The 101900-nt window shown below is 53.4% G+C and overlaps 5 protein-coding genes across 23 annotated transcripts in view; 2 read left to right on the top strand and 3 right to left on the bottom strand.

Annotated features, from left to right (window-relative positions):
- TCF25 (transcription factor 25) overlaps nucleotides 1-429 on the bottom strand; it is a 20119-nt gene extending 19690 nt beyond the window's left edge. Inside the window, exon 1 of the mRNA XM_043898329.1 lies at nucleotides 136-429. Within this exon, the coding sequence (XP_043754264.1) occupies nucleotides 136-327 (192 nt within the window). The 5' untranslated portion in view covers nucleotides 328-429. The remainder of the gene's footprint in view (nucleotides 1-135) is intronic.
- Nucleotides 430-2783: 2354 nt separating this feature from the next.
- On the bottom strand, nucleotides 2784-36866 carry SPIRE2 (spire type actin nucleation factor 2). 6 transcript variants are annotated; one of them, XM_043898326.1, is made up of 15 exons: nucleotides 35671-36866; nucleotides 22343-22383; nucleotides 17998-18357; nucleotides 14954-15034; nucleotides 14677-14841; nucleotides 14091-14177; nucleotides 13847-13979; nucleotides 13594-13763; nucleotides 12699-12888; nucleotides 12073-12194; nucleotides 9219-9353; nucleotides 9062-9129; nucleotides 4494-4521; nucleotides 3686-3801; nucleotides 2784-3472 (listed from the first exon to the last, which is right to left on the bottom strand). In XM_043898326.1, the coding sequence occupies exons 2-15, from the start codon at nucleotides 22370-22372 to the stop codon at nucleotides 3250-3252; spliced, it is 1908 nt and encodes a 635-aa protein (XP_043754261.1). In that variant the 5' UTR covers nucleotides 22373-22383; nucleotides 35671-36866; the 3' UTR covers nucleotides 2784-3249. The 6 variants fall into 6 exon arrangements, with proteins under 6 accessions (XP_043754261.1, XP_043754259.1, XP_043754258.1 ...); XM_043898324.1 differs by lacking the exon at nucleotides 35671-36866 and adding an exon at nucleotides 29368-29752 and having other exon boundaries at nucleotides 3670-3801; XM_043898323.1 differs by lacking the exon at nucleotides 35671-36866 and adding an exon at nucleotides 29368-29748.
- A 101-nt stretch (nucleotides 36867-36967) lies between these two features.
- FANCA (FA complementation group A) lies at nucleotides 36968-75657 on the top strand. Of its 9 annotated transcripts, none has more exons than XR_006340475.1 (44): nucleotides 36968-37078; nucleotides 37725-37834; nucleotides 38195-38288; nucleotides 39862-40004; nucleotides 40110-40205; nucleotides 41633-41706; nucleotides 45650-45762; nucleotides 46813-46895; nucleotides 47180-47213; nucleotides 47602-47668; nucleotides 48824-48936; nucleotides 49839-49915; nucleotides 50153-50294; nucleotides 50662-50795; nucleotides 52505-52615; nucleotides 53388-53483; nucleotides 53561-53620; nucleotides 54383-54471; nucleotides 54999-55059; nucleotides 55148-55197; nucleotides 58270-58346; nucleotides 59491-59604; nucleotides 60583-60719; nucleotides 60996-61066; nucleotides 61391-61487; nucleotides 61570-61757; nucleotides 62764-62857; nucleotides 63680-63856; nucleotides 64305-64378; nucleotides 65558-65686; nucleotides 67963-68047; nucleotides 68929-69092; nucleotides 69530-69635; nucleotides 70306-70362; nucleotides 70483-70587; nucleotides 71195-71307; nucleotides 71895-72033; nucleotides 72808-72870; nucleotides 73166-73268; nucleotides 73625-73700; nucleotides 73838-73991; nucleotides 74097-74189; nucleotides 74344-75259; nucleotides 75396-75657. XR_006340475.1 is itself a non-coding variant. In XM_043898317.1 (44 exons), exons 1-43 carry the CDS (start codon nucleotides 37000-37002, stop codon nucleotides 74449-74451), a joined length of 4350 nt encoding a protein of 1449 aa, XP_043754252.1. In that variant the 5' UTR covers nucleotides 36968-36999; the 3' UTR covers nucleotides 74452-74484; nucleotides 74620-75657. The 9 variants fall into 9 exon arrangements, 6 of the variants coding, with proteins under 6 accessions (XP_043754252.1, XP_043754251.1, XP_043754254.1 ...); XR_006340476.1 differs by having other exon boundaries at nucleotides 74097-74200; nucleotides 74344-74484; nucleotides 74620-75657; XM_043898317.1 differs by having other exon boundaries at nucleotides 74344-74484; nucleotides 74620-75657.
- On the bottom strand, nucleotides 74479-89081 carry ZNF276 (zinc finger protein 276). 3 transcript variants are annotated; one of them, XM_043898334.1, is made up of 11 exons: nucleotides 88972-89081; nucleotides 84164-84467; nucleotides 83861-83907; nucleotides 83316-83762; nucleotides 82379-82457; nucleotides 81129-81215; nucleotides 76745-76855; nucleotides 76601-76676; nucleotides 76341-76458; nucleotides 75089-75188; nucleotides 74479-75020 (listed from the first exon to the last, which is right to left on the bottom strand). In XM_043898334.1, the coding sequence occupies exons 2-11, from the start codon at nucleotides 84445-84447 to the stop codon at nucleotides 74780-74782; spliced, it is 1590 nt and encodes a 529-aa protein (XP_043754269.1). In that variant the 5' UTR covers nucleotides 84448-84467; nucleotides 88972-89081; the 3' UTR covers nucleotides 74479-74779. The 3 variants fall into 3 exon arrangements, with proteins under 3 accessions (XP_043754269.1, XP_043754268.1, XP_043754270.1); XM_043898333.1 differs by lacking the exon at nucleotides 88972-89081 and adding an exon at nucleotides 88256-88890; XM_043898335.1 differs by lacking the exon at nucleotides 88972-89081 and adding an exon at nucleotides 88724-88890.
- Nucleotides 89082-89196: 115 nt separating this feature from the next.
- Nucleotides 89197-98521, top strand: VPS9D1 (VPS9 domain containing 1). Of its 4 annotated transcripts, XM_043898332.1 has the most exons (16): nucleotides 89197-89322; nucleotides 90545-90620; nucleotides 91957-92049; nucleotides 92160-92322; nucleotides 93576-93687; nucleotides 93760-93822; nucleotides 94147-94199; nucleotides 94308-94395; nucleotides 94501-94586; nucleotides 94865-95313; nucleotides 95539-95668; nucleotides 95871-96079; nucleotides 96309-96393; nucleotides 97592-97696; nucleotides 97834-97919; nucleotides 98058-98521. In XM_043898332.1, the coding sequence occupies exons 1-16, from the start codon at nucleotides 89224-89226 to the stop codon at nucleotides 98060-98062; spliced, it is 1902 nt and encodes a 633-aa protein (XP_043754267.1). In that variant the 5' UTR covers nucleotides 89197-89223; the 3' UTR covers nucleotides 98063-98521. The 4 variants fall into 4 exon arrangements, 3 of the variants coding, with proteins under 3 accessions (XP_043754267.1, XP_043754266.1, XP_043754265.1); XR_006340478.1 differs by lacking the exon at nucleotides 98058-98521 and having other exon boundaries at nucleotides 96290-96393; nucleotides 97834-97862; XM_043898331.1 differs by having other exon boundaries at nucleotides 91960-92049; nucleotides 97834-98521.
- Nucleotides 98522-101900: the final 3379 nt, after the last annotated feature.

The raw sequence follows: 101900 nt of genomic DNA, 5'->3' as shown, positions 1-101900 counted from the left end.
AGGTCACCTCCCACTCCTTTCGCCCCGCCCTCCCCACTGCAGCCCAGACCCTCATCGCCCCGCCCCGTGACGTCACGGACCCGCCTCGCACACCGCCCCCACCTGCTGCCCCCACCCCAGGTAACCCCGTCTCACCAGCTCGAACCGGTTGTTGACTCGGACTCCCTCCTTCCCTGCGCCCCGGGGGCGCCGGCCACCTGGACCCCGCTTTGGGCATTCTTCTTCCACATCATCGTCATCATGAAGGACAAACTGCAGGGCGCTGGGCCCGAGGGGTTCCTGGCCGCGCTGTTCCCCCCTCAGCCTCCGGAGGGCCCGGCGCGACATAGGACCCAACAGCCGCTGACGTCTGGAGACAGGCAGAAGGAAGAGCAGAAAAGAGAGCGGCCGGCGCGCCTGCGCATTTAAGGCGCGGTGGCGCGAGGCTGGCGCGTCGCGTCTGCGCGCTGCTGCCTTGCGGAACTTCCTCTCTGTTGTCGATAGTATTAGAAAAGGTTCTGACACTTCCGGGCGAGTTCTCGCGCGACTTGGGAGCCTCCACGGGCCGGTGTCTCCGGGTCTTCTGGGCGGGGTGGGGCTCTGAGCCTCCAGCCCCGAGTGCTGGTCAGCTGGGCGGGCCGGGGGCGGGGCCAGGCAACACCTGGGGCAGACGGGGCCATCCTGTGCGGGCTGCCTCTGAGGCTACCCGCGAGACCCTTCTGTCCTGCTTAAAAGTAGGCGCCTCCAAGCTGAGGAGCTTCCCAAAGCTGCGGACTGGACATGCTGAAGATGAAGGTCCTCTGGACTCCCCCTCCCCGGACAGGCTGAAACCGACCCTTAGGGTCCGCCCTGGGAATTTGACCTTGTCGTCATTAGTGAGTCCCCAGTGATTCTTCCGCACGTCTGGATAGGGGAATCCGTGGTCTAACGTGGAGGCTCGCCACTCTGGCCGTGTGTCATAACCTCCCGGGGCGGGGGTGGGGGGAGCGGTTTACAGTGAAGGTCGACGACTCACCCCTAGAAATACCAACGTGGGATCTTCAGGGGACTAGAATGTGCAGGCAGGTTTGAGAACCCCTGCCCTGCAGATCTCCAAACGCGAGGGCAAGATAATCTTGATCTGCTGTGGAAATGGGTCCTCCCACCCTGACGGAGGAGAGCAAAGGGCCGCGGTCAGTCAGACGGCTCCGATTGCGGCACCAGGCCGATCCCTGTACTGAGTTCTTACGTCGCCCTAGAAGGTCGATATCCATCCGTTTATAGATAAGGTGACTGGTCCACGTAGAATGTAGTCTTTCTTCCTTCTTGCCTGCAGTTCCAGAGTTCAGATGAGAAAGGCTGCTGGCGAGAACCCAGAAGGGAGGCAGGTGTGTGTGCCAGTGCCCTGCACCCCTGGTCCGTTAGCCATGCTAGTCCCTGGGACCTGGGACTCCTTCACCATGGCTGGCACGTGGCTGCTGCTCAACCCCCCACCCCGGCCCCAATCCAGCGACTAAGAGTTCAAGTTCACACAGACAGGACCTCCAGGCCTCCCTCCTCAGGAAAATTCTGACTGTGCAGGGCCAGGCTAGTCCCAGATGTGACTAGCTTATGCAGGCTTGTCACGTCACCTGTGGATGGAAACGTGGGGGTGTCACCTAGAGCTGCTTCCTGCTCTGCTGTCCCTTAGTCGACTGCACAGGAACTGTGAGGGGTGCCCTCCCTGAACAGGCAACTCTGGACCTGATTCTTTCCCAGTATTCCCAAAGGCCTGGCCTGAGCTGGAAGCTTGGTTGTGAACAATTCTAGAGCGAGCACCCTCCCTCTGTCAGGAGGTACATTAGGTGAGCGGAGGTGGGGTGGGTTTGCTGGGTGGACACTACAGCTTTCTTCCCCTGGGTTCAGCAGGAGGCAAACCCACAGCAGCCAGGCTGTAGGAGCACTGGGAACCCTAGACCCTCCCTCCTGACCTCACCTTGGAACCATGTGGGCCCTCCTGGCTTAGCCCAGCTGTCCCATGGTGGCTTTCATTTCACAGTATCCCTGTGAGGATTAGAACCCAAGTCTCTCCCTATTGGGAGCATGGACCTGCATGTGTTCCCTGGCTGCTTCCTCATCTGCAGGATTATGTGCCCTTGGGGATGTTATCACCCTTGGAGGTGCTTTCTCCTTGCTGGCTGTGTGACTGGGCGCAATTCCTTACCCTCTCTGTGCCAGTTTTCTCACTTGAAAATGGGAATAATACTCCCTGCACAAGAAGTGCTTAGAACAAGCCTGGATGTTGTTACTGGCTGCTCTCTCTGTGTCGCTCAGTGTCCCTGGATCCCAGCTGAGGAAAGAAAGCATTTCACCCGAAGGCCCGTCTGCTGCACGTTCTGTCCCTTGGGGCCTCCTCAGGCCTTAGAGCCTGGCATCCAGCAGGCCTGGCTGTGCCATCTTGGTCAGTTCCCTCACCTCTTTGAGCCTCAGCTTCCTCATCTGTAAGATGGGGTGACCACAGAAGCCCACTGCAGAGCACCTGGGTGCCCACTCGCACATTCCCCCCAGCTCTGCAGGCCCTGAGCGAACCCTCTGCCTAGAGAACAGCAGTAGAGATCTGGGGGACGAGGCTGAAGGGTCCCCCAGGCTGGCAGGTGACAGAAAGCAGGCTGAGCCGCTGTCACACACGCAGCCCTGCTGGCCGTAAGACCAAGATGGCCAGGTCGTAGAGTGAGCCTGAGCACCCACGTGTCATGACAGCCCCCGCCCCTCAGAGCCCAGCCTCTGCCCTCCGAGCACAGGCCCACCGCTGCAACTGGAGAACTCAGTTCACACCCCACACCGGAGACTGTGAGACCACCTTTATTAGGCCAGGAGTGGCCATGGGTACAGTCTGTGGAGTGCCTTCCCGTACCAGGACCTCCAGCATCACCAGAGCCCCTGAACCAGCACCACCCCGGCACCTCTGAGTGCGCTCTGCTTACACCCACCGCCCCTCCTTGTCTCAGTGAGAAGACCTGCTCCCACCCCCCCACCCCGCCCAAGGAATCCTGAGAGGAACAGTCTCCCCAGGGAGGGTCCTGGAGTGAGCTCTGGGGGCCAGGGGACGTGAATATAAATATATAGGCTGTGTGTATATATTATATAAACGTATGTATATATGTACATGCACATCAGGAGGATGGGGGTTCTTGTCCCAGGATGGAGACTCATCAGCCTGGGTCCAGGCCTAGCCCAGCTCCTCCCTGGAGGCATGGCCGTCTGGGGGCACCTTGAGAAGCGTTTGCCAGGCAGCCCGGGGGCTACGGGTCATCACTTGAGGTCGAGTGTCCAGGTGTTCGGGACATACAGGGACTGGGTCTGGCGGGCACGACGTGGCGTGGTGTTGAGGGCATCCACACTCCTGCGGCTGGAGTGTACCACATCCGCCACAAAGCCAGTGCAGTCAGTGCACACATCCTTCATGACACAGCCGTGGGTGTACATGTGCGGGAACTCTTCCTCCACGCTCCGCCACTGCAGCCCTTGCAGGGATCTGAGGCAGGACAGGGCCGTCAGGGAGCCCTGCCCGAGCCTCTGCGTCCCCCACACCCACGCCAGGCAGAGCAAAGTCCACCCCACAAAAGCCCTTCCTCGGGAAGAACCGGGACTCTAGGCTCTGACTACTCAGTGCCCCCCGCCTTCCCCAGCGAAGAAACCCCCACGCAGCTCTCGGCCCACCAGGAACGTCACCAAGGGCGGCACGCACTGGAACGCGTCTCTTCTCTGTGTTGGCGTGGTTTTGGCAGTTGACACCCTCTGAGGACTCTCAAAGCCCAGTGTGTAGACGGGGATGTGAGCAAACTTCTTAGAAGGCATCTTCATCTGCAATAGAGAGAGACACTCCAGGCACCCTGCTCCCCCCAAAAGGCCACCTGCCCGGCCAGCAGAGGACCCTGCCTGAGGTCACTTGCTCCCACATGCTCACTGGACGCCCCTTCACACCTGGTGTCTGAAGGCATGGTTCCCTTGCTTTGTAGAACAAAGTGCGCCTTTTTAACATGCCAGGTGTAGCCCAGTGGCCTGTATGTAACCATCACTTAACATTGAAGAGGGGTCATAAAAGGCAAGGGTTTGAAAATTGTGGTGGTAAAAACCCCTCAAACAGATGACTATCTCTGGGATAAAGGAGGGGTAAAGGAGTGCCACCCAAATGGCACCCCAGGTGTACACAGACACCACCAGCTGCTGTATATAAAACGAGCCCTTCCAAAAGCATTCGAGGATTGTGCTATTGGAAGGAGAGTTTAGAGAAGGGTTTCTTGGCACTGGCCTACTAAAACAATATTTAAAAAAAAAAAAAGAACCAACCACAGGGTCTTTACACTGCAGTCTTGGGCAGTGTAGGAGTGGGTTCTTCCTGGAAGGAGAAGATGAAAGAAGTGACTAGTGAGGGGGGTCATCAGACTCAAGATAGCAGAGCCTCTGTCAACCCCCCACCTCTTTCCTGGACAACCCAGCCAGACTGCAGGACGCTCAGGACACGGGGCCTCGCTCTGACCCCAGGTGGTCCTCACCTTTATGCTACAGGAGTTGCAGACGGCTCTGGAGAGGAAAGAAGAGGGTTAGTAGGGTCAGCTCGAGGGGTCTAGCATGCAGGCCAGGCCAGACTGTTGCCGCCTTCTGCTTGCCCCCTGGCCACATCAGTGTTTTACTCTCATTTTACTCCCAAATCTTGCTTTTCTCTTTACTTAGCTCCACACCCAAAATACTCCTTCCTTCCAGGCTCTTTCTGGGGAGCATAGATCTGCAGTGGAGGGTGCCTGACTTTACCCACACATGAGCACTGCCACAGCCAGAGGGCCGTCTGGTGACATGCCCAGCTGTAAGCAGTGAGTAACATTTATTTCCCATCCATATGTGATTTCAAAAGTACATGCCTTTTTGTTGTAAAAATTCAAACGCTAGAGAGAATTTTAATTTAGTCATGAGTCCTCTCCTATATAGCCCATTCTGGAGATGCTCCCTACTAGCACACTTTCCATGCTCCAGATCTAAACATAAATGAATAAAACATTTAAAATAAGCGTAAAATACATGGAATGGGGTATCCTGTGTACTATCCTATAAAGATACACCAGGGTTCTTCTCCACATCAGTGCAAACTGTCCAAATTCATTTTTTTTTTAATTCATTTTTTAAGACAAGAGACCATATACTCTTAGAGGGATGTCCCATACTTAATCTGCCATCAACAAACCTCTGTATTCATTTGATTTTATTTCACTGTGGTCAGGGAACATACTCTGTATGATATGAATCCTTCCACATTTCTGAGACCTGTTTTATGACCCAGAATACAGTCATGTTGGTGATGTTTCATGTGCACTTGACAAGAATGTACATCCCACTGTAAGGACTAGTTTCTGTAAACATCACATAGATCAATTTGGTGATGGTGTCATTCAAATCTCCTATACCCTTAGTTTTTCATTTCTCTAATTATAACCATGGATTTAGCTATTTTTCCTTGCCGTTCTGTCAATGTTTTGTTCCATGTGTCTTGAATCTCTTGATAGGTACAGAAAGTGTTCAGAATTATTTCCTACCTTTATCACCATGAAATGAACTCCTTTAACTCTAGTAATATTCTTTGCTCCATAGTCTACTTTGTATGGTATTAACATATCAACTCAGGCTTTCCTTAGACTACTATCGGCATGGGGTATCTTTCTCCATCCTTTTCCTTCCAACCAATTTGTGTCTTTTATTTAAGCTACAGGTCATGGGAATTCCCTGGTGGCCCAGAGGTTAAGACTTCACACTTCCAAGGCAGAGGGTGTGCCTTTGATCCCTGGTAGGGGAACTAAGATCCCACAAGCTGCATGGCACAGCCAAAAAATAAAAAATAAAATACATGACTTATAGACAGCAGATTGTCTTGCTTTCTTTAATCAATATGGGAAACTCTGTCTTTTAATTGGATTGTTTAAGCCATTTATGTTTAATGTAGTTGTTGATACAGTTGGGTTTAAGTCTATCATCTTGGGATTTGTTTTCTTTTTGTCATGTTTGTTCTTTTTTCCTTTTTCTGCTTTCTGTATTGAGTATTTTTTTATGATTCCATTTTATTGGGTTGGCCAAAAAGTTTGTTTGGAAAGACCCAAATGAACTTTTTGGCCAACCCAGTATATTCTTTTTGACTTACAGGCTAATCCAGTGGTTGTGTTTGGGCTCACAGGATCATCTTTAAATCATCTTTAACTTATCACAGTTTTCCTTCAAGTAATATTTTACCATCTAATGTACAGTATAAAAAACTTATAACAGCATATTTCTGATCCTCACCTTCAGTCTTGATGATATTGTTAGGATATTTTAACTTATACATCTGTTAGAAGCCCCAAAATACATTTTTTAATTATTTTTTCGCATTCCTAATAGACTTTGTTTGGATGGCAGACTGAATTTTACCTTGCTGGGCGCTAGATATTGGCTTACCGTTTGTTTTTTTTCTCATTTATTTACTTTTGGCTGTGCTGGGTCTTCATTGCTGCATGGGCTTTTCTCTAGTGCAGAGAGTGGGGGCTCACTCTGCTTTCGGTGCACAGGCTTTTCGTTGCAGCTGCTTCTGTTCTTGCGGAGCCCAGGCTCTAGGGTGCTGGGCCTCAGTAGTTGCAGCTCCCAGGCTCTAGAGTGCAGGCTCAATAGTTGTGGCACATGGGCTTAGTTGCTGTGTGGCAGGTGGGATCCTCCCAGATCAGGGATCAAACCCATGTCTACTGCATTGGCAGGCAGATCCCTTACCAGTAAATCATCAGGGAAGCACTGCTTTACCTTTTAAAGAGGCATAAGAAGAGAATCTTTTATGTTAGGAGAGTTACATCTTAGTAGCTACTGTTCCTAGTGCTCTTATTCCTTTGTGTACATTCAGATCTCCATCTGGCATCATTTTAATTTTATGCAGCAGGCCTCGTTTACCATCTGTTCCAGTATGGGTCTGCTGGTGACTTTCGTATTTCTCAAAGTGTCTTTACTTTTGCCTTTGTTTTTGACACAAATGTTCTTGTACAGAATTCTAGATTGACCACTTTTTTCTTCTTTCAGTACTTTAAAGATGTTGTTCCACTGACATCCTGTTTGTAGTATTTCAATGAGAAATCTGCAATCGTCTTTATCTTTCTCTGTACATAACATGTCTTTCATTTGCTGACTGATGTTAGGAATTTCTGTCTTTTTGACAGAGAAAAATTTTGTCTTTAGCAATTTTTGTTTATCATTGGTTTTATCATTGATCAATTTGATTGTGTGTTTTGGTGTGATTTTATTCATGTTTCTTGTGCTTCAGGTTCACTGAGTTTCTTGTGGGTTTATTATACTTTCCATCAAATTTGGAAAACCTTTTTAGCCATTATTTCTTCAAATACTTTTTCTGCCCCCACATCTTTAGGGACTTTCTTTACAGCTGTATTAGGCTTCTTAATGTTACCCCACAGCTTGCCAATGCCATTTTCATTTTTAATTATTTTTTTCTGTGTGTTTTATTTTGGATAGTTTCTACTGCTGTGTCTTCAAGTTAACTAATCTTTTCTTCTGCACATTACTCTGAATGTCTAATCTGCTATATATCATCCAGTGTAATTTTTTTCATCTCATACATTTCATGTCTAGACAGTTGATTTGTCACTTCTTTGTATCTTCCATGTCTTTAACTTTTTCAAGGTATAAAATGCAGTTCAAATTTTAATGTCCTTATCTGCTAATCCTATAATCTGGGTCAGTTCACCATGATTTGATTGGTTTTTCTCACCATGGGTCATGCTTTCCTGCTTTATGATATGCCTGATAATCTGCAATTGGATGACAGGTGTTTTATCTGGCTGGATGCTGGGTATTTTTTTACTCCTATTCTTGAGTTTTATGGGCTTCTCTGATAGCTCAGTTGGTAGAGAATCTACCTGCAATGCAGGAGACCCCAGTTCAATTCCTGGGTCGGGAAGATCTGCTGGAGAAGGGATAGGCTACCCACTCCAGTATTCTTGGGCTTCCCTTGTGGCTCAGCTGATAAAGAATCCACCTGCAATGCAGGAGACCTGGGTTCGAACCCTGGATTGGGAAGATCCCCTGGAGAAGGGAAAGGCTACCCACTCCAGGATTCTGGCCTGGAGAATTCCATGTATAGTCCATGGGGTCACAAAGAGTCAGACACGACTGAGCGTATATACATAGACACATAGACTTGAGTTTTATTCTAGGAAGCAATTAAGATACTTGGGAATAGTTTGGTCTTTTCTGGTCTGACTTTGTGATTTGTTAGTTCTGGAGCAGCACTCAAGTCTAGGGGCGCTTATTCCTGGTAGTGAGGCAAGACCTTTCTGTGATTCACTCAGCAGCCCATGAGTCACAACTTGCCACCTTGGTTGATGGGAACAGACACTATCCCTGGCACTGCTCCTTTAAATCTGTAGGACAGGGTCAGTAAACTTTTCCTCTGAAAGCTCAGATAGTCAACATTTTAGATGTGGCTAAATGAATAATAAACAAGTGGGTGTGACTGTGTTCTAATAAACTTTATTTCTAAAATAGGCAGTGGGCCAGGTTTCCACACCCTTGGTAATTTCCTTCATGTAAGTGCTGATCAGAACTGAATATGCAAGGGGGATCTTGTGCAGGTCTCTGAGACCTGCTTCCTGGAGAACCCTCTCCCCTCTGGGTATCTGTGCTGTGAACTCTAGCTGCCCGGGTGCCCCTGTTCTCAGCTGTACCTCCTCCACTGCAGGAGCTGAACAGGCTTGAGTCCAGAGCTGAGGCAGTCGTAGGACAGAACTTACCCTGTCTGCTTCCTGGCACTTGCTTCATACGTGATTGCTTCTTGAGAACCAATGTTTCATGTCTTTGCATGCTTTTTTTTTTTTTTTGGCCATTTCCTGTGGAAAACGCCTATTCTGCTTCCTGTTACCCAATCTTGGCTGAAACTGGGGGCCCCTCAGTTGTTAAAGTAAAAATTTTGTTCCTTGGTTGCACTGGTCACAGTGCCTCATGGAACATGCCCCGAATCACAGGAAGCTCTACTGGACAGAAACCGAGAGGCTTCCTACCTCCTTCCCACGTGAATTCACAGCCAAGGTGCGTACAGAAGGCTCACCTCTTGCAAAAGAGACAGGTGGGCGGCCATGAGAATAGTGGGAACTTGGTTCGGCAGCAGCAGCAAATCTGTGAGGAAAGACTGGTTGGAGCCCAGTGTTATCCCAAACTCTCCAGGCCCAGTCCTGCCCGAACCTACCCCCCACCCAGCTCCTCACCTTCCCCTTCTTCAGGCTGCTGAAGAGCTCCTTGTTCTGCAGGAATTTCTCCATCTCTGCCTTCACCAGCACACGGCGCACATCCATCACTTCTTCCACTGTCAGAGCCAGGCTTTCCACAGGGTGACTGAACTCCTGAGGCAGGAGACCTGAAGCATTGGTCTCAGGCTCTCAGGGCATCTCCACAAGTACCCCACTTCCCTGAGGACTTGGCATCTTCCTGGCCTCAGTCCAGGCAAGCTCCCCAGAATGCCCATGGGGAAGTACAGAAGCTGTACTGCTCCTAGGACACTCCTACAGGCAGCTCTCTGACCTGGCCCCAACAACTCAAACTGGCAGCCAGCCCCTTGATGACCTCATTGCTCACACAACCCCATAAGCACATCCCACCTTTGTTCACGATGCTACCCAGACCTGAGCCATCTGCTTTCAACATTGTTGCTCACCTGAAAACACCCCAGGACAATCAAAGTCACCCAGAGTCCCCAGGCCCACTGCCTCCCTCCTGGAACCCCCACCACAGTGCCCTTCGGCCCCCCACCTCCCTCCTCCTGGAACCTCCCACCACCATAGCCCCTCCTGCCCCCAGCCTCCTGGAACCCCCCACTACCATACCCGCTCCTGCCCCCAGCCTCCTGGAATGCCACCACCACCGTACCCCCTCCTCCCTCCCGGTGCTAACCATCCACTGCCACTCTGGGTCTGTTGGTCAGTTGGATGCACCTGTCCACCTCATCATAACCGCCTGGCCCTTTGGGCTGTCATGGTGAGTATACCCTGTTATGCCCCCAGGAGAACAGTCCTGTGTTCCTATCACAGAATTTGACTTCTCAAAGGGTCACTTCCTCTTCTATGAAGTACGGTATTTCAGCTCCACTAAGAAGATGCAGCGTCTGGCACCAGAATCAAAATGTCAGCTACCAAGACGAGGTGGCATGGGAGGCACCAGAGGCTGGTGGGAGTTGGATGGTGTTTGTGGTCAGATTTTCTCCTATTATACTTGTTGGTCAGCTGCTACTGTCTGGCACTGGGTGAGTCTGGAACCTTTTGTTCTCTCCTCTCACCTGAAGCATCCAGGTCTCCTGGCTCCTGATTAGTGTTTCCTGTAGCCTGGTGGCGCTATTTATATGTGAACAATCCCCTTCTAACCTTACAGATGTTACACTCACTGTACACATTGCCAATGATCTCAAGTTGGGTGCTCAGCAGACTGGGTTGAGGCAAGGTCACGGCAGTTCAGGGGTTTGATAGCCAAGCCTCTTGGAAAGCTCTCGAGATCTGAGCTGGAGAAAGACTTACGAGACCTGCTATTAAACACATGTCCCCTGATTGCTTGACATCCCTCCCTTCAAGAGGTGGTCCTGGGATTTCCCTGGTGGCCCAGAGGATAAGAATCCACCTGCCAATGCAGGGAACAAGGGTTTGATGCTGGGTCCAGGAAGATCCCACATGCCACACAGCCATTATACTCGTGTGCTGCAACTAATGAGCCTGCACTCTGCAACTACTGAAGCCCATGCACCTACAGCCTGTGCTCTATAGCATGGGAAGCCACTGCAGTGAGAAGCCCTTACACCACAATGGAGAGTAGCCTCTGCTCACTGCAACTAGAAATAGCTGGCATGCAGCAACAAAGACCCAGTATAGCCAAAAATAAATAAAATAATAAAAAATAATAACATCGTTAATAAAGAATCCATCTTTTAAAAAAAGGGACAAGCCACAGCGCAACTAAGCCCTCACATCACGACTACTGGGCCCACTACTGTGCTCTGGAGCCTGCCCCATGACTAGAGAGGCCACGGGCAGCAAGGAAAGATTCTGCGTAATGCAAGGAGGATCCTGAGGGCAGCAACCAAGACCCCACACAGCCAAATAAATAAATAAGATGTAGTTCCCTAAGTAGGACTTAGTGACTGACTTGTACGGAATGGATAAGGTGGAACTGACAGTGTCAGGCTCGAGAATGGGTCATAAAGACACTGGCTTCCTTCTGCTTCTCAGATGGCTCACTCAGGGGAGCCACCTCATGAGGGTGCTTCACCTGGGACGAGCTGGGGCCCCGGGCACAGACGGGGGAGGAGTTTCCTAGGAACAGGTCCTCCAGCCCAGGTCAAGTCTCCAAGTGAGACACAGCCCTGCCACTGCAGGCCCCGGCGGAGGCCACTTCCAGGCTCTGGACCCAGAGAGACGATGAGATGGTAACTGTGTGCTGTTGTAGTTGCTGCGTGAGGGGTGATTTTCTATGTGGCCAGATATCTAATACAGGACTCAGAGGGTAGAGCACGCCCTTCAGTTGGGGAGTATTACAGTAACATAACCTTGACTTTTCAAAGCCTTTGAACATCTGTTCTCACTTGGGTCTCTCGGTAAAACCTCAATGAAGCAATAATGACAGCCACCCTCTGGACCTCCCTCCCCATGCCAGCAAGGTGCCCTGTGGCCCTACAGGCACTCCATTCGGCTTAGGTCCAAGTGGGATCCTCAAGATGTCAGTAATTGTTAGCTCTTCACGATTATGAGTCAGACAAAATTCACAGGTGAAGGAACTGCAACACAGATAGGGAAGGGCTCGGAGCCAGAGTTGGGATCGGAGAAAGTGCTGTCTGGTGTCACCACGCTGCCTTCTCATGTGCCCTGACCCTGAGAGGTGGGACTAGGCTGTGCCCTTAGCAAGGTCCTTCTCTGGCCCGGGCTGCAGTGCCCAGAAGGCCCAGGAGGCGGCAGCAAAGACCAACCTCCCCAGACATCCACTGGGAGGGTCCCCAATCCTGAGCCCTACAGGGGCATTCCCCGTCCCCTCTCGCTGCCCTCCACCCCGGCCACCCTGCACCACAGCGCTTCTGTCACTCACCAGCCACAGGTGACTGTTGTCCGGGGCCGCGGAGGCCCCCTGCCTGTCCTCGACTGAGCCCACGTCACGGCGTGGTAGGGAGCTGGGGTCAGGCTGGGACTGGACACTGACAGGGAGGGAACCTGGTGGAAGAGACAGGAGCTGTCAGGACAACCCGCAGCGGCTCTGGCGTCGCAGGGCTGTGCTAGGCACGAAGAGGCAGTGCGCGGGATGGCAACCCCAGGCCTCAGCACTGTGGGACCAGCTAACCGAGAGTGGCCAGCTGACCGACAGGAAAGGATGGGGCTGTGACAAACCCCAGGGGACTAGTCTGGTCCAGAGTGGTGTGCATGCTCTCTGGGCCCGTTTCCACTGACGGGAAAGAGAAAGATTAGAACGGTCTGTCAATCCATCCATTGGTCCAGCTGTCTTTCTACAGACCAATACGGCAAAGTTAATTATCTCTAGGTAAAAGAATTGTGGGGATTTTTCTCAAGTTTTACACTGGATACAGATTACTACTTTAGCAGAGTTTTAAAAGGTGGGGCGTGGCTGCCTGAGGTGATAAATGTCTCTTCTGCAGCGCAAGCTCCCTCTGGAGCAGCGCGACTTGCAGGAAGACATCCAGGGAGGGAGGTGGCACATACCCGGCTCTAGGGGGCTGGGCCTCCAGGACTGCATGCTGCCTGCTCGCGGCCGGGGCAACTCCAGGCCTCCAGAGGGCTGAGGGGCCGGCTGCAGCCCAGAGGTCACCTCACTCCGGAGCTGCGCCAGGTCGTGCTCCGAGAAAGAGCGGTCTCGCTTCAGCGTCCCCTCTCCGCACGGTGACTCTTCCTCCTGTGGACACAGCAGCCCAGCAACACCCTGTCCACCCTCCTGTGACAGTCCAGTCCAGCATCACAGTGACTGCTCTGCCCCAGTGCCTCCTGCCTGTCCCTGGACCATGGCGTGGGGTGCATAAGTGGACCGCTATGCACTACCCAGGCCAGGGGAGACGCATGCCTCAGAAGCCAGCCCCTGGCCGGAGGTCCCCGGAAAGTCCTGGAGGTGACAGGCCTGGGGTCACGTGGGGTCACGTGGAGACAGCCCCCACCCCGGTCTCCAGGGTCAGAGGGCAGTGCGGCCAGGGAGGGGAGTCACGCTGGGACCTGTAGGCTTTGCACCCCCAAGTGGGGCTGCCCAGCCCAGGAGGACGTGGCTCTCCATTTCATCCTTTTATGTGCTGAGGCAACAGTGGCTCAAGGCCACAGTCTCAGTCACCCTTGTGAATGACCAAATGGGAGAGGGTGTCCCCCGGGCAGACCCAGCCCCACAGTAGGACACAGCTTCACAGCAGGGTGCAGACAGGACCCTGAGCAGAGGGCCCACAGCTGGATGCGGCACCCTGGCTGTATTCAGTTCCCCAGAACCTCCTTTCCTCCCTTCCTCCCCCTCCCCTCTCCCCCCCCCACCTCCTCTCCCTTTCCTCCCCACCCCTCGCCCTCCTCCCCTCCCCCACCTCCTCCTCCTCATCAGTCTCTTCAGGAACCTGTGGGCTCTGACCTCAGAGGTGTTCATCTCTTCCATCTCAGCCAAAGTAGGCGCCTTGAGCAGAACTCGGGGCCTTGGGCGCTGGGCGCTGCTCCCAACATCCGTGATGGACAGGTTGATGCAGGAAGTGGACTTGACGTCCCCAGAGCAGGCATTGAGGATGCAGGGCAGAGAGCCGAACCCTGGGGGAGGCAGGAGGTGAGGCAGGATGGACAGGACAGTGCGGGGGGAGACGAGGCGCAGGAGAGAGGTGTCCTGTGCTCACCCCGCTCGCCCTGGCCGTCCCAGCGCCTGCCCTCCACAGGGCGCAGCCTGCGTTCCTGCTTGATCTCCTCCAGGATCTTCTCGTGCAGAGTTCTCTGCTTCTGGGGTAAGGGGCGAAGCCTTCTCTCTGAGACCTGCAGGGGGTGTGGCAGCACCAGGTGGGGGGCCAGCTCCCTGGAGGCTCTGCATGCTCTGGCAGGCGGCATCCCAGAACCAACCTTCCGGATGCCCCGAGGGGCTGGTACCTGCTTCAGTGGAGGCCGGGAGCGGATGAAGTCCAGGATGAGTTCGTGGGCATCTTTCTTCACTCTGGGAGGGATGTCCCCATCAACCTGCGGGAGAGAAGGAGGGCAGCAAGGCTAAGGGACCATCTGCTCGGGCTGCAGCCATGAGAGGGGTTCACCCAGCCTCCCTCTCAGTGGCTGTGTGATTGTGGCCTTCAAGACCTGACCACCAGCTTTCCCTGCATCTCAGATTCTTTATGTTGAAACGCTTTACCTCACAGTGGCTTTACCTCACAGGGTCCTTGTAAGGGTGAGATTAACTCACACGTTTAGATTCTCAGAGCGATGCTGGCACACCACGAGGCCCTGTGAGTGTTAAGTGGGACAATCCCGCAGCCTCAGCTCCTGCCCCTGGTCCCCTTCTCCCTGCCGATGTCACACTGTGTCCCTGAAAGGACCATGAGGTGTATGACTCGAGGCCACATTGCCCGTTCCCACTGGAATCCCTGGTTCAGTGACCAGCGTATCAAGCAGGGGCTCCAGCAGGCAGAGGGGCCTGAACATGTATCCTCTTTAATCCGGCCCGCCATGACCTTGACCGGCTCACCATGACCTTGCGCAGTTTGTAGTTCCTGGCGCGGATGTCCTGCATGAGCATCTCGAAGGGGGTGAGCTGGAACTCTGTGGGCAGGGGGTTGAACTCCTGCTCCTGCACCTTCTTTAGCTTCACCCCATGGCGGAGCTCCCGCATGAGCTGGACCCAAAGTCGGGCCTAGGCCCCCGAGAAGACGGAAATGGCCCTTAGCCCTGGGCGGGGCTCCTGGCCTGTGCCCCATCTGTGCCCTGGTGGGGGTGCAGTGGGGGGTGGCAGGCACGTGTCTTACCCAGTCTGTGCGCCTCAGGCTATCCAGCTCCATAAGGGGCTTCTCTGCCTGCGGTTCATCTTCCCGGAACCTCTGCAGCATCTGTTCAGTCCGGGAGAAACGGGAGAACAGGGGTGGTGGGGCTGTGCACCCTGCTGGTCTGCCCCCCGGGGACGCTTCTGTACCATTCTGGACAAGGCTTTGGGGCACAGAAAGGTATCTGAGGGGACCAAGCCATCAGCCTTAGAACCACATGGAAACATTCGTGTTCTGCTGGCTATCGGTGGCCGCTTCTCCCGTGCAAGGGCCGGAGGAAGCACGACCCTTGCAGCAACCCCTGGCTGCAGCAGAACCCACGGCCTCCTCACACTGACCCACACTCCTTCATGGGGCCCCGTTCCTCCACGATGCAGGCGTGAGGCCCTCCTGCATCTGGGAAGGGCTCCAGACTGCCACTCACAGGGCACATCCACCCTCATGGAACACCACAGCCACTTCCGTGCATGTCATCCCATCTGGAATCTACAGTCCTCTGCTTCTTTGATTGTTTTCTGAATGGTTGGCTCCATGAGGTCAGAACCACGTTTTCAGCTTTGGAGTTGTTTTAAATCTGGCTCCCAGCACTGTATAACACATGCTAGGTCTTAAGCATTGGTTGAGTGAATAAATGAATCAGTAAGTGGATAGTTGGATGGGTAGATGGATGGGCAAGAGGGCGAGTCACTCAGCAGGCTCCAAAGTCACAGAGATGTATTTCACGAACTGGGAAAAATGCCACCAGCAAGGTGAGGGCCCTGGAAGGATGTTGGGAATGCTCAGGGAGCTGTTTTCTACTGAGAATTTGTGAAGAGGCTGCTAGGTTCATTGCCCTGGATCTTGGTAGCAACGGGGATTCTGCTCTCACTGGCCCTCCACCCTGGAGGAGCATCTGCCTTTAGCACACAGCCTCTGCCACCCCATCCCCCAGGTCAAACAGAACCGGTCACCCCGGCTTCCCTCCCAAGCCACTTGCCAAACTGCCCTGGGACGCTCTAGAAAACTCAGCCAAGTCTCTGAGAAGCACAAGGTGTGTGGTTCTAAAAATAGAGCTGGGTGTGACCTGCGTCTCTGTGGACAAAGGGCATGAAGGTGGGTCTCCTGTCCTTTCTGGAGCAGCTCTACTGCCCCTGAGCAGGCTGTTTCTGCTCCCAATGCCAGCCCAGCCACACACTGCCAGTAGCCTGCTTCTCACTGCCTCCTCCAGTCCCCTGACTTCTCCTGGGTCAACTGCTTGAAGTCTAGAGCTGTTTACACCTAAAGAAAGAGCTTTTATTGCCTGGCCAAGGAACTGACCTCAGCAACAGCCAGGCAACTGAAAATCATTAGGATCCTTAGTGCCACACAGGAGCGCGAGGAGACAAGTAACAGACCCCAAAGAAGAAAAAACAGAAGCCCAAGAGGCTCCTCGGGAGGATGGAATGGAAGACCCATCTGTCTCCTTCTCAAACTCAAGGAAAAGAAATGCTTTCCAAGGAGGAGCCGGTTAGTGGTGACCTTGAAGAGACAGCTGGCTATGGAGTTCCTCCCAAGAGGAAGAAATCTTTCCCCAAAGAGGAACCATACAGTGACCCTGAAGAGTCAGGAAACAGGAGGGTCCTCAAGAATAAGAGGAACTTGTCTTCCAGGGAGGATCCACTCGGCAGTGGACCTAAAGAGGCTGCTACAGCAAGAGCAGCGGCTCCAAGAAGACAATGCTCTGAAGGCCGACTCGGAAAAACCAGAACGGACATCTCCCTAGTGGTGCGTAAGTTTCAGACACAGTCCCCACCCATCCTCTAGAGTCCAATCAAAACAAAAGGAAAAACAGACAAGCATTAGGGGAAGCCACAATTAAAGCACTGGCAGGACATCTCTGAGATGCTGAGCAGGAGTGGGAGGGAAGACAGGGGACAAGGCTGGGGGACAGCGGGTGGGCAGAGGGACCACACACTTTGGGCTACTAGTGGGCTGCAGACGAGGCCAAGTGACCCAAGCAGCATCTGCCCTGTCCTGCTCTGGATCCCAGGCCCCTGAGATCCCAACCCTGAGAGTCTGCTCAGGCCCAGGCCCAGGGAAGCTGGGCAGGAAGGAGACACACGCCAACAAAGGGTCAGGGTAAAATCAGGGACCAGCATTGGTTAATTCCAAAAGTACCTCCTGACCTCTCCAAAGTCTCCATTTTTTCTCCTCATCTGTGAAATGTTGGTGGAAGGCAGGGGTCCCTGTGGGCTGTGAACCCCATTTCAACGAAACACCTCAGTTCCCTCCAAGGGAGAGGCTGTGAGAGTTGAGCAAAGACTGTCACCTCCTGACTTTGAGACCATGAAGCGGCAGAACAGCTGTGGGGAGAATGCCAGCCGGGAGCCGGTCAGGCCCTTCTGCTCCATACTAGCTGTGACCTGGGGTGAGAACACGACCTCTTAGCACCTCCAGCTGCTCAACTGGGAAATGGGTGAAAACCACGGCGGGGGGGGGGGGGGGGCGGTGGTGGTTGGAGGTGGAGAGGAATGTCGGACTGTCACCCAGGGACAAACACTTGGACGAGTGACCCCTCACTGAACTGCCCACCTCCCCAAAGCTCCAACATGTTGGCACCTCTGCTCCCTGTTTTCAGAAGGAACCAGCTCTGGGGCAGGAGACCTGGAGACACAGTCCCTTTTGCAGATGTAAACATGAGGACCAGGGAAGCTAAGGACTGACTTAGAGACAACACGAGTGAGGTCATGGGTAAAGGCACCAGTTTGTGAATTTCTCAGCCTCTGGTCCCGCCTGTGCAAAGCCAGGTAAGCAGGACACTGAGGATTAAGCTAAATCCTACAAAGTGTTCAGGACCGTCTGGCACAGAGTGGACACCCACTGTGGACAGACGGAGGGACAGAAGGAACTAGGCGGGGACAGGGCGGGGCTCTGCCCACCTGCCCACCTGCCCCACCTCTGCGCGCGGAGGCGCCTCCGGGACCCCACCCCTCGAAAGGCCGGCCCCACCCACCACCCTCGACTCGGGGCAGATTCCTGGTCCTCCGGCCTGGGCCGCTCCCTCGGCTCACCTCCTTGGCCTCTCGGACCCTGGCGAGGAAGGCGCGCAGTTCCAGCGTCTCCACGAAGAGCGCGCGGCACACGGCCTGGTAGTGGGTCTGTGCGCCCCGGGGCTCGGTCAGGCGCGCGGCGCACAGGCGCATAGCCTGCGCGAAGGTGCGCACGGTGCGGGGGCCGCCCTCTGCCTCCTCCTCCTCCTCGGGACCCCCGTATCCTTCGTCGGCCGTCCCGCCACCGCCGTCGTCATCGCAGTCGCTGTTGGCCATGAGGTCGATGAGCCGCTCCAGCTGCGGGCTGAGCTCGCGCTCCTCGTGCTCGGCCAGCCCCCAGTCCAGCGCGCGGTAGATGGCGAAGCCCAGCGACTGCACCACCTGCGGGACAGAGCCCTGGTGTTAGGCCAGGGCAGGGCGGGCACATAGGGCAGGGGTGGGGGTGGGATGGGGGTGGGCTGCGTCCTAGCCGCTGCAGGAGGTCACCATCGTGTGGGTTCTACTGGTGAAATGGGACAGCAGCTGTCCTCTGAGGGGTGCATCACCGCCCCCACCAGGAAACACGGTGCTCCCCAGCAGCACAGCCACCGTGGAAAACTGCGTGGCAGGTTCTTATAATCAAGACATTCTTTACTGCTGGACTGCAGCTCCTCTGGGGGGTTTCACCAAGAGAGAGGAAAACCGGAAATCCCTGTAGGGGAATCCACAAAGGTCAGGTCCGGAGTGGGGCAGTGATCCAAGGGATACTAGTCAGCCGTGCACAGCCCTGAACCCCTAGCACCACCCAGAGCCAGGACTCTGGAGCTCTAGACAAGACAGAAGCAGTCCACAGCCCAGAGGGCAGGCCCCTGGCTCCCAGGGGTTGGGGGTCAGGGGAAGCATGTTGGGAAAGGTGTGTGTGGTATTGCTTACACACCAGTCAGAGCTCACCAGATGTACAGTTTACCCCCAACAAAAGTGTTTAGAAAAAGACAGAGAGGCAACCTAAGGAAGCATTAGCTTTTCATGTGCAATGACAGTATGTTTTATGACACATACAAAGCTTGACGCTGGAACTCACAAAAAGTGAGACCCCCTCAAGTATTTTCAGCTGCAGGTAAATTTCAATGTATGTGAATTTAACCTGAAAGAGAAAAACCTAAAAGATAACTGTACCTGTGTAGGGAGAGGGGGTGGGGGTCACCAGCAGGTAGGTGGGGGGCGCTGCAGGGAATAGGTGAGTCAGTCCTTTGCTGTTGGAGCCTCGTGTGGGGCCACCAGCTATTCTGCTGGCTTTGCATAAGTTCAAAATTCTTTCTCCACAACAAGGTTTTAAAAAGCGGATTAGCACATTCGAGATGAGTCCTGCACTTCAGACCTCTTAACTCTGCTTTTGGTGTTACTTAGCCCCTAGGGAATTGAGCCTTCAGGGACCACCATTAGCATTTCAGATCCGGGTTCTGGGTTCTGTAATGTCTGTGCCCCACAGCCTTGGGTCTGCTCGAGGGAGGTGCTGGGGGAAGTGGTTCGATGACAGCCAGTGGCACAAAGAATGAGGAAGCTGCTTCCAGTGCTGACAGCACTATGTGTTTGAAAGGGCGTTAATGGTTTCCTTTCACAACTCAGTACAAGAGATACACACACACCAAAATGACAACAGCTCTTTGCCACTCAACCTTGCCACTAGTCTCAAGACCCTCACAGGTGGGGCAAACACCAGTCACCTGCCTGCCTCAGGCAGGGGGGCCGTGCGAGCCTGGCGGTGGGGTCAGCCTGCAGCCTGTGCCCCAACCTCGTGCCCTGGGTGGAGCCACACCCTCACCAGGCATGTGCAGGCCACCCGGCCTCTGGGCCCCTCTGGTTTCCCCTGTGACCAGAGTGGAGTTTCCTGTGATGTCACCCCCAGACTCCAAGGGAAGGGGTCAGAGCAGAGCTGAAGAGAAGTGAGACAGTCAGCGCTGGGCAGAGGGCAGGGCACAAGAACAGGCCTTCTCTGTCCACAGAAGCGCCTCCCGAGATGCCCTGAGTCTGAAGGGAAGTTTAGCGGGGTCTGCCTGGCTCGGGGACGCCTGGGGAGGGTGGGGCCCCGTGGGAGCGAAGTTCCAATGAAAGTCAATAACACTCCCAGCCTGGAGGCACCTTATCTCTGCCTCAGGAGGAGGGCCAGTTGGGCTACAAGTCACACCCCAGAATCAGGAGTCAAAGGCTTGATGGTCAACCAGGCCTGAAAGGTGAGTGAAGGGTCTGCTCTGGCCGGTGGAGTCCCTGGGGCAGCCCCTTGGGACTGCTGGGCGGGCAAGGACCTCACTTCACACAAGTTCTCACTGATCCTTTCTTGGCCCAGAGGTAGATGCAGGAAGAAGACAGAGATGGAGCTACCCTGGTGGCTCAGGGGTGAAGAATCCGCCTGCCAATGCAGGCGACGTGGCAGGTTCGATCCCTGGTCTGGGCAGATCCCATGTGCTGCAGAGCAGCTAAGCCTGAGTGGCACAGCTACTGAGCTTGTGCTTTCGAGCCCAGGCTCCACAACAAGAGAAGTCACCGCAATGAGAAGCCCATGAACCACAGCAAAGAGTAGCTCCTGTTCTCCACAGCCAGAGAAAAGCCCACACGTCAATAAAGACCCAGCACAGCCAAAAATAAATAAATAAAATCATTTTTACAAAAAAGCAGAGTGAACTCCACCTCACCCCAGCTTTGCCCCACAGCCCCCGCTGACCCCAGGGTGACCCTCTCTCTCTGAAGGAGACCACTCTACCCCTCGGGCCGGGCAGGCAGAAGGCCCAGCACCAAAGCTTCCTGGCTCCAGTGCAGCACAGAGCGCCCCTGCTGGGCCTGCCTACCCTGGTTCTGGTCTCTGGCCTGTGCTGGCCTCACATCAGTTAACTCTACTGCAAGCCTCTTGAGAGCGGCCCCGGCCCCAGACACTGGAGAGACACTGGCTTCCCCCCAGGGAAAAGTCTAGGCAGAACCCTGAGCCCCCCTGCCCCTGGCAGTGTGGGCACCAGGCATCGGAGGACCCGGGACCAGCCCGAGCCACTGAAGGGCCAGAGTGAGAATGTCAGCACACAGGCCAGGAGGCTGCCCTGACCGACTTCCTGGGGCCCCCACGTCGATTCCCGAGCCTATATACAAGGTTCTTTGTAAGTGTTTTCAAGACTGATGACAGTAGGGAACACAAGTGGAACAGGGGTGGGGAACACAAATTCACTTGGGGCTGTGGGGCAGGGCAGCCTGGCAGCAGGAACCGCACACAGCAGTGAGATGGACGCGTCCTGAAAACAGGGCTAGGCTTTTTCTTACTCAGGTTCCAGGACGCAGAGCAACCCCTGGGAACTCGTGTTGTGTAAACAGCAGGGCATCTGCCTGGCCAGAGGGTGTACTTTAACACTGATACAATTAAGAAACTTTGGGATGGTTTTATTATTGTTTGTAAAAATCCTCCGTGACAGACCAATGGGTTTCCCTTGTGGCTCAGACAGTAAAGAATCTGCCTGCAATGCAGGAGACCCGGTTCAATCCCTGGGTCAGGAAGATCCCCTGGAGTGGAGCATGGCAACCCACTCCAGTATTCTTGCCTGGGAAATCCCATGGACAGAGGAGTCTGGTGGGCTACAGTCCATCGGGTCGCAAAGAACTGGACATGACTGAGTGACTTTCACTTTCACAGCAGACCAACAACTGTGCCCACTCCCTTTCTATAACACTGTGTTTAACATATAAATACATATTTACACAAAACCATTTTTTATAAAGCAGTGGAATAAACGTCAAATTCAGGACAAACCACCTGGGGGCAGGCGGATGGGACAGGAGACACAGATAAAGGTCCTAAGGATGAGGTACCGGGGGGAGCTCAGGGACACGGGGGATGGGCTGCTTTTCCTGTTTGTCCCCCAGCCCCACACCTGCCCAACGCTCTGACCAGGGAGACCACATCACCTTTGCCCCCTCTTCCCTCTGGTCAGTGGGAGGCACCTCCAGGAGCCTGGGGGTCACAGGGGAGACCCCACGTTTCAGACCCCCTGAGGCCACCCCATCCCACTGTGTGTATGGGCTTTCCCGCCCTGCCTGTTTTCAGGCATCATCTCCCCACAAGCCCTTCCACTAAGCCACTGAGCACTTATCCACATTCTGCCTCAGAGAAGCAACTGTACAACTGCCGTGGTTCAGCCGCCCAGTCACATCCAGCTCTCTGTGACCCCATGGACGACAGCATGCCAGGCTTCACTATCTACTGGTCCTTCTAGAAGCACAACTGTATGTCCTTCTAATTTACAGCATGCAACAGGCCTAACTGTTCACTTTGGATCAAGTACATTTAAATTTTGTTTTTAAAGTACCTGGAAAAATAAATAAATAAAATTAAAAAAAAATAATAAAGTACCTGGGCTTCTGAGCTGGCTGGTGACACCATTGTTGTGGGCTCTGCAAGAGAAGAGAGGCAGCAGTCAAGACAAGCTTCAGCATCCCCTGGGCCGGCCCCCCACCTATCCCCCAGGAACACGCAGCCCATCTCCCAAGATCTCCACCAGAAACCAGCGAGCCATCAGTCGCTGGATAGACACTGATGAGACCCAGCTCTGTGCCTGACGCCAGGCGAGCTATGTGGCCCTGCCCTGGCGCAGACGGTCCCACCCTGCACAGCGGTCATGCCCCGAAGTGACCACTCAGACAGGAGCAGCCTACAGGACCTCAAAGCCCATCCCACCCCCTGGGGAAGCAGGCAGGGGGCAAGAGTGAAAGGTGAGAGGAAGGGTCAAGGGGGCAGCTCAGGTCAGCCAGACCCAAGGAAAGGCTTTGCAGTGGGAAGCGGCATACCCCCAGCTCAGTCAGATGGGAAACCCGGGTGCAGTAGGAAACCACACACCCCCAACTCAGAGTCAGATGAGAAACTTGGGTGCCGTGGGGAGCCATGCACTCCCAAACCAGAGTCAGATGAGAAAGCCGGGTGCAGTGGGGAGGGCAGGCTCTGCTCCAGGGTTCCCAGCAGCCATGCGGGTGAGTTGCCATCTGGCTGCACCTCTGGCACTAGGGATTTCTCCCGACTGTCAGCAAGCACCTCAGCCAGACACACAGAGTGCCCAGGTACTGAATTTGGCTGTGGGCCTTTTATTGTTAAACATGGCACTGAGCTGGCATGTTTACAAGCACTTGCACAGCCAGTGTAGGGAGGTCGATGGTCCTGGTACCCTTTCACAGATAAGGAAACAGAGGCTCTAGGGGATGAGCTTATGTGCCCCAAGGTATCACAGCTAGTAAGTGGTGGTGCTGCCTGCGGCCAGGCTGGGGGACCCCAGAATCCATGCTCCAGTCACTGCCTGAGTCACCCTCCAGCCTTCCAAGAGGCCAGCCTGCAAAGACAGGAAACCCACCTCCTTCCACAGCCTTGCTTGAATAAAGCACACAGAGAGAGCTGTGGGAGGGTATGAATTTCAGCTGCCTTAATTGAGGTGGATAAAAACACAAACTATGACATTCTCCACTGAGTGAACCTGCTAACTCTGCAAATATTTTCCAAATGCCATCAAGAGACAGGAAGATTGCCAGGGATGAAGGGAGTTTGCGTAGGGCTGAGCCATGAAAACACTTTCCCATTAAAACACTGCACTCCCACCATCAGTGGCGTTGATGGAATAGTGAGCACCTGGGCATATACCTTGGCCTGTATTGAGGGTTCAGTAAAAAGTCCGTAGCTGTGAAGGACAGAGACCGTGGAAAGTGGGAGAAATGGAGGGGCCGGCGCCCCGAGTTACCTTGCTATAAAGGGGCAGGGGGCGGCCAACCCTTCAGAACTCTTTACAAACCCAGCATGGTGTGGAGGTGAGTTTTCACCAACCCAACTGTATTTAAAGTCGCATGGGCTTGGGGAACCTTTGGGCTGTGCAGAGCAAGGAGCCCCGCAGTGGTCCTGTGCCCAGTGTTTTGTTGCAAAGTTCAGGGCCACGGCTCGCTCTGCACAGATGAGGCAGCTGCCGCTTAGAGACAGACAGGGTTTACCAAGACCACACAGCTAAGGAATGGTGGAGCTGGGAGCCCCACCCGGCACAGCCAGACTCCAGGTGCACCCTCCCGAGCCCCCGGAACACCTGGAGTCGACATAACTTTGACATAAGCTTGACATAACAAGCTGCTCACCTGGCATCCTGCACACTAGCTCATACTTATTTACAAACCAACTGCTCCCTGGGGAAGAGCAGGGAGACCGAGACAGATGCAAGGCTCTACTGATGCACGGTGAGGTGGGAACTAGACGCAGCCACCTGGTTTCCCTGGCGTCCTCACCACCCACACCCAAAAGGACACCCTCCCCAATATGTGCTGGGGTGGAAAGTTGTTTCGGTTTCTTCTGGGAAACAACAAAAGACAAGAAGTCAAGAAGTGAGGGCGTTTCCTTTGAGATGACCCTGTCATGGTACAGGAAACGGGTTTCGTTTGTGGAAGAGCTCTGTGAGGACTCTGCAGTCTGGAATCCCCGGGGCAGTGCCTCCCCGTGCCCAGCAGGGGGTGGTGGGATGGGGTGCTGAGCGGCCTCTCCCCCTCCTGCAGGGCTGGGGGTGAGGAGCACTGTGGTGAGTAAGGACCCTGGCATCCTGCCTCCCTGACCGCAAAGAACAGGGGGACGTGGATACAGTGCCCTGCTAGGATGCGGGGGGGTGATTGTCCACTGATGATGGCTCAGGCCGAGGACGTCCTCCCAGAGACCCTCTGGGCTTGGGGTCAGCACAGGAAGGAGCCCTGGACTCCCCTCTCCACTCCTCACTTCTTCACTCGAGAGAGGAGCTGGTGAAAGCATGATGCCGCCTGAAGCTAAGAGGAGACACGTGCTCCAAACCCGGAAGCTGTTTGTTCAGCACAGGGGTCAAAGGCGCCCTGTGTTAGCGGTGTGTCCTTCCTCCTCCAGCTTGTTTCTGCCATAAACTCACACATCACCATGGGTGTGGTTTCCTACCCAGCAGCAAGGCCCAGGAAGCGAGTCAAGCCCCAGGGAGACCCAAGACAGCTATGTCTTGGGGTCCAGACAGAGGTTCAGTTGTTACTCAGATGACCTTAAGGCCAAGGGATTATCATGGCTTTACAAGGGTAAATTTGTATTAAGCAGTAAGTTTGTGTAACTTGCTCCCTCGGTAGCCCTGATTTTTTAAACCACTCCACTTGCTCGCATTCTCCAATCCCCGGGGAAAATGCTCGAGTGGACACCCACGAACTTGGCACTCACTGAACACCCCTGTGGGTGTTCTCTCACTGAACATTCCTGGTGGAGCTGAGGCAGTGATGTGCACAGGTACCCTAGGCTCAGCACAGCCTCCTTGATGCCTGGGTGAGGTGCTCACGGGGCATGCGCCCGGGGCCAGCATGTCCCAAGACTCCACAGACACCCACATGACCTCTGGGGCAGCTGCTAGCAAAGCCCCATTCCACAGAGACTGAAACTGAAGCACCCAGAGGCCTGAATAACTTCCCAAGGTCAGGCAGCGGGTGGGCGCAAGCCAGCCAATCCCACTCCCCAGCCCTGCCCCCACGTCTCCCCGCTGGTGACTGCATGGTTGCTCAGCCTTCCTGAACCTGTTTCCTTGTCTGCATGACGGGTGCATCGCCCTGCCTCCCCATCAGAGGTGTGAATGTGACAGCGGGCTGCAGGCTGCAAAGCAAGCCCCCATCTCCCTCGATGACAAGGTAGAGCCACTGCAGCCCCACACCACGTCTTACTGGGTGACCCTCACAGGAGCAAAGGGCCTGCAGTGGTGAGCTGGGGGACAGCCAGGGTGAGTGGCACCAGCAGCTTCAGAGAGGGCTAAGAAGTAGGAGACGAGAGCCACATGGGAAAGCCTGGCTGCTCTGTTCAGGATGTGTGCTGTCTTCCAGGGGCAGCATCCCAGCTCTGCAGCCATCCCAAGCTCTCCCCACATCACTGCACACCCCACTGTGAGGAAGGCCATTTAAAAGATACAGGCAAACCCGGTCACTTAGGAGGCTACCTGCCAGTGAGGCCCAGCAAGTCCAGCATGAGGGCCCAGAGCCCACAGGACATGCAGGGCTGCCCGGAACACCGGGGGTCCCACTTTAGCTTCTGGGAGGGGACACCCTGGGCCAGGAGAAAGGGTGCCTCCCATGGGAACGGACAGCCCCACTTACACACATGGTGCCAGCAGCACAGAAAAACAGCAGCAGTGGCAGCGACAGCACCACGTGTCCACATGTCTATGTGTCCATGCGTGTGTACATGTGTCTGCTGCGTGCACAGATCCTTGGGCCCAGCGTGGACATGGGCCTCACACTAACATTCCCTCATTAGTCCTCCCCTGTCCCCTGGCACGTGCCACTCTCACCCCAGTATATGGGGGAGGAAAGGGGGCCCCTAAACTTCACCCTAACTCCAGCTGCTGAGCTGGAGGTAAAGAGGTGAAGAACGGAGGTCATGACACAGGACCACCAAGGAGGTAGACTGGAAAGGTCTTGCCTCCAGATAGCGGTGGGCGGCAACAGGTGGCCGGTGTCTGGGGGGTGGCAGCGGGGCCGCAGAACTACAGGCAGAAAAGGAGGGAGGGCTGCAGATGCAATGTGACCTGGTGGACAGGTCACATGAGGCACCCGGGCGTGAAGAACGGGTCTTGTGAAAATTTTAGCATCAAAACTGACAAAAAAACAAACAAACATGGAAAAGTAGGGCAGTGTGTGGATTCATATAAGAACAGAGAAGGCTGGAGGTGAAAGGAGGCACAGCCCTGTGGAAACCCTGCATCCACCCTCCGCCTGCCTGGGGCTTTCAGGGTGGAGAGCCTGTGCGAAGAGAAAAGTATGTCCGTTTCCCCTGCAGATGTCCGCTGGGCGGGCAGGTCTCAAGTGAGGATGCAGCCAAGCATCACTTTGGGAGCAGTCAGTGTTCTGCGGGGCCTGTCCTGGAGGCATCAGGTGGACAAATGCCGCTGAAACTGACCACGACCACACTGCATGGAAGGAAAGAGCTTTGTCTCAGGGAATGGTCAGCGCATGTGCTACCTGATGTTCTTGCCTTAATTAAACAAAAACCAAAACCTTTGCCTATCAGGAAGTTTTAATAATAGCCTCCTAAAAATAACTTCACTTAACATGTTTTTTTCCATTTTTCCCACTTGAAGAAAGGGGGCTTCCAAGCAGTTATGAAGAAGTTGAGATCAGAAAGTTTACTCAAGTTGGCTTTCCCCAAGTAACAGAGTGGGAAGTATTCCAGCTCATGTCCTAATATTGTTCATCCTCCCCAAGTAAAGTTTAATTTGGTTGTTGAATTTTTTTTTCTTTTGGCTCAAACCTGTGTCCCCTGCAATGAAATCCTGGAGTCTCAACCACTGGACTGCTGGGGAAGTACTTGGTTGTTGCTTTCTTTACCATTACCTTAAACACTGACTTAATGCCTAGCTTTACCAAAACTTCATGAGGGGGGATGGGAACTGAGGGCCCATGTGACCTTTTTCTTGATGGCTATTACAGCACACTTCTTTCAGAGAATTCACTAAGCATCCAAGTCCCAGAGAAATGCTGGGTTAGCTACCTACAGGAGACAGTCCACCGAAAGTTTCAGCTGATTGATGAAAGCTTGACAAGGACAGAAGAGAAAGTTCATGGTAGTCTATTTTTCAATCTTTAAAGAGGCAGCAAGTCACAAACCTCATCCACCTTTACGAGACATGCTTATTGACAGAAACCAAAGATTGTATCTAATGGAAAATGAAATTGGGCTCCTGTGTCACAGGCTAGGACCTCCCAGTACAGGTCAGTGCTTCTGGGTCTGTAGGGACCAGGAAGAAGGGGCTGAAGAGGGGGTGGGCTGAAGAGGTGGACAGGTCCCGAAGACCACCACCCCAGAGGATGGCCATCGTGGTCCATGTGGACAATACTGACTCCTCTACAACCTCCTCTAACCACCTGGTGGGACTGGCAGCAGAAACTTAACTACTCTCCGCCTCAGTTCCCCACCTTTTAAATCAGAGGGTCAGACCATGCAGGCCCTTACAGTCCTGTTCTGCAGTGGCAGAAGCCAGTCCCTGGGTTATGTTGTTTGTCTCCAGGGATGAGCAGGGGCACAGGGAAGGTCTTTTAAGGAGGAAATACAGTCGTGAGAGAAAAGCTCTTTGTGAACATACAGACTCCAGGGCCCACAGGTCAGACGAGCCACCTGTGAGGAAGGTGTACACAGGCACTGAGAGCATCTGTGCTGAATCCAGATCCTAACCCTTCCCGTGTGACAGGGAAGCCTGAGCCTCAGACTACCTGCGTGCATAATGGAAACAGTACCATTTGAATCCAGTTCTTATTATTTTCTCCTGTCAAATATATTAGAGCTTTTTGTGCAAATAGAGCAACTCTCAAGTGTCATCCAACTGCAGTGTTAAGGAGGTGGGAACAGGACACACAGATGAGATGGGAGCTTGTGGAAGAATCCTGACGGTCCCAGGAGGGGCAAGCCCTCAGCAGACTGCCCGGTTATCAAAGGAACTGTCCTTCTGGCTGGCTTTGGCCTGGCCCATCGCATGGATTTCTGCAAACCCACCTCTCCAGCACACACAGCCGGGGGTGCACTTCCCCAAGGATATCCCTTTTAGGGGTAGTATCATCATATGCTCGGCACTGGCACTCTGGTTCTCCAGGGAAGAAAACTTTTTTCTTAGGCTAAAAATCACTTAAACTCATCCTTCTCCGAAGATTTCAAATATCTTTCAAGGGCTTCATTGTTGAATATTGCTCATGGTTAAAAGAGTCGAACACTAAGCAAGGTGTTCCCCAAATCTTACATTTTCCTTTCTCAAATCGGCAGACCCACAAAAAAGAGTCCAAGGAAAACACGTTTCCTTTCTTGCCTAAATACCAGTCCAACACCGATCCACACCACCAGTCACTGGGTGGGACCGACTCCCAGAGCAGAAGGAAGCAGACGGGGTGGGGAGAGCGGGCAGGAGAGGCAGAGTCCGGTCTCCCTGCGGAACGTCCTCGCCCAAGGAGCCAAAGCCCCTCTCCTCTCCAGCCAGCACTGGCCCTGATGGTAAGATAGGTTCCAGGTGTGTGTGTCAGGGTGGGGGGAGGGGGTCCAGGAAAGAGAGAGTGACTTTCATGTCAGCGAGAGGGAGCGAGGACAAGCAGGGCCGAGGGGCAGAGGTCCGAGCTCCAGCGGAGAGTTGGTGGGTTCCCAACCCAGAAAAGGGAGAGGGGGAGGGCCTTCCAGTCCGGTAGAGAGAAGCCGGAGGAGGGCCCCCAGTGCGACAGAGGGGGCGCGGAAGTGGGAGAGGTCGGCGGGTTCCGCGAAGAGAAGGCGCGGCAAAGGGGGAGCCGGGTCCGAGGCCAGGTCCGGCAGAGGGAGGGACGGAGGGTCGCAGCCCCTCCACGCCACGGGCGCCGCCCCCCGCCCCCCGCCCCCCGCGCCTCGGTCCCCGGCCTCACCCGCCGCTCCGGACTCCCGCCGCGCGCTGACCGAGCCGTCCCTGCGCAGGAGGATGTCCGCCGTGTCCCGGATGCGCCGCCGGCCGCCCGGCGCGCCCCGCAGCCCGCGGCAGCACTGGAAGCACACGGCCCACGCCTGCTCCTCGTTGATGGGCTGCTCGTACGCCTTCAGCACTTCCTCCAGGGACAGCTCCCACGGCTCGGAGCGCCCCGCGCCCCCGGCCCGCTCGCCCGCGGCCGCGTCGCCGCTGGAGCTGCCGGCCCGGGCCATGGCCGCCCCATCATCGCCGCCTGCGCGCCCGGCCGGTTTCCATAACAGCCGCGCCGGGGCCGGCGCGCCCGCGAAGCGCGGGGGGCGGATCCCGCGCCGCCGGCCGCTGCTTTGTCATCGCCCGGCCCCGCCCAGCTCGAGCGGCCGCAGGTGAAGCCGCGGAGGGGAGGAGGGCAGGGGAGGGCGGAGGGGAGGAGGGCGGAGAGGGGGAGGGAAGGGCGTCCAGCGGAGGTGGTGGGCAGGCGGGAGAGGGCGCGGAGCTGGGCCTGAGGCGGGGATGGACAGGCCGGGATCGGGGAGACGCGGTCCTCCCCGCCCGGCCCGCGAACCCACACCAGGCTCTCACTCGCGTGTCAGGCCAACATCCCGCCCAAGCCTCATCGCGGTGACTGCGGGGGAGCCGGAGGCCAGTGACTCCCGGAGGGGCAGGCGGTGCTGCAGAGCCAGCTGGCCAAGTTACCTCGGGAGTCACCACTCCGTGAGGAGAGCCAGGAAGACCCGCGGTAGGAAGCACTTGTGTCCCTTTTCCAGGGGGTAGACACGCGCCAGTGTTGACAGCTCTGGCGTCTGCGTGGAACACGGTGCAGCGCTCTCGTCCGTGGCCGGGGGCACCGGCTCAAAGGCGCCCCCGCGGGCTCTTCCGCCCTGGTTGCACTGGGTCAGACTGACATGGCCAAAATTCACTGGGAGGTGAGGCAAGAAAGGCGACGGTCCCCATCCTGGGCAGCACATGGCCTACAGATTCCTGAATTTCTCCATGCTGGCGATTCTCTCATGTCTGTAGTGTAACTTGGGACTGGAAAGTTCCTGGGAATTCTCAACAGCTGAAGACAGAAATCACAACAGAGTTGCAATGTCACCTCATTGAAGACTTGGGGTATGCGGAGGCGGCCCCCCAGGACCCTACTCCCAGATAACCCCATCTGGCATTTTCATTTTCCAAAAAAAGGAGTTTGTACAGATGAATCAATCATACAAGTTTGTGCGTCCAATAGCTGGGCACTTTCACAGCTTTCCTGGTTCTGGGCGCTTATGCAGGCCGAGTGCCACCACTGTGAAGGTGGAGCCCGGGGGCTCCAAGAACTGCAAGCACTTGGACTCCAGTTCATCTTCCTGCCTAGGGACTTCCCTGCTGGGCTGGTGGTTAAGAGTCCACTTTGCAATGCAGGGGACACAGGTTTGATCCCTGGTCAGGGAACTAAGATTCCACATGCAGAACAATGAAGCCTGCACACTACTTGAGTCCCTGTGCTGCAAGGAAAGATCCTGCATGACAGCTAAGACCCGATCTTCTGTCTAATCTTCACCCACCGGAACCCCCACCCATGGTTGTCAGTACAGGTCAAGGAGAACCTCCAGGTGTGTCTTACCCCAGTGGGGAGTTTCCAGACAGTGGAGAGGTAAGGCCCAGACTCACAGGACACAGAGCTGTCCTCCCCCACGTGGCTGTTCCCCATACCCCCACACAAGGGGTGATTTCAGGCTCTGTGCAGGTAAAGTCTTCCATTCAGACCACCACCAACTCACTGGAAGTTATGGTCACTGCTCCTACCTTAGGCAGAGCCACCCCCTGCCTCCTGCTGGCAGGAGCCTCTCACAAGGGGCACCCTCGCCCCAGGGCAGAAAGTGGCAAGGACTCTAACTGGAAGGTGCTTGGGTTGTAGCAAAAGTACCTTTCTGGGTACTTCTTCAAAGGGCCACAATTTCCCTAACTGAGGGTATTGTTTGATGAGCACAGGACTTGGTTAAGGACCTAGTTGTTCACTGGGGGAAAAAAAAGCACACCATGAGAGCTGTGAGTTAAATTTATCTGGAGTATAACGAGGACTACAACCCAGGAGGCGGCATCAGACAGCTGTACAGAACTGCCCCTAAGAAGCAGGGGAAGGTCAGTATGTACATGATTTTAGTGAAGGGAGATGTGCGGTCAGGCACACATTTTGCTTGGTGCTAGTCACAAGCAGATGTCACAGTGCTTTTAGTGCTTTTCTAGACACGAGGACATATAATTGGGCTCATAAAATCTTCTGAAAATAACTACCTGAAGATCTGTTAAGCCAATTTGTACATGGCATAGTGATGACTCATGTCTACCTGATCCAGGGGCCCTGCAATCACCCGTGTAAGGTACAAGACCATTTCTGATCTGTCATTATTTTTTGAGGGACCCCTGTGCACTTTAGCCAGTAAGATTTACAACACTGGGGTTTTATTAAAAAAAAAAAAATTTAAGTTAGGTTCTACTTCCATATCTCAATATCTGAAGGTTTGTCCCTCTAGCCATAGCAAATTATGAAATAGAAGCATCAGTCAGCTCTTGAAATGCTCCTAGAAACCATTTTGTTTTTTTCCTGTCAGGTTACTTTTCTCACATCTCCCAAAAAAGTCCCAAATGAGCTCTAGAAACGGACGCAGACAAGCAGCAGCAGCCTGCGGGTGGTGGCAGTGACAGGGGTGTCGGGTGTACCCTGGGAGTGCAAGTGCGGCTTCTAAGTAAAAGGCAATGAAGTGACTCCACCAGACCAAAACTGATCAACCAGATGCAGTGGGTTCTGATCTGGTTGGTGGGCACACACAGTGGTTACAAGTCAGAGTCAAGGTGATCACTTCCTTCCTGGGTGGAGCGCCAAGCCCTGCCCATACTTTAATAAAAACTCATGTGGGTAACTGCACATTGAGGGAGGGCAGACAATGCCTGGTTAAGATGGGAATGGGGTTCATCCCAGTAGATAGTGGCTTTCAAGTCAAAACGTGGAGCTCTTTGTCCACCAGTAACACTACACAGAACTGAGTTGAAGAAATGTTAGTTCTTTCATAACCTGAAGTTGCCCCTTGGATTTTAGAAATGAAAATTTAGTGTATTTCCAGCTGCTCAGAGTCTCAACAAGAAACAGAAACTGATGAGTCAGTCATGAAACCAACCGGGAAAGCATTGGATCCAAGTCATTTCTACAATGATGGAATCAGCAATAGCCCACTCCTGAAGCCGTGTCCTTCACCCTTCATGTCTAGTACATGAGGAAGGCTGTCAGTCACCATGGGCTGTGCTTGGGGTCAGAATGAAACCTTTAGTGCAGTGACTAGCCCACCAGTACTTAGACTAGCAAACACACTCCCCAGATATTCATCTTATAGTGTAGGCTGTTCATTGACACATATTTGCTGAGCCCTAGGTGTTCATGTCTTAAGACGTGAAGACCAGTTTGAAAAACCTGACCAGGTCCCCCTAAAAATCCCCCAGGTCCTCAGGGGCAAACAGCCACAGGGAAACATTGTCACTGCAGGTGGGAAACGGACTGATGGCTACATAACCCCACTGGTTATGTTTGCTTTTCCCACGCTCTGTGTCTGATGCTCTAAAGGAGTTACAGATAGTGTCCGTGCCAGGGCAGAGCAATCAGAGGGGTGGGTTGCTCATGACTGCCACTGGCCAGAGGTTAAAATATCCAGGAATTATACCTGTGAGCATTTTAGCAGAATAGAAACTAAAGGATCCTGGTTTGGCCCCCGGACGCCAAAAAGTCAGAGCCAGAAGTCCAGGTGCCTTGTGGAATACACGTACGTGACTCCAGGAGGATAGTGTAGGGTTCCAGGGTGCCACACTGAGAGCATGCTGAGAGTTCAGAGACAAAGGTCAGAGTGAGTCAGGCATATAAGCAACTAGGTTAAATGTCAGACAACGTGAGATGAAAGGCCAGTTAACTCCCCTAGACACAGGTAGAGCCACTTCACCTGTTGTGAGGGAAGCAGAGACTCTCAGCTTGCACCGAATTCCACTTCAGCCTGAAAAACAGGTCGGCTTCTCCCAGGGGATCTGTGCACACTGGACACTGTGAGCAACAAGGCCCCTGAATGCCTTCTCTGTCACCATCCTTGCAGACAGGCAGGGCTCAGGGGTCTGGGAGGAAAAGCTGAAACTCGAGAGGCTGTGGTTTGTGCTTTAGGTTTATTCTGGGATAATGATAAAGGCCATGAATCCCCAGGGGTGCTGGATTCAGCTAGGCTGTGCTTGATCTCTAAAAGGAGCCAACACAGCTCCGGGGGAAGGGCACTGGGGCTGGGCATGGCTGCAGATTTCTAGGCTGGTACTAGCAGGAAGTGGGGACCCAGAGCTAAACCAAGGTGATGAGAGGAAATCCCACAAGACTACGATGGAGGGGAGGCAGACAGGGCTGTTCTGCCCAGGGGACAAGGAAGGGGCGCTTACGGAGGTGCTTTCTCTGGATTCCTGATCAGTAGCTGAGAAAATACTCAAGAACACTGTTTGCTTCCCACTGGTGACACTGGCAGTCATTTGCAAAATTTGGGGTTTCTTTATGTTGTGAAAATTAACAGAAACCTCATTTAAAGTGGAATCAGGTGACTTCCTTGGTGATACAGTGGATAAGAATCTGCCTGCCAATGCAGGGGACACAGGTTTGATTCCTAGTCTGGGAAGATTCCACATGGCGAGGAGCAACTAAAGCCCATGCACCTCAACTACTGAGTCCGCGGGCCTAGGGCCTGCGCACCACAGCTAGAGAAGCCACCACAATGAGAAGCCCAAGCTCTGCAAAGATGAGTAGCCCCCACTTGTCACAACTAGAGAAAGTCCGCTCGCAGCAACAAAGACCCACAACAACCAAAAATTAAATAAATAAATAAATAATTTTAAAAAATAAATAAAATGCACTCAGGGACTTCCTTGGTAGTTCAGTGGCTGAGACCTCACACTACCAATGCAGGGGGTCTGAATTCAATCCCTGCTCTGGGAACTAAGATCCCACATGCCTTGGGGCAACTAAGCCTTTGTACAACTACTGAAGTCTGCAAGCTCTAGAACCTGCGAGCCACAATTACTTGGCGAGCCTGTGCTCTGCAACAAAAGAAGCCACTGCAATGAGAAGCCCAAGCACTGCAACTACAGAAAGCCTTTGCACAGCAATGAGGACCCAAGGTAGCCAAAAAGGAAGGAAGAAGGAAAAAAACGACTAAATTTAAAGGAAAATAGCCCCTAAATAATGTAGACTATCAGCGGACAATGGGAAGGCACAGGCTCCAACGATGTTTTGGAAATGCTTGGTTACAGCCCCTTCCCCACAGGTCCATCCAGCACAGGGGACACATGGGTCACAACAGTGGCACGTTTGACATGCTTCAAATGACTGGGTATCTGCTCTCCACTTTCTCTGGAGCAGGTGGGTGAGGACTGCCACAATGGGCAGTGACGGGCAGCGCTGGTGTGTGTGTGAGGGGTGTGTGTACATGTGTGTATTGAGGCTCCTACAACCTACTTCCCTGGCAGCCCCACACAGGGTCTGTCATCTTGAATCTGACACACTCACACTTGAACTCTGGGCCTGTCCTGTTACTGTCTCTCAACCATCCTCCCAGTGTTGCCACCTCTCAGCTGATGTATGTGGGTAGGTATGTGATGTGTGTATATGATGTATGTGTGTGTGATGTATACACGTATGCATATGGCATCTCAATGTATGCATGCATATGATGTGCTTGTGTGTACAAAACATGTGTATACATATGATACACGAGTATATGGTATGAGGTATGTGAATATGACATCTGTGTATGGTGTACATGAATATGTGTGTTATACATACATGTGCATATGGTGTGTCAATGCATGCATGCATATGACGTTTGTGTGTATGATATACATGTACATATATGATGTACAAGTATATGGTATGATGTATGTGAATATGATGTGCATGTGTGTGATGTTTGTGTGTATAATGTATGTGTATCTCCACATTCCCACTGGCTCAGGTTAGAAAACTCTGCTCTTCCTCCTCACCTCGGGGATCAACCTTTGAAGCAGGAATCTATCTCATCACTTCTCTTCACCTCAAGGCCACCACTGTGGTCAAGCCCCTGTTCCACTGCCGAATGATGGCCTGAGTCCATCTTGCCCGCCTCTGTGCCCTGCCTTTGTCTCCCCAGTCTCTTTTCAACCAGCTGCATAACTTGGGACATGCACCTGCCAGGGTTCTGCTCACTGGGCCTGGAGGCAAGGTCTTCTCAGTACTTACAAGGCCACGTGGGTGCTCCCCTCCTCAGCTGTGTGCTTAGCACCTGATCATGTGCCTGTGGCAGTTCTGGTGTCAGCCAGCCTTGTCCCGTTTACAGGTCACTGGCAGCTGGATGGCCTAATTTGCAGGTTCTGGCAGTGGGCAGGCAGCTGGCCAGGGACTGTTGGCTGAGAGGCTGCCTCTCCTCCATGTGTCTGGTCCTTGGTGGGCTGGCTCAGGATGTTCTTTTGAGGGTCGCTGGGAGGGTTCCCTCTCAGCATGAGCTCCTTTCAAACTCCTGTTTGCATCATGTCACTCGCATGTCATCACCAGCCCAAATGGAAGGGACAGAGACAGAGGGGGAGGACTCCTGGCCACATTTTGCAACCCACAAGGCCCGCCTCCCTCGGACCCTTGTTTACTCAAGTTCAACAGCCCCCATGACGGGGCGGGGGCGGCAGCAGGAGTGGTGCAAGGCGGTCACAGCCTGCACACACATTCCAGCCACCTGGAAAAGGTTCAGCGGGTGGCAGTCAGCGCTGTCTGAGGGCATCTGTCACCCCGTCTTCACGGCCGAGGAAACTACGTTCCCTGAAAACCTGGACACAGAGACTGGGGTGCACGTCAGTGTCTGCGCCCAGTCCAGGCACATACCCATTGAATCCCTGTAAATTCCTAAGTGGGTTGAATATTGGGAGCATCTTTCTCTCTAACAAGACTTTCCGGGACACGAGCTGGTCACCATGGTTACAAGCCCGGATTTCCAGTCCTCCTCCCCACATCCTCCTGAGAGGGGCGGGGTGTGGGGTGGGCTGAAAATGGACTTCACGTGGGAGACCCCTGCTGTGCGACCCCGGCGTGCGCGGCCTCGCGGTGACACTTCGCTTAAGTCTGGGGAAAAGGAGGGAGGGGCAGCCTCAGTACCGCCGCAGGCTCCGCGGGGTCCCGCGCGCAGATTCGTTCTCCTCGGTTCCCTACAGGCGGCGTGGTTCTGGCGTCTCCGGAACTTGGGGTTGTCGGTTGTTTCCTCACGCACAGCTCTGGTCACCGCGACAGGAATAACGCAAAAGGGATGGCACAGTCTTCTCCCGGTGGTGCCGTCTGACAGGGCCGCTAACCTCCGCCTTCAGTCGGACCTAAATAAATGCCACAGACACTGCTGACGGCGGTCTCCCGCCACCTGCAAGATGGCCGCTTCAGCCACGGACGAGATGGCCGCCGAGTCTCCGCCCCCGAGGTGGGTGTGGCATGGCAGCTGCCAGCCAATGGGCGCTCGGGTCTGTCCGCAGCCAATGAGAGGGCAGCGCGGGCAGAACCCCTAGAGCCCTGGCCCCGCGCTGTGTTCGCAACATGTCAGCCCCCGGGGCCCGGGTCGCCGCCTCGGATCAGGGGCCTGGGGTCCGCAGGAGAGCGTGGGCCGAGCTGCTGGGTAGGTGGGCGCGGGCCCCAAGACTCCTTCCCCCCGAACCTCCTTCTGCCCATCCTCGTTCCCCTTCATCGTGATCCCGGAGCCCTGATCCCTCCACGCTCACCCGAGCCTCCCATTCTGGCAGCCCTCTGTCCACTCTGTCCCACGTGCGGTCACGAGGGGCAATTGCAGAAGGGAGAGACGTAAGATTCACCTCCCCCACCCCCCAGTAGCCTGGATGACAGTAATTGTTCAGCTCCGCTCAACCCGAGTCACCTTAACATCTTTGAAAGGATCAATCCCAAGAAACTAGCTTTGGTACATCTTAACCAGCTAAACTAGACTTTGCTCAGATTTCATAAATTTTCCCCGTAAAGTCCTCTTTCTGTCTAGGCTCCCACGTGTCAGTTACTCCCTTCTCCTTGGCCCCTGCGTGGGTGACAGTTCCTGGGTCTTCCTGACCTGGGGGTTTGAAGGAGTGTCCCTCTGTTGGGTGTGTCTGATATGTCCTAGGGTTAGATTAAGTTTGTGCAGGTTTTTGGCAGGAGTCCCATGGACATAACGTTCCAGGGTGCTTCACCTCCAGGGGTACAGCGTGTCACAGTGTTTCCTTGTCTGAGTGTTTAAGGAGTGCTGTACTTTTTGTGAAACTGATTTTCTTCCCTAGAGGGAAGGGTCGAGAGGCAGAAACTGAGTCTGGAAGGGGAGCAGAAGGTGAGAGAGTCAGCCGTGCGCCTCCTGAGAAGCCATCTAAACCTGAGTGAGCTCATTCTGGAGGTGAGAGGCAGTTGGCTTCACCTTTGTAAGCACATTTGGGTTGCAGGTTTTCAAACCTCTCAAAGGCATCACCTTTATGAAGAGATACCTGGCAAGACTCGTGAGTATCTGGGAGGAGCACCCACTAAATGCTGTCCAGGTGAGAAAAGTAATCAGGAGCATTTATCTATTTGGAGGTAGAACAGTTCAGAGAGGAGTCTGGTAATTCTCAAAGGTTTCAGTAAGTTTCACCTTAAAAAAATTTTTTTTTCACCTCAGATTATTTGGGAATCGCACAGTAGGCAAGCACCGCGTACACTTTGGTTGTCTTCAGGACACGGCTTGAATTTTAAAGTGGAGTTCTTGGTGTTTGGTTTCTAGGTAGAAGGTCCTCCCTGTGACCAGCTGTGTCTCCGCCAGTTGATTGATTGTGATGGTCCTGACGCCCACACTGACCTTTCTAGTTCATTGATAGGTGAGTTATAGATTTGTTTTCTTAATATATTGCGATATGGCAGAGCTGTATGTAAAGTGACTTTGATGTGCTTCTAACAGGCAGATGTGTTTAAATACCCCCAGATAATGGTTTTCTACTTATATGTGTGGTCACCAACAACGAGTTTCTGTGACTTGCTTGGGGCTTGTTTTGAGGCTCTTGTTTAAAAACAGCGACTGTGCATCGGGCTCAGAGCAGTAGGAACCTAAGTGACCCTTGGGAAGATGGGACAAAAATATGGTCCTCGTTTCTGGAAGTGGCGGGACCAGGCCGTGCTGGGTAAGGAAGTGCAGAAGGCAGCTGGAGATGAAGGCTGCCCCAGGCCATTGCTGGGAAGCCAGTGTTGCAGGCAAACAAGTCCCACAGATTTTTTCATTTCCTGGTGCATAAAAATGTTACATTTACGTGACACTGTAATCTACTAAGTGTGCAACAACATTATGTCTAAAAGAACAGTGTGCATACCTGAATTAGAAAATACTCTATTGCTAAAATTTTAAAAAGACTTTATGGCTAAAAATGTTAACCATCGTCTAAGCCCTCAGAGAGTCGTGATCTCTGTTATTGGTAGAGAGTTTCCCTCACTGTTGAGGCCGCTGACTGATCAGGGCAGAAGTTGCTGAAGGCTGGGGTGGTTGTGGCCATTTCTTAAGACAAGATAACAGTGAAGTCCACTGTGTCTTCCTTTCATAGACTGTCTCTCTCTGTGGCCTGCAATGCTGGCCACAGTAGAACTTTCAAAGTTGGAGTCAGTCTTTTCAGATCCTGCCACTGCTTTATCAGCTAAGTTTCTGTAATAGTCTAAATCCTTCGTTGTCATCTGAGCAGTCTTCTCGGCATATTCCCAAGGACTATATTCAATCTTAAAAAACCACTTTCTTGGCTCAGAAACAAGAAGCAGCTCCTCATCCTTCAAACTTTATCATGAGGTTGCAGCAAATCAGTCACATCTTCAGGCTCCACTTCTTTTTTCAGTTTCTGTAATTTATTACAGACCCAGCACAGTCAAAAATTAAATTAAAAGAAAGAGAATCCATCTGCCAGGCGCCCTGTTTGTGTCACCCATATTGTCCAAATATGTGTGTATGGGTATGCAGTCCTGGGCTTCAGGGGCCCCAGACCATCGTGAGATGCTTCAACCAGACTGACATTGCCTTACTTTTATATGTTGTGTCCCCCAGGTCTCTTCTCCCCTTCAAAAGGCAGTTTTCTATAGTGCTAGAGCTTAAGAGACAGAGAAGGCAATGGCACCCCTCTCCAGTACTCTTGCCTGGAAAATCCCATGGACGGAGGAGCCTGGTAGGCTGCAGTCCATGGGGTCGTGAAGAGTCGGACACGACTGAGCGACTTTACTTTCATTTTTCACTTTTATGCATTGGAGAAGGAAATGGCAACCCACTCCAGTGTTCTTGCCTGGAGAATCCCAGGGATAGGGTCGGACACGACTGAAGTGACTTAGCATAGCATAGCAGAGCTTAAGAGAAGGCATTTAACCAGCCTCCTTCAGTAGTAGATTTTGTTGGGTATCTCTATATTTTGTCCTGTCTTTAAGGCTCTGCTTTGCGGGATCAAGCCACACAGCTGGGCATCCCAGCGGCTGTCCTGTCCAGCCAGGTGGTGGCATCTGGCCTCATGCGGATCTGTGAGGCAGACACGAGGCCCCCTCCCAAGGTGCTGCTGACACCAGAGCAGAGGGTAAGATCCAGTGCGAGTGAGGGGACTGTGCTTGTTGCTGTTTGGCTGTCTGGGAAAACTGAACGTATAATATGCTTTCTTAGAAAGGATTTAATCTCTTTTCAGAAGAAACTGTCGTCCTTGTTGGAGATCGCTCAGAACTTATTAGCACAGAGCATGTTCTCCCGTCTCTACTTCTGTCAAGAATTATGGAAAGCACAGGTAAAGTTGAGATTGAAACTCTGATTCCAGGATTTTCAAGCAGTATCCGGTTCATTTTGGTGGAGCCAATAGAATCCCTAGGTTTTGTTAGGAATTTCCAGCAAGTGTCTTATTAATCACAGAGACTGGAGTGGAAAGCTTTCAGCAAGTGTCTCTGTGAATGGGGAAGAAGGACCCTCAATTACCGTATTTATCAGTATTCTCCCATCATTAGTCATATTTATTAGAATAGACTGTACACAGAAACATCATGTTGTGCCTTCTTAGGTATAACTATGATGAACAATTTCCCAGGGTAGTAAACTAGAAAAATGTAATTTAAACTTATTTTTATTGGCCAGACTGTGCAGCTTGTGGGATCTTAGTTCCTGGAGCAGGGATTGAACCCAGGCCAAGGCTGTGATAGGGCCGAGTCCTAACCACTGGACCATCAGGGAATTCCCTTATCTGTTGTTTTTTGAAAAGTTATAAATTTAGTAGGCCTACAGGTTTTTAAACAGACTTTTTTACTGGAGTATAGTTGATTGACAGGACTTCCCAGGTGGTGCAGTGGTAAAGAATCCACTGCCGACATAGGAGACACAGGTTCAATCCCTGGGTTGAGAAGAACCCCTGAAGAAGGAAATGGCAACCCACTCCAGTATTCTTGCCTGGGAAATCCCACGGACAGAGGAGCCTGGTGGGCTACAGTCCATGGGGTTGGAAAGAGTCAGAGACAACTGAGTGACAGAACAGACACACAGTTGATTTACAGTTGAAAGTTATTGCTTAGTTACTAAACGGGACCTGTTATATAGCAAAGAAGAAACCCTTAAGTGGTGGTGATGCAGCCATGGTTTTATCCAGCGTTTATCTAGAGTTCAAGTGATTGTCAGGCTTTACTATGGTCCCAGCACCTGCTGATAACGAGCTCAGTGCATGTGGGTTGTGATGGTCCGGGTGTTTGCAGGCAGCAGAGAAGAGTGGGCAGGGTGTCTGATTGGGTGGTTAGGAAAGGCTTCCAGGAAGAAGCTTATTGGGGATGGGGCCTGAGTCAGAATTCCTGGGTGAAGAGAAGGGTGCAGTGGGTGTGGGGGCCCGAGTCAGACTGGGGCACCATGTCCAAGGGGGTGGGGTGTGTCAGGGCTACCCCCAGAGGGCCTTTGTCCTGAAAGTGGAGAGAAACCACTGAAGGGTCCTGGAAAGGAGAAATTGGTGTGACCAGCTACACTGTGGGGTCTTGTGTTGGCCACAGTGGAGAAAGGCCTAGAGGTGGGTTAAGCTGGAGCCTGGGCCTGTACGCAGGATCGTGGTGGGGATGGGGGTTCAGGTGGTCATGTGAATGTTGGAGGCTTGTTTTCAGGAAAGCGTGTCGTTAGGCATAAAGGTTGAATGTCTTGGAAGAAAATGTGTGGGTGAAGGACTCATGGTTCTGTCACATTCTTCAGAATTCTTTGCTGCTTGAAGCTGTGTGGCGTCTTCATGTTCAGAATGTTGTAAGCATCCCAGAGCTGCTGGAAAGGTAAACCAGTGATTATTTAGCATTAAAATAAGCTAAAATTAAAACTTTATGTAACATAAAGTTAAGTTAATATTACATGATTTAATTTTTGTAATCTAGTCTAATATGACTCATGTATACGTGAAACCAAAAATCACCCAGAGAAGCAGTTGCTTTATTATTTAAAGAGAACATTGTTATAATTGAAATCTTCATCATGCACAGACTTGGTAATTTTTTTTTTATGAGATACATAATGTGATAAAATATTTTCAGGTTAATATGACTGGTAAAATGTGTGCAACTGTTACTTCCCGAAATGCCACCAAGAGTCAGAAAGGGGGTTTTACAAAAGGAACAACCCTATATAGTTAGGAGAGACACGGGGAGGAGGGGCAGGATGTGGAGGGGCTGAAGGAGAGGTGGTCCAGGTGGAGCCAGTTGGACCTGCACACTGCCTGCCTCCCGTCCAGATGTGAGAAGCATCAGGAGCCTTAGTGGTTAGCCGTCCCTGCTCAAGGCAGCCTTCTGGTCAACAGAAGGCTGGAGGTTTAAGTGTTTGTTCTCTGGTCAGAAGAAACACAGTGTCTAGTCTGGGGGACTGTCATACTCGGTGGTAAATGCCATATTGAAGCCAGTGGTTTCATGACGTGTGGGTCACATCCAGAAGTTACGCAAGTTTGGTTAGTTTGACTACATGAAAACCATTATCTCCTAGCATACACTCCTAATGTCAGAGTGCCAAATATATGAAGCAAAACTTGACAGTAATGAAGGGAGAGATGGACCTTGAACCATAATAATTGGAGCCTTCAGTAATGGGTCGATCCACTGGCCAGACTGGTGATGACCAGCCGACGTACCTGACACCTGCAGCACGTCCCACCCAGTGGTAGCAGCACACTGGCTCTCAAGTGTGGAACCGTCTGCAGGAGGGGCCACATGGGTCAGGCCCTAAAAAGGGTGGAATCCATACAAGCGTGTTTTCAAATCACAGAGGTGCTGAATAGAATCCACAGAAGACAGTTTGGGAAATCCACAGTGGGAAGTAGGCCACACGCTCTTAAGTAATCATTGGCTTGGTGAAAAAAATCACAAGGGAAACTAGAAAACAGCATAACAAAGGAAATGGGAATAAATACCAACATATATTGGGTGCCACTGAAGTAGTGCTTAGAGGGAAATTTATAGCTGCACAAACCTATATTAGAAGAATGATCTGAAGTCAGTGACTTAAAGTTTGGCCTTAAGTAACTAGAGAGAGAAAACCAAACCAAACCCAGAGCAAGCAGGAGGAAGGAAATAATAACCATTAGAGCAGAAGTCAATGAAATGAGAAACATAATAGAGAGAATCAATGAGGAAGTCTTTGAAAATGTTAGCAAAATTGATAAGCCTTAGACTTACCCAGAAAAGAAGACACAGCCGGCCAAAATCAAGATGAAGATTACTACTGCTGACCATACAGAAATTAAAAGCACTGTAAGGTAATACTGTGAACAGTGTTATGCCAGTAAATTAGAAAACAGATGAAATGGATGCATTTCCAGTAAGATACAAAAGATTGCACTAAATAGACCTGTAACAGGAGAGGAAACCGAGTCACTGTTAAATAAAACAGAGGTTTCCCACAAGGAAACCCTCAGGCCCTGGCTCCTCTTGAGAATTCTGCCAGGCATTTAAAGAGGAAATGCAGTGTCCCTTCATAAATTCTCCCAGAAAATAAATAAGATGGGATACTCGCCACCTTACTGCACGAGGCCAGTAGTACCCTGACAGGAAAGCTGGACAGAGAGACCACAGGACAAGAAACTACTGACCAGCATCTCTCATGAATATAGATGCAGAAACTCAGCAAAATAGTTACAGACTGGATCCAGCAACCAAAAAAGGTCTAAACATCATAATAATGGAGATTTTCCCCCAAAATGCAAGGTTGGTTTAACATCTGAATGTTAATTAACATATATATTAATGGCATAAAAGACAATAGTGATCATCTTAATAGAAGCAGAAAGCAGTTGACAAAATCTGATACTATTTCATGATAAACACTCAGCAAGCTGGGAGTAGAGGGAACATGTCAACCTGATAAAGGTCATCTGAGAAAAACCCACAGCTCACATCATACTGAGACAGCAGACTGTACCATCAGGAACCTTCTTAACATTTCTGTTCAATATCACAGACTTTCTGGCCAGGAAATTAGGCAAGGGGGATAAAAAGGCGTCCAGATTGGAATGGAAGAACTGGAACTGTCTGCAGATGACATCATCTTGCATATAGAAAATCCTCAGAAACCCACACCAAAAGTTCTGGAGTGAATAAATGAATTCTGTGTGGTCGCAGGGTACCAGACCAATACACAAACACCCTTTCGTTTTTATACGATAACAACACACAACCTGAAGGTGAAACTAAGACATAGTTTCATTTAATAGTGCATCGAAAAGAAAAAGTTAAAGAACAAGGCTAGTGCACTGAAAGCTATAAACATGCTAAAAGAAACTAAGACCTAAATAGATGCTCCAGGCTTCTGGATCAGACATATTATTATCAGGATGGCACTGCTCACCAACATGACCTGTGCACCCAGTACGGGTCCCTCAGGTCTCAGCTGCTTTGCTCACAGACTTTGACAAGCTTGTCCCAGTGCTGATATGGAAATACAAGGGACCCTGAATAGCCAAAAATTGTTCAGAAGGAGGGGAAAACCTGAAGGATCACATCTACTGTATTGATTGCTTGAGTTCTTGCTTGTTTGCCTCCCATGCGGCCTGTGGGATTCCCCAACCGGGGTCAAATCCGTGCCCCCTGCAGTGGAAGCACATAATCCTAGCTACTGGTCCACCAGGGAAGTTCCCATACATCCTATTTTCAGAACTTTTAGTACAAAACAGTCATTATCTAGATAGCGGGGTCCTGGTATAACAGTTGACATAGAGAAAAACTGAAGGATTGAGTGTCCAGACGTAAACTCATACATTTATGGTCAGTTGTTTTTGACAGCGGTACCAAGACCATTTAATGGGGGGAAAATGGTCTTTTCAGCAGTGGTGCTTGGACCGCTGGATATCTACATGTAGAAGGATGGAGTTGAACCCCTACCTCCACTACAGATAGCAGTTAACTCTGTGCATCTGAGACCTGAACTTAAGGACTAAAACCATAAACCTCCTGGAAGAAGATTTAAGGGTAAATCTTCATGAGCTTGGACCAAGCAGGGGTTTCTCAGATGTGACACCTAAAGTTCATGCAACCATCAGGACGATGAAAAGAGTGCACAGGAAACTGTTTACAAGTCAGATAATTCCTCTACTCCAACAATAAGAAGAGGAATAATCCAGTTAAAAAGCAGATGAAGGATTTCAATAGACATTTCTCTGAAGAAAATCATACAGGGACTTCCCTGGTGGTCCAGTGGCTAAGACTCTGCACTCCTCAGGCAGGGGGCCCAGGTTCAGTCCCTGGTCAGGGAACTAGATTCCATATGCCACAACTAAGAGGTTGCAGGCTACAACTAAGACCTACTACAGCCAAATAAATAAAAATAAATTTAAAAAAGATCCACCAATAGCCAAGCACGTGAAAAGATGCTCACCATCATTAGTCACCAGGGAAATACAAACCTAGCAAATGAGAGTTGCCGACCCACTGCAATGCCCCCGAACCAGCATTGCTCTGCCAGATACTCCCTTGTTGGTTTCTAGAGCCCAAGCCCATTATTACTACTCTCATTACTTTATTACTACTCTCATTACTGTTACTAAGATATTTTTTTTCCCCCCAACATTAGTAAGCCACTCCAGGTAAATACACTATGTGGAAAAAGTGGTGATTTTTTCTTGGATGCCCCACAGTGCTGGGGGCAGGAGGCTGAGCAGTGCCGGCTTGCTGCCTGTGGCCTCAGCTCCCTGGTGGAGTGAGTGTGACCGACAACGGGATGCTGTGCTTGCACCCTCAGCCACGCCGACACCCAGGCTGTGGTGGTCTGGCTCTGCAAGGACCTGGGCCTGCTGTGTGAGCAGATAGAGGTGCCCTGTCAGCACGCTGAGGTCGCCAGGGCTGTGCTTGCCGGTGAGTGCATGGCGCAGGCGGGTGCTTCCCTTGGCGATGGTCAGGGAAGCACAGCGGGCTGCACTTGGGGTGTGGAGATCCGACAGAAGTCAGCTCAGTCACACCTGGTCTCCAGGGTGTGCGCTGACCTTGAACTGTGTGAAAACTGGGCCGGCAGCCTCTTGGCCTGTTGGGTGGGCCGGCTGCTGTATTGAGGACGGGCACATGGTGACCTTCTGAGCACAGAGGCAGGGGCTCCGTGGATGACCTGTCCTCCCTCCCAGGCCCAGAGCGGGCAGGAGAGGGCGGACAGTAGGCTGCTAGTACTTGTGCAGTATCCATGCCTCTCCGAGGCCCGGCTCCAAGTGGTGATTTTAGAAGGTGCCCCGGAGAAGCAGAGCAGAAGCTGGGCAGGAACCTCAGCTTCTTTGAATGTGGGGACTCTGGGTGAGCAGGGCTGCCTGCCGGGGCCCTTCGCTCAAACACCCGGCCCCTGCGGCTCTCGGGTCAGCATGTCTGCCGTCGCCCATCCTCCCTGAGGAGTGCGGCCCATAAGTAAATGGAAGCCTGGACGAGAGGGTTCCCTGTGGGGCTTGTGCAGTCTTCCTTTGCAGAAGGGGCATTCCTTCTTCCTAAAACTGTCCTGCTGATGTGAGTTATCCTGCAGTCTGCTCCCAGATGAAGCTTAAACTGTTTAATTTCAGTCCCTTGATGGTAAAGCTAGTCAGAAGCCCTGAGTGCATCTCCTGCCCAGCTCCCCACAGTTTAATACTTTCGGGCCCTAAAAGCTTCCTAGTGTGGTTGGTGTAGGAGGGAAATGACACATGAAACCCTCTTGAAATTTATTTAAATGAGAACATCCTTCCATAAACCTGACTGGCTATGTCTCCCTTTCTGTGCAGTGGGCTTAGGGAAGGCTTGGCTGGGTCTGGTGGATGTGGTTGGTGGGCCCCCAGTGCCCAGAGCCGGCGTCCCAGCTTCGTGCAGACCCTGCCCTCCCAGCCCCTCTGAAGCTGGTGGTCTGCCCAGAGACCACAGTGCATGGAAACACTTTGCTTTTGTGCTTTTCAGATCTTGTGCAAATGTTTGTTTTGAGGGGATTCCAGAAAAGCGAGGATGTGAGGGGAGACGGGGCCCCAGCGCAGGTGGCCCAGGTGGGTGCCAGGCGAGTGGGGCAGGACACCGGGCGGCGGGCGCAGGATGAGGGGTGTGCAGCTCTGTGCGGGGGCGCTCCCCGGATCCAGCTGCGAGGGCGTGGGCCTGGGCAGTGGTCTCTCCCCTACGTCTCTGGTTTATGAAGCTCCCAGACTCTGGGCCAGTGCTTGGGAATAGGGGGAAGGGTGTCCTGGGCAGACCCCCCGAGGGGGTCTGGAGACTGGATCTGGGGTGATGGCAGGTTTGTTTGCACGCAGGTGACTGCAGTGTTCTGTCCCCACAGATCGCCACGGCTGTTCTTGAGCGGATGCTGGCTTGTGAGTGGCCCTGTGGGCCGGGTGGGTTGGGGTTCCCGCGGCTCCTGCCTTTCCAGCTCAGTCGTGCCCCCCAGAGGCCCTTTGATGGCTGTGATGGCGTATAAACTGACCAACTCACTCTGGTCTCCTCTGGAGACCAGCTTTGCTGGCTTCACTTCTGGTCTCCAGATCAGTGGTGGTAACAGCTGGGTGGTCTGTTAGGAAAGCACTGTCCTATCTATGTATTCGGGTGGATTTTCAAGGCTTGAGTCTGGTACCACCGAGACGCGTGGGAGCTTAAAGGGATTGTGGGTTGGGGGTCCATGACCTGACTTGCCCAGAAGCACTTGGTCAAGGCTGTTTCTGACAGACGTGACGATATGATGCTGATGTCTCTTTTCTGCCTCAGCCACTCTCGAAGCCATGGCAGCTGGCCTCCAGGAGGGATCCCTAGGATACAAGGCAGGGAGCTGCTGGTAAGTTCCTGGGGTGGGCCTGTGGGCTGAGCATCCCAGCTGTGCTCTCCCTCCTGAAAGCTCTGTGATCCTTCACCATCATGGTGACAGTTCAAAGTGCTAGGAACCGTCTGAAGATGGGGCCCTTCCTGTGGGAACTGTTCCCCTCCGGGTGTGAGGAGGGGGCAGGCCTGGTCTGCAGGGTCCAAGCCAGGGTGGCCTTGCCCCGCCATGCTGCCCCAGCAGGACCTGTATATGCTTCTGTGGGGGCGTGCCCCACGCTCCTGGGGACCAAACCTGCTTCAGGCGATCGAGGGCTGAGGCCACCCGGACTGTGGCTCTTGCCTGGGAGGCTTCTGTGCTTTGTTCTTCCTACCCCTTCTTAATTACCTTGCTCTCGGTTTCTTTTCCCCACGATGACATCAGGAGTCCTCAGCCTGCTGTGTGGTTCAGCACTTAACAAGCAGCTACATAGCTGTGTTGTATGTGTGTGCATGTTCATCACGTGCTGACTCTGCGATCACGGCCTCCCAGGTTAAATCAGTGAACTCAGAGGCCCCTCCCTGTCTGGGTGCCTTCTACCCTGTCTCCCACCCAGAGCCTCCTCACTGCATGCGGGACGGAGGCAAGGTCACATGGCATCTGGGACCCTGGGTTCTGTCCCCTAAGGGGCCCCCCAGTCTCAGGCCTGGCCCCTGACCCTCCTCACCTGTCGGTGACTCTCTGCGCCCTCGTCTTTCCTTCCCTCTTGTGTCGGGGGATGGCGTCCTTGGCTTGAGGAAGGTGGGTGTGGTTGAGAGCTTTGTGGTCTAGGGCGGGGCTGTGGTTCCTGTGGCTTGTGAAACCTGCTGCAAGGAGCGGCCCTCCATGCCCCCAGTCTGACCTGCCTGCTTCTCTCTGTGACGGTAACTGTTACCTTTCATCCTGTGCTGTAGAGTGATGCCCCCCTAGATTCCATTTCCATCTGCAGCATGGAAGCCGGGCTGCAGGCCTGCCAGAGAAGCATGTCAGGGTGTGGGCAAGGCCAGCCTGTAAGCCCGAGGCAGGGGTCTGGAGTGGGGGGCCTGCAGGTCTCCGCTGCTTTTCGGATGAGCTGCTCCTTGTGCGTGAGGTGTCGCTGCCAGGCAGTAGAAACTTAGAGGGTCCCTTCCCTGAGTGCCTCCGCTATGTCTATAGGTTCGGTGTGTTCAGTGGACCCATGTATCAGAGTATACTTTCAGCAGAGACTCTGAAGAAGTGGTTCTGTCATACTCTAACTCAGATCCTCACCCACAAGCCTGTGCTAAAAGGTAAGTCCTAGCGCCCTGGTGCTCCCCTCAAGGGGAACTCAGACTGTGGGTGTTAACACTGGAAGGACAGTCTTCTGTCATTAAACATCTTGTTTGAGAGTAACGCTTTCCCATAAGCAAAGTTTGAATTAAAGAACTGTCACCCATTGCTACAACAGAATGGCAATGGGTGAAGGCCTTCTTGTCTTTTCTAGGTAGTTTTTTTTTTAATATTTATTTGGCTGAGCTGGGTCTTAGTTCCAGCATGCAGAATCTTAGTTGTGGCATGTGGGATCTAGTTCCCTGACCAGGGATCAAACCCGGGTCCCCTGCATTGGGAGCCAAGTCTTAGCCGCTGGACCACCAGGGAAGTCTCCTAGTTAGGTTTTTAAAACAGTGCTCATACTATGAATTCTAGGGTTCTGTCTCTATGTCTCAGGTCAGCATTTCCTGTGTGTGCATGGCTTTCTGTGAATTCCAGGGTTCTGTCTCAATGCCTCAGGTCAGCATTTCCTGTGGGTACATGGCTTCCTGAAAGGTGTCCAGCACCCAAGCCTTCTCCAGGTGCTTGCCCTCATGCCTGCCCTCGGGGCACAGGAAGCTCCTAAGAGGCCGCTGCTCCAGCAGAGGGCCTGGGCCCGCTGACCTGTGCTTTTTCCACCTGCCATCCTTTCCATGGCGTCCTTACTGCTTGTTCACAGTGAAAGTTTGAAAGCCAAATAATTATAACTGATGGGTTGGAGAATATTTAGTAGGTATGTATGATAAAGGATATGACATAAAAAATGGTTGACAAATGGGGAAACGATAAAGTTCACATACACTTGGAAAAGTGCAAATTAAAACGGTGGTTGTTTGACATTGAACCAATGAACATTGATGATTGCTGATCTGTCATTCTGTGTGTTTACTCCTGAATGAAGTTTCTGATGCCGTTCAGATGCAGAGAGAGTGGAGCTTTGCAAGGACCCCCACTCTCCTCAGTGGCCTGTACCGCAGGGTGAGTGCATGGGGTGGGGTCCTGGGAGACACCATAGCCACAGCTGTCCCCGGCAGGATGACCATCTCGGTCTGAGACTGAGCTTGTTACTAGGGCAGAGCACCATAGCCTCAGAGGAGAACTCCCTCTAGCTGGTGCTGGCTGTGGGGGTCAGTATGGGCAGGTGTTTTGAGTCCAGATTGTGTCTGATGCAGAGTGGGAGGAGGTGAAGGTCCGTCTTTGACTCTCTGCTTCCAGCTCTTTGTGATCCTGAGCCCAGAGGAGCTGGTGGGCCACTTACAAGATGTTCTGGAGACACAGGAAGTAAACTGGAGGCACGTGCTGTCCTGTGTGTCCACGCTGGTCATCTGCCTCCCGGATGCACAGCAGCTGGTTAATGGTGTGTGGGACGGGAGTTGGGTCCTTTTCTGGGTGTGTGTGTGTTGGTGCATAGGGCGGGAGCTGTGTCCTGTTCCAGTGTGTGTGTGTGTGTGTGTGTGTGTGTGTGTGTGTGTATGATTTATGGACCAGTGTCTGTGGGTGAGCCTGTCATGAAATCACTGTGTCCAGCTCAATGAAAATGAAGCCTTTCATACCTGCTCAGCAGGTGCCCTGCCTTCTGCCGTCTGCCCGCTGCCGTCTGCCCTTGTACCCACTGCCGGGCTGCATGCGGGCCACCACCCATGCTTGGGGATCGGTGCGGGGCAGGCGGACCATCCTGCCTGCACCCCAGGCTCTTCCACAGCCGTGCTGGTATTCTTACCTAGGTTGGGTGACCCGTCTGCTGGCACGTGCATTCGAAAGCTGGGACTTGGACAGCATGGTCTTGGCGTTCCTGGTCGTGCGGCAGGCCGCGCTGGAGGGCCCAGCTGTCTTCCCGTCCTACGCTACCTGGTTCCAGGTGAGCTGCCTGCGCTTCCGCCTGGCTCCTAGGCTCCAGCATGGCCCACACTTGGAGCTGTGGTTGACTCTGCCAAGACCGCGTGGCCCCCCCCTCCTTATGAGCGCAGTCTGGTAGGATGGCAGAAACCAGCACGGCTGCTTTTGTGCACACTGGGCTGCTCTGTGGTGGGGCTCACGTCCGTGGGGATGGGCTGGGGAGTGCTCTTCTCTCTGCTCCACTTCCCACCAGGTGCAGGTATTTGCCGCTCTTCCCAGACTGCTGAGCCCATCTGGGTGCGTGTGGATCTGGGATTTCAAGGCCTATTCTTTGTAGAAGCTTGGGTGGCAGAGCTGTTGCCTCCTTGCTGGGCTCTATGCCCGGCTTGCCTGTCGGGTTGGTGGGCATGGTTCATTCTTTGACTGAATGAAGCTCCCTCCTGCCCCGTGCGTCCTCCGGCTCCACACAGCAGACCAGGGGCTCCTGCTGGACACAGGGGCTCCGCTGCTGTGTCCACTATCCTGGCACTGAGGATTCACCTGGGACCCATGGAGTGCTCTGATGGCAGGCCCAGTGGTGTTGACTGTGTGTCCTGCATGCTCAGTCTGGTGACTGCATGTGTGCTGTCTGTCTGACCATCCTTTTTCAGAAGAACTAGGGGTGTGATCTGGAAGAGGAGCTGCCGCAGGCCTTGCAGTGTGGCGTGTGGGCCTCATGTGGGGTGGATGCTGCTCTTTGCTTGCTCATCCAGACTGCTCAGGGCCAACTCTTCAGAACCTCCCTCCCCCAGGAGCCCCCAGACGCCCTGAGCTCTCTAAGGGTCCGCTTCGCTTTCCTGCTGTGACCTGGGGCTTTGCCGAAGGCCCACCTGCCATGGCTGCCTCCCCTGCAGGGCTGTCATCCACTCAGCTGAGTGTGTGGTTGGAGTGGAATGAGTGTGTCTTTGAGGACAGTGCTCTCGTGGGCGGTTGACACATCCTGTCTCTAAGATTCACAGAAAGGCACCATATTTACCATTTTCTATAGGAATGTATTCTTTATAAATTTTTTTAATGTTTTTAAATTTAAAAGTGTTTATTTATTTTTGGCTGCACTGAGTCTTCCTTGCTGCACAGGTTTTGCCTAGTTGCAGCAAGCTGGGGCTACTCTCTAGTTGGGAGAGTAGAATAAACGCCTGCATCTGATGGGAAGTGGAACAGAGAGAAGGGCACTCCCCCCCATCCCCATGGACATGAATACAACCACAGAGCAGCCCAGTGTGCACAAAAGCAGCCGTGTTGGTTTTCGCCGTCCTCCCAGACTGCACTCATGAGGAGGTGGGAGGCCACGTGGTCTGGGCAGAGTCAACCACAGGCCTCTCATTGCAGTGGCTTGTCTTGTTGTGGAGCATGGCCTGTAGATTGGGGGCCCAGTAGTTGTGGTACACTGGCTTACTTGCTCCTTGGTATGTGGACTCTTCCTGAACCAGGGATGGAACTTGTGTCCCCTGTATTCACAGGCAAATTCTTAACCACTGAGCCACCAGGGAAGTCCTACAGGACTGTATTTTTAACTTTTTAAATTCTCAGTCCATCTGTTTAGCTCGGGCACAGCCATGGCATCCTGGAGACAAACAAGCTAAAATGACTTTGCTTCCCTCTTCCTGCTGTTGCTGAGGCCGGGATGTAGCCATGGCCACTGCATGGCAGGTCTTCCTGTTGCCCCCACCTCATTCCTGGGCTCCTCCCCAGGCCACTTTCGGCAGCACTAGGGGCGTCCACAGCTGCAGCAAGAAGGCGCTGGTCTTCCTCTTCAAGTTCCTGTCCGACCTCGTGCCCTTCGAGGTCCCCCGGTACCTGCAGGTGAGAGGCCGGCACGACCTTCTGCTCAGTCCCCGGTCCTGGGGATCCCCCAGGACATTGCAGCAGGGAACAGTCACAAGACAGGGACGCCACCCTGGGGTGTCAGGGTGTACCCGAGGGAGGCAGGTGTCTTCCGGTAAATGCCCAGAAACTAGCATGTGTGGTCCTGGGAGCTGGTACGTGAGCAGGGCCGTCTCCGTGCCCACACACCACAGATGGTGAGGCAGGCAAGCATCCTGGGCCCCATGCTTGGTGTTCAAAGTGATCTATTTGTATACTGACAAAGATGCTGGGGTCATATGCCCCCGAGGCCATGACTGTTATTCCTGGGGTATAAGACTGGATGCCCAGTTCATGGTCTTTGTCACCAAAAGCATCCTGCTGTGCACTTGCTTTTGTGATGAAATGACATCCCCAGCACTCGCTTTTGTGGGTAAGGCTCTTGGAAAATGAACATCATCTTTCTGTTTAATTAAGAAATGTATATTTCATTTCAAAGAGTACGCATGAGGTAACGCACATACAGGAAGTGAACACATGCCCTCCTGAGTCCTGTCCCCCTGCCCCCCACTGCCTCCCTCCCGTGTGGGGCCTGGGAGCCAGCTCTGTGACAGGACCCTTCCTGCCCTCGCCTGGCCCAGGGCCCTGTCTGCCCCATGTCCTCTGTGGTCTGTGGCTGATTCTGGGACTCTTCTGTGGTCAGTGTGAGTGACTACCCCAGAAAGTCAGGGCAGCTGAGGAGCTGATGGACTCCCCCCTGCTCTGCCCACAGGTGCATATTCTCCACCCACCCCTGGTCCCTGGCAAGTACCGCGCCCTCCTCACCGATTATGTGGCACTGGCCAAGACGCGCCTGGCTGACCTCAAAGTGAGTCCCAGCTCTTCTTCTCTGTCCGTGGAGCCCAGCGCCCCCAGGGGTCCTCACTGACACCCCTCTCTCTGCAGGTTTCTATAGAAAACATGGGGCTCTATGAGGACTTGTCTTCTGCTGAAGACATCACACAGGTAACGTGCCCATGTTCCTCTCTGCGTGGCCTCCTTCCCGGACTCTGCACGTCAGAGCCTCTTCTGTCTGGGCACCCGCATGTGTGGCGGCCAGGATAAGACACCCATCCTCTGGTGTCTGTTCACAGCAGCAGCAAGGGCCCCACGTCCAGTAACACTTCTTCTTGGGGTCCCCTTCACATGGTTTTTTAACAAAGTGGTCTGTAAATCAGCTGGGGAAGGGCAGGGTTGTGTTTTTCTTGAAATTACAGAAAAAAGTGTTAACTGTGTTCATGTAGACACATGTCAGGTGGGCGTATGGGCTGTGTGTACTTTCCTAAGACACTCTAACCTCAAAGTTGTGAGTCTGTGAAGAACCTTTGGAGGTGCTGCCGGACAGTCAGATTAAAGCTTTAAAATACGTAAAGCAGCTTTCCATTTAAGATTTATTGCTGTTTATAAGTTGCCAATTCATAATGTTTTTAAATGTCAAAAATCAGGTCTCTGCATCTTCCCACCTGAAAATTTTGCATTGGGATCTTCGTTGCTGTAGAAGGGCAGTAGGAAGCGGGTGGAGGGACAGACACACGGGGGCCGGCAGGGCAGCTCTCACACTTGGTGAGCTCGCTGAAGCTGGGGGCAGCAGTCGATCCCTCCTAGCACTTTGCTGGCACAGGGGCTTGTCTGCGTGCCTTGCTCTCTTGTGCCTCTTACCTGACCACAAAACCATGGCTCTGCTCTGCTCCTGCCTTTTCTTTAAGTCTTCTGTTTGTTTCCGTTCAGCCCCAGAGCCAGGCATCCCAGGATGTCGAGAAGGCACTCACGGTGTTTGAACACACAGGGAAGGTTCCCGTTGCCATCCTAGAGGCCAGGTAGGGTCACACACCGGGAGGGCTATTGGGCAGGCCCCAGCAAAGGTCTGTGGCCGTGATGGGCGGGCCCTTTAGGAAGGCTGTTCAGAGGGATCAGAACAGGCCCTCCCTTAAAGCACAATGATTTTTCTTGTTCATGCTTCAGCGGTGACTGTGTGAGGCCAGTGCAGGGAGTTGAATAGCAAAATTTTGTAGAATTTGCTGTGACTCCAAAGCATGAATTCTGGCTGCTCCCAGCATGGGGTAGCTTTCTTAAGGCTTTGCCCCTGAGGGATGTGCATGGCCTCCAGCTCCCACGGTCAACCTCCTGACCATGGATAAGCCCAGATTCCAGAATGCCCTGACTCACCAGACACAGGTGGTCACCAGCACAGAGTTCTGTTTGTGCAAAGGGCCCCAAAACAGTGAGAAAGAAGACTTGAAAACATGATGCTGACCTTCAGGGACGGCCCCAGCTGTGGATGGTCACTGCCCTGCTGCGGGTTCTCTGCCAGGCGCCGCCCTGAGCCTGCCCTTCTCTGTTCCAGCATATTCCGGAGGTCCTATTACCTGTCCCACTTCCTCCCTGCGCTGCTCACACCACGAGTGGTCAGTACACGTCTCCATGACCCTGGGGCCGCGTTGGCAGAGACTGGGGTTCCTGTCGGCATCTCACAGAGTCTGTCTTTCCTCACAGCTCCCGAGAGCCCCTGATTCCCGCGAGGCTCTTATTGAGTCCCTGAGGAGGTACGTGTGACCAGTGTGGCTGGGGGCTAGCAGTACAGAGACCTGTGTGGTGTCACATGTGTGCTCTATTTATCTATAAACAGTTGCCTTAAAATTAGTTGCTTAAAATGTTAAAAAGAAAATTTCTTTGACTCTGAATATCACAGCTTTGCAAATACCATATGACGTCCGTTATATGTAGAATCTAAAACATGGCGCAAATGAAACAGAAACAGGCTCACACACGGAGAGAACAGACTTGTTGCTGAGAGGGGAGCATGATGGAGAAGGGGAGCATGGTGTGGGAGGGGAGCATGGTGGAGACGGGGAGGCATGGACCTCCCCTTGGAATCTGCAGATGTACACTGTTATATATAGGATGGATAAACAAGCAAGATCCTACTATATAGCACAGGTAACTGTTCAATATCCTGTGATAAATCAGAACAGAGAAGAATATGAAAAAGAATGTATCAATATATATAACTGGGTCATGTTGCTGTATAGCAGAAATTAACATGATGTTGTAATTCAACTATATGTCAAAATTTAAAAAAAAAAAACACAAGTTAGACTAAAGAATCAGATATTTCTATGAAGTTTAAGACAACCATGCCCCACCCATCCTGCCACTTCACTTTCTTTCAGGAAGCAAGATTTTCAACTCTTACCTGATTTTTTGATATTTTGCCCCAAATCTCCAAATAACTTTATTTTAGTACTTACACTTTTTCTGTTCTAGTTTTCTTTCCTCCACCAACAAACATAGCTGTCCTTCCTGTAATAGTTTTTAAAGCCTCAGTATTTAATGCTTGTTTTTAAGGCTATCCAGACACTATTCAGAGTTGTTCCTTTTGTTTTCTCTGGAGTTCATAATCATCTTTGTTTTATCTTAGTTTTCCTTGTACATATTTATATGCTTCCCTGCAAACTCAGCTGGGTGTCTAACTATTTTCTTGTTCAGAATCGTCGAGTATCCCAGCAGTTATATTGTAGGGAAATCTCTTCTAGGCCTTCTAACCTGCTCCACTGTGACTTACTAGCTGTTTATGCCTTTAAGACAGCTATCAAAACAAAAAAAAGCTGTCACCCTTGCATCTCCCTTCAGCATCACCTTGTGCTGTCGTCTGCCATGGCTTGTGCTGGCTTCTCTTTTCTGTATAAAGATCCTCCTCTTTCTTGGTTTACTCCTTTGTGGTGGTGGAAAGCATCCTATTGAAGCTTTTCATAAAAGGATGGATGGGAGGTAAATTTTTTGACACCTTTTAGCCCTCACATTTGATAGGTAGTTTGGCTGGGTATAGAAATCTAAGTTGGAAATTATTTTCCCTCAAATTTTTGAGTCACTCCCTTGACTTCTAGTGTCCAGTGTTGCTGCTGAGATGTTAGAAACTTACAGCTTCTGACTCTTTGCATGGGATCTGTGTTCTTCTTTCTGGAGGCTGTAGTGTCTTTGTTCCCTGTGTTCTGAAGTTTTATAGCAGTACATTTCACTGTAGATCTGATTTCATTTCTGGGCTGGGCATATGGTGGGGTTTTTAATCTGGAAGTTCATATCCTTCAGTACTAAGTAATTTTCTTGGCTATTTAAAACCCTTTTTTATGAAAAATTTAAGACAGAAAAGCAGAATAGAATCTATCACCCAGATTTAATAGTTATCAGTAAATGACCAATCTTGTTTCATCTGTATCCTTCAAATTCACTTACCCACCCAGTATTCTGGATGGTTTTGAAGCCAGTCCCAGACGCTGATTATTTTATCTTGGTTCGTGTCATTGAAAGTTTCCTCTGTGTCTTTTTCCTTCTTGGAACTTCTCTTTTTTTAGGTATTATATCTCCTGAAGTGTCTTCTGACTCTTTTCTCTTTTGTCATATTTTGCATATCTGTTTCATTTTGTTTTTCCCTCTCCTTTCTGGACGATTTCTTAAAGTTTATCTGTAGGTACTTTTACTGAGTGTTTCATTTCTTCCATCAGATATTTCTTTGTACAGCAGTCCATTCCTTTTTTTATATAATTTATTTTTGACTGTGCTGGGTCTCTTTTACTGTGTGAGCTTTTCTCTGGTTGCAGCATGCAGGGGCTACTCTAGTTGTGATGCATGGGATTCTCATTGTGGTGGCTTCTTTTGTGGACCATGGGCTCTAGGGCACACGCTCACCAGTTGTGATTCATGGGCTGTCCCATGGCATGTGGGGTTTTCCTGGACTAGTGATCGAACCCTTGTCTCCTGCATTGGCAGGCAGATTCTTTACCACTGAGCCTCCAGGGAGGCCCCCAGCAATCCATTCTTGTTTCATAGCTGCAGTGCTATGTCTTGTCACTCTGAAGATATTAATAAGAGCAACGACTCACAGTTTCTTTTCTGTGGATTTCTCTGAATTTCCTTGAGTCTGCTCTTTTTAATTGCACTGGTTTCTGATTTTTGGGCTAAAGGCTCTACTGACCCCAGGGCAGTAGGTGGGGCCCCTCAGCCCCTCGTCTCCAGTCCCTGTGCACATTCATATTCTAGACCACAGCAGGTCTCTCTGTTCTTCTGCTTGAGTCTTGTCATCTCAGTTTGCAGTGCAGTATGTGTGTGGGGGGAGTGTCCTGCAGACCATGCTGCTGTCCATGTGTCTCATAACTGGGCCGCTTGTGACTTCCACTCCTCTGAAGGTGACTCCATGGCTCTTGTCCTTGGATTCGCCCCTGTGCCGTGAGGGCATGCCACCTGGGTCCATGCCCTGTAGCTGCCCTGCATCCTCATCACTGGATTTATACTTTGAGTGACATAAGCATTAATTGGGTGTTTTTCTTAGCATTTCTCATTAAAAGTAGTTAATTTCACCTTTAAAATCTGGGAATTACCAAAACTTGACTGAGAGAAGTGAAAATCTTTTCTCATCTCTCTACCCAACAAAAACCATTGGCAGATGTTTATGTAGCATGTATTATTCAGTAGAGTTACGTAGTGTGGTATTGTATAATCTGTTTATGTGTTGTATTGTTTACTGTATTGCATATTTTTGTTTTATGATAGTTTCTGGAATTGTAACCTTGAGAATCAGTTTGAATTGCAGTGGACTATTTTACTGTTTCCTTCTGACCCAGAGCGGATAAAATTCCCTCAGCCCTGTACTCCACCTACCGCCAAGCCTGCTCCACTGCTGGACAGAAGCAGCCAGAAGGTGTGGTCCTCATTCGTGCTCATCTCCGCTTCCCGAATCACGAGACGTTGTCGGTGGCGCCCTGGTCCCTCTGGTCTGGTCATGTCATGCTTGGTCTGGTCAGAGCTGTGGCTTCAGAGACTGGCTGGCTCAGCCCCGGGATGGCTGTGACACCAGGAAGGCTGCTGTGATGTCAGCCCTCTCGGGTCTCAGCCGGGAAGTACCTGCCACACACTTCTTGGAGGATGCGATACCAAGTCCACCTGACTGTCATCTTTGTGTGCCCCGCTGAGGTTGTGACGTGGTTTCTGTTTGCCCATCTGATTCGAGCTTTACATTCAGGTGACCAGCCAGGCTGAGGCCATGATGCTAGTTCTGCACCATGTCCTACTGGGGGTCTGCCTCGGCTCTTTGTGATGTTGGTGGGGATCTTGCTGCCTCTCGGGGACAGTGATGTAGACCTGGGCCAAGAGTGCATCAGACCTGGAGCGGCTGGGGACACTGTCCTACCCCACCTCCCAGGAGCAAGGTGCCATCTGCACGGAGCCTGGTCTGTCAGTGTCGAGATGGTGCCACCGTTTGCTGGTCACAGCCTCTGCTGCCTGCCAGCCAGGCTGACTGACTGCCTGCAATTCTATTCTCTGGTTCTGTCTGGCAGAACACTCTCACACAGTCTGCCCCAGGTTCTGACAGCCAAGGGGACCTACACCTGTTTGGACCCGTATCAGAACATCTCACTGATGAGGTGCCAAGGGGCTGGAGGGCTGTGTCCACAGCCAAGAGCAGCCTCGCCCCTCTTTTCCTGATCCCTGGTCCTGCTTTTGGAAAAGGGCTTCTAGAACCTTTTAAATGTATGTTGAGGACTGGTAATTTCCTCTTACATCTGATCTTAACATCCTGTGGTAAAAAAACAGTATCACAATGTTACTTAAAAGTTTGAGAAACATCATCATCAGTTTGACCATCATCTGTCCATAATTCATACCCGCAGCCCAGCCTCCCTCCACAAGCGTTTGGTCTTTTTTCCACAAGCGTTTGGTCTTTTTTATTACATATGTACTTTTTACACTTGTGGCAATGATGTGCATAGAACCATGGTTTTTTTCCTAAACTTCCATGTGCTTGCTGTCTAGCCCAATTGTGAAAATCACCTCCTGCCTCTCAGATGCAGCCCAGGGAGGGGAGGTGGAGCCCAGCTGTGCAGAGGAGCCACTGGACCTGCTCACGGCTGCCCTGCAGAAGCTCAGGGCCTCTATGACGGACCCCACGCAGCATGATGGTGAGGCAGGGGCTGCAGGCAGGGCCGTCCACGGTGGGTGTTTGTGGGTGGGAAGGCATGTCCTGTGTGCTCAAGTTCATGGCTGGTCCCTGAGCCACCGTGGTCATCACGTTCCCTGAGCTCAGCATCTGTCACCAAGCCTGACCGTGGCCTGGTGGGTGTAGAGTTCACAGCCTTGTTTCTGACATGCAGGCTGTCCCGAAGCCTTGGCAGAAGGTGAACTTTGTCTCCTCGGCACTGGTGGGAAAGGTGATGTAGAGGAGGAAGCTGTGTGCTGGGCTGGTGTGGTTTTCTCTCTGACCTCCACTGCCCGGCACCTCCAGCCCTCAGCCCTGGGTCTCTGCTCCTGGACTGTCTCCTCTGGGGGACCTGGAGAACCAGTCTGTGCAGTTCAGAGCACGCGGTGGCCACAAAATCAAGTGCTCAGTTCCAGTAGTTTTAGACTTTTGTTATGCTAGATGCAGAAACTAATATAAATGAGACATGTTTTCAACTGCACAGGTCCATTCAGTATACGCAGATTATTTTCAGTAAATATACTTACTTTTTGGAGGTAAGTGACAATTTGAAAAAACTTGCAGATAAACCATGTAGCCTAAAAATATCAAAAAAAATTAGGTATGTTGCAAATGCATATAGTTTATGTACATTCACATATGACCTACAGAGAACATGGAAGCCTGTGAGGAGTCAAAATTGAGGGTCAGAAGTGACACATGGTTTTCACAATCCCAGCCCTGTGTGGTTAGCTCTGCCACAGCTGTGGTCACCCTGCGGGCCCAGGACATCCCCTTGTGGCCAGCATGGCCCTTCCTAACACCGCCCCTGCAGCCTGTGGTCCTCGGGGACACCGAGGCTGGGCCGGGGGGCTGCAGCAGGTGTCAGTACCTGCAGAAGTGGCAGGTGATGCGAGGTGGGGGTGGTGTAGACACAGTGGAGGCAGGGACACCCCTGCTCATGGCAGTCCCTCTCTCGTAGTGCTATCAGCTCAGGTGGCCATGGTCTCCGAGAGGCTCCACTCTGTCCTGGGCCTCAGCGAGGATGTCGGCAGTGACGAAGAGGCCCTGGTGCAGCTCAGCATCCAGGCCCCTGAGCTGCAGCCGAGGGAGCAGAGGGTGAGTGTGGGAGACAATGTAAGAGTGAGTTTCGAGTTTGGTATTGTCTGCATGCAGACTCTGCATTGGGAGGAAGGTATGGGCAGGTGTGCTGACCCTGTTCTCCACTGACACATCCCATCATGACCCCGGGGGGACCTTCCCAGGGTCTGGGGGTTCCTATGACCTGGGAGTGGCAGCCTTCTCTGGGCAGCAGCCTGTTTTGTAGTCTCGTGAGCTTAGCTCTGATCCTGTGTGCCCGGGGTGTAAACTCTCTGACAAGACCTTTCCTCTCAGGTGGTGGACCTCCTGCTGACGTCTTTTTGTCAGAACCTCATGGCAGCCTCCAGCGTCGGCCCACCGGACAGGTAGAAGCTGGGTAGTCCCAGCAGGTGGTTGGAGCTGTCCCGAGGACGGCCTGGTGCTCCTACTGAGAGGCCATCGGTCTTCGTCCAGTTCTGGGCCCTCGGCCACCCCCGATGTCCTGCTGCACTGGGGGAGGGCGGGGCGGGCTGGGGGCTGATATACCACAGGCACGTGGCCAAGGCAGCGTCGCAGCAGGTGAGCCTGCTGTCTGGGGAGTGACTTGGCTCTTCCTGGGTCTGCGGTGCCTACCTGCTCATCCATGGGCTCTGGGAGGGCTGGGAGGGCTGGGACTTCCACTGTCCTGCTCTCTGTGGCTGTCCCCATAGGCAGGGCCCCTGGGCCACCCACTTTGTGAGGGCCCTGTGTGGACGCAGATTCCTGCCAGCCGTGCTCACCAGGCTCTGCCAGCTGCTCCGTCACCAGGTAGGGCTGCCATTCCCTCCAGCTGGGAGTGGGTCCCGCACCCTGCCCCGCAGCACCGAACACCTTTTCTCTCTTGTCTTAGGGCCCAAGCCTGAATGCCTCACACGTGCTGGGCTTGGCTGCGCTGGCCGTTCACCTGGGCGAGTCCAGGTCTGCGCTCCCCAAGGTGCACGTGGGCCCCCCTGCCCCTGCCAGGGGCCTGCCCATCCCCGAGTTCATTGACAGCCTCCTGCCCTGCGCAGCCCAGCAGGCCTCGACGCTGTGTCTGAAGTAAGTGCGCCTCTTGTCAGCAGTAACATGTGTTCCCTAGACAGCACAGACACACGTGCTCCGTGCTGTGCTGGTCCACACCTCCCAGGAGGAACCTCGTCTGGATGTATCTGGGCGCCTGCTGGTATCTCTGGTTAGGACAGTGAGGTCATCCTGCCTTGCTCCCTGCCTTTGGAGACGCTGGCTCTGGGCTGCAGGTGTCCTCCAGGCTGGGTGGCTGGCAGCTGGGTGGACCTGCCCCTCAGGTTCAGTTCTGGGGTCTCCCTGTGGCGAGCAGCTTTCTCTGGGGGACTTCTCTGCACGCGTGGCTGTCCCGTCACTGCACACAGAGCACCAGAACCTCTCCCGGGACCCAGCAGTTGCAGGGAGCCCAGCGCTGGGCTTGGCAGGTGTGAGAGATGGCTGGGGTGAGGGCGGCCACCCCGTGGCAGAGACCTGGAGCTTTCTGCAGCTGCTGAGGTGAATAGACTGAAGTCAGGACAGAAGCCAGAGACTCTGGCAGGGAGGGACGTTGGCAGGGACCAGAGTTCTGGCTTGCAGACTAAGCTGACATCAGCAGAGAGGGAAAGCCAAGCAGAGGAGCAGCTCTCACTGACGAGGCCCCCCGGGAATCAGGCCCTGTCCTCACCACCCAGACTCCCTGCCAGCCTTGGGGTCAGCTCTGCTCTCGACAGCCTCTGCCTGACTCGTCAGAGCCACCATGGGTGGGCAGAGCTGAGGCTGCAGCTGGACCCACTTCTCCCTGGCTTGGAGGTCCTTGTAGGCAGGAACAGCAAACAATGTGTGGTCATGCCCGTGAACCCCACGGGGCACGCCCTCCCCGACACGCTGGGGAGGCAAGCCCTTACATGTAGTGCTTGCATGTTTACATTTTCCAAGATGCATTACTGGGGGTGGGGTGGGGGTGCTGGGATGCCCTTGGTTCACTTTGTGTGACTCATACTGACTCTTCCACCCTGTATTTTGTGTGGATCCCGTTTCTATAATTTCCGTTTTCTATTTTCAGATTTTCTACAGCAGCAATTTCTTACTCCTTGTGTAAGTTTTCCCAGTCACATGAGCTTCTGCACAGCTGTCTGTCTCCTGGCCTTATAAAAAAGGTGAGTCTTCTGGGTTCCTTTCTTGGCCAAGTTCCCATTTTCTATGGGTCTCTGGCCCGAGGCTGTGTGGCCTCCATCTCGTGCTCGGCACCACCCTGGTCTGTGGTGGGCTATTTCCTGGGAGCTACCGCCTTATGCCTTTTCTTTCTGGCTGAGTTAAGAGGAGGGGGTGTAAGGTGAACCACAGATGTCCCTCCCGTTTACAAAATTGGCTCATTAGTCACAAGAAGTATCTTCCCAGGTAAAGAGGCGCTCTGTACTTCCTCTAAAGATAACCCTGGAGACTGCGTGTTGGGATTCTGTGTCAAGGGTGGCAGGGCTGTCCATTCCAGCGGGAGCCAGGGTTGCAGCACATGCAGAGTTCCAGGGAGCCTGTCCCCTGGGCGATGAGCCTGCTTCTCAGTTCCAGGCTCGGTGTTGGACTCCTGGGCCCTGCTGGGAGCTGCCTTGTCAGGAGCAGCCTGGGGGCCGCTACCACGGTTTCACAGTGTGGGACAGGGGCAGGTCAGGGGAAGTGGCTTCCCAGAAGAGGAAGCCCGCCTCAATGGTACCCTTGCACTGCCTGTGACTCCGGCAGCACAGGGCAGGGGTTTCTGTCTTGTAAGGAAAGACAGGTGGCTCATCCATCACCCAGGAGCATCTCACACAGACCCCAGTGCCAGCAAGCCTCAGGGGACAGCTGAGCACGGCTGCAGAACACAGTGGCCTCAGATGTGCGGTCAGAGCTGCTGCCCCCTGAAGTGCCATCTGAGGAGCAGGGGCTCCCCACTGCCGGCCGAGTGTGGCCAGCCTCACAGCACTCACGCCACTGGCTTATTTCAGTTCCAGTTCATCATGTTCAGATGGTTCCCAGAAGCCCGAGACCCCCCGTCTCAGGAAGACCCAGCTAGCCCACCCTGGAGGCCCCTGTGCCTGCCCTCCGTGGACTGGCGGAGAGCTGCCCTCTGCCTGTGGAAGCAAAGAGCCCTGCAGGAACTGCTGAAGCAGGAGGGGCTCCAGGTAGGTCCTGCTGTCCCTCCGTGGGACACCTGCTACACACAACGTGAGGTTTTGAGGTTGGTCCCTGTGGACGTGTGGAGCTGCCCCAGAATTTAAAGACAGGGTGAGCGCTGTGCGACTTCTGGAAGCTTCACGTTCTATGCCCAGTTTGGTGAGCTGAAACCTGAGTTGTGCAGACACCACGATCTGTCCAGGGCCAGGCAACAGTGTGGAGGAAGCAGTTCAAGACCAGTTTGAAAAGTTTCAGTTAGCTTCACTTTCAGGGTTAAATTACTGGTTCTTGGGGCTTCATGCCAAGCTCCCTGTCTAACACTGGGAAGTGGCGTGAGGATGAGAGGGTCTGAGACACAGCAGACCTCCAGCTGCGATGAGAGCCGCGTTCACGGCCCGCCCTGTGGCTTCTGTGCTCCGTCCTTGGCATGGTGGTCACTTGAGCTTTTTCTCTCAGTTGACTTATAGAGACTGGTTACAGCTGGAAATAGAAATTCAGCCTGAAGTTGATTCTCTTTCAGATACAGAAAGGTAAGTGCTTAAAGCATCTGCCCTTTAAAACATTACACTATTTTGTGTCATGATATCCTCAATTTAACGTTCAATTTAACATACAGTATGTTATAGTACAGTCTATGAGTATAATTTTACTCATTCAAGGATCACTTCCTGAGCTCCTGTGGTTCGGCAGACATTTCTAGAATGTTCTAGGAGCTAGGGATATAGCATGAACAAAACAGATGGGGCTCCGCACCTGCACTTCTACCCTTTTAGCCCTGAGTGGGCACTCCCGCCGAGGAACTGTGCAGCCCGGAGGCAGGCAGGACAATACAGCAGGGCTGTGGGAGCAGGTGCTGGTGGGTGAGGAACAAGGAGTCGGAACCCCCGAGGGCCGTGGTCAGGGAGCCACGAAGATCTCAGCTGGTGTCAGCCAAGGAGGGACAGGGCAGTCAGGGCTTCACCAATTGCTGGCTTCGAGGCGTGGCACCAGGAGCGAGCAAATTGGGGTCTGAGCCCCTATGGGTCCCGGGGCTGGTGAACGAGATGACTGAGCCATGAGGCATGCTGTTTGGGGCTCAGGCATGTGCTGAGGGGCTTTGCAGCAAGGGTGGCTGTCCTCAGGCCACCATCTGTGGTCTGGTCAGAGACGCTCCCGCACACGGAGATGCTGTGACATGGTGTCAGATTCCGATGGAACAAGCAGACTTCGGAAGGACGGCAAACGGGAGTGGGAGTGGGAGTGACGACACTGCCTTCTGCAGCTCAGAGGGTGGGGTGGAGGGGCTGATGGGGTACTCCCACCTATCAGCTTTGTGCCCGGCTTGCTTCCTGAGCACTTCCTTCCGGTGCTCATCAGCCCGGGGCCTCCCTCCTCTGCAGCGTCCTGGCATGCAGATCCAGAGTACGCCTTCTTAGCTCTCCCTCAGGACACTGTGCTGTCAGTGAGGAGTCAGGTCAGGGCCTCCTTCCTTCGCTCCTCACTGCAGTGCCCCCTGCCTCTTGTGGTTGTAGCTGAGGCCCTACTCGGGTTCTGGTCTCCCTGTGGTCTTAGCACCGGGGAGCCTGGTCCACATCTGGACACTCTGCTGCTGGACCCAGCCAGTACAGACGCCCCTTCCACCCCCCGCTCAGCAGCCATGCACCTGCAGTCCCCCACCCCTCCAGCCGAGGCGGCCTCCCTCGGCACAGACCCTGGCATTTGCATTGTAGGCAGGACTTCCAGCAGTGGGCCATCCACCAGCACTTCCTCCCCATGCCCTCTGCTGCCGGTGGCTGCGACGGAGACCTGGAAGCCGCTTGCGCCACCCTGGTCGACGTGCTTATGGACTTCTGCCAAAGGTTAGGAACGTTGGTGCCCAGAGGCACGTGTGTTTTGATTTTGGTAGCTCTAAGAATTTTTTTTTTTTTTCTAAGAATGTTTTTTATTTCTCTTGGTCCACACATTTGGACATATCTGATAGCAAGTCTGAATCTTCGCAATGAAGGCAAGCTTCTGGTATCATCTTTCTCTCTGTGAGTCACCTGGTCAGCAAACGTGAGGAGAATAAAAGGTCTAGTAGGTGGTGGGCTCCAGTGTCGCCACCCATCGTGCAGGAGGTACTGGTGTGGACTGGCCGCCACGAGAGGCAGGCCTTCCCAGTCCCGTCTGGGCCATGCAGGCTGTGGGCGTCTGACATGGCCTGTTCAGTCTGATCGTCCTCCTAGTTGAGGACATATGCTGTGTCCAGGTGGTGTGTGATGTTACCTTGTTATGGTTTTGATTTGCTTTTCCCTGATGGCTCACAGTGTTGACCATTTATTTATCTTTTTTGGACAAATGTCTGATCAGATCCTCTGCCCATTTACAGTTGGGCTATTTGCTTGTTGAGTCGTAAGGGTTCTTTGTATAGTCCAGATGCCAGGTCCCTTGAGATATGTGAATCACAGATGCTTTCTCCCATCCCTTAAGTCATTGGTTCACTCCCTTGATAGAGTACTTTGATTCATATAAGTTTTGCATTTTGAAGAAGCCGTATTCATCTGTTTTTAGTTTTAGCTTTTGGGCCTTTGATCCATTTTGAGTTACTTTTTTTCCCTAAATTTATTTATTTGACTGCATCAGGTCTTGGTTGAGGCACACAGACTTTCCAGTTACAGCCCACAGGCTCAGTTGCGTCTCAGCATGTGGGATCTTAGCTTCCTGACTGGGCATGGAGCCCACATCCCCTGCATTGCAAGTGGATTCTTAACCACTGAACCACCAGGGAAGTCTCTTGAGTTAATTTTTTGTAAGATGTGAGGTAGGGATCCAGCCCCATTCTTTTGTATGTGAATGTCCAATTGCCCCTTTTGCTGAAAAGACTGTTCTTTCCCCATTGAATGGTCTTGTTACTCTTGTCAAAAGTCCACTCACCATATGTGTGAGAGTTTACTTCCGGACTCTCGACTCTGTTCTACTTATCTTTACATCTATCCCTGTGCTAGGACCACACTATTTTGATTACTATAGCTTTGTAATAAGTTTTAAAATTGGAAAACATGGGAATTCTCTGGCAGTCCAGTGGTTAGGACTCCACGCTTTTACTGCTAAGGGCCTGGGTTCAATCCTCGGGTAACTACGGTCCCGCAAGCTGCACAGTGCGGCCAAAAAATAAACAAGGAAGTAAAATTGGAACATGTGAGTCCGCTAACTTTGTCCTTCTTTATCAAGATTGTCTGGAGCCCTTGCAGCTCCATCTGGATTTTAGGATCAGCTTATCAATTTGTACAAAATGAGCTGGGATTCTGATAATGACTGCACTGTATCTGTATATCAGTTTGGGTCCTTCCATTTGTTTAGGTCATCTTTAATATTTTTCAATAGTGTTTCATAGTTTTCAGTGTGCAAGTCTTGCATCTCCTTGATTAAATTTATTCTGAAGTATTTTATTTTTTTTAGCACCATTGTAAAATGGGTCATTGCTTTAATTTTACTTATTTGCTCAGATGGCTTTTTATGGTTAATTCTTTATGATTTTCTATATATAAGGTCTTGTCATCTGTGAATAGAGATGGTTTTAACTTTTTCCTTTCCAATCCGAATCACTTTTATGTGCTAATTTATTTGCTGAATTGTCCTGTCTAGAACTTTACAGTGCAATGCTCACTGGAGGCAGTAGGAGCAGACACTTTGTCCTGGTCCTGGTCCTGGGAGGACAGTTTGCAGTCTCTCATCATTGAATACAATGTGAACTGTGGATTCTTCATAACTGCCCTTTGCCAGGTTGAGGGAGGTCCCTTTTACTCCTAGTTAGTTTTTTTTTTTAATCATGCGGTGGTGTTGAACTTAATGCTTTATCTGTGTGGGTTTTGGTTTTCTATTCTACTCATGTTTATTGCATTAATTGATTTTTTCATATTGAGCCAACCTTGCATTCTTAGAATAAATCCCAGTTGGTTGTGGCACGTAATCATTTTGATATGTTGGCGGAGCTGGTTGCTGGCTTTGTGCTGTTGCTGGGGCACCATGCGTGCCCTGTGGTCCCTGGGTACTTCCTGGCCCTGTGACCACAGGCCATACTGGAGGCAGGAGAAGAAGAGGTAGCCCAGCAGAGATAGGAGACACTAAGGAGGCTTTCACTGTGTTTTTATTTCAGTTCAAGGAGTTATCATCACTCAGAGAATTCTGATTTGGTTTTCGGTGGCTGCAAAGGAAATCGGGACATTTTTTCCAGATTGCAGGTGAGTTAGAAAATGCAAAACTCAGCGTGTCCACTGCATTGAAGCCATGTGCTATCAAGATATTTATTGAGTATCCAATGAGTCCAGACGCCTGTTTTAAACAGAATGAAAGCCTGAGTCCCAGACCCGGTCACTCAGACGGGAGACTATGTGTTCTGTGAACTCGTGTCACCATGAACATCACAGGAACGCAAAAATGAAAGATGAAATACAGGAAGCATCTCCAGGCTTTAGGACATTTAAGATTAGAAAACAGGAAGTAAAAATATGGACTTCCGTAGTAACTTGGTTGCTACTCCCATTCTCTGCTCTTTAACTCTGGGTGCTGCGCTGGGAGGTCAGACTCTTGAGAACTGATATAAATAACTCTCCACTTGGCTGAGCATCGAAAGTTTGCAAAGACCAGGAGCTGGAGCCCCTCCTGTTTCCTGGGTCACTTGTCACTGAGGCAGGAGCACTGAGAAGGGTGCAGAAGCCCTGTGTGTTCTCATCCTGGAGTGAAAAGTACCTTTCTGTCAGCATGCTGCTGCCCAGATCTCCTGAGAGTGGGCTCTGGGGTCAGAGAGCAGACCAGGCCTGTCCTTCCTTCTCGCCAGCTGTGCGCTGGGAGTCTGAAACTGGACATGCCCATGCAGCTCTGTCTTATGGGATCTGGAATTCCCGCTGTCTCTCTTTAAAAGTGCCTGAATTTAGAAAATGTGAAGGATGAAAGGGAGATCCTAACACCTCACACAAAAGGGATGTTTGTCCTCTGTGTCCATCGTAACGGGAAATGGAAGAAAGTACCTGGGAGGGCGGCCACAGCAGGAGTTGTGGGCTTAGAGGTCACGTGTGACAGGGCGATGAGGAGACGGGTGCTCTTCATCTGCTGCCGTCTCCAGGAGATGTGTGCTGACCTGGAACAGGGCCCTGCACCCCTCGGCCACGCTGCTTCCCGCAAACACTTTCTCTTTGGAGTTTTCCACAGACGCCTTCAGGCACTGGCTCACGGGTGGGACGTGGCCAGCCGCCTCCAGAGACAGCGGGAGCTGCTCACGTGCAAACGGTAACACGGTCGTATCCCAGGGTCTCCCCACTTTGGGTTCTCTTCCCTCTAGTCATGGGTCTCTGGGGTGGCCTCTCCCTGGGAGTCCCCTGAAGAGCAGGGTCTGGACCCAGGATCCCTTCAGTTCAAAGGCCTCACATTGAATGTGGGCTCAGGGGTCCTCGCAGCAGTTTCATCACAACTGAGCTGTGAATTGACATCCTTCCCAGGCTAGTTAGCTGGTTGGTTCATACACTGCTCCCACCCTGGGTCATCATGAAACTGCATGGCTGCTTTGGGGATGCACAGTGGTATTTGTGGGCCCAGCAGCACAAGAGCCTAGGCCCTCCAGGGAGGGATGGGCCACAGACTAGGGCCAGTCCCCAGCAGGCCGGGAGGGTAGCTGCTGCTCCAAGCATTGCCCTCGGGGGTCACTGTCCATACCTTCATCCTCCCAGCACCCTCCTCGGCCTGCCCCCCTCCATGCTGGTCAGCAGCCCCTGTGCGGAGCAGCCGGCCACCCCCAGCTGTGCCAATTTCTTCCACTTGGTCAACTCAGAATTGGTAGGTGTGGAGCAAGCGAGGTCAGGTGCAGGGTTGGGGGCCATGTGCGCACCACGGGCCGGTTCTGGGGAAAGTTCAGGAGTGCATCTGTGGTCACGTGGAGCCAGTGTCCTCGGTATGGGCCCCACCTGCATGGGGTCACTGAGGTGGGATAGGCCATGGCACTTGGAGCCGCAGGGAGTCCTTCACCCTATTGGACACAGGCAGCGAGACCAGAGACCGGGGCCAGTGCCCTCTCTGGAAGATGACTCCTTCACCAGGTTAGTGGTTTGGGCCCCAGAAGTGCTGACCGACCTGCCCGCTTCACCTCTGGGCACAGAAGCCAGACAGTGCCCACACCTGGCTCTTCAGGCTCCGAAGGGTGCCCGCCCTTGCTTGTGCACAGTCAGGGACGGGAGGTACTGTGCCCCTGCAGGAGGCTTTGTAAAAATGCACCATGTAGGGAGGCTGATCTGAGTTTCTGGTCATCTGTGCGGAGCTTATAGGGTAACTGGGGAGCAGCAGAAATGATGTGAGATTTCTGTTCAAGTTCATTCTGGAGGCTGTTCCCCCCTCAAGCTCTGAGAACAGCCTGTGAAAGCAGCCAGGTGTGGGGGGGATGAGGGACAGCATGTGGCCGCCCACCCTCGTCTTCCGCCTTCCTTCCTCACTGGCCTCTACTATCTTGCAGAGGAACTTCTCCCACGATGGTGCCCTCACCCACGACATCACTGCCCACTTCTTCAGGGTAATTCCAGTTCCCACCACCCCTCCCATGTCACTGCTCAGACCTCTGGCCTGGCCCTCGTGTATGCAGTGGCTCCCAAGGTCCACGTGCGAACCCAGCGGCGGGCATCTCCTCCCCCAGGGTCTCCTCAACGCCTGTGCACGAAGCAGAGACCCATCCCTGGCAGCTGACTTGGCCCTGACCGCCTGCCAGACCCAGTGCCCCCTGCTGCTCACTTCTGCTCTGGTAGGCCTGCCATCTTCATGGGGGAGCTCCTGGGCCTGGAGGGGTGCCGTGGGAGTCAGTGAGGCTGGAGGTCGCACATCCGTCTAGGGTTTCCTGGCTGTGTGATCCCAGGCACAGTGGGTAAGTCAGGAGAAGATGCCCCCAGGAGCAGAACAGGAGCGGGAGGTCAGGGTCGCAAGAGTCCATTCACGCCAGAGCCAGTAACAGGAGTCGTTCACACTGTGCTCTGGGCTGAAGCTGCCGGCTCGGCCCCTGCAGCCTGGCCCCTGCATGGTGTTCTGAAGTTCCTCAGGTGGGGCTCGCTTATGGGCTTTCTCACCACTTCTCCTTTTGTCAGGAGGGAGGACACAGCCCCATTCTTTCAGAGCAGCACGTCCCCCACCAAGCTCCCTGGGCAACCATGTGTCCTCTGAGGATGAGCTGTGTTGGGCCATAGATGAGACACTGTCCTTGTAGTTAGGAAGCACTAGATGAGCAGAGCCAGGCTCGGGGGAGTGTGTGTCAGCCAGCAGGTAGACATGTCCTACCCAGATGGTCAGGGTCGCTGAGATCTCCAAAGCGTTGTGGTGGTGGGGAATGACTGTCATTGCCCGTTCTCTCCCATGAGCTGTGGTGGTCGAGCCTGGAGCCCGAGCTGCACTGCCGGTGGAGGAGGTGGTCCCGGAGCCCGCTGCCTGCAGAGCTGCAGAAGCTGCAGGAGGCCCACCTCTTCGCTGAGAGGTGAGTATGGGCACATGCTCTCATTGACCTGCCCAGCATCTCGGGAGCCGGCGAGGCCTCTGGACAGGCCCTGCAAGGTGCAGGGTTCACTTTCCCGTCTCCTCTTACTTCCCAGTGGATGCCCTCCTAGACGTCACTGAGAGGATCACTGGTCCCCTCCAGCCTCCTTACATTTTCCTCTGTGACCATTTCCATCCCTCAGGCACCCCCAAAGAGTCAGGGATGCTGGAAACCTCAGAAAACAAGGAAAGCCAGTTTGCCCATTGACTCTAATCGTATAGAGAGCAAGAAAGTTTCTTAAATCAGTGCACTGTATTCTGTTTTTCACTTTTGGCCGTTTCAACCTGCTGAAGGACCTTGAACATCACAGTGCAATTGGAGCAGGGGTTGTGTGGGAGGCTGGTGCAGGTTCTGGGGTCTGAGGGTTGGGGGAAGGGTTCCAGGCGACCCTGTGTGCCACACCCTCCTGTCAAAGCTGAGACCCCCTGCAAGCTGCACCGCTTCCTGTGTCCAGGGCATAGGGCCAGTCTGCAGAGCCAGGCTGGGGCGGGGGTGCCTGTGGTGACACACTCCTCTTGTCTGCGCAGCGTCTCCTCCCCCCTCACACCATCCCCTGCACCCGGCCCGTCCTGGCTCTGCGCGGCTGCCCTGCACTTTGTGATTCAACGGGCCAGGAAGGAGAGCATCTGGCAGGAGCTGGGGAAGCTGGATGGCCAAGGAGAGGAGGCAAGGATGACACCCTCTTCCTGCAAGCTCACCTTCTCTCAGGGTTCATCTAACACACTGTGCTTTTCAAGGACAGACAGGTGTTTGGGGTCCTTGTGACTTTATTTGGAAGTAAACCTTCTTGGGTGTATAGGTTTGGTAAGACTTACTCTCAGGTTAACTCCCAACTGCTTTTATTTGACCTGTTTATCCTCTCCATAATCCCTGGGCGGGGGCGGTTTAAGAGTTGACTGGCACCCATCAAGGTACCTGCACCCCATTCAGCTGCTCGCTGAGACCAGGGCTGGATGGAGGGCTGCTTGGAGGGCAGGCTGGTGTCCCCACTGGGAGCTGCCATGGTGCACCCAGCTGAACCCCTGGTTCTCTAAAACCCAGAGCTCCCCAGCAGCTCAGGTTGTACACACCTGCCTGACAACAACTGCTGAGCTATGGGGTTTGAGTGATTATAATTTCAGGTAACAGAGTCCCAGGGAGCATCTGTTCTTAGACTTTTCAGGCTGTAAAAGTTGAAAGGCTTTCAGTGGCTTCGTATCTTCCAGACCACTGTCCCCTTACAGACCCACAGAGATGGGTCCCCAAGCAGTAATTGTTTATAACCCATTAAATTCTCTTAAGAGCAACTGGAAATTTTATTCCTGTGAAGATCCCCCTAAATATTTCTGACCTAGGTCTGTAAATGCTCAGTTAGTGAGCAATGTTTTTTACTTATAGTTACTCTCAGGGAACAGAATACAGGTAGTCTTATGTTGTGAGTGGATGTTTTTTTATTTGTAGCTGTTTGTTTCCCTGTTTTTCTTTTCCTTGATGGGCCTGCTCTCTTCATATCTGATTCCACAGGTAAGTCAGACCCTCTCCCACACTGGACAGGTTGGTGAGCTCCTGCCCTCAGGGCGCTTGAAACCATGGATCCCCATTTCCCCGCAGACCTCTTAAGTTAGGTCTCTTGAGCAGGGGCGGTGTGGTACCTTTGGGGCAAAAGCTTTCTCAGGAGAGAAAACCCCAGGCCACGGGCCTGCCCTGTGGGGTCTCCCTTCAGACCCTGCACCCTGAGGGTCTGTGCAGGGCCCCAAGTAGACACTTCCTCCTTGCCCGCTGTCATCTTTGAGTTCTCCTGTTCTTCTGTGGGTCACAGGCTGTTAGCTCCCTGAAGGCTCTGGACATCTGTGCGGAGATCTTGGGGTGTCTGCAGAGGAGGAGGATTTCCTGGCTGCTCGTCTTTCAGCTGACGGAGGCGGGTGAGAAATCCAGAGGCTGCCAGCCATGTCTGTGCTGGCCCCCAGCGCTCTGCCAGGAGCAGGTCAGACTGCAGCCGACTCCTTAGTCCTTCTCTTCAGAAGCAACTTTCAAATGGTTACACAGGAGCCCTCCTTGGGGCTCACTTTAAAAATTCGTTTTTGCAACTTTATGTTCTTGGTTAAGTATGCAGACTCATTTAATAATTTAGTGGAGCCCTGGGATTTCAGGGACCCGGCCCCCACCCCCTAGTCTGTGGCGTGAGGTCACTGCCCCTGTGTCAGCACGCACACGATTCCTGGAGACCCTGACCCTATGGGAGGCCCCCGCACTGCTGACAAGCCCCTCGGTTTTGCAGATGTTCCCCTGGGGCGCACCCTCCTCGGCCTGGCCCCCGACCACCAGGTCAGGCTGCTGCCGGTCGCCTTCTACAGGTAACCCTCAGGACCTGAAGGTCAGGGGAGGGACAGCAGGGGTCCCTGAAGACAGAGAGGCTGCACCCCTGCTGCCTGCCACCAGCCTCGGTCAGACGTATGAGGTCAGGTTACCTGACACCTGTGTCTGCCTTTAGCCTCCTTCCCTACTTTGACAAGGATGCCCTCCTCAGAGAAGATGCCTTCCTGCACGTTGCTCTCAACATGTACCTGAAGCTCGTTGGCCTCTTTATGGCCGGGGAAACCGGTGCAGTCTGGACTGAGGCCTGTGGTGGGGAGCTCCCGACCCAGGCAGGTGCAGGGCCAGGCCCATCTCCAGACAGACTGGGGTGACGCTCCTGGCACAGTTCACAGCTGTGGGGATCCTGAACTTGGCTCTGCCCGTCTTCTTTCCAGGGCGACCCCGTAAGCCTGATAACAAACGCCCGTCTCTTTCTGCTGCAATTGATACCTCGGTGCCCAGAAAGGAGCTTCCTGCACGTGGCAGAGGTAACACCCAGGTGCTCACCATTGTGTCTGTGTTTAGGTCCATGTCACTGTGTGACATGAGGATGCTGGACGCCTTGGGGAAAGCCGGCATCCAGCATCCAGGCCTGGGAGGGACAGGGGGTAGCATGGGCCCAGCATGTGGGCTTTGTTGCAGCTGCTGGATGTGAGTGAAGATTGTGACCCGGAAGTGAGTGCTGCCCTCCTGAGCAGGCGGCAGGCTGTGCTGGACCCTGCTGTCTCCCAGGAGCCCCAGCTCTTCTGACCCGATCTGCACAGGGCACTGCCCAGCTCCTCGGTAAATAATTTATTACAAGCATAACATGGAGCTCTTGTTGCCCTGAAAAGTGGGTTACAAATCTCGATTGCTGTAGTGGGGAAGAAGAATCAGTTCTCTAAAATCTGCATCTGGCCCAAGTCACTCTGCTTATAGGAGAAGAAACTGCTGGTCCCAGAGCAGAGGCCACAAGACCCTGCAAGCCGTGGACTGAACCATCACCACCCAGCACGCATAGTGGGGTTGCATCAGGATACCACTCCGCCCACAGGCCTGAAGCTCAGTCACCACCCCTGACCTCAGGGCAGGCAGGCCCTCAGGTGGGCTCAGCCTTCACCACCTGCCCTGCTGCGGGCCTGGGTGGGGCCTCCGGGGCCTGGTCTGGGGTTTGCGTCAGCGGGTGCACCATGGACATGTGCACGTTGAGGTTGTGTGCCTTCTCAAACCGCCGGCCACACTGGTCACAGGCAAAGTCCAGCTCCGTCTCAGCCTTGTGCTTGGTCATGTGGTACTTCAGGGATGCCCGCTGCCGGCACTGGAACCCGCAGACCTCACACCTATGGGATGGGGGCAGTGAGCCAGGGCCAGGGTGCTGCCAGCGGGAGGGCCACCACCCCCCACTTACTGCAGAGGCTTAGCTCCCGAGTGGCGCATCTGATGGACCAGGAGGTGCTTCCGCTGCTTGAAGGTCTGTCCACACTCGTCACAGATGTAGTTCCGCACCTCTGGGGACCAGATAAGGAGTGACCACAGGCCCTGACACTGTCTACTCGGTGCCCGAGCACCTAACTCACAGGTGACACAGCTATGACCCACGTCACTTGGCTGTAGCATGTTTCCCTAAACCTCCTATTTTCTGGAGCACCAATTCTTAGAGGAAGCCCAATTAGTGCAGTTTCACAGATGACTGATTATAGCTACTGCTACTCTAGGGACTGTCCCCATGCTGGGCCCACCACCAGGATACCCACTGTGGAAGTCAGTCTTAAAAGAGCTTTTCAACAAAACTTGAACGTCACACCCCCAGCCATGCACCTGGGGCACCACCACATGCTTCTTTCCTACATCACTGCGCATCTACCAGCACCTGATGCAGCCGCACAGGCAGGCTCCTCCCTGACTAGGAGCAATCATCCTGACAGTGTGAGGTCTAGACTGTTCTGTGCTTAAAATAAAAACTGCTCGTGGTCACGATGACTGTGGTCAGACTGAGTTACAACGGCTTGACCCTTGACCAGGGAATTACTGTGTCAGGAGTAATGGACAAGAACACTCACAGCATGAAATGCTGTGAAACCGAGGGACTGTGAGCCAGCCATTAAGTGGGCAAATCAGAGTGAAGAAGTCAATCATTTGTACAGAGGTCAACAGAGAAAGTATCATTTAGAATGGACTATCTGGATGTAGGGGCTGCAGGTCGGGAAAGCTGCCTTCTGGGCAGAACCAGCAATGACAAGCATAGGCACACACGAGTCCAAGGTCGTAGACGCGTGTTCAGAGAGACGGGGTAGTAACCTCACATGCTGATGGCAGTGATCACTGGGGCACCACTTTACCTAATACTTTTCCCACCAGTTGCTACCATGAATTTAGGTCACTTTTATAATCTGAAAAGCATGTATCATTTTCTTCCAGTAATGATGTAAATGGAGAAGAAAATGGCAACCCACTCTAGTACTCTTGCCTGGAGAATCCCATGGACAAAGGAGCCTGGTGAGCTACAGTTCATGGGGTCGCAAAGAGTTGGACATGACTAAGCAACAAACACACACAATGATGTAAAAACAGACCACAATAGACTCACAGGACAGCGCCAGAGTTTCTTCAGTGTCAGTTCCCCAGAGCCCCATCTGCAGGGGGCAGGGGAGGGGACACACCTGTGTGGATGAGCTTGACATGGCGCTGTAGGTAGCGGTCAATCATGAACACCTTGTTGCAGCCGGGGTGTGGGCAGGGCCTCTCCCGGACCTCCTCGTGGTGCTCCTTGACATGCTTCTGTGAGAGGGACCGGGGGCGTGAGTCCCCCAGCCCGGCCAACACCCCAGAGCAGCGTGCAGGCCTCCTCCCCACGAAGGCACAGACCCAACCAGGCCCTGTCAGCAGAGCTGGGGGTGCACTCTCCTGGGAGCCCCCTCACCTTCATGCCGTCGGCCCCGCGGTACACAGCCGTGCAGCCCTGGTGCGGACACTTGTAGATGGTGGGCAGTTCCTCCCTGCAATGCAGAGCACATGTGGAACCACGGCCCCCATAGGCTGTGCAACCCCCGCTCCAGTCCCTCACCTCTCACACCGCGGCTTGCCCTTCCAGCCCGGCTTGGGCCCAGGTTTCTTTCGGATTTTTGGTTCTTCTGACTTCTTGGCTTCTTTGCTTTCACTTTTCCTACCAGACACCCTGGAGGAAAAGACAACACTGGTCAGTAATATTTCTGATCTTTTTGCATATGCGGTGTTCATTTTTCTTTAAACACTGAGGTGGTTTCCTCGGATCTCCAGGGCTAACCTCCAGTCCCCATGCTGACTACCTGACCTTCACACTAACGCTTGGCCACCAGAGCTAAAAAGACTCCGCAGGGAAGTGGAGGCCCTGCTCAGCCACCTCATGACCCAGGAGTGGGCCTTCAGGGCCAAGTGTCACTCCCTGTCGTCAACACCAAAAACACAACTTTGGAGACACCAGGGAAAATAGTGGAGTTGGGGAAGCTAGAAAGAAGATCCAGATCCACTCTCCTGGAACCTGCCAGGAGACCCCCAGCAACCTGGGGGGAGCTCCACACTCGCTGCTGTCTTCCCCACTGCAGACCCCAGGCAGTGGGCACCTCAGCTAGTCTCACGGGGCCCTAAGGACCAGGCCAGACAGAGCAGCTTCCCCCTTGGTGTCCTTCAAAGTCTTAAAGAGACATGCACACCTTTTCTTAGATCCGGGAATGTAAAGAAATCTGTCAGGAACAGAAGGCAACTTCTAGGACCATAATGACAAGCCACTGCTGACACAATCCTCAATGGTCAACGACTGAAAGCTTTTCCTCTAGTATCAGGAGCAAGACAAGAGATGCCCACTTTCACCATTTCTCGACATAGTACTGAAAGTCCTAGCCAGAGCCGTTAGGCAAAGAAAAAGAAAAGGCATCTAAATTAACAGGAAAGAAGATTACCTCTAGTCATGATGCCATGATGTTATATGTAGAAAACCTTAAAAAAGCTACACAGAAAAATTGAGCAAAGTTGCAGGGTGGAAAAATCAACACATTAAAATCCAGTCCTGTTCCTACACACTAAAAACAGTTCAAAAAAGGAAATTAAGAAAACTATTCATTTTTAATAGCATCAAAAGAAATAAGATACTTAGAAGTAAACTTTAAAAGTTAAAGACTGAAAAAAAAATAAATAAAAATAAAAGTTAAAGACTGGTATACAAAACTATGAAAATGCTACTGAAATTAAGACCTAAGCAAGTAGAAACACATGTTCATGAACTGGAAAACTTAAAACTGTAAAGATGGCAATAATCCCCCAAAGCAATCTATACATTCAATCCCTATGAAAATTCTGTGTTTTTTTACAAAGTAGAAAAAAAATCCTAAGTTTCACATGGAATTTCAAAGGACACTGAATAGCCACACAACTTTGAAAGACAACAAAGCTGAAGGATTCACTTCCTGATTCCAAAATTTACTACAAAGCTACAGTAGTCAAAGCAGCGTGGTGCTGGCGTAAGGATAGACATAACATACTGAGGAACTGAGAGACCAGAAATAAACCCCTGCAAGTACAATCAACTGACTTTTGACAAAGGTGCCAAGACCACTCACTAGGGAAAGGACAGTCTTTTCAACAAAAGGTGCTGGGACAACCACATATCCACATGCAAAAGAGTGGAGCTCGATCTATACCTCATACCATACACAGAAATAACTCAAATGGATCAAAGACCTAAATCTAAGTGAAAACTGAAACCCTTATGGGTAAATCTTCCATGACCTTAGACTTGGTAATGGTTTCTCCTGAATATGACACCAAAAGCACAGTAAACTAAAAAAGTAAAAATAGGAACACTGGACTTCAGTGAAAAAAGGGGAAAATATATTCTACAGTTCAGTGGCAAAACAAACAAACTACTTAGTTAAAACACAGGCAAAGAACTTGGACAGACATTTCTCCAAAGATGATACAAACATGAAAAGCCACTCAACATCACTATCACTTGGGAAATGCAAATCAAAATGACAATGAGATACTACTTAACATCCACTAGCAGGACCTAGAACAACAAGGTTTGGTGAGGATGTATAGAAATCAGAACCCCTGCACATTGGCAGCTGGAAATGTAGAATGTGCAGCTGCTGTAGAAAACTATGGCAGTTCCTCAGAAAGTTAAAAGTACCATAGGACCCAAAGAATCAAAAACAGGTCTCAAACAGATTAAGTGTTACACCAACCTTTCTAGCACTATTGACAGCAGCCAAAATGTGGTCCCTCCCTACCGTGGCTGTGCTGCATGGCAACCCGACCAGGGATCAAACCCGTGTCCCCAGCAGTAGAAACGTGGCATCCTAACCACTAGACCACCAGGCAAGTGCCTTTAATAGAATCTTATAGAAAGGAATCAAACTGACAGGTCACAACATGGAAGAATCTCAAAACCCTATTCTGAGTGAAAGAAGCCAGTAGCAAAGGGACACACAGAGTCCCCAGAATGGACAGGTACACTAGGAGTGGGCAGGGCCTGAGGGGCGGACAGGGAAGTCACTGCTTCATGAGGGTGCATGTGGGATGGACAAAGTCTGGAAACAGTGCTGACGGTTACACAACATTGTAAAAGTTCTGAAATGCGACTGAACTGTACACTTAAAAAATGGTAAAACAGTAACCTTTGTTGTGTATTAATTTACCACAAATAAAAACATGAACAGTTGTTTTCCTCTTCAAACAATATATTAACAAGAACCTTTTCAACAACTGCACAGGCTGCTCCTCCCCTTGTTGGTCTATGACTATTCTTTGCCACCTGGCCACGGTCCTGGCCTCCACCCTCCGCTGCTGTGCGGCTCAGGCACCCAGTGAGAGCTGAGCTGTGCCCGGTGCTCGCACCACATCACATGTTCCTTGAGAGCAGGAGCAGCCTCCAGGTCTCCCAGTGCGTCCCTGAAGGACAAGGGGCTAGGGTCCCTGCAGGCGTGGGAGGATGGCGCTCACAGGCCCAACTTGGGGCTGCTGGTGCTTTACCTCCCCGTGGCCACTCAGGCTCCTGTGGGAACCCTGGCAGCTGGTGTCCCCTCCTGTCTGCGTGGCTGAGGACCTCGACAGGCACGTCTGCTGCAAGGTCACATGGACCTAGACCACATCCTAGGACGTCAGCAGGCATTCGTGTTGTGGTGCCAGAGGCACCAAGAGGCCATCAGGGATGAGCCCAGGGCTCCAGCCTCCCACAGGCACAACTTCCACTAAAATGTTCCATTTGACCACAGCCTCTGAACACATTGCAGCTTCCCTGGTAGCTCAGACGGTAAAGCATCTGCCTGCAACGCGACAGACCTGGGTTCAATCCCTCGGTTGGGAAGAGCCCCTGGAGAAGGAAATGGCAACCCACTCCAGTACTCTTGCCTGGAAAATCCCATGGATGGAGGAGCCTGGCAGGCTGCAGTCCATGGGGTTGCAAAGAGCCAGACACGACTGAGCGAGTTCACTTTCTTTCTTTCTGAACACATACCTGGTGTGTCCTGGCCTATAGCATGTGTCTGTGCGCCCTCCCGGAAACCCAGGGGAGGAGGGGCCGCCTGCGTGCCGTCTCCACCTGGAGCAGGGCAGGGACTTTCCCTCTCCTAACCCCACACCAGTCGCCCTAGGACTGCTGGCAGCAGGACATGAGGTGGGCTCATGGAGATCAGGGTGGAGAGCAAGGGCTCCTGCTGCAGCAGACCTGGTCCCTCCAACTTGGCCCTCCTGATGCCCCCTCTGGCCCAGCAGCGTCTATCCATTCAGGCCCACTCGAGGGCTGTGACCCAGCCCCACATCCCAACTGGGGACTCCCGAGCCACTGCCTCTCTTGTCTCCACCCACAAAGGGAAAAAGAAGTTATGCCTGCTTCTCCATTTTGTTTTGCGCTTTCTTGGCTGATGGTGTGTGGTTTCATTCTACGTCAGAAGCCCAAGCTGGGCATCTACTAACTGGAGATGTTTCGGTGTTCCTGGGCCCCGGGTAACACAGTGATAAGCAGCCTTCTCCTGCCAGGATCCACGGAGCAAGGACACAAAACCCTGTGGGAGGTATGCTGCCTCAACAAGGGAACAGGGCCAAAGGTAGACCCGAGAGCAACTGCAGGGCCAGGTGGCCATATCGCCAAGGCCCTGAGCACAGAGAGCAGAAGGCGAGCAGGGGGATCAGAAGCCACCAGAGCAGACATGGGTGGGTGGCTGAGTCACATTCACAGGGCTGCGCTAAGCCAGGTCCCTGCACTGAACTGGGAAAGTCCTCCTGGGTCACCGAGAAGCCACCCTTCACTGGACTGGTGAGGTCAGGCCATCAGAGAAGCAAAGTGTGTGCTGACCAAGGCAGACAGGGGCAAGCCAGCATCCGGTCCCTGCTGCCCTCAGGGCAGATACAGGTCTCCAAGTCACCCACTGGACACCCCCAAACCCAGGGAGCTCATGGCACCACCATTCCCTTACTTCTTTCCTGGGTACGGCTCAAAGGACTCATCCGAGGACTGGGTGTTCTGCTTCTTGTCATTTTCATCATCTTCACTCAGGAAATCTCTAGGAAAGAAGAGAACCTTCAGCAACGCTCTGGGGCAGGTGACGGAGGCAGTGAACTTCCTGTCTAACACCATGTGGATCCCCACCCTACATGGTTTACTTCTCAGAAGACCTAAAATCCCCAATCCTCTAATACCATCTCCTAACAGAAAGGGCAAACCAGGGTCACAGGCTGAGGATCCCTGGTAAGCCATGGCTCTCATCACACCAGAACCCCAAACTCAGATAGAGTCAGCCTACGGGGCGCCAGGCAGAGATGAAGACCCTCACAAGAGGTGGCTTTGCACTAAGTGGGCTTTTAGAATGTCACCTCACTCCCGTAACTATAAACACCTGCCCAAATGACAGGCGAGCTGTCAGTGATTTCAAAGGGTAACAAAGGCCTGAAAAAGATCTGCACGTCTGTAATCTCTACCCTAAAGCGTGAGTCACAACATTAGCTCTGCTAGTCCACAGACAGAGCCTGGCTGGCATGCCTCAGCCGCCCCTACAGGCTGCCACCCTCCCCAAGGAGAAAGGCCCAAGGATGGCTGGTGGCTGCAGGACAGCCACAGCCTCCTGACCCGGGGCGGGGGGTGGATTTCTGGCACCCACTGGTTCTCCTCCAGCACCTAGGTCATCTGTCACTGGCACCAAAAATCACACTGTCGTTCTACTTGTTTGGACAAAGTGCATCTGTGGTCCAGCCACAGCACACAAGGCAGGGTGGAAAGGTCGGCTGGAGTTCGGCCTCCACCCTGAGAGATTTGGTCTTGGAGACCAGGAAGGGGGGGGCCCCAGGAGCAGACAGGTGGTCTTGCCTGCCTCTAGGTTTGTCCTCCACTCCACATCACAGACACCACGATAAACAGCCAGAGGCTGGCTTCTGTTCTAGTAACATCTGGGGTTGGCATAATACTCAGCCTTGGAGGCGGAGTTGAGCCAGCAACCAGAGGACCATCTGAACAGAGTGATGTCCACACCTGGCTGGGCCTCCCATGCAGCTCCATCAGGTCCAAAGTGCCCCCAATCAAAAAAGGAAGCCTGTTAAGCACCCCCTGCCACTCCCCTCCTCCCAACAGAGAAAGGGGGAGGCCAGCAAGAGCTAGGCCTCAGCCCCTGGGATGGTGGCGTTGGGTTGCCAAGGAGGAATGTTAGGCTATGTAAACCCACTCTTCTCTCACCCCTCAGAAAGGTCACTGAACTCGTCTTTTACCCGATCATCCGAGGTTGGAGATGGAACCTGCTTCTCACCCAATTGCCCTGGGAAACAAAGAACAAGACTCCAGTCACCTGTCACCCCAGGGGAACAGCACGGTAGTCCTCCCCACAGGCATGACAGGGCGCCTAGGGCTCCCATGCCTCCAAATCCACTCACCTCCTGGACCCCCACAAGGCCACTGCACAGCCAAGCCCACCACACCACCCTCATGTCCTGCCAACAGTAGCAACAGCAGCAAATCCAGCCCTGCCCCAGACGTTCAGATCCAGTCACTCTGGGATGTTTCAGAACATCGAAAAAGATCATTGGTATCCAAGTACCGCAGGCACACAGTTCAAAAATCCAAGCAGTTCTAAGAACCGTGAAGCCCTTCAGCATGAGCACCGCCTCACTCTGAACCATCTGGTGGCTGAACATCCACTCGCAGGAGCAGCCTTGCACCCACATGGAAGCTGAGAGACATGGGTAGGAAGCCGGCTCGGCCCTCCTAATACCACATTGGTGAACAGCTGCCCCCAACACACAGGGCCACAGGATCAGGCCCCACAGGGCACTGACAGGCCCAGGGAGTGACCTGCACTGGCTCGGGACAACCCCTGACCCCAGCTGCCTTCATGCCCCAGGAAGGCCCAGGTTCTTCCTCCCTCCGTGCCCTGGCCCCAAGCAGGCTTGGAGAAGCCTGGATGGCAGGGGAGCATGCCTTGAAGGAAGGCGCTCAAGTGGGGTCACCCCGTCTGCTGTCAGACATGCACGAGGCGGTGCCAGGGCTGCCCTGGTCACTATACCGGCCCCTCTATGCACAATACCACTGCTACCACCACAACACCCACTTCCTGCCAAGGGCCCTGCCTGGCTCATGGCCAGGAATACTGGTCAAATAGCCCAGAGGAGCCGCCTACCTGGGGTCCCACCTTGGGGGAGGCTTGGCTGAGACGGGGGTCCCGGCCCCGGTCCCACTGGGTCACCATCTGAAGGAAGCCGGCTTGTGTCCATGCTGGGGAGTGTCTCGGTCTCAGCCCCAGCCGCAGCTGCTCTGCTTTGGGAGCTCTGAGGGGCAGCCCCGGTGGGGCTGAACCCCCGATGCTGGGGGAGTCGGGGGGCTGAATCCTTGTCCCACGTCCACTTGACACCCAAAGCACTGTCCAGCAAGAGGGCCCCACAGCTGGAGTCGGCGTCCATGGTGTAGTCATGGCCCTGGTCGCAGCCCCACACGGCCCGGATGACACCACAGTACTCGGAGGACAGCGTCCTCTGGAGGCTAGGTAGGGCCCCGCAACCAGCCGCGTGTCTGTGCACCCACCCCACCAAGCCACGCAGGCCCTGGGGGCTCGAAGCAATCAGGTCCACTGAGGAAAGGCAGAGAGACACCAGCCCGTGGCCAGTCAGCATCTGGGTCCCCCCGCCTCCCACCCACCCTGCAACCCCACCCTGGGGGTGCACTCACCCACACACGCTCCCTCCTCCGGCCCCATCCGTGGCTGGACACCAACCCTGCAAAGGAGCAGAGCTGCTCACCAAGACAAGCATGGGGCCCAGTGGCCACTGAGTGTGCAGGCTGAGCCTCTTCCTCCGAGGCCACCCACCAGGCCCTCCCTGCCCTGTGCTCTCCTGTCAGCCTCCCCACACACCCAGTGACTGCTGTTCATGAGTGTCTGCCTCGCCAGGCACCTGGGCTGCCCTGTGCCCATGCAGCCCTGTTCACATGGTCTCCTGCATGCCCCCAGCAAAGGAGGGAAGGGGCGCCTACTTTGTGCAAGGCTTCCGGCGGCCTGTCGGGGGAACATTGACTCGCTGCAGGAAAGATGTGAGGAGGCCGTGACACTGGTAGAACTGGGCATGGCAGTTCTTGCAGACAAACTGGGACAGAGCTGGGTCCTGGTGGACAGCCACGCCCAGGAGGCGCTGAAAATCTCGGATGAAAACACGGTCCCCAGGGGGTGGCCTTTCTGAGCTCTCCCCAGGCGCCCTGCCGGAGATGCTGCGGAGACTCCGGGAGGAGAACTTCCCATGACAAAGGCGACAGTGCCCCATGGCCAGGGCCCGGGCAGTTCCTGGGCAAGCACAGGAAACATGAAGTCAGGGATGCAGAACACAGCTCCCAGAAGAGGTGAGATCCACACTCCACCAGACCCCACCCCTGCCCCCACCAGCTCCTGGAGTGGGACCTCCTGAGACATGCCCCTTAAACACAAGTCCAGGTCTCAGCCAGAGGCAGGGCTCTGGCTCCAGGCTCCCAGATGAACACACAGTCTTTTGGGAGAATGGCCAGTGGAGGGTCTTCTGAGTGGAAAATCCTTTCAAAGAACTCTAAATGCTTCCAAACAAAGCCAGTATTGCTCTAATACTAAAACCAGACAAGGACACAACAAGGAAAGAAAATAATATTTATTTTTAATAAACATAGATGTACAAGTCTTCAACAAAATAACAGCAAACTGAACTCAACACTTAATTAAAAAGATCATGCACAATGATCAGCTGAAATGTATTCCAGGGAGGCAAGGATGGCTCAACCTTCCCAAATCAATTCATGTGACACACATTAACAAAATAAAAATCATACTCCTCTCAATAAATGGAGAAAAAGTAGTGGATAAAATTCAATATCCATTCATGATAAAAACCTCAATAATCTGTATACAGATAGAAAATGCCACCACATAATAAGAGCCATACATGACAAGCCCCGAGCTAACATCATACTCAATGGTAAAGAGCTAAAAGCTGTCTACTAAGATCAGGAACAAAACAAAGATGCCCACTCTCACCATTTTTATTCAACACAGTACTGGACATTCTGGCCAAAGCAATTAGGCAAGAAAAATAAAAACCATCCAAATCATACAGACAGAAGCAAGACAATCTGTTTGTGTATAATATTACATACAGAAAATTCTATAAGACTCCACCAAAAAAACTGTTAGAATAAACAAGTTGAGTTATAGAATACAAAATCAATATACAAACATAAGTTGATTTCCATACATGAATAACAAACTATTATGTTAAGAAAATAATCAGATTTACAATTGTATCAAAAAGAATAAAATACCTATGAATAAATATAACCAAAGAGATGAAAGACCTGTTCACTGACACCTATAAGACACTGACAAAAAAATAAGTAGTCCATGATCATGGGTTGGAATAATTAATTGACATCAAATAATAAGACAATTGACATTAATTAACAAGACAGTGTTAAAATGTCTACACTCCCCAAAGTCATCTACAAATTCAAAGCAACCCCTATCAAAATCTCGTTGGTATTTTTCACAAAAATAGAAAAATCTTAAAATTTATATGAAACCAATAAAGACCCTGAACAGCCAAAGCAATTCTGAGAAAGCTCCACAAAGTTGAAGGCATCATGCTTCCTGATTTCAAACTATACTACAAAGCTACAATAATTAAAACAGTACAGTACTGGCAGAAACAGAGGCACATAAAGGGACTTCACTGATGGTCCAGTGGCTAAGACTCCTCGTTCCCATTATAAGGGGCCAAGATTCAATCCCTGGTCAGGGAACTTGCCACAACTAAAGATCCCACATACTGCAACAAAGATCAAAGATCCTGCATGCCACAACTAAGACCCAACACAGCTAAATAAATATTTTTAATTAAAAAAAATTAACACATAAGCTAATGAAACAGAACAGACAGTACAGAAATAAACTCATGTATATATAGGCAACTAATCTACAACAAATAAGCCAAGATACAATGGGGAAAGGACAGTCTCTTCAACAAATGATGTTGAGAAAATGATGTTGAGACAGCCACATGCAAAAGAACGAAACTAGACCATCTTATACCATACTCAACTCAAAATGGATTAAAGACTTGAAAGACCATAAAACTCCTTCCATGTAACAAAACATAATGGTTAGCTCCCTGACATTGGTCTTGGAGATGATTTTTTGGATTGACACCAAAAGCAAAGGTAACAAAGGCAAAAATAAATAAATGGGACTATGTCAAACTAAAAAGTTTCTGCACAGCAAAGAAAACCATCAACAAAATGAAAAGGCAACCTACTGAATAGGAAAAAATATTCACCAGTTATGCATCACATAGGGGATTAATAACCAAAATATGTAAAGAACTCACACAACTCAATAACAACAACAATCTGATTTTTAAAATGAGCAAAGGCTCTTAAGAGACCTCTTTCTAAAGAAGGCATGTAGATAACCAACAGGTATATGAAAAGGTGGTTAACATTACTTCATGAGGGAAATGCAAATCAAAACTACAATGAGGAAAAAAAAAAAATCCCACGAGACATTTACCTCCCACCTATCAGAATGGCCATCACCAAAAAGACAAGTAATTACAAGTGTTGGTAAGGATGTGCAGAAAAGGGAACCCTTGTACAGTGTTAGTGAGAATGTAACTTGGTGCAGCCACTATTGAAAACAGCATAGAGGTTCCTCAAAAAATTAAAAATAAAACTACTATGCAGTCCAGCTATTCCACTGCTCAGTATTTATCCTAAGGAAATAAAAAACACTAACTTGAAAAGGTACATGCATGCACCCCTATATACATTGCAGCATTATCAATGATACCCAAGGTGTCTATCAATGTATGAATGTATAAAGAAACTGTGGTATATATACTCAATGGACTATTTACTCAGCTATTAAAAAGCAAGAAAAATTCTGCCATTTCCAACGACAAAGATGGACATTATCAGCATCATACTAAGTGAAATCAGTCATATGGAGTAGAATAAATACCATATGATGTTACTAACATGTGGAACCTACAAAAAGAGAAAATCATGAACTAATAATTACATTAAAGATATTGTTGGTTGAAAGAAGGGGAGTGAGGTCCTGAGTGAAATGCGGTTGCAGTGATGAAAAGGTGCAAACTTCCAGTTATAAAGTATGTCCTGGTGACGTCGTCTACCGTATGGTAACTATAGTTACCACAACATAATACTTATCTGTATATCTGAAAATTGCTAAGAGCTCTTAAAAGTTGATCCTAAAAGTTCTTATCACAGGGGGAAAAGACTGCTAACTTCGAGTGGTGATGGATGTTAGCTAGTATGCCTAAAACCAACATCATGTTATGTGCCAACTATACATCAAATTTTTTTCTCAAAAAAAAAAAAAAAAAGTTTTGAGTATATAAATGCCTCCACAGCTATGGAACCGTCATAAACTGAGCTGGAAACTTCATTCCTCTTCACACCACTCCCCTGAGACCAGAAGCGAAGGAATCGCGTCCACACGCTGCTTTCCCAGGGGTCTCTACTCCTGACTGCAGGAGTAGACGATGCCCCTGCCCCTCTGCCCTGGGATTATAGGAGAGCAGCTTGAAGTCCTTTCTGAGGGGGCAAAAGCATGACACTAAGACCAAGTGCAAAAAAAAAAAAAAAAAAGACCAAGTGCATATTAACCCCCATACAGTCCGTCGGGGGTGGGGGGGGGGGGGGGGGCGGGCATTCCTATGTTTAATCCTCAGTTCTGTTTTAGCGAAGAGGAAGCGGAGGCCCTGAGAGATTCAGCCATTATCCGAAAAGCACAGCACAAAACCACGACCGAAACCAGGCCTGCCCAACAGACGGCACGACTCGACCACTAAACTACTCCGCGAGCTCTGAGGGGAGCCGATGGGTCAGCTGTGTTGCAAAAGAGCACCCCGCGCAGCTGCGGCGTCCCGCGGAGGCCGCCTCACCCCTCCCAGTAGGGAGGCCTAGTCCGCTTTCTGAGGAGACACCCTGGGCCGGGGGGGTCCCGCGGGGTCCCGGTGGCCACCGGGGGCACTCTATGGTCACAAGGGCCCCACCCGCCGCCCCTCGCGACCGGACGGCCGGACCCACCTGCCTCGTCTGCGCCGTCCTCGCCCGCGTCCCCGCAGGGCCGCGCCGAGCCCCAGCCCAGCCGCGCCGCCACCACGGCCGCCGCCTCGGCCACGTCGGGCCCGCTGCGGGCGGGGCGACCCCGGGCCCGGCCTCCGCCACAACTGCCGCGGCCCGAGCTCCCGCGCTGCCGGGACGCCGCGGGCGACAGGAAGCGCCCGAGCCGGTCCCGCTTCATAGCCGTGGAGACGGCTTAAACTCGGCCCCAGCGCTCCGCCCCGTCAGACCCGGCTCGGCCCAACTCGGCCCCACCCGGCTCCGTCCGGCCCGGCTCCGCCCCACTCGGCTTCGCCCGGCCCGGCTCGGTACCGCTCGGCCCCGCTCGGCTAGCTGGGCCGAGAGGTAGGACGTCCGGAGTCTCTCGTCCGCTACGCGGACTGTGCTCGTTCGTTTCCGTTCGACTCCGCCGCTCGGCTCCGCAGGACTTACTGGAAGCGGGGCGAGGCGAAGAGGAGGGGCGGGGCGAGGGAGGAGGAGGATGAAGAGACCTGGATGGGGCGGACTGACCAGCGGAGGGGAGGGAGAGGAGAGTGTGAAGGGAGGAGCGGAGAGTGAGGAGGCGAGGGGCGGAGTGAGGAGGGGAGGGGCACAGTGAGGAGGGCAGAGCAGCACGGCTTGAGGGCAAGGGGTGCGGTCTGTCACCGACGTGGAGTGAGGGCAGCAGTAGTTGCACTTACACGCTCTTAGCTACAGCGTAAGGAGGTTATCTGAGAGCTCCGTCACCCCCACCTCCGCCCCTTCGGCCCCAGGAGCAGAGCACGCAGCGAGCCAACGGGGCGGGGCTGCCGGAAGTGGGCCCTTTCTGGTACCGCCTTTTCCTATGGTCCTGGGCTCGGGCGGCACCTGCTCCTCCACAAATTGCGTTCCGGGCCCCAAGCCGGCCGCCCCGCCCCTCGGCCGCCGCCGCCGCCGCCTCCCCCGCCGGCGCCATGGCCGCTGCGGCCGGGGACGGCTCGGTGAAGCCACTGCAATGTGCCATGAAGCTGGCCAACGGGGCCATCGAGCTGGACACCGGCAACCGGCCCCGGGTAAGGCGGGCAGAGCCGAGCGGGGCGGGGGCGGTCGCCGACCAGCGACTGGCCTGGTGGGCGTGGGCGAGGGCGGGGCCGCGGGGAGGGCGCCTCCAGGCCTCTCTGAAGACTCCGGGGTGCCGGCTCCAGCTTGGGCCGTGACCTTGGACAGCTCCCGCCCTATCTTTTTTTTTTTTTTCCCCTCGTCTGTTTAGCGATTCGGTTGGAGCCGAGGCGTTTTTATTTGTGAAGGGACTCAGGAGATTCTGTGAAGCAGCCCTCCAAAGTGTATCTGGCAGACAGTCCCGTGTGTTTGTGTAGTTTGGAGGCGGGCCCTGTAGATTTAGTCAGATTCCCAAAGGGGACGGTACGCAGAAGAGGTTAACTGCGGCTTTCGAGTCGCCTTCAGAGCTTGTTTGGTAGGAAGTGCCGGCGGGGGAGGGGTGCGGCTTGTTTCTGAGAACGGGTGTTAATCCTAAGGGTGGCAACCGCTTGGAAAAGCCGGCGGAGCCACTCTGGGCCGCCCAAGGGAAGAGGCGTTCAGGTCTTCCATCCGTTTCCTTTCCCAAGTCGCTATCCTAGGGCAGCAAATGCCCCCACAAGTCAGAAATCCTTCCCGGAATCCATTTTATCTTTATCTGAAGTGTAGACTTAAAGGTGGATAACGAGAACTGGGATGCAAGGAAACAAACAAAAAGCAGGCCCCATGCTGTCATTCCAAACGCCCTGAGCTCTGTCAGGCAGCCCTGACCAGGAGCGTCACACGTTTGAAAGTGCCAGCATTCTAGTGGCATAGACTCCTGCGTGCCCAGGGTTTTCCCAGACTGAGTCAGAAAGTGGCTCTTAAGATTTACAACACAGTCCCTGATTCACCTCCCAGGAAATATTTCTTTAAAGCCATTGAATGAATGGCCCCTGAGTTATACAGGAAAAGAACTTGTTGCATAGACTGGAAACGGCAGCACCCGCCGGTGCTGCTTCCTTGACCCACTGGATGAGAACCTCCATTCCTTTCTGTGCTGGAGAGAAAGGAGTGACACCAGCTTCAAGTCTAGAAAAAAGGGTTATTCTCTGTGCCCCACGCAGAGCAGTTACCAGCTAACCAGCTCGGATAATGAAGGTGTATCTCAGAGATAAGCAGACACCATGGTTACTGTTTCCAAAAGGGCACCAAGCAGACATGATGGAATTATTTGCCTCTAATGGCATGATCTATGTCATTTCTCTTCCCTGGGCACAGGAGGCATATACAGAATACCTGAAGAGCATCCACTACATCTCCCAGGTGCTGCTGGAAGAAGTAGAGGCCACTAAAGGTACAGCTTCTCCTGTGCTGCCCAGACTGTGAACAGCTTGGCCTTTGATGGGTCTCCTGGCCCCAGACCTGGGCGTGTCCCATGTCCTACCTGCTTGGTCATTAGCAGGTGAACACCTGAACACTCACATGAGTGTGACATGGAGCAGGAAGGGACAGCTGCTGTGACTCAGGGGACAGAGATGGGTGGGGACATGACCACAGACTGAACGCTGAACCCCAGTCCTGGGAGGAGTGAGCTACACGATGGTTGGGGGCTGGGGGCGGCCCAGAGGCCCTGCAGCAAAGAGGGTGCCAGATACAAAACAGTTAGGCAGTCTGGAGAGAGGGAGGTGCAGTTGGGCAGGCAGGGCCTTGGGTGGGCCTGGGGCTGTCCTGGCACGAGGAGAAGCTCAATGGATGCTTTGTGGGCAGAGGCCAGCATGGCAGCAGAGCCTCCAAGAGGTTCCCACCATGGGGACAGCAGTGGTGGGACTGCCAGGAGGTGGGCAAGTGAAGGGCTTGGGGAATGTTCTCTAAAGATCTGCCTCAGCAGACTTTCTCAGGGGACAGTGAGGTGCTGGGGTGGGGTGGGGGCCAGTGAGCTCCGGAGGTGGAGCAGGAGGTGGCAGGAGCTGAGGCCTCCATCATGGGCACAGTCTGCTCCTGGCGTGTGGCAGCCTGACATGGTCAGGAGGAGGTGGCCGTCCCCACAGTGAGCACCACCCTGGGGAGCTAAGCAGAGCTTTGCGCACACAGAGGAGGGCACAGTGGGAGTGGCCCTGAGGGGATGTCCCAGAGGAAAGACCATGAGGAGTCAGGGACCCTTGGAGAAGGGCAGCACGTGAGTGGAAGAGTGGAAATCTGGCGGCTGAACTAGGGTGTAGTGAGGGACTGGCCCTGAAGGCAGTAGGAGGTGGGTCAGGAGTTGGGGCTGGTGGGGTCCGTGGGAGACTGTCAGGTGGCAGCTCCTCCAGCATGAGTTTGCTGACAGGAGCGATTCCGGAGGAGGGAGTGCAGAGCAGAGAACAGACGCCCCCCGGGATGCATGAGATGCAGGGTGCGGGATGGGGGGGCTCCTGGAGATGGGTGAGGAAGTGATCTCTACGAAACAGCCACACTGCCTGCAGGGCCCACCTGGAGGAGGGGCTATAAGTATATGTGAAGCTGTCCATGGGGAGAAAAGGCCAGGTTAGTTAGAGAAAAGGCTCTGATTGTCCAGGCAGAAGGACAGGATAGCCACATAGAGGGCAAGTAGTACGAGATAAGGAAGGGGGGTGCCTTTGTTTGTATCTCAGCAAGAATCTGATCAGTGACAGAGGGGATGGTGACCATCTTTTTTGTCATTTGCTCCCCAGAAGCTGGGGAAACTGTGACCCCTGATACCTCAAAGATGCTGAAGCTGGCAGAGCAGTGTCTGGAGAGGGCCCAGTCAACAGCTGCCAAGCTTGGTAGGTGTCCAGCAGAAAGCTTTCTTGGGGCGTCCCCCCCGCCTCGGTCTCCCTCTCCTTTGTGGAATGTGGGGCCCCCATGCGGATCCTTGGCTGTGCGTGTCTTACAGGGAAAACATGCCTGAGGCCAGCCACGCCTGTGGCTGCACCCGTGCCCTCCCCTACTAGTCGACACCGCCGGGTGTGCTCAGATGAGGGAGGGAAGCTCTCTCCGTTCCTGCCACCTGAGATCTTCCAGAAGCTTCAGGTCGTGGAGTCACAAAGCTCTAAGAAGTAAGATGGGACAGCACGGCATGTGGGCTAAGCCTGGGTTTGGAGGCACGGTGAGATAACTGGTGGCTTTAGTCAAAAGGAATCCTAGAATGGAAATAAGCTGGTGCCTAGCAGAAGCAAATGCAAATTGTCTCTGGAGAAAAGCACCTTCAACTTCCGTGAAATGCGTGGTACATAGTCAGAGACAACCATGCACAAAAAGAAGTTTGAGCAGTAGCAGAAACACACCTGAAAAATCTTCAGATAGAATTATAGGACACAGACTATAACACAGTCATGCTCTCTATATTCAGGGAAATAAAAAGAAAGTTTTAAAATACCTTTAGGGGACAAGAAACTGTAAAATCTGACCTTTATTTATAAGAGAGGTCAAATAAGAACCAAGTAGTAATAAGAAATACTGAAATTATTTTTAAAAACTAATCAAAAACAATGGAAACATTATATTCTCCTGTAAAAATACACACATGGACCCAAAAAGAAGGGTACAAGTTTGTGACAGCAGAGTGGACATAGCTGAAGAGAGAATTAGAGAACTGGATAAAAGGTTAAAGGTTTTCTTGAATGACTCACACACACAAAAAGAAAATATGAAAAAGACATGGAAGGTCTATCCAGAAACAGATGACAAAGAAAATGTAAGAGGAGCATTATTTGAAGAGATAACGACAATTTGCTTTCTAGAGCGGATGAAAGATCCCAAGACACAAATGCCAGAACCCCAGCAGGATAGGCAAGAGGATGGGCTCCTCCTGCTGCCAGGCTCTGAGCCTCTGCTACGTTTTGTCTCTGCATGTGCAGCTCTGGGGCAGGGCCAGGCACCAACTCCCATCCCAGGACAGTCTTGTGCCCCACAGCTTACCTCCTCCCACCCATGAAAGCAGGATGATATTAGACTGAAACTTTGGATGGTGAGAGGGCTGTCAGTGGCTGTTGCAGAGTACTGTTACCTCCCTTTTGTGGGCTGCAAACTAGCTGTTTAGCCCACATGGTGCCTTCAAAGGGTTTCAATGCTATTCAGAAACTCATATGACTGAGTTGCTTAAGGGTCTGGAATCCAGGCAGTAGGGCCATATTTCAGGGGTGCAGCTGTCTCCCATCCACCCCAGACCTCCTCTCTCCTTTACATCCCTGCTGCCCCGATCACCACCTCCTCACCTTGTGATCTCAGGGGAGGGCTAGGAGGGGTCCTCAGATGACTGGAGGGTTCCTGGCCTTCCTGGAGCCTGGCCAGCAGCTTGTCACCATTCCAGGGAGCTGACACCCCTGGAAGAGGCCTCCCTGCAGAATCAGAAGCTGAAGGCTGCTTATGAGGCCCGGATGGCCCGGCTAGACCCCAGCCAGGCCATGCAGAAGACATCCCTGGTGAGTGGGGCCCAGGACCATGTGGAGTAGGGGTGCCAGGGGGGCAGGCCTTATTCCCTCTTCTTGTCCTAGACCCTGTCCCTGCAGCGCCAGATGATGGAGAACCTGGTGATCGCTAAGGCCCGGGAGGACACAGTATCCTTTCCATCCAGCCTTGGGGTCCAGAGGCTTAAGCTGAGGGAGGAGGCAGGGAGGAGAGGTGCCAGAGCCCAGCATCCTTGGCGGGGCGGGGGGGGGGCGCGGGGGGCAATGCTTCCTGCTCATCCTGCTTCCTCTCACCTCCTGGCCTCTGCACAGGCCACCCTGCCCCTCCCAGCACCCACAGACTCCTCTCCACCCCTCAGGTCGACTAGGACTTGCCTTCTTCCACCCACCCCACCGGCCCGTGTCCGGCAGGGCTCAGGGACGCCTGGGGTCCATACATGCCACTCGGAAAGGGCCTTGACTCTGCTGCCCCAGCTGCAGAGGAAGATGGAAGAGCGCCGGCTGCGGCTGCAGGAGGCCGCCAACAAGTGCGTCCCTGCCTCCCGTCCCGGGACTTCGGGGAGTGGGGGGAGCAGATGGGGGCTCCCGCGCCTGCCGTCCAGCCCTGAGGTCCCCAGACCTGTCCTTCCTTCCAGGAGGTTCTGCAGCCAGGTTGCCCTGACCCCTGAGGAGCGGGAGCAGCGGGTCCTTTATGCTGCCATCCTGGAGTATGAGCAAGACCATGTAAGTGCTGGGCGGGGCGGGATGGGGAGGTCTGGTCCCCGGCAGGCAGCCTCGGTGAGGGAGGAGGGGCTTCCGGGCTCTCTCCCAAGGGCTCCTGTCCTGCAGGACTGGCCAAAGCACTGGAAGGCCAAGCTCAAGAGGAGCCCGGGGGACCTGGCCCTGGTGACCAGCCTGGTCTCCCACCTGCTCAGGTATCGGGCCTCAGCTCCCTCCAGCAGGGATTAAGAGGGAAAGAGGAGGAGGTCTGGGGTGACTGCAGGGGCAGTAGGCCCCTGATGGCCTTTCACAGGCCTTCTGCCTTCTCAGAGGGGCGGGACATTTGCCCACAAGGCTTAATCCATAAGTCCCTTCTCTGAAATCCCTCACAGTGGGGCCACATGACCAGTGTTGGGGGGGGGGGGGCGGGCGGGTTTTTGCAGCCGCCAGCCCTATGGGGCTGCCCTCTACACTGCTTCTACCCCACTCACAGCGTTCCCGACCACCCCATCTCCCAGCTCCTCAAGAAGCTCCAGTGTGCAGTGTACAGAGCGCTGTACCCCATCGTGAGCAAGGGCACCGCCCCCGGCTGCTGTTCCCTGCCCCCGGACGCCGATGGGCTGCTGGCTCCTGGAAGCCGGCGGCTCCGGCCTTCTCAGAGCCTCTACTGCATGCCTTCCCCCTCGGAGCCCAGCCCAGCCCCAAGGCCCCCAGATGGCCCTTGTGCCAGCCCACCCCGCCCCAGCAGCCCCGCAGGGCCTCCCTCACCCCAGCTGCTGGGCAAGGACAGCTCCTTCGAGGACCTAGAACAGTTCTTGGCTACTCCTGAGAGGAGGGGCTGGAGCCCTGGGGGGCGGCCTGAGCCCCAGACCCCAGGGGTGAGGAAGGAGCCTATGCTGGAGCAGCTGAAGGGCACGGTGCAGGACATACACGATGCCATCGGTGAGGCCCCAAGGCAGGTGGGCGGTTGGGGAGCTGCCTGTGACCCTGTCACCCCAGGGATGAGGACTTACCAGGCCGCAGGGTTTCAAGGGGAGGGGAGGCAGGGCCAGGCAGAGCGCCCTCCCAAGGAACCCAGAAGCAACCTGCGGCAAGGCCCACCCCAGGAGGCTGTCTCTGCGGGTCGGGGCTGGAGGTCCCCCGCTGAGCCGGCTCTGCTCCCGGCAGACAGGCTGCTCTCGCTCACCCTCCTGGCTTTTGAAGGCCTAAACACGGCCGCCTCCAAGGACCGCTGCCTGGCCTGCATCGAGGAGCCGTTCTTCTCCCCACTGTGGCCCCTGCTGCTGGCCGTCTATAGGTGGGCCCCCGCCCCGCGAGGTCCACCTGGGTGCTTCCCGCCGCGGGCGCCTTCCCTTCCCACCCTCAGGTGTTTCGGGTTCACAGGCGGTGCCACGCCCACCATCCAGGATTCTGGGCGTGGCCAGCTCCCCCAACCCGGTCTCTGTCCGCCCCAGGGTCGGGGTCTCTGGGCTGCTGAACCTGGCCTCTCTCCACCCCAGGAGCGTTCACCGCCTGCGGGAGGCGGCCTTGAGCCGGAGCATGGAGCTGTACAGGAATGCGCCCCCGGCGGCCATCGGCGTCCCCACCAGGCTCCTCCCACAGGACCCCCAAGCTGCAGGAGCGGGTCCCTACCCCTACTGCGCCGCAGCCCAGGAGCTGGGGCTGTTGGTTCTGGAGAGCTGCCCCCAGAAGAAGCTGGAGTGCATTGGTGAGGGGATGGTTTGGGAAGGGAGAGCAGTGTCCCGTCCCACGGGGCTCCCTGAGTCCGAACCTCTGAGCCACAGCCTGGCCGTCTGGTGGGGAGGAGTCCCTTGGGACAGAAGCGATGCTCGTCCTCGCTGCCCGGTCCTGCACGGGGTGGGGGTGCGGCGGTGCCCAGGGCCGGTTTGGAACGCCGTCCCCACCCCCTCTCACGAAGCCTGGCTTCTGCGCCTCAGTTCGGGCCCTGCGGGTCATCTGCGCCTGTGCGGAGGATTACTACCGGGCCCGGGAGGCTGCACTGCAGCCTGGCATCGCCGCTATGTGAGTCCCAGAAGGGTGCGATTGTGAGGTGTGGGTGGGCCTGGGGTGGGGGCAGCGCCCTGAGCTTGTCTGTGGCTGTCTTCAGAGGCTCAGGAAAGCGGAAGCGCTTCGCCCTGCCCCAGCCTTGGGTGCTTGGGGTTCTGCCTTGCTTCTCCTTGAGGCCCTTTCCCACCAAAGACCCCTGGCTCCAGCCCTGCAGAGGACAGGGCCCTGCCCCTCTGTGTTCTGGTGGCATTCTCGAAGCCTGTGCCTCCCCTCTGTGTCACACTGTCTTACACTTGGGGGAGCTTCCTTAGTCCCTGCCCAGACTCCCGAGGCGGGTAGGGGCCTTCCCCACTGTGTCCTGCCTTAACTCACCTGGACGGGCCTAGAGCCGGCAGTCTCCTGCCCTGGTACTGGTGAACCCTCTGGACCTGCCAGGGCTCTGCCTCCTGCCACCCTGTGCCAGAGACCAGGGTCGCCCTGAAGGCATCTGTGCTTGCAGCCGAGTGGGCAGGCTGTGGCACCTACCTGTGCAGAGGCCTGGGGTTGCCTTCACCATTTTACCATCTGGCCTCCAAAAAAGTTGTTGCAGGTGAAAGGGTCCCAGAACTAAAAGTGTTTCAGAGCCCCCACACAAGCTCCCTCAGGATTTCTGAGGAGCCAGAGAGGGTGGTGAGGGTCCCTGCAGGTCTGTGGCTCCCAGGGAAGTGTGAACAGGAGTCCCTGGTCTGTGCCTTCATGCTTCTGGCAGAGAGCACTGACCTGTGGGGCCTTCACCGGGGTTTTGACCATCCCCCAGGGACTCCCTCCCTTACTGAGAGGCTTCCTGCATCAGGTCTGGGGTACCAGGCATGGCAAATGAGTGACCCTGATCCCAGGAGTGAACAGGCTGCCTGGGAACATGGGCCGCCCACTCCAGCAGCCTGTCCCTGGTCTCGGGCAAGTGCACAGGAAGGAGGAATGGTTCCAGCCCTGGGCTCTGCAGCACAGGGGCCCATTCGGGATGGCCTCAGTGCTCCCTGGTGGTCTTCTGTCATGCTGATCCAAGCCTACCCCCCGTCCCCTGTGGCTGGCGGGTGGGAGGAGCACAGAGAGCAGCCAGCAAGCTCAAGGCTGATCCAGGGACTGAGCTGGAGCTTCAGGCTTTTGGGGACTAATCGGGCCCCCTTGCCTGGGTCCCTGGAGCCTTCTGGCTAGGTGTATGTCTCCCTAGCAGTGGTGCTGATGACCTGCTGCCCATCCTGTCCTTTGTGGCGCTGAAGAGTGGCCTCCCTCAGTTGGTGTCGGAGTGTGCAGCCCTGGAGGAGTTCATCCATGAGAGGTGGGGTCCTCGAGCCCATCCCTGCCCACCTCAGCACGCAGCCCAGAGGAGCCCCCGCCAGCCCCTGTGGGACCTCAGCATTGAGGTTCTGCCCCGCAGCCCCTCCAGTGACAGGTGCCGGTGTCGCCTCCATGCAGGTACCTGATTGGAGAGGAGGGCTACTGCCTGACATCCCTGCAGAGTGCCCTGAGCTACGTGGAGCTGCTGCCCCGGCGGGCCCTGGGCAAGTAGTGGAGGACCGGCTGGCCAGGGACTGGCCAGGAGGCACCCTCATGGGGCAGCAGGCCAGCCGTGGAGGGGCTCTTGCCCCCGTGTGACATCGGCCCCCCAGGGCTCAAGAAGGCCCCTCTGCTCCTGGTAGGATGAACGTCCTGGTTGCTGACAGCTAGCACGAGGACTGAAGGGGCTGTGGGCCTGGCTGAGGGCAGCTCTGCTCCCCTACATTCCCGTGACGTTCGGAACCCCCTGAGCCAGGTTGTTGTCTGAGTCCAGAAGAGAGCTGATCGCCCCCACAGAGGCCCAAAGCCCAGGTGGGTTCAGATCGTGCTGTTTATTTATTGGACACTGACCACTCTGTCCTGGAGTCCCAAGTGTCCCCAGGACATCTGCCCATGTCTGGGACCTCTGAGCCACACTTCACCCTTGGCGGTGGGCATGGAAATCCTGAGACCCTCCACCGCCAATCCCCACCCCCACTCAGCCCCTTTGGGGTCGGTGCGAACCCTGGGTCAGCACCTGCCTGTAGCCCATCGCCTGCCCACAACTGTTACAGGCTCCTGGGCAGCCACTGACCCAACTGGAAATAAAAAGGTCACTGGCATCTCCCTCCACGTGGCTCATTTGCTTCTCACCATACTGGCCTGCCTGAGGCCTGAGTAGTACAGCCACGCCTGGCTGACCAGCAGGAACCAGACAGTCTCAGAGAGCCTGGAGGGGCTACTGCCAAACTCAGCCTGCCTCCCAGCCCTCTGCCTAGGGGTGGGGTCTTGCAGGGGCCATTCTCTCTAGCGTTAGACACACTCTGGGGGACCTAGAGGGTTGGCAGGGTCAGAGGTCATCACTGGGCAGGACCTAAGCCTGGAGCACTTATCCTGAAGAATTCTCCGGAGTCAGCTTTGCTCTCCAGGTGGACAGCACACCCAGGGGCCCCTGGAGAGCACAACACAGGTGGCCTGGACGCAGCCCCAGACAGCATCTGCCAGGGAAGGAGGTGGGCAGTTTGCCCCCCACAGCAGAGCCTCGGCCCCCACCACGGCAGAGGCCCATCATGAGAGGAGTGGGCAGGTCCCTAGGAAAGGCTCAGTTGGACTTGACTGTGCATCCTGTGTGCACAGTGTCCCAGGGCTCTGCAGGAGAACATGAGGAAAGTGAGGCAGGAGGAAGTGACTGCCTCCTCCTCCAGGCACACCTCCCAGAGCAGAGCTGGCTTTGAGCCCAGCAGGTTCACTCCAGAGGCCAGAGGGTACCAGTGGACGTAACCTGAAGGGCAGGCACAGGCCCAGTGCACTGGGGCAGCTGCCTGTCTCGGGAGCCTTTGTGAGCAGGAGTAACCTGCCCACCAGCACCCCAAGAACAAACAAGCAGGCATCCACCCACTCACCCTGCCCTGCTCTCAGAACCTGGGGCCTCTGAATTCCTGCCCTTATCTCCCACCCCTGCCTTCTCCAGAGGAAAGCCCCCAGCCCCTGGACATGAGTCCCAGCCAGCTGTGAAGCCTGGAGAGGATGACATCCCTGGTCCAGGCCTTGGTGGGGACATCTCAAGGATGGGACTGTAAAGTCCCCATCACAGAGCAGGTGGAGATGAAGGTGGGTCTCAAGCTAGGCCTGACCGGGCGGGCCCCTGCTGGCCCTGAGACTGTCTCCTTCCCTTGATCAGACAGCTTTCCTGCTGGTGATTCTGGGCCAGTTCTTTAGCCTCTCCCCACCCGTGGCCCTCCATAGAACGAGTAAATGATGGATTCTTCACATAGAAAATCAACAAGAAAACAACAGGATCAACAAGATCAGATCAACAAGAAAACGGCAGGTCAAGAAGAAAATCAACATAGAAAATCAACAAGAAAACAACAGGATCACATAGAAAATCAACAAGAAAACAACAGGATCAACAAGATCAGATCAACAAGAAAACAAGCAGATCAACAAGAAAACGGAAGGAGCTCCAGTTAGAAAAATAGCAAAGGCTGTGAACAGTCTGTCTTAAGAAGAAGAAATTTAAAAAGCTAATCAGCATAAGAAGTGTCTGAAATCATTTTAAAAATCAAGAAATGCAAAGTAAAACACAAGACAGGAAACCTAGGCATTGCACTGGTGAAGATAAGGTTGGAAAATCCAGAGGGCAGTGCTGCCTGGGAGACAGGGCCACACATGTGGTTGTGCAGCGTGCTGGGCCAAGGTAAGTATCAACTGACCCACCTACCTACTCCACTCCCGGTTGTAGCCCAAGGTCACAGGAGGCAGGGTGGCCTGCTGGGTGACAAGGCAGTCCACTTGGTGGCTTAAACACAGGACAGCCATTTGCTTTGCTCTTGAAACTCCCATTTTGGCAGGATTCAGTATGGAAGTCTCATCTCTGCCCCCCTGCAGCATCAACTAGGTCAGCTTTCAAGCTGGAGTGACACAAGGTCCAGGGGTTAGGGTCATCTGGAGACTTGCCTACACCTCTGCCATCAGCAAGGGCCTCAGGGCTGTGAGGACAGCCATGCGAGGCCCACGTCCATTTCTTGTAACTTAACTAGATGCCATAACAAAACAACACAAACTGGGGAGCACAAAACAATGGAAAGTTTACTCTCAAAGTCCTAAAGTCTTAAATCAGGGTGTCCACAGAGCCATGGGCCGGCAGAGTGCCAGACAGATTCCTTCCCCGCTTCGGTCCAGCTCTGGGGGCTCTTGTAGCCTCTGCCCGTGGCTGCAAGTCTCTGTGTCCATCGTATGCCTCCTCTCGAAGTGTGTAACCTTCCTGCTAGTAAAGACACTGTTCTGACTGGGCTTAGGGTCCACCTTCATCCAGTCTGACTTCGTCTTAACTTGATTATATAAGCTCACATTCCCCGGCTCTATGGAGTTTGAATTTTATCTAGCCCCTCATGCAGCTGCTGGCATCCCCCCAGCATGTGACTAGGTTTCAAGATCGAGCATCTCAAGACAACAAGGTGTTTCTGTGACCTAACCTAGGAATCCACACACTGTCATTTTCATTCTGTGTCCTCTATGGAAGGACAGTGCCAAGACCTACCCAGGTTCAACAGCCCCACCAAAACAGGGGCCTGCTCCCTGGAGCAGCACACAACAATCCAGAGCAAGCACCTGAAGCCACTGAGGGCTCGAGTGGAGCAGCAGAGCAGGACACGAAGCAGAACGCTGTCCACACATAGGCCTGCACACTGGCAACAATGTGCTCCAAGGGTGTGTCCACCACGTTCAGCGATCACCTTTGTGGGGGAGGGGCGCCGTGGGCAAGGCCATAGGCGATGCCACAGAGTGGCAGGCGCTGTGCACCCACCATAAACCACTATGAACTGAGGAGAGTAGTAAGTGCAGCTGTTCTTCCTTCACACAAGGATGCACTTGGAGGTGTGCAAAGTCAGATGTCCCTTCAGGGTTGATGCGAGCCCGGAGGGGGCTGTGAGTCAAGTAAACAGTAAGTGCAAGACTGGAACGTTCATTGGTGCTGGCAAAACACGGCTCGGCTCAGATTCCCTACTTGGTTATGATCTTTTTCTCAAAGTATAGAAATCTTTTCCCCAGTCAGGTTCCACTTGGCCTGGAGAGGTTAGGGTCCCAGAAATCGCGGAGCCTTGCCTGCCCAAGGAGCGAACACATCCCTTCTCCACACAGTCTTAACGGTGAGTTAGGCAGGAAAACCAGAATAAGGAAATTGGAAGCTGTGGCCCATCTGGGCCTGGATGCCTGGAATCTCTGACCGAGTCAAAGAGGCCCACGTTGCTGTCCTGTTTTTTCTTCTGGGAGGCGCGCACGAGGAGCTTCCCTGCCCACGAATGGAGCCCGGGGCCCCCAGCAGCGGAAGCGCGGAGTCACCAAATGGACCACCGGGTTGCTGTTTTAAATCACACGGAAACGCACGTCTGGCGCCCACCTTGAGCGCCGGCCCCGCCTAGCCAGAGGGCGACTCCGCTCTCTTTCCCGGGTCTGGTCATCCCCGTTAGGCGACGAGGAGGGTCCCGCCCCCTCGCGGTAGC

The sequence above is a fragment of the Cervus elaphus genome, chromosome 4 (genome assembly GCF_910594005.1).
Source record: "Cervus elaphus chromosome 4, mCerEla1.1, whole genome shotgun sequence".
Lineage (NCBI taxonomy): Eukaryota > Metazoa > Chordata > Mammalia > Artiodactyla > Cervidae > Cervus > Cervus elaphus.
Note: the sequence above shows the minus strand (reverse complement) of the source record. Positions and strands in the feature narration are given on the sequence as shown.

What these genes read in the sequence shown, in the direction of transcription:
- SPIRE2 (XM_043898323.1), bottom strand. Translation starts at nt 29,638, where the DNA reads ATGGCCCGGGCCGGCAGCTCCAGCGGCGACGCGGCCGCGGGCGAGCGG. An exon ending in GCGGGAGTCCGGAGCGGCGG is followed by an intron (nt 22,384 to 29,367) that starts GTGAGGCCGGGG and finishes CTTCTCTTGCAG; the next exon opens with AGCCCACAACAATGGTGTCA. An exon ending in CAGAGAAGAGACGCGTTCCA is followed by an intron (nt 3,473 to 3,685) that starts GTGCGTGCCGCC and finishes GTCCTGCCTCAG; the next exon opens with ATCCCTGCAAGGGCTGCAGT.
- VPS9D1 (XM_043898330.1), top strand. Translation starts at nt 89,224, where the DNA reads ATGGCCGCTGCGGCCGGGGACGGCTCGGTGAAGCCACTGCAATGTGCC. An exon ending in CTGGTCTCCCACCTGCTCAG is followed by an intron (nt 94,587 to 94,864) that starts GTATCGGGCCTC and finishes CCCCACTCACAG; the next exon opens with CGTTCCCGACCACCCCATCT. An exon ending in GAGGAGTTCATCCATGAGAG is followed by an intron (nt 97,697 to 97,833) that starts GTGGGGTCCTCG and finishes GCCTCCATGCAG; the next exon opens with GTACCTGATTGGAGAGGAGG.
- FANCA (XM_043898317.1), top strand. Translation starts at nt 37,000, where the DNA reads ATGTCAGCCCCCGGGGCCCGGGTCGCCGCCTCGGATCAGGGGCCTGGG. An exon ending in TACAAGGCAGGGAGCTGCTG is followed by an intron (nt 47,669 to 48,823) that starts GTAAGTTCCTGG and finishes CTATGTCTATAG; the next exon opens with GTTCGGTGTGTTCAGTGGAC. An exon ending in CTTCATATCTGATTCCACAG is followed by an intron (nt 72,871 to 73,165) that starts GTAAGTCAGACC and finishes TGTGGGTCACAG; the next exon opens with GCTGTTAGCTCCCTGAAGGC.
- ZNF276 (XM_043898333.1), bottom strand. Translation starts at nt 88,472, where the DNA reads ATGAAGCGGGACCGGCTCGGGCGCTTCCTGTCGCCCGCGGCGTCCCGG. An exon ending in CCCCCAAGGTGGGACCCCAG is followed by an intron (nt 82,458 to 83,315) that starts GTAGGCGGCTCC and finishes TTTGTTTCCCAG; the next exon opens with GGCAATTGGGTGAGAAGCAG. An exon ending in TGTCAAGCTCATCCACACAG is followed by an intron (nt 75,189 to 76,340) that starts GTGTGTCCCCTC and finishes TCTGGTCCCCAG; the next exon opens with AGGTGCGGAACTACATCTGT.